Source organism: Oryza brachyantha, chromosome 2 (assembly GCF_000231095.2).
Source record: "Oryza brachyantha chromosome 2, ObraRS2, whole genome shotgun sequence".
In the NCBI taxonomy this organism is placed as follows: Eukaryota; Viridiplantae; Streptophyta; class Magnoliopsida; order Poales; family Poaceae; genus Oryza; species Oryza brachyantha.
In genome coordinates, this window is record NC_023164.2 from 9,022,910 (window position 1) to 9,138,259 (window position 115,350).

Here is a 115,350-nt window from a genome sequence, read left to right on the forward strand (position 1 = left end):
TTATTATAGTCCAAAAGACTATTTGCCGCAAGGTGATTTTATCTATATGAGGTTTTTGGTGATTTCAATTGTTATGCTACTAGGGAACTCGTCTCAAGGTGAAGATTGTTAGAGATATGATCTGAATTATTATCTGTAATGTATTTGGATTATATTACTACTTTCCTACTAGGTTTCTTCTAGCCCTTTCCTACTAGGAGTAGGAGTAGGATTAGTTTCCTAATAGGATTGAGCAATCCTTTTCCTATTAGGACTGCTTGATTTCCCCTTATACACATCCCTTGTAAGCTGCACGGAAAGCGTGTGATGGCCCGGTGTATTCCCCTGCTATTGTAATCATCACCTCATAGTGGATATTGCCTGTTGGCGCCCGTGGTTTTTCCCGCAAGAGTTTTCCACGTTAAATCTGTTTCTCGGTTGTGCCTCAATTTCCCTAATAATATAAAATCTCTAAACCCCCTGGGATCGCTGCGATCTCGGAGCATCCACGTCATCGAGTTTTGCAGAAAAGCCCTGCACTTTTTGTTAATTATGTATTGATCCCCACTAGCCTCCACCGTTTGATTCCGCATTAGGGGCATTCTGGCCGTCCACGTGTCCCAGCGTGGCGCCCCTTCCACACCCCTGTAATCGTCGGATAGGGAATGAACGGCGCAGATTTCATGACCACATGTCAAACCCTAGCCACCTTGCCCTCAGCCTCGTGCGAGCGCGAGATACCTCACCCCCTCCGCTGATGCCGCCACGCCTCACCTTCCTCCTTCCCCACACAGGCCAGTCACCACCACCACACCTCGCCCTTCCTCCGTGCGCGCACCAGCCGGTCACCACCACCCTGTGCTTCTCTTTTTATCATCTCTATGCCGTCGCTGCTGCTCTATTGCGGTGAGGTCGTCGCCGCTCTCCTCGAGGTCGCCGCATCTGCCAATGAGGAAGCCGGGGTAACTGACGTCAGCTGCCTCCACCTTCTTCTCCCCTTTCGTCTCTGTGTCACCACCCTTCCCCTCTCCATCTTCCCCCGTCCGTGCGGTGCTAGATCCGGTTGGGGGTGGTTAGATCTGGTGACCTTCGGTCTCCTCGCTGATGGATTTTGTCCATCAGAAGCGATGAGTGCAAGCGCCCACCATTGTCCTCTTTCATTGTCACGCCCGGAGTTTTATCCCAAGCCTAAATCGTAAAAAGAAATCCGTAAATAACAATTGGCTTAATTAACTCAGGAAAAATCCCTCTAAAAGGAATTAATTCAATTAAATCGAGGCTCGCAAATCGACTAACAGGATTTGAATTTAAATTGCAGAAGTATAAAATTTGGCCAAACAAATTAATTTAAAACTCGGCAAAAGTGGGGTTTCTCTTTTTCCCTCCTTTTCCTTTTTTTTCCCTTCCTTCCCAAATTGGGCCGAAGTCCAATTTTCCTCCCTTCCTTTCTTTTTCCTTTTTCTTTTTCCTCTCCTCCTTCCCGGGCCGGCCCAGCCGAGCCGGCCTTCCGCTCCGTCCCCGCGCGCGCGCGCCTCCTCCCGGCCGGGCCGCCTCGGCCCAGCTCGCTCGCGCGTCCGCGCCCGCGCTCGCCGCGAGTCTGCGCCGCCTCCCTCCTCTCTCTCGCGCCACTGACAGGTGGGGCCCACCTGTCAGCGACCGAAACCCCGTCTCCGCGCCAGCCCGCGCCCGCGCCACGTCGCGCCAGCCGAGTCCGCCGCCGCCCCGAGTCCTCCGCCGCGCCGCGCCGCAACCGCCGCCGCCGAGACCGCGCCGTCGCCGACTCGGTCTCCAACCTCCGCCCGCCCTAGCCGGTCGCCGCCACCCTATAAAATCCTCACGCCGCCGCCCCGCCGCCACTTTCCCCTCTCCGCCCGAAGCTCCCCTCCGTCGTCGTCAGCCGCCGATCTTCTTGTCGGCCGTCAGACGTCGCCGCCCACCCGCGTCACCACCGCCGCCTCGTCTTCGCTGATCTCCTGCCGGCCTCCGTCGCTGCCGGTGTGCACCCGAGCGTCGTCGCCGCCCCTTCGTCCCTCCCGCCGCCGTGCTCGTCGTCTCGACGCCGTCGGCCGATCTCGTCACCGCGCGTCGTCAGCCGCCGCGCGTCTGCGTCATCACCGCCGCCTCGCCCTCGCCGACGCGCCGCCTTCTTTGTCGCCGCCGGTGAGCGTTTCTCCTCTCCCTCTCCCGTTTCCCTCATCATCACCCCTGAGCTCACCCCCGCGCCGTCGTCGCCGTTGCCGCCCGCTTGTCGCCGCCCGACGTCGTCGCCGACGCTGTCGTTGCTGCGCCGTCGCCGCCTCCCCGGCTGAACGCCGCATCTCATCCCCCTCTCCCTCGCGACGCCGTCGCTGAGCTCCCTCCTCCGCTCTGCTCCGCTGCCACCCGATCCCTCGCGCCGTCACTGGGTGTCGTGCGCTGCCGGCGCTCGTCGTCGCCCCTCCACCTGCCGTCTTCGTCCGCGCCGACTCGTCGTCGCCGTTCTCGTCACCACCTTCGCCTCCGCCGACCACCAACCGCCGCTCTGCTGTCGAGCCGTCGCCGGCCGTCACTGTCCCCGCGCCGCCGTCGAGGCCGTCTCTCCTCTCCTCTCTCGCTGCCACTTGGCCGCTCCGCTCCGCCGCCGCTCAGCCACCCTCTCCCTCCGCTCTGCTCCGCCGCCGCTCCGAGCCGCGCCACCCCGCCGCGGTCTCTGCCTCCTCCTCGCCGACGCCGTCGTCGCCCTTCGGTCGCCGGTCGGTGTCGCCGACGTCGACGCCCTCGTGCCGCCGGTCATCGCCATCGCCACCTCCCCTTTCCTCCTCAGCCGTCGCCGTGCCGCCGTGCCGTCGTCGTCGTGCGCCGCGCTCGGGCGCCGCTGCTCGTGCCGCCGACGTCCTCGCTTCCCGGCCGCCGTCGCCAATCGCCGCCGTCCGCCGCATACCCGCCGGTCCGCGCCGCCGTCCGCCGGTCGCCGCCCGCCGCGCCGTCGCGCCGCGAGCCGCGAGCCGCGCGCTCTGCTCGCTCCTCTCTGTCCTCTCTCGCTGATGAGTGGGACCCACCCGTCAGTCGTTCCCCGCCAGCCCCTTCCTCTCTCTCCTCCCCGGGCCCGCGTGTCAGCCGCCCATTTCCCCTCTCTCCCACTGACAGGTGGTCCCCACCTGTCAGCCGTCAGTTCCTCTCTCCTCACTGACGTCATCAGCCCCATTAATTGCGCAATAATTGATTTAGGACTTTTCTGTTTAGCTAAAAAACCCAGAAAACTTCTAAAATTCATAAGTAATCCATCTAGTCTCTGTTTAGGTCCATTCAAGTTTCATTAAATCCAGAAAAATGCCAAGAATCCATTAAAAATAGTTTCTTTCTCTGTTTCAGTAGTTTTTTAGCCTGTTTTGTTTGTTTTGCCTTGTTTGTCGTAGGTTTTGACCCCGTCGCAGCGCCGTTCGTTCCCGAAGTCGTCGCCGAAGTTCCTCGTGGGTCTAAGCAAGGCAAGTGGCACCCTTCTTTGATCATATTGAACCCATGATTATAAAATCCCCCGCTTTTACATTCAAACATGCATTGTTTTATGCAAATCTATTTATTGTATTTATCTATTGGGCAATTACTTATATATCCGTTGATTCCCATTTATTATTGTCATCCCAGGGTTAATTTGACTAGAATTAGGATTAGTCAATGCTTAGCCATGCTTAGTTCAACTAGCTCACCAATTATTATTTAATTATTGTTGCACTTTGGTACACCTTCAATGGTTGTTATCATTATTCATTTCCCGAGATGGATTAATACAACTAAAATATTGCTTATGGTGGGCTGTGGGTGCATGGTTTTCAGAGTCGCACCCATAGCAATTAAGGACCGGTTCTCAGGAAACCCTGAAGGTCTTACACGTACTAACCATAAGCCAGAATGGGCAACGGTGAGACTCGTAATCTAGCTTGTCCCTATTCGACGTACCCAGGCAAGGGTAGGCGTGATGGAGTATGGACGGGCAATCGTGGTGTAACGAAAGCTTCTCCTGCTTCCGGATCTACCAAGGCACAAGAGGGGACTGCCCGACTTGGTGTAAAGGAGGGGGTGAAACCTGAAGTGTGGTGCGATTGTCTAGGGAGGGCTAGGTGAAAGGTCTTATCATGGTTTCCGTACTGAGGTATCGTGGTGATACGTTGGGGCATGGTAACATGCTTGGCAGCCATGTCTTGTGGGTAAAGTTGTACACCTCTGCAGAGTAAAACTATTCGAATAGCCGTGCCCGCGGTTATTGGGCGAACCGACAGACTCACTGGGATTAGTTGAACCCCTTTAATAATTTTATTAATCTTGGAACTGGTTTGACCCTGCGCAATGTGGTGTAACGTTGGCAGTGGTTTGGGTCTGTCGCAACGTGGTTTAACGTTGGACAGAGGGTTGACCCTGTCGCTACGTGGTGTAACGTTCGACAGCGGTCTGGGCCTGTTGCAACGTGGTGTAACGTTGGACAGTGGATGATTATTTTAAATGTTTACTTCACTTTTATTTCAGTCTATTTTATTTACTGTTTTGCTAAATTACTGCAGCTTTTGTGCAATTTAACCTTAGCCTATCCTTGTTACCCTATTGCATTCATTATTCTCCCTCTCTTGGGTGTTACTTGTTGAGTACGGTGGTTTGTACTCAGCCTTGCTTAATTTTCCCCCACCAGAGCAAGTGCCAGAGCCTGTGTCAGAAGAAGGTTGTTCCGAAGGTTGAGGTAAGGTTCAGTCCGCCGTCGAGAGTGCCTGTGGTGTGGAGCCGTCTTCGCCAGCTGAAGCTGAAGATTAGATGGTCTAGTTTTGTCTTCCTCTTTCCGCTGCATTTCGATAGATAATTGTTTTTATTTGTTTTTAAGTCGTGGAACTGTGTATTAATTTGTCATAGTGTGTACTCGGGCTGATGCCTGGACCGAGATTTAATACATGCTATTGTTCAGAAATTTGGTGTAAATTTCTGGGCGTGACAAGTTGGTATCAGAGCCAATCTTGACCGTAGGATGAGCCAAATGGAAACCCTAGGAGCCTTCTGTCATATGCATTAGGATTTGCAAAATTTGAGTCGTTTGCAAAAAAAAAAAGAGTCGAGTCTTTTGGTTTTGAAAATTTAGCGAGCATTCTTGCTTCTCAAACCTTGATCTCTATAGATGTGTGTCATCCCACCGACGAGCCCGTGCCTTCGTCGCAGCAGTCATCAGCAACTTCAGCCGATCAAGTGTCAAGACCGAAGATTCAAGTTCTTCCCGAAGTGAAGAGTCAGGTCTGCGCTACTCCAAGCGTCGCTCTCAAGTTGAAGACAAGTCGTTCAAGAGTCAAGCTTTGCTTCTTCAGTCGTCGCAGCCGTTTCGAGCCGTAGACGTTACCCTAGCATCGTCTTTTAGTCGTTGCTTGGTAGTTTTTATGTGTGTAGGTTTGTTTTGGGGTTAGCGGTTCATCATAGCAAGTAGTGGCGTTATGGTTGTACCACCAGGAGTTGAGTGCTCTTTTAAGTATTTTAATCCAGATCAGAAAATTTCACTCGAGTAATTCAAGAAAAGCCCCTTTGATTTTCTCCTCTGCCTTTGTTCTCTCCTTCTGCTCTGAAGATGGTGAACACAAGGAACAGTAACCGCAACAACAATGGAGCAACTGGAAGTCAAGAAAACCATGAAGGTTCGCGCAATGGACCGCCACCGCCGCAACAAGAGGACCCGACGATTGCCCAAGTTCTAGCCAACCAGGCTCAGATGATGACCATGATGATGCAACAGATGCAACAACAACACCAACAGGTGATGCAGCTTTGGATGAGTCAGCAGCAGAATCAACACCAAGGACCACCACCAGCACAGTCAAGGTTATCAGAGTTTCTTCGAGTTCGACCACCGACGTTTGCGAGCACAACCAACCCGATGGAAGCAAATGACTGGCTACATGCAATCGAAAAGAAGCTGAATCTTTTGGAGTGCAGTGATCAAGAGAAGGTCGCTTTCGCGACTCACCAACTGATGGGACCCGCCTCCGTTTGGTGGGATAACCTTCTGGCTACTCGGACTGCCACTACAGATATCACTTGGGACGAGTTCTGCAACAGTTTTCGGAAAGCTCATGTGCCGGATGGAATAGTGGCACAGAAGAAGCGAGAGTTTTGTGATCTACAACAAGGGGATATGACAGTTACAGAGTATCTCCATGAGTTCAACCGCCTAGCACGTTATGCCCCGGAAGATGTGCGCACCGATGCTGAAAGACAAGAGAAGTTTCTTGAAGGATTGAATGATGACCTGACCAAACAGCTGATCTCAAAGGATTTTGCGGACTTTGAGAAGTTAGTGGACAAAGCAATCTGCCAGGAGGACCAGTGCAACCAGATGGATCGCAAGAGAAAAGCGGAACAAGTCAACACAGGAAAGAACCAGAGGCCACGTTTGCACTTTGGACAACAGCAGGGGTCTTCGACACCGATTGTTCGTCAACACCGACCTTTCAACCCAAGCAACTACAACCCCCATGACAACGACAGCAATGGAGGACCACTGCAGCCCTTATCAGCACTGCCACCGCCAAGCCAGGCAACACCAGCTCAGAAGCCAGGGGTTTGTTTCAACTGCAACAGACCGGGTCACTTCGCCAAGGAGTGTCCACAGCCAAGACGCAACAAACGAGGATTCGTGCAAGCCCAAGTCAATCAAGTCTCAGCCAAGGAAGCTCAAGCCGCACCCGAGTTTGTTCCAGGTAAGTTCTGCCAACTCTAGGCTGCTTGTCTGCACCTCTTTAACAGCTCCTCCGAATCTCGGGGACGAGATTCTGTTAAGGGGGGTGGATTTGTCACGCCCGGAGTTTTATCCCAAGCCTAAATCGTAAAAAGAAATCCGTAAATAACAATTGGCTTAATTAACTCAGGAAAAATCCCTCTAAAAGGAATTAATTCAATTAAATCGAGGCTCGCAAATCGACTAACAGGATTTGAATTTAAATTGCAGAAGTATAAAATTTGGCCAAACAAATTAATTTAAAACTCGGCAAAAGTGGGGTTTCTCTTTTTCCCTCCTTTTTCCTTTCTTTTTCCCTTCCTTCCCAAATTGGGCCCAAGTCCAATTTTCCTCCCTTCCTTTCTTTTTCCTTTTTCTTTTTCCTCTCCTCCTTCCCGGGCCGGCCCAGCCGAGCCGGCCCACCTTTCCTCGCCCGGCCGGCCCAGCCGAGCCGGCCTTCCGCTCCGTCCCCGCGCGCGCGCGCCTCCTCCCGGCCGGGCCGCCTCGGCCCAGCTCGCTCGCGCGTCCGCGCCCGCGCTCGCCGCGAGTCTGCGCCGCCTCCCTCCTCTCTCTCGCGCCACTGACAGGTGGGGCCCACCTATCAGCGACCGAAACCCCGTCTCCGCGCCAGCCCGCGCCCGCGCCACGTCGCGCCAGCCGAGTCCGCCGCCGCCCCGAGTCCTCCGCCGCGCCGCGTCGCAACCGCCGCCGCCGAGACCGCGCCGTCGCCGACTCGGTCTCCAACCTCCGCCCGCCCTAGCCGGTCGCCGCCACCCTATAAAATCCTCACGCCGCCGCCCCGCCGCCACTTTCCCCTCTCCGCCCGAAGCTCCCCTCCATCGCCGTCAGCCGCCGATCTTCTTGTCGGCCGTCGGACGTCGCCGCCCACCCGCGTCACCACCGCCGCCTCGTCTTCGCTGATCTCCCGCCGGCCTCCGTCGCTGCCGGTGTGCACCCGAGCGTCGTCGCCGCCCCTTCGTCCCTCCCGCCGCCGTGCTCGTCGTCTCGACGCCGTCGGCCGATCTCGTCACCGCGCGTCGTCAGCCGCCGCGCGTCTGCGTCATCACCGCCGCCTCGCCCTCGCCGACGCGCCGCCTTCTTTGTCGCCGCCGGTGAGCGTTTCTCCTCTCCCTCTCCCGTTTCCCTCATCATCACCCCTGAGCTCACCCCCGCGCCGTCGTCGCCGTCGCCGCCCGCTTGTCGCCGCCCGACGTCGTCGCCGACGCCGTCGTTGCTGCGCCGTTGCCGCCTCCCCGGCTGAACGCCGCATCTCATCCCCCTCTCCCTCGCGACGCCGTCGCTGAGCTCCCTCCTCCGCTCTGCTCCGCTGCCACCCGATCCCTCGCGCCGTCACTGGGTGTCGTGCGCTGCCGGCGCTCGTCGTCGCCCCTCCACCTGCCGTCTTCGTCCGCGCCGACTCGTCGTCGCCGTTCTCGTCACCACCTTCGCCTCCGCCGACCACCAACCGCCGCTCTGCTGTCGAGCCGTCGCCGGCCGTCACTGTCCCCGCGCCGCCGTCGAGGCCGTCTCTCCTCTCCTCTCTCGCTGCCACTTGGCCGCTCCGCTCCGCCGCCGCTCAGCCACCCTCTCCCTTCGCTCTGCTCCGCCGCCGCTCCGAGCCGCGCCACCCCGCCGCGGTCTCTGCCTCCTCCTCGCCGACGCCGTCGTCGCCCTTCGGTCGCCGGTCGGTGTCGCCGACGTCGACGCCCTCGTGCCGCCGGTCATCGCCATCGCCACCTCCCCTTTCCTCCTCAGCCGTCGCCGTGCCGCCGTGCCGTCGTCGTCGTGCGCCGCGCTCGGGCGCCGCTGCTCGCGCCGCCGACGTCCTCGCTTCCCGGCCGCCGTCGCCAATCGCCGCCGTCCGCCGCATACCCGCCGGTCCGCGCCGCCGTCCGCCGGTCGCCGCCCGCCGCGCCGTCGCGCCGCGAGCCGCGAGCCGCGCGCTCTGCTCGCTCCTCTCTGTCCTCTCTCGCTGACGAGTGGGACCCACCCGTCAGTCGTTCCCCGCCAGCCCCTTCCTCTCTCTCCTCCCCGGGCCCGCGTGTCAGCCGCCCATTTCCCCTCTCTCCCACTGACAGGTGGTCCCCACCTGTCAGCCGTCAGTTCCTCTCTCCTCACTGACGTCATCAGCCCCATTAATTGCGCAATAATTGATTTAGGACTTTTCTGTTTAGCTAAAAAACCCAGAAAACTTCTAAAATTCATAAGTAATCCATCTAGTCTCCGTTTAGGTCCATTCAAGTTTCATTAAATCCAGAAAAATGCCAAGAATCCATTAAAAATAGTTTCTTTCTCTGTTTCAGTAGTTTTTTAGCCTGTTTTGTTTGTTTTGCCTTGTTTGTCGTAGGTTTTGACCCCGTCGCAGCGCCGTTCGTTCCCGAAGTCGTCGCCTAAGTTCCTCGTGGGTCTAAGCAAGGCAAGTGGCACCCTTCTTTGATCATATTGAACCCATGATTATAAAATCCCCCGCTTTTACATTGAAACATGCATTGTTTTATGCAAATCTATTTATTGTATTTATCTATTGGGCAATTACTTATATATCCGTTGATTCCCATTTATTATTGTCATCCCAGGGTTAATTTGACTAGAATTAGGATTAGTCAATGCTTAGCCATGCTTAGTTCAACTAGCTCACCAATTATTATTTAATTATTGTTGCACTTTGGTACACCTTCAATGGTTGTTATCATTATTCATTTCCCGAGATGGATTAATACAACTAAAATATTGCTTATGGTGGGCTGTGGGTGCATGGTTTTGAGAGTCGCACCCATAGCAATTAAGGACCGGTTCTCAGGAAACCCTGAAGGTCTTACACGTACTAACCACAAGCCAGAATGGGCAACGGTGAGACTCGTAATCTAGCTTGTCCCTATTCGACGTACCCAGGCAAGGGTAGGCGTGATGGAGTATGGACGGGCAATCGTGGTGTAACGAAAGCTTCTCCTGCTTCCGGATCTACCAAGGCACAAGAGGGGACTGCCCGACTTGGTGTAAAGGAGGGGGTGAAACCTGAAGTGTGGTGCGATTGTCTAGGGAGGGCTGGGTGAAAGGTCTTATCATGGTTTCCGTACTGAGGTATCGTGGTGATACGTTGGGGCATGGTAACATGCTTGGCAGCCATGTCTTGTGGGTAAAGTTGTACACCTCTGCAGAGTAAAACTATTCGAATAGCCGTGCCCGCGGTTATTGGGCGAACCGACAGACTCACTGGGATTAGTTGAACCCCTTTAATAATTTTATTAATCTTGGAACTGGTTTGACCCTGCGCAATGTGGTGTAACGTTGGCAGTGGTTTGGGTCTGTCGCAACGTGGTTTAACGTTGGACAGAGGGTTGACCCTGTCGCTACGTGGTGTAACGTTCGACAGCGGTCTGGGCCTGTTGCAACGTGGTGTAACGTTGGACAGTGGATGATTATTTTAAATGTTTACTTCACTTTTATTTCAGTCTATTTTATTTACTGTTTTGCTAAATTACTGCAGCTTTTGTGCAATTTAACCTTAGCCTATCCTTGTTACCCTATTGCATTCATTATTCTCCCTCTCTTGGGTGTTACTTGTTGAGTACGGTGGTTTGTACTCAGCCTTGCTTAATTTTCCCCCACCAGAGCAAGTGCCAGAGCCTGTGTCAGAAGAAGGTTGTTCCGAAGGTTGAGGTAAGGTTCAGTCCGCCGTCGAGAGTGCCTGTGGTGTGGAGCCGTCTTCGCCAGCTGAAGCTGAAGATTAGATGGTCTAGTTTTGTCTTCCTCTTTCCGCTGCATTTCGATAGATAATTGTTTTTATTTGTTTTTAAGTCGTGGAACTGTGTATTAATTTGTCATAGTGTGTACTCGGGCTGATGCCTGGACCGAGATTTAATACATGCTATTGTTCAGAAATTTGGTGTAAATTTCTGGGCGTGACATTCATCCCTCTTCTCACCACTGCCTTCTCTATCCTCTTGCTCTCCCTCTCCTCCCTGCTTGGTGCCAGATCTGGGATATAGGAGAGGTAGGGCGGACTGTTGGTTAGGAGGCCAGTGACAGGAAGGGAGGGCGAGTGCGGCAACTCGGTCAGGATAGCGACAATGACAGACGCGCCTCGGTGACAACGATGGCAAGCCACAGCGACAAGGATGGAGCGTCTCAGTGACGACTGCAACAAAAGCTCAGTCGATCATTATCTTCTTTTTTCCTGATATTTTTGTCTTATTTTTTCTTATGGTGAGGCAATCCACCAACGATTACATTTCTATATTGCTTGCTTAACGGAGAACTTGCCTGGATCATTATGAACTAACTAATGCTTTTTCCATCTTTATGAATCCTTCAGGAACGATGATTGATTATTTTCTGGTTGTTCATGATTCTTAACAATATGAAGAGATGAGTGTCAGTTTTGACTTTGGATGTATGCAACTCATTGCTCACGATCCCTCTACATGTGGCCTTAGAAATAATCAAATTCACCGAATTTCAACAAGAAGGTATAGTTCTACTCATCCATCTTACCTCTTCTCTAGTCACAGTGTCAGTTTGTTCTAAAATTTTTCAGTGCTTATGAAAGTTCTATGTACGAAGGCTTCTTTTTGGTTCTACGAACCATTCATCGGGACCATGCATATCTTAGTAGTTTTATTCAGTTTAGACTGATATGAATCAATTTCTTTTATAATTGACAAATACTGCAACCATTCAACCAACCCAGCATACACCAGCTTTGTAAATGGCTTTGTTATGTGATTTGGTTTTCCATTATTAACTCCTAGATTTACTAAGAAATACCTAGTTATATGTTTAAGGACAGTAACGTTTCTAGGATCACTAGAAATTGATATATTATCTTCTTTTACGGTACTTAACGATACAATTATCTTATATGTTTCAGGGAATAAAATCTTTTTATGGCACAACAATGTTATGCTTTTCATTTCCAGCAGCTAAATAAAAATGCATTTGTAATATTTTTATGCAGATGATAAAATAGGTTTTGATAGCAAAAATATGCTTTGCAGTTCTACATTACCCATATGCCACTGGGTAATGCCATACGATGTGTTCTTCGTGCTTGCATTCTGTTGCATCTGCCACTGGGCCGAGCCGACCATTTAGCTCTATTGAAATATTCACTCAACATTCTCTTTCCTAAACTTAACATCAATGATGAGATGAACTTTTGCTCCAATCATTTCTTGTATATATTAACTTCTTCTCCATTGATGCAGCACAGGAATGAGGTTACGTGTAGTACAGCATGGAAGCATGCTCCTTGCTCTGCTATGGTCAAGTTTGTACATTTTGCTTTGTTGTTGTTAGGTTAGTACATTTCGGTTATTCTTGATGTTTCTGTAGTATATAGTAAGCACGAGGTTAGCTTTTTTTTTTTGCTTCTCTGGATGTCTTACATCCATGATTAACAACCACACCCTATTCCTGCATACATATGATCAAGCTTCCTTTTGTTCCATCCTTCAACTGTATAAATTGAACTTACATATTCATGCACAGTTTTGTTAATTCAGATTTTAGAATGCACAGACAAACTTTTATTTATTTTACTATTCTGTGTGTACCATTTACCAAAAACTAATTGATGCTCTTCTTCTCACAACTAACTTATTTGTTTGGGATGTTGTCTAGGGAAAGTTGCAGGCTGAAAGATAAATCTTATACAAAACTTTATTGGAGTTGTGTTGTCACGCCCAGAAATTTACACCAAATTTCTGAACAATATCATGTATTAAATCTCGGTCCAGGCATCAGCCCGAGTACACACTATGACAAATCAATACACAGTTCCACGACTTAAAAACAAATAAAAACAATTATCTATCGAAATGCAGCGGAAAAGGAAAACAAACTAAACCATCTAATCTTCAGCTTCAGCTAGCGAAGACGGCTCCACACCACAGGCACTCTCGACGGCGGACTGAACCTTACTTCAACCTTCGGAACAACCTTCTTCTGACACAGGCTCTGGCACTTGCTCTGGTGGGGGAAAAATTAAGCAAGGCTGAGTACAAACCACCGTACTCAACAAGTAACACCCAAGAGAGGAAGAATAGTGAATGCAATAGGGTAACAAGGATAGGCTAAGGTTAACTTGCACAAAAGCTGCAGTAATTTAGCAAAACAGTAAATAAAATAGACTGAAATAAAAGTAAAGTAACATTTAAAATAATCATCCACTGTCCAACGTTACACCACGTTGCAACAGGCCCAGACCGCTGTCGAACGTTACACCACGTAGCGACAGGGTCAACCCTCTGTCCAACGTTAAACCACGTTGCGACAGACCCAAACCACTGCCAACGTTACACCACGTCGTGCAGGGTCAAACCAGTTCCAAGATTAATAAAATTATTAAAGAGGTTCAACTAATCCCAGTGAATCTGTCAGTTCGCCCAATAACCGCGGGCATGGCTATTCGAATAGTTTTACTCTGTAGAGGTGTACAACTTTACCCACAAGACATGGCTGCCAAGCATGTTACCATGCCCCAACGTATCACCACGATACCTCAGTATGGAAACCATGATAAGACCTTTCGCCTAACCCTCCCTAGACAATCGTACCACACTTCAGGTTTCACCCCCACCTTTACACCAAGTCGGGCAGTCCCCTCTTGTGCCTTGGTAGATCCGGAAGCAGGAAAAGCTTTCGTTACACCACGATTGCCCATCCATACTCCATCACGCCTACCCTTGCCTGGGTACGTCGAATAGGGACAAGCTAGATTACGGGTCTCACCGTTGCCCATTCTGGCTTGTGGTTAGTACGTGTAAGACCTTCAGGGTTTCCTGAGAACCGGTCCTTAATTGCCATGGGCACGACTCTCAAAACCATGCACCCACAGCCCACCATAAGCAATATTTTAGTTGTATTAATCCACCTCGGGAAAAAAATAATGATAACAACCATTGAAGGTGTACCAAAGTGCAACAATAATTAAATAATAATTGGTGAGCTAGTTGAACTAAGCATGGCTAAGCATTGACTAACCCTAATTCTAGTCAAATTAACCCTGGGATGACAATAATAATGAATGGGAATCAACGGATATATTGGTAAATGCCCAATAGATAAATAAAGTAAATACATTTGAATACAATGCATGTTTGAATGTAAAAGCGGGGGATTTTATAAACATAGGTTCAATATGATTAAAGAAGGGTGCCACTTGCCTTGCTTAGACCCACGAAGAACTTCGGCGACGACTTCGAGAACGAACGGCGCTTCGACGGGGTCAAAACCTACGACAAACAAGGCAAAACAAGAAAAACAGGCTAAAAAACTACTGAAACAGAGAAAGAAACTTTTTTTAATGGATTCTTGGCATTTTCTGGATTTAATGAAACTTGACTGGACCTAAACGGAGACTAGATGAATTACTTATGAATTTTAGAAGTTTTCTGGGTTTTTAGCTAAACAGAAAAGTCCTAAATCAATTATTGCGCAATTAATCGGAGGCATGATGTCAGCACTGAGAAGAGAGGGAGGCTGACAGACGGGACCCACTGGCAGTGAGACAAGAGGAGAAGAGGGGCTGACAAGAGGGCCCACGAGGAGAGAGAGATCGACTGGCCGGGCCCGCTGGACAGAGGAAGAGAGCAGAGGAGGGAGGGGAGAGCGCAGGCGCGGCAGGCGGCAGACGGCGGGGCGGCGGCGCGAGCGGTGACCGGCGACGTCGGCGCAACGGCAGCGGGCGGCGGCGACGACCGACGGCGTGGCGAGCGGCGGCGCTAAGGATCGGCGAGGTGAGGCGGCGGCCGAGGTAGAGAGGAGGCGCATGGCCGACGGCGGCAATGGCGCCCGACGGCGACAACGGCGCGATGGGAGGGCGACGGCGCTCCGGCGTAGGCGAGGTTGCGTCGGTGACGGCGAGGCGAGGGTAACGATGGGCGGAGGGGCGACCAACCCACCTCAGCTCCTCTTTTACCACCCCGCTCTGATTAATGCCTTGCCTGCATTCTCTCATCCATTTTGTTTCATGCTGCTCTTCAAAAAAAGGCCTCTGCTGAGCAAAATCTCTTCTTACAAGGTACTCAATCTCACTGACACTCCTAAACTTCCATGCTTGCCTATGAGTGAAACTTGTGATGATGTAAAGACTAGTTTGTATTATGCAAATAAACTGCTCTAGTTCTAGTTTGAGTGCCGCTAACTCTGTATAATGCTGTTGCATGTTGGATCTACCAGTCCCTACACTCCGAGAATTGTCCAAATTCATAACTAAAACTAAATATTAAATTAAATGAGCAAGATATTGGCATGCATAAATCTTGAAAACCACTCCTTGATCTTGACATATTTGTATACATACCTTCCAGTGTTTGATTGTTTTATCATTTGTAGACAGAAGGGAGAGTGAATTATTGGATGTCTGGCACCACCTGATCTTGTTGATCTTCTCCTCTATTTCCAAACTTTTGAGATAGTCAAACTAGAACAGATCATTTAGACAACAGAGATGTGAGTTCCAAATGCAAGTACTTCCAGCAAGGATAAAACAGGAGCATAGCACGGCAATGTAATGCTTCATCTATGCTTTCAAGAGCATAAAGCCACAAGCCTGTGAGTAAGTTAAGGAATTTTTTTATCTGAAATAAGAATGCCAACTTCTTAATTTTATTTGAAGATTGCAACTTCATGGAAATAAAAGAGAATACTATGTGCTACAACACCAAATTCAGATTATAAATATACGTTGGATTCATGACTCTGAAATTCAGTTTTGTAGCGGAACTCTGGATGTCCAGTAATCGAAGCATAACGCTTGGCCCTGTCAATGGCGGAGACATGTGGCAAGGATGTGTTGGCTCGGATAGGGCGACGGAGGGTGGCGGCTACCGGCGGCACACACATGTCGACGACAGCAGTTTGCGGGCCAGTGGCAGGATGCGGGCCAGCAGCAAGGTTCGCGGGACGTGGTGGTTGCGAGGTGACAAGCCGCGGCCGGTGGTGGAAGGCGTTTTTTTTGACGACTTGGAGTTTGTGCCTGACTCGGATGATGAAGGGGCTGCCAATGAGTTCATATCGCAAGGTTGCGATGATGAACTCGTGCCTGAAACACAGCTACATGTGACCACCGAGGAGATTGGGATAGGGTTTCCTCTCTTATTTACTGAATTATTGCTCCTTCCCCATTGGATTTTTTTTTTAGGTTTTGTGCTTTTTTATGTTGCACTTATTTGCCCTTGCCATGCAGGCATACAGTGACAACCAAAACAGGAGGGCAGCGCCGGCTTGGATCGCGACCTCGCTTGGGGTATGCGATTCACACTACATTGTTGATTTGGGATGGTTCTGTATTTGTAGCAATATAATTTGGTTCATATAATCAGTTAGGTTGATATGTGTTATCTTCTTCATAGTACAATGTTGCACGAGTGGCGCCGGATTGTTTCAGACTATGAGAAGCCAAGCATCGACATGACAAGCATTGAGAAGGCATGGGCTGATGAGAAAAAGGCAATCGCTCATGTGGAGACAGACAGCAAGGGCAATACAAGCAGCCTGGTGAATAGAAGCACCGAGAAGAAGGCCTATGCCATTGTCTTTGATGAAGGAAAGTCAATCTCCGACGCAGAGACTGATGATGAGGGCGTCAATGTGCGTGGGCAATCACAGATGAAAGATTTGCATGATATCATGTTTCCTACGTATACCCAGGTTTGCAAGCGTAGAAGAATTTAGGATTACCATACTGTTGAATGTGATTTTTTTTGTTATTTTGTTATGAATGCACAATGGATGTAGAAGTCCTTAGTGCAATATGCCCTAGCAATATTGTAAAGTTTGCAACTATAGATAGTACCGCAGTGTTACATAGTATGATTGACGGAGTGATATTTTGTAGTCATATACTCCTTTAGTATTATGCTGAAATTGGTGCTAAAATGAAATATCCAATGGCATGTTCTAAAATGGGTTCCGGTCAGTTTTTAATTTTACGAATTTAGTGACGAATTAAATATACATTGAAATATTGCTAAAATTAGTGCTGCTGAATTAATTATATAACAAAAGATTGAAAAACATATCATCACTGTTAGTTGCTCCTTCATCACCACATATTTACAAACTCCATCGGTGTAAAAAAAACCAAAAGTATGACTAGACAGTACTAGTTCAACAAGGTCTGCTTAACCTTGTTGTAAAGTGCAATATCACAAGTAAGACTAGTAGGGAGCATGTCAAGCCTCTCCAATCGCTCTTTATTCATATGGGGTATCTTATAGCCATTACCTCCATCGGCTTTCATGACTTGTATGAAGCAACTTTGCAGGGTTAGGAAAACCCTATTCACCAAGTTAGAATCATACCCATTATACTCTTCCTCCACATTGCTGATTAATTCATCCATGTTACTACAATTTCTGAGGTATGTCTTTGATTGAAGAGAAGCAAAGAAACCCAAATCAAGCACATTCATGTCGGGTGAATTAGGCGGCTGGTTCATGATGCGTATGTCTAGACCTACTTGGGCCACCGCGAGTGCAAATGCTTCATCGTTAGGCAGAATATGTGTTCGTGCATTGTCTTGCTGAATCCATATGGTCTTCCCTACATCTTCTCTTGGCCAACTAGAGGCAATAGCTGGAATAACCTTTGTAATCAAGAAAGCCCTACTTGTTTCTCTCGAAACTGTAATAGATTTTGTGACCAAAGTACCCTTAGGCCTATTATGACTGCTCCTTTGTGCCGGTTCCTGCCATGCATACAATGCAAAGAACAAGTGAGCGAGTGAATTAGTGAGGTGAAATCAATAAAAATATATTGAATGAATTAGAGACTTCACCTTCCTGACAAAGGGCCAAATTCCTAATTTGCCATCAAAGTAGCAGTGTCCTTCCTCATCATACCTAGGCTTTGCGAGAGCAGATAAAAATATGACTTTGTCAATGGAGTTCTTATTTTGCACACACCTCTCAGGATCATCTTCATTGAATACCAAGTAGAAGGTCCTATTTTTTGAAGTGGCATTGAACCACTTCTCATCAATATGCACAATGTTTTGCATGTCTGTAAATCTTGGTTCATCATGAACAGTACCAGGATCTAACATGGATACACAGAATTCTAGCCTTTGTTTTTTATTAGCTTCCTTCAAGTAAGGTTTAATGCTATTTGAGTGACGGCGAAGTCGACCATCCATGAATGACCTATGCACCGTGCTTTTGGTAGCGCTCAGTGCGGCAGCAAGAGATCTAATGCTGCCCCTGGAGTTCAAAGGAACTGTTAAGACCTGAGCCAAATCAATGGCACTTCTTTTCCGGCCACAATTACCAGGTTTCTTAGATTTAATGTCAACCTCAACACCTGCCGCTGCACATTTTTTTGCCTTTGTCCAAATGTCTTGTACAACCCTCCTTCTCACATCAAACATAGCTGCGATTTTTGCTATTGTATCTCTAGCAACAAGTTTCCCATTGATACTGCTTGCAAGTAAAGCTCCATAAATACTTGTCTTCTCAACCTCTGAGTAATATTTTCTTCTCTTTATTATTTCAGGTTCAGTAGCTGCAATTTTCATATATATGAATATATCTATGAACTGACAATTTAATTTTCACTTTATGTACACTAATGAATGCCATTTGCATGTCATACCTGAGTCATCACTTGATGTATCAAGCTCCTCTTCATCAAAGACAACGTCAACATGACTGGAATACACCTGAAAATCCTCCTTATCTGCATGAACAGAAAAGGTAAGACATGAGCTAGACCTATGATATCCCAATCAGCACCCTTGGCGATTATATATGAGCACAACATTATTTGTGTACCTGTATAATTAGATTGATCTTGGACGTCAAAGATTTCATAATCCTCAAATGTTATATCATCTTCTCCATAACTTGCTGCATGACATGTGGTGAAGAAAAATTTAAACATAAACGATGTTCACACAAATATATTTACTGTAAATGTGATGTGCTTATTTCAGACTGTGATTATTACACAACAGTACAGATGAAAAGTGTTACAGAAAGAGCCAATATTGGGGTTGTTAAGTTTATTAATTTGTTGATACATTTGACCATAACTTGCTTGTACTCTATCTTTGCAACTTTCAACAAGATTACATGTATATTTCTGTAATGTTAGCAGAAGGGAGGATTGGCAATCTGAGGAAGATTATAACTTGCTATGCTGTAAGATTTTAACTCCATACCTGTCTCCATGTTTAGATGACAAAATTCTTGTGCACTCCATCCATTGAAGAAGCTAGCTTCTTGCATTGCAGGGTCTTGATGTTGATCTTGCACCACATCCTCTTCATATGCACCAAAAATTTGGTTGAGATTAGGAAGCTCATCATCTTCATGTCGGACAGCATCTCCTTGCACAACATTATACATGTTAAAGTCAAGGATCTCATGACCTTCAACTTGGAGGATTTCTTGGACACGATGATCATCATGGAGCACTTGTACTTGCACACCAGGATCAAGGTTGAGATCAGGAATTTCATATCCCTCTTCCATGGATTAGCTTCTGGTTTGTCTTGCTGTGTGGTTTGTCTTCCATGGATGATTGGAATGTGAGTGCTTTGGTTTATAAACGTGAGTAGCAGAGAGTGCTATTGGCGGGCTTGTTTTGAGCAGCAAGTTTGATTTTTGAATTATACTGTGTCCATGTTGTGCTAATGCAGTGTGTGAAAATGTAAGCTGAGTGGGATTTTATTGTTTCTTGTCTCATGTGCATTAATTCTCCTAGAAAGTTCAAGAATGTTCCTTGTTTATTGTGCCAATCATTTGGTCTAGCACTGAGAATTTTATTGTTGATGAGGGGCACATGTGACATTTCCCATAATTCTTGGTTGTGCCTCTACAGTGCTCCATCCCATATATAACGGGACGGAGGGAGTAGTATATTGTTGGATGTGGAGGCTTGACAGCAACACAAGCAAGGCCAACTTGTGCGACACTTGACTTACGGTTGTCATCACAAGACAAACGAGCTAACAGGACATGCCACTTTTATACTGACATGCCAAGCACATTATCTTGTTTTTTTTTTCCTCCAACCGTGAGTAAAGGGACGATTGCAATTAAACATAACTAGTTAAATGTCATTAGGAACCGTAGAAACAGAGGTAGCAGAGTAAGGAGAAGGAGCAGAGATAGAAAGAGAGAGGGGCAATACATGCAATGATCAAGCACCTGGCAAACCCTAGTCAGTGTGTGGTAGTACGCGATGGCGCCACTTCTCATCACCGCCTCGGTGCATGCCTTGCTAGGAACCCTCATACTCCCGTTGAAGCCAATGCACATTCTCAGACGAGACCACCGCCACCACACACCGGCCGATCGATCGAGGAAGCAGCTAGATTTGCTCTCACCTGCAAATTCAGAGCATGATCGATCGTTATTTCATTAGCTGTTAATTTCACTAACCACGTAGCATTAAATGTCTAACAAGGGAGCTCAGGCCAGAGGTAGTACCTGCCCTATAGGCATGGCAGATAGAACAGAAGCAGAGGCACTCACACGAAGATGAGGAAGAAGATGACCATGGCTTTGCCGATGATCAATGGAGAGAGACAGGGGAGAGCGTAGGGCGAGGACGAAGGAGGATGGTTTGTGCAATGGAGAATTGGCGAGGAGGCACACGGTTTATAAAAGGGTCTGGGATTTTTTTTTTCACCGGGGGAGTCTTTAGGGCGGCCTCATCGTGCCCTGTCTTTAAATTTTATTCCCTTTCACTTCTTTTGACTACATACAGGTGCGAATACAGATAGAGATGATACTATTAGAGAAAGTATAATAGCAGGCTATAAGTTGGCTAAATACTTATGTGGGGGAGAGAGAGTAGCAGTGAGCTTTAATCTTATAGCCAGCTTAGACACAAGAACCAAAAAATTATGTGGGAGTGACATGTGGGTCCTGCATTGCTAATAAAAAGCTTACTACTATATGGGTGGGCTAAAATAAGACTATAAGAAACCTTATAACCATCTTTTTGGCTATATTATTAACCTTGCTCTTACTCATACTAGTGCATGTGCGTGAGTGAGAGTGAATACATCGAAGAGGAATTAGGCCGCGTTCGGCAGCATGGCTTAGTTATGTTAACCCCTTCTTTTTCCGCGCGCACGCTTCCCGAACTGTTAAACAGTTTATTTTTTTAAAAAAAGTTTATATAACATAGTTGTTTTTAAAAAATCATATTAATCTATTTTATATTTTTTTCAATAATTATTAATTAATTAATCATGTACTACCTGTGTTTCGTATTATAAGACTTTCTAGTCTTACCTAAATTCATCAATTGATAAATGTATATAGTTATATATATGTCTAAATTCATTACCACCCATATAAATCTAGACAAGGCTAGAAAGTCTTACGTTCTAAAACGGAGGAAGTACTAATCTATTACTCCCTCTGTCCCAAAATGTTTGACGCCATTAACTTTTTTATACATGTTTGACTCTTCGTCTTATTTATTTTTTTTGTCAAATATGTAATGCTATATATATGCATAAAAGTATATTTAATAATAAATAAAATGATATAAAAATAATTAATAATTATGTAAATTTTTTAAATAAAACGAATAGTCAAACGTATATAAAAAAGTCAACGGCGTCAAACATTTAGGGACGAAGGTAGTACTAAGTTTTCTGCGCTGGATAACTAACTCATCCCACCTCACTCCCGAACACGGCCTTAATACCGAAGCGAAGAGGTGGTTATATCGTCTCGCCGAGCTTAGCTGTGTGGCTACTCGATTGGGGTGGTGGGTGTGCGTGCCTCCTCATGCCCCCTCCCCCTACTCCGGAAAGCCTCGCCAACCCAACTCGCCCCGACTAGCTCGTACTTCCTCGGTCAAAAAAACCAATTTTTTGGTTTTTTATCGAGCATTTGATTGTCCGTCTTACTTAAAAATTTTCAAAAAATTTTTAAAAAAATTAGTCACACATAAAGTATTATTTATGTTTTATCATCTAATAAAAATAAAATTATTAATCGTAATTTTTTTAATAAAACGAAGAGTCAAACATTGTATAAAAGGTGATTTGTTTTGGGACGGAGGGAGTAGTATTGTAGTGCAGTGTTGTGGAAAACGGAATACGGATGTCGGACGGAGAGGGTGCCGTCAAATAATTAATCGGAATATGGACGATTAATCGGAATTATACGGAAATATAACGTTTATATTAATATATGTATACATTAGTATTACGGTTTCTTTTGGAGATATTTAAATATCTAAGATCATATAAAATAGATGTATTTATACCAATATTAATTTGAGCAATCATAAAAATAATCATGTCGTGTAAAGGCTAGAATTTCATTGCAAATAGTAATATTTTTAGTTTATTTTTATTATAAATTGTAAAAAATATAATAAAATATAAATGGTAGTAAACATAGGCACAAATATAAGTATAGTTAGTTGCCAATGATAGAAATGTCAAACATACTAAAATAAAATGTATAGAGTCTAGATAGGTTAGATATTGTAACGGTAGATTTTTCTATTTATACGGATTATGCGAACGATTAAACAGAAAAACAGATGATTAATCGCTAAATACAAAAATTTAACGTTCATAAACATAAAATAACGACCGTATCATCGATACGGGACGGTTTTAGTACCGTCACAAAACAGCCGAGTCGGCAGTTTTGTACAACACTGTTGTAGTGGCAGCAGTAGCTCCTCGCTTGCTCCTCCTCCCACGTGTCGTCTCCACCGCAGCAGCGTATTCCTCCGGCTTCGCGGCTGCTGCCCTTTGGATAAAATCGGCCGGCGGAGGTGGAGGTGGGTGGCCAGCGTGCGCCGTGTCCTGCAGTGCAGCGTGCTCTACTGCGTGCGCCGGCGGCTGATCTGCGGACGTCTGTCTGTCCGTCCCGCGACGCCCGCCGAGATGCCGAGACACGCTGCCGTCCTGCCAACGAGACGAGAGCGAATAGGACAAGTGGGGAATCCGATCCTCTGACGACGGCACAGTGCCCCGCCTGCTCGCTCCCCCCGCCCATCGAATCGGCCAGCGAAAAGCAAAGCGCGGCTCGGCTGCGTGCGTGCGTGCGTGCTCGGTGCTTCGACCCGAACCGCGCACGTACACCCACCACCGCCACCACACCACAACGGTACCACCACTTGGGCTATTCCTGCATGCGCTGTTGCCGCAGCTGCAGAGCTCTCGATAGATGGATGGATGGATGGATCATGAAGCTACCTAGCTATTCTTTCTCAGGAAAGGTGATCATGAGCTAGCTAGTATGCCAAAGTGCTCCAGGCATTGTTGTACCCTAGCAGCTATAGCTACCGTACGCACGCGCAGCTCTGCATTACGACTACGGATCTACCGTTCATATCATGCACGGGCATGGCAACATTGGCTCCTTTGACCAAGTGAATATACGTCTATCCCATACCACATACCAGTATTTGTGAGTGAATATTACTGTTACTAGCACTGTAGCACACACTAACACAAAACTGCTTGTTCTTCGCCGATGCGAGACAAAACCGTTTGACTGTTCACTTGCAGGAATAAAAATCATCGAAAAAATTCCAGTTGTTCTCTGACATGGATGGATGATCTTGTCTGGCCTGGTGCAATCAAACGTGCACGCCAGGATATGATTAGGGATGGCAATAGGTAAATATCCATCGGGTATTGCTATTCCATACCTATACCCACTGGTAAAATTTTATACTATTAAAATATTCATACCCGTCACGGGTAATTAAATTTCCTCATAGCCATACCCGCTGGGTAAGGTTTATTTCTATACCCGTGTATCCATCGAGTGAAAGTATTTGTCTAATTACTTATCCACGGATAATATATTTAATTCATACCCATACTCTAATGGAGTAAATATCCATCGGATCTCGGATCGCGGGTCTGTTGCCATCTCTATATACGATGCGTCCTGGCAGAAGAGCCAAATCCAGGCACCGCTGCTGCGACTGCGAGCTAGCGACGGGTCAGAGAACAAAAGAAAGAACCGGCCCCTCTTTCTCTCTCTCTAATAAACTGAAAAAGGCAGTGGCAGCGAGCATCGCATCGTGGCCGTCCGATCGTCCTCGTGGGCAGCGGTGGCGCAGGCCCGGGCGTGTCGGATTCTGGTGGACAACCGTCGGATCCAACGCACGCGTGCCAAAGCGCACAATCCACTGCCGTGCGCCCCACGTGACCTCAGACCGACCCGGCCTTGTCGGAACAGAAGCCACCCCCCTAGCTAGGCTATTACCCCTACGAGACGCTGACTGGTGGGGCCCCCGGTCGATGACCGCAACATTGAGCGCGGCGGGCATCACGGCGCCCGGGGGCAGCAGCATCATGCCCGCCGCGCCGCTGCTGGTGGCCCCCTACACTGTAGTACTACTATTAGGCCTTGTTTAGTTTCTAAAATTTTTTTAAAAACATTATATCGAATTTTTTGACACCTAATAAAGCATTAAACATATATGAATCAAAAAACTAATTACACAGTTATGGAAAAAATCTTGAGAAGAATCTTTTGAGCCTAATTAGCACATGATTAGCCATAAGTACTATAATAACCAACATGTACTAATGACGGATTAATTAGGCTCAAAAGATTCGTCTCGCGGTTTCTAGGCTAGCCGTGAAATTCGTTTTTTCATTCGTGTCTAAAACCCCCTTCCAATATCCAGTCAAACATTTGACGTGACCCTTCTTCCAAAAATATTCTAAATCTAAACATCACCTTAGGCATGATGTCTTCTCAGCTTAGCAAATCTTGTTCGGACTTTTTTTTTAGTGATTATTATGTTCATATGCACTCGCTCTATCGAAAAAATAGTTTACTTTTACCCTACTTCACCCATGCCAATACAAATCCATAAAAACTAAAATACCCTTTATTTTTTTCAAACTTCAATGTCATTGTTGTCTACTTTTTCAAATATTATTTTACCAAACTCTAATCCAATCCTTATTTAAAAAATAAAGTCAGATAAACAAGAAAACCTAAAAATGAAGTCTTTGAGAGATGAAGGTAGTACTTACATGGTAAATCATCCTTTTGACCTTAGTATCGATGCATTAAGAAATGAGCAACATATTTGTAGAAAAAGAATTTATGACGACCAGCTACACACTGTTCTCATTTCTCAAATTTGGATAACATAATTCAGATTCATCATAAAAAATATATATGTACATAGAGCATATACCAAGAGGCCCTAACAAAATTTATGCATATATATATACATCGTTTCTCCACACACATTAACAAAGTATTTGGGATATTTTTGTTGTAGCGAACTTGAGTGCAGTAGAATTAACAAAAGACAGGGAGGGGGGGGGTGGGGGAGACACCATGCGCCTGAAGGTGGGCCAAAACACATGCCCCGCATGCATTCATCCACAATTCATAATTCCCCTTGATCCAACCCCCCCTCGCTCCATTACACGCTAGCGAGCTAGTGCGGCCTCACATCTGTAGTATGGAGTAGCAGCAGCAGCAGCAGCAGCTGCCATGGCAAGATCAACAGCAACACGGAGACAGACAGTCACCTTAACCAAACAAGATTAAATAGCGCCCGCATGCAATTAAGCACTAACACGTCTGCGTATAGATGCATATGCATACTTATATGGTGGTAGTAGTTAGTAGCACTCCATGCACCACATGGCTGGAGCACGAAAACTGGCTCTCACTGGTGTGGCCAACGTCACCGAGCCATGCGTTGTCCCTGCACAGTGCCTTTTTTGTTCGTGTAGCGAGCGGCGCAATGCAGGATAGATATTGCAAATGCAATGCGATGCAACGCAACGACGGGGGGCAGTGAATCGATCGGTGTATAGTTTGGTCTAATGGATGGCATGATGATGACTGTGGTTTGCATTTTGCAGCAGAGGGGAAGCCTGCGTAGACCAGGTCCAACAGGGCGCAGAGTGGCCTCCCGGCCGGCGTCCTCGAGCCTGCGCTGTTGGTTCAATTCATCGTTCGCCATGGGGGCAGGCAAGCGCGCTGTTTTGCCAGCTCCAGTTGATGTTGCAGACATACCGTACGTACGTAAGGTGCTGATTTTCGATCTCACAACATCACGCATACTAAGCCCATGGAATAGTACAACAACAACAACAACAAGAAGCTAATTAATCAGCGACAATTTTTTTATTTTTGTTACTGGGGCCCATAACCCAGTTTGGCTCCATTATCCTCCCTCCACTGGACGCCATCATGCCGTCCTCGCGCCGAGGCAACCCCAAGACCAAACGCAGTGGCGGCTGCAGCGTGCGAGGGCGAGGGCGAGGGCGAGCCAGCCGCGTCCCCTGATTGGTGGGCCACCGTGCCCATGCCGATATTGTAGCTTTGTACTCGTAGTACGAACTAGTGTAGCTCAGGCCCAGCACGCATCCGCGGTACGCATTAGCATACTGGCGATGCGGGCGTCTATTGTTGGTACCAGCTGCCAATAACCCACGCACGCACGCGCCACGGCTAGGCCGTCGTAGTCGTCGTCGATGATGATGATGGTTTCGTTCTGCCGGTGTAGTCGCCGTCGTCGTCGATGAAGATGATGGTAGTGGTGATCAGTTGTCGGAGCCGCGCACGCTGAGCTTCTTGACCTCCACCTTGAGCGACTTGAGGTACCGGACGGCCTCGTCGAGCACGGCGGGGGTGTCTAGTTGGTTGCCGCCGGGGATGATGCCCTTGAGTGTGCGCACCATCTTCTGCATGCGCTTCTTCTTGTTCCCGGGCCTCGCTTGCCCGCCGCCGCCGTAGCTGGATGAGCACGTCGAGTCCGGGGAGCTGCTGTCCCGGTACCCCTGCGTGCGCCCCGTACTCACCACGTCGTCCTCGTCGCCGTCCTCCGAGTTCAGCAGCGCGTCGATCTCGTCCGTGTCTTCCTTCAGCCGCACCGAGCAGCTGTCGTTGTACTCGACGTGGTCCCTGTACGCTCCCTTCCCGGCGTCGTGCGCGTTGTTGTTGTCGTACGCCGACGACCCGCCGTCGAACTTGTGGGCCAGCGAGGGGTGGAACATGACCCGGCTCTTGGTGCACGTCTGGTCGAAGATGACGTAGTTCTTGGGGCACGTCGCCGACGGCTGGAACTCCAGCTCGTTCATCGTCGCCGGGAAGTCGTGCGGCCTCCTCCCAACCATCGGGTCCTCGTACGCCGCCACAGCCGGGTACCCGCCGTTGGAGTAATACCCTCCGGCGTCGTAGCCATAGCCGTACCCGTACCCCTGGGGCGGCGAGTCCCTGCCACCGTAATACCCTTGGTCTCCCTGCATCACTCACTTCCACACTTGGTCTCTGTGTTTCTCCTCTGCTTGGTCGTCGGGTGAAGGAAGGGAGAGGAGGGGCGGTTTATGTACTGGTCCGGCCTGGTACAATCAAACGTGCACGCCAGGATATGATGCGTCCTGGCAGAAGAGCCAAATCCAGGCACCGCTGCTGCGACTGCGAGCGAGCGACGGGTCAGAGAACGAACGAAAGAACCGGCCCCTCTTGCTCTCTCTCTCTCTCTAACTGAAAAAGGCAGTGGCAGTGAGCATCGCATCGTCCTCGTGGGCAGCGGTGGGGCAGGCCCGGCGTGTCGGATTCTGGTGGACAACCGTCGGATCCAGCGCGCGCGTGCCAAAGCGCACAATCCACTGCCCCAGCAGGGTGCGCCCCCCGCGACCTCAGACCGACCCGGCCTTGTCGGAACAGAAGCCGCCCCCCTAGCTAGGCTACTACCCCTATGAGATGCTGACTGGTGGGGCTCCCGGTCGCTGACAGCAACATTGAGCGCGGCGGTCCTCACGGCGCCTAGGGGCAGCAGTATCATGCCCGCCGCGCCGCTGCTGGTGGCCCCCCTACACCCTACTACTACTACTAAACTTGTAGAGGTGTACTTCACTCGCCTGCGTCCACATTTTGGTCTTGTGCGAGCAGTTGTGAGTGATCCGTTTTCTTATATGAATTTATAACCATGTTATTATGATTTTACAGAGATATGTCATTGGTATGTCACTGACACACGTAGGACACATATAATTCAATGACATGTGAGACAGAATGACAATATTTAATTTAGCAAAATTATAACGATAGTCTTACAAATTTTCCTTTCTTATATGTCAATTAAAATTGTCTCTTTCTATTTGTGTTATTTAAATTTGTGCACCGCATGATACCATTATATTCAATAAACAGCCAGTTGAACGTTAAGTCAGCGAAGAAAAAACAAATTTACAGTTAAAGGAAAATTTCATGTGTGATCTAAAAATTTTATTTCGCATAATAAATTGTACGATATACATGTATATAGTTGTTATATTTTACCCAAAAATTGCTATATACTATTATATAGTATCTCTATAGGGCAAATGCATAGGAGTATTTTTCAGTTGACTTAACAGTCAACCAGCAATTCCTTGATATGGCCGTAGCATCGTAAGGTATCCTAATTCCAAACAATGACCTGAGTGGAAAGACAATTTCGAGTGATCCGTAACAAAACAAGAGAATTTTGCCACATAAAAAATTCTCTCTTCATTATAGCCTAGGGTAGTGGACACGTGCATAGTATGGAGTACAGATAAAGTAGGTAAGTTTAAAAAAATTACCGCATCATATTTATACTTACGTGGAGTATGAAGAAAAAAATAAATTACATATTTATAGCCAATATCCGACTATAACATAAGCTCCAATACAGATGGACTCTTTTTAGTGATCATTATATTCATATGCACTCCCTCTAAAAAAAGGATTGTATTTTTACCCTACTTCACACGTACGAATACAAATCCATAAAAACTAAAATACCCTCTATTTTTTTTTTCAAACTTCAATGTCACTGTTATCTAATTTTTCAAATCTTATTTTACCAAACTACAATACAACAATTATTTAAAAAATAATGTCAGATAAACAAGAAAAATCTTATTTTACCAAATTCCAATACAACAATTATTCAATGTCATTGTTAATTGTTCTCACTTTTTTTTTGTCATTTAGGACCCAATTTATTTTCTATCCATCCATAAGCATGGTGAAATTTGCCATAGCTAATGCGATATCTGGTGGCCGGTCTTACTATATAACAGCAAGTTCAATAGTATAGTCAACGACTAGGCCATCAGGCTCGTTAGCAGGAGGGAGTGCGAAGAAGTATAATCAGTGCACGCAAACCATAAAAGGCTATAAGCATATGATTAATTGAGTATTAGCTATTAAAAACATGAAAAATTAATATGATTTTTTACAACAACTTTCATATAAACTATTTTAGCAAAAAATACACCGTTTAGCAGTTCGAGAAGCGTGCGTGCGAAAGAAAAGAAGAAAGTTGAGCTCAATACTGCCTGGCGAACGAGCCCATCATGCCGTCCATTCCATGTTGGCATTAGTTGTCTTACTGATTACTTTCTATATTTCAATTTATTTTCTAATTTTATCTCCATTAAACCAAGTTTGCATAGTATTTCAATTAGGGGTGGATTGGTAATTTTGCACGTCCATTCCATCTTGGCATGCACATGTGGCAGCCTACAGTACAAAAAGTGGCAAAAAAATAGAAAAACTTCTCTCTCCAATGCCAAAATAATAAGTAGGTGTCTGGCAATTGCCAAACCTAAATGTGGCAAAAAGATAAAATTCCCCCTTGCCGAGGCAACCCCAAGACCAAACGCAGTGGCCGCGGCGGTGGCAGCAGCAGCAGCGCGCGAGGGCGAGGGCGAGCCAGCCACGCCCCCTGATTAGTGGGCCACCGTGCCCATGCCAATATTGTAGCTTTGCACTCGTAGTACGAACTAGTGTAGCTCAGGCCCAGCACGCACCAGCGGCGTGCATAAGTATACTGGCGATGCGGGCGGCCAGTGTTGGTACCAGCTGCCACGCACGCACGCACGCTCGCTAGTATGATACGCGAGGCGCCACGGCACATGCATGCATGGACGCGCATGGTCGTTGGGGCATGGGGGGATCGAGGGAGTGACCGGCCCGATACGGCTCCTCCACTCGGCGCCCCGTTCGCGGCTCGGCTGCTCCTCCTCCTCTTGCCGGGGTTGGCTGCGTAATCGAGTGCTGGGGAGAGGGAGGTGATGATGGCGCCCGATCCGGCACGGTTCCGGTGCCGCCAATTATTATGACCGCGCACGCCGCGCCCACGCTTCGCCCGTCGCACGAACATCCGGTTGCCTTTTGGCATCGGGGCTGGTAGCAGCTGCAAGATCCTTGCTCTCTCTCTCTCTAGCATATGCTGCCACTACGGCCGCGAGCTGCCGGATAGCAAGGCATGCAACGCCGTGGTTTTTCTAATTTCAACAAGAGAGATCAAATGTGAGCAGGGATTAAAAAAAACGGTGTGTGTGTGGCACTCGGGTACACGTTGGGGTTCCCCAAGATCATAATGGGAGTTTGGAATCCATGCACGGATGATGCCCCATCATGGGCTCTGCTGACCGGCCACTCTGACGCCAAGCTCGTCCTCCTCCTCCGTCTTTTTGTGCTCCTGCGACGACGGAGTACGTGCTTGCTTTTTCCTCCGTTGTTCTCCTCTTTCTGCTTTCCTTTCTGGCCCCTAGAGTGATCGATTCACTTCGCCATGGATCTTGGATTGTTCTCTCGAGTCTCGCATCGATCCGGTAGGAGGCGATGAGCGTCAGGGATCGGGCCCTGCCCCTTGGTAGAGGAATGATGGTTGGGGTGGCGTCCAACGAGCTGATGAGCCGAGAGCTTTGAACGGAGCTAGCTGATCAAGGCCCGTGCCGAATGATTAGACGTGTCTCATCTACCACTACCCTGTACGTACATTCGACCTTCCAGAGCCGCTCTGCCTGCTGCAAAAAGAAAACTTGATTTTCGCACCGTCTTTCCACCCTCCATCCTGGACTACGGCCGTGTTCGTATATGAGAGTAAGTTTTCTAACCACGCTCGTTTTCCGCGCGTACACTTCCCAAACTGCTAAACAATGTATTTTTTAAAAAAATTTCTATAGGAAAGTTATTTTAAAAAATCATATTAATATATTTTATATATTTTTAATAATTAATAATTAATTAATCATGTACTAATTTATCACCACGTTTTTCACGCCGGATAACTTACCCTCTCCACACCACTCCCGAACGCAGCCTACGAATGGGATGGTAAATGGAAATTGGTATACGTATGACCTGCTCACTTGACCCTATTTACTTAATCAATGGTTACAGTGCTTCAGTCATACACATGTACCACAATTGGATCGTACGTATAGCGAGACTGTTTGTAAATATCATGTAAATACACTGCTCTGCGCCTCTGCTCATGTCCCAAATAATACTACTGTTGTCTCAGCCAAAATAATGTCTCTCATTTAATTTTATCACTTGTTTATTGTTTTAAATGATTATAATCATGTCTCATTTAATTTTATCCTTTTAGTTTCTATAACATACTGAACATACTTATATAGTTATATTTTCCGACGAGGGAAGCAAAAGGCACACGTTTTATTGGGGAAAAAATATTGAGAACCTTTAGATGACATGACTAGTCAATCCAAACCATACTAATCGATCTATCTCAAGTTATAATAGCAAAGTCGTTCATTGAGCCTGCTACAACTACCATGTCATTGCAAATTCATATTACTATAAAAATACCACTTTTATACGTCAAACCGGCTCAATGTATTTGATATTTCATAAAATTTGAACCATGTCATTTTGTATATGTGATATTGTATCGTGATGACCGTAGCTTGTACCAAGAATTTGTGTTATATATTATTAGAAATAATAAGACATCTAACCAAAGCACCCATGCGTGATGATTGCAGCTGTGTAGTGCTGACATAAAAAAAATAAAAATAAAAAATGAAGGTGCATGTGCGGGGTTTGATACAAAACGAAGTAGCTCTCGGCTCTGAATTTTCAAAGAAGAAGAAAAATAAAAATGAAGTAAAATACACACACTCTCTCGACTTTTGAGTCTATGTTTAACCATTTGTTCTATTAATTATTAATTATTTTATTATAATTTGATTTATTACTTAAAAAGTTCTTTAAGCCTGAGTTATAATTTTGTATATTTTCATAGAAAAAATGAATAAAGACGAACGGTCAAAATCTAAAAGTTAATAGTGTCAAATAAAAAAGAGGGACTACATATTTTGTGATAGGGATGAAAACAGGGGTGGAACTAGGGATTTTTCAAGCTTATGGCTCAACAATAATATATAAAATTTTTAAACAAATTTTAACTAAACCATACTACTTTTCCAATACATTTTTTTAGCTAGAAGCCCAAGCTGCCCGGTGTCTGGTTTTGCCAAGATGAAAATGCTTTGCTGTTTTCGGATTGTCCCTTCTCAAATGGGTGTGGAGCACGAAACAACAGAGAATTTCCATGTCCCGGCTGTGGAATGCAATAGCCACAAACAGCTAGCCTATTGGTTGCCCGATCAACAAGACCAAAACTCAAGGTCGTTTGGCTAACATATCTATATATTTTAAATAAATTTTTATATATGTATTTTTATAGATCTAAAAACCAATGGTAAAAATAAACTTTGGAAAAAAAAACTCTAAAATCAACTTTAAATTTAAGATAAAAAATTTTAAATTTTGGCTTATAAACATAAGCAAAAGCAAAAAGATGAGAGTGGTACTCGAGAACCCCGTGTTATTGTGGAAAGAATAGCCTAGCTGTCAGCTTGAATTGAATGGGCCCCAGTGGGCAATTTACATGAAAAAAAAAGGATCGCCACTGTTCAAAGTCTGACAAGATACTATGAAAATCTCCAGCCGGGTGAAACTAAACGCCGATTGATCTTTCCTGGCACAAAACATAGAGGTATTGTTGGTGTTGTGATGAGAAATGATATAGGTCAGTTCAGAGCAGCTTCCACTCGATATGAATATGATGCATGATATGAACATGGATATTTTTTTTCATTGAGATGTACCGGCTAGTAAATTAATGTATGCTTTATTAATAGTCAGTGAGATTATGGGCTTAGTCGCACGTCGCGTTAGCAAAATCTGGTTTGTCTTAACTTATGCTCATGCTTTGTTAATAAAGGCCAATGGGATTATGGTGGACTGATTCATGGTTTTCTTAGATCGTTTTAGAAAAAATGTCATTAGCCCAGCGAAACAAAGTGTCATTACGAAGTGAAACCAGGTGGATGCCATTGTTGCATCCGTAAATTTGAACCATATATGTTATTTAAGTATGTTTTTGGTACCATTGGATTAGTCTTTTATTACTGTATTTTCGTATGGGCCATTTTGCCATTATCTTCCATCTCATCTATCTCCTTCATTCTCCCCTACAACTCTCTTTCTTTGGACTCCGCGCGACGATAAGAAATAGTGCCCGGTTAGCAACCACGGTGACAGTTAATTAGCCAGAGGTTCAAATCGATCGGGCACCGTGGGAGTCAATGATCGATGTTTCAATCTGGTTGCGCCCTTTGCGTTGCACTATCGGCGCAAAGTGGTTGGCACCTCTTCTGTTGTCCTCGCGGTAACCTCTCGGAGCTAGAGAAGAGAGCCATGTGCCATAGGAGCCCTCGATGGACATTGTATTGCTCGCTGCGTTGCTACCTCCGCTCCTAAGCAACAACATCATAGATCTATCAAGCACCCGAGGAACCTGAATCGAGCTAGTACTACGGGGAGATTGATGCCGACGTCGGTGCACCACCACGCCCACGAGAGAGCTGTTAGTAATATGCCCTAGATACACAATATATTTATATATTTATCATACATGGTTCCCTGAAATAGATAACTTATTATTGATTAATGAATATATGATTGTTTATAAGACTCTTTATGTGTAATTTACTATTTCTTCGAGGGTTCCCTGATTAAATTTCATATATGAAACAAATATGATTAGATAATCAGCACATGTATTGATTGATGATCATGTCTCATGGATCATGGTATGAAGGTACCAAATCAATGATGTAAACACATGTTGGATAGATCCAACATGAGACCACAGCGAAAAAGCCTAGACCAAGCCGACGGTTGGATCATAAAAAACCAGAACTAGAGGTCTTTTGGGTTCGGTTCAGAAGAAAGACTGGACATGCATGTGAGTATGTGACCCGCTTTGAACCGTCTGAACCGGTCAGTTTTTCTATGAACCGGCCATTAAACCGTCACCGTCAGACTGAACAAGGCCATAACAATATTAAAATGCGCCTTGCTATGGCCCAATTAGCCTGCCTAGAGAAGAAGATCGGTCTACAACCAGGAATATATCCACTTGAGGTCCCTCAACTTATCGCCCAATTTGTTTTTCGTCCTTAGACCGTAAAATCAGATGCAACTGGTCTCTAGACTATCAAAACCGATGCAAAAGAGACCCTCGACGTTTTTGTAGGCGGTTTTGGCTGACTTGGCGCCTACATGGCAAGTTTGACTAGGTCTCCATCCCACGCGGCATTGACATGACGCTTACGTGTCAATTATATATCAGAAAAACAGTGGGTCCACCTGTTTTAGAGGCTAAGTGCACTTTCAAGTTGAAGGGGGCGAAGTTTTGTATTTTTTTGCTAAAGAAAAATAGAAAATCATAAGTAAGTAAAAAGGTACTAGTATTTTCTTCTTAATTTAGTAGTGCTTATCATATAAGATGTTAACTAATATTTTGTTTATCTTTTAGCAATGGATTGAAGTTGGATGTATGCGACTAATTCGAAGCATTATTGCAAGGAGTATAGAGATGGCGTATTAAGTTTTTTGAATACCGCGGAGGAGGAGGATATGAAAAGAAGAAACAACAAATAAATGTGTTGTCCATGTAACGATTGCAAGAATGAGTCTAAGTTTGAAGCAGAGTGGACGTACACTCTCACTTGATATGGCGGGGATTCATGAACGGTACACATGTTGGGTGAAGCATGGAGAGCAAGAATCAGAAAGTGGTGCAATTACAAATAGAAGTGGTGCCGACAATCATGAAGAAGGAGATGAAGATGAGCATGATATGTTTATATCGTCTCTATTGGGTGATGAAATAGTTGATGTGGAACCGGATCTGCTGCAAGACAAGTTACGTGATGTTGAGGACCCTTCATATAACAAGAGAGATTCCATGAAGTTCAGCAAGTTGGTCAGTGACTCAGAGACCTCTATACGCCAGATGTAGGCCCAAACACACCAAACTTTCAGCTACCTTGGACCTAATGAAGCTAAAGTCTAGTAGTGGATGGACCGACAAGAGTTTTATAGAACTATTGGGAATAATGAAGACGATGCTTCCTGAAGAGAACACATTGCCCTAGACAACATATAAAGCAAAACAGATTCTATGTCCCTTGGGGTTAGAGGTTCGTAGAATTTACGCTTGTCCAAACGACTCCATATTGTACTATAAGCAATATGCGGATTTAGATGCTTGTCCTGTCTGCAAGGCTTGTCGGTACAAAACAAAGAAAAGTGTAGGGGAGGGAAAGAAGTCAAAGAGGGGTGATCCTGCGAAGGTTGTGTGGTATCTACCCATCAATGATCGTTTCAAGAGAATATTTGCCAACCCCAAGAAAGCGGAGATAGTATGTTGTCGTGCCACAGAGAGAAGGAATGATGGATTACTAAGACATCCACCTGATTCGATGCAATGGAGGAATATCGATCAAAAGCACAAAGACTTTGCTGCTGACCCTAGAAATATGAGGATATGTTTGTGTACGGATGGTATGAATCCTTTTGAAGATATAAACAGTTCTCACAACACTTGGCCAGTTCTTATTGCGAAATATAACCTCCCACCATAGTTGTGCTTTAAAAGAAAATATATTATGTTGTGCTTAGCAACCAGACAATGATATTGATGTGTTCTTGGAGCTTGTTATCGATGATCTTGAGATTCAATGGAAAGAAGGTGTGGAAACTTGGGAAGCATATCGTAAGAAGAACTTCAAGCTAACAGTTCTTTTGTTCGACATCATTAATGACTACCCCGGACTCAGTAATCTTTCCAGACAAACTGTGAAAGGAAAGAATTCTTGCTCAGATTGCATGGAACATACATGCAACCCCCGGTGGCTGGAGAAATCGCGAAAGATGGTTTATATGGGTCATAGGAGGTGGATCTCGCTAAGTCATGCATTTAGAAGAAAAAAGAAAAATTTTAACGGCAATAGAGAACTTCAGTGTGCTCCAAGGGATTTGTCTGGAGAAGAGGTCCACAACATGGTGAAGGACATACGTAATGAAAGAATATGTGGAAGAAGAAAGCATAGTCAGCAAAGAAAAGAAAGCATAGTCAGTCAAAGGACAAGAGTATGTGGAAGAAAAAATCAATATTTTGGCGGCTATCTTACTAGAAAGACCTTGAGGTCCATCATTACATTAATCTTATGCATATAGAAAAGAATATGTGTGAGAGTTTGGTTGGCCTAATGCTAAATATGCCTGGAAAGACAAAGGATGGGTTGAATGCATGCCTAGATTTTCAGGAGATGAACATTCGCAGTGAACTTTAGCCTGCTACAAATAAAGTGATAGTAGAGTGTACCTCCCACCTGCTTGCTACACTGTCGAAGGATGAGAAGATCCCCATGCTCATGTTTGGCAAATATTAAAATTCCATCCGGGTATTCAGCGCAGATCAGCAGGTACGTTAAATTGGATGATCTCAAACTGGTAGGAATGAAGTCTCATGATTGCCATGTGCTAATCACTAGCTCTTGCCAGTTGCTATCAGAGGGATTATGCCACCAAAACTTTGTCACACGATCCACCGGCTGTGTCCCTTCTTCAATGCAATCCGTTAGAAGATTATAGATCCCGAAGTCCTAGATGGTTTGCAGTCTGATATTGTCAATACCCTCTGTCACATGGAGATGTATCTTCGACTGTCTATCTTTGCTATCATGATTCGTCTGTCTGTTCATCTAGTGAAGCAAACAAAACTATGTGGCCCTATTTTTCTAAGAGAAATGTGGTCGTTCGAGAGGTACATGGGAGTTCCGAAGTAGTATGTGAGAAACAGAGCAAAATCAGAGAGAAGCATCACTGAAGGTTACACGACCGAGGATGCTATTGATTTCTGCGTCAATTACATGTCAGAGGCCGATCCTATCGGAGTTCCAGCGTCTCGTCATGAGGAATGGTTGTTAGGTGTTGGCACAATAGGCAGAAAAGTAATTGTTCCCAATCAAGCTTCTTATGTGCAGGCTCATTTCGCCGTGCTGCAACACATGGATGAAGTGACCCCATACTTTGAAGAGCATCTAGCGAATGTCCGGTAGGAGAATATGGGTGAGTCAGATATGTGGATCAACAGAGGACATACTACTCGCTTCAACGAATGGTTCAAGAATCATATCGCACGGTCGACCAATGGCCCAAGTGAGCTATTGCAAAGGTTGGTAAGAGGCCCATGTTGGGATGTTGACACATGACAAGGGTACGATATCAATGGTTAGACATTTTACAGCGTCACACAGAAGAGAAAGCACGGTGCAAAACAGTGGAGTCCGTATAGATGCTTATTAGGATCAAGCTGGATTGAACACATACTATGGCTGCATTGAGTAAATTTGGAAACTAAACTACGCTAACTTCAAAGTCCTTTTGTTTCGTTGTAGTTGGGTTAATTTTCACACAGGTGTCAAAGTCAACAAGGAGGGATTCACATTAGTCAATCTGGCCATGGTTGGATACACCGACGAACCATTCGTGCTAGCGAAGCAGGTCGAACATATTTTCTACATACAAGACCCAGCAAACAAGAAGAGTCACGCTGTTAGGGATGGCAAGCGAACAATTGTTGGGGTTGACAACATCATCGATGAAGAAGAATACAACAAGAGACCTCACATCAACCATGAGGATGATCCCGAAGACGATGTGGCGTACGCTTGTTCAGATCATTCATAAGGCATATCCTTGTAAATGAACTCTACGTGCAATGTACTTTGCAAATCGATACAAGTAATGATGTATGTTGTATCTATGCCTTAATGATATGATTTTGTTGTTAGTAGCAATTTTAAACTATATATGAGATATGCAATTTGAGCGTTCTATGATTTTTAAAAATTAATATCAATTGTAAACTATATGTGAGAAAGCCAACTGTTAGGTATATCATTTTCAAAATTTAATAGCAATTTTAAACTATCTGTATAGAAATGGTTTTGTTAATTACATTATTTTTAAAAATTAATCCGAATTGTAATCGTTGTAAATTGTATTTTCTGGCCGAGCTCATCTCTAACAGGCGCATTAGTGAAGCCCGTTAGAGATGTAGTAAGCTCTTATGGGAGTTAGTACTACACCCGTCATTGATGAGGCACATCAGTGACATGCCTAATATTAACTCCCATCAAAGGTGATTACACTTCTAACGGGCTTCACTAATGCGCCCATCAGAGATAGCCTAGGTTTAGGATTTAGACTGCTGCCAGTCCACCTTCCTCGCACTCTCACTCACTTCGTCCCGATCCAGATCCACACCCTGCCGCCAACAAACTCCCAGCTATCGACGGCCCTCCCTAACACCGGCACCGCCCTCCTCGACCCGAGCCGCCGACGCCGCCCCTTCCCCCGATGCCGGCGTCCCCCTCCCCGACCAGAGGCAGCGACGCCCCGTCCCCTAGCCACCGCCCTCCCCGACGTTGGCATCCTCCTCCCTAACCCGACCCGCCGCCGCCACCCACCCGGACACCACCGACTCCCTTCCCGAGCCGACAACCACCGCCCCGAGCAACCGTCCTCCTAGACAATGTCGGGGACCCCCTCATCGACCCGAGGCGCGACGCGCCCTCCCCGACGCCGTTGACTCCCTCCCCTCGGCCATCGACAGTCTCCCCAACACCGGCGACCCCCTCCCTGAGTCAGTATCGTATGATTGTGTCAAATTTATATATATGAGTGATTGAGTCAAATCGATATATATATATATACATGATTATGTCAAATTGATATATAGAGAGAGAGCAAGACTAATACGTGCACCTGTATAGAATAAGCTATTCTATACCCCTCTCACTTCCAAGGCCTCCCAAGGCCCATGCCGCCTCCCACCCCTCTTTTCAAGACCCAAAAATCAGCCTCACCTTATTTAAAGATTGGTCAAAGAGTTCCCCTGGGGATAAACCCCCCTTATGGGCTTCCCCTCATGTCTATCTAAGCCCAACCCTCGTCTCACAGGAATTATGCAGTAACACAAAGGCAAAAATGCAGTAACACGACGTCTAATTTGCAGTAACAACATTGAAACATACCCATGAGGGATCTTGTCGACGATTTGGATGTCGGCAATATATATGGAGTGGCTAGCGAGGCGTAAAGATCGATTGTTAGGATGAAGACACAGGATTACCTTGGTTCAGGCTCTCGACTAGCAAGATAATACCCTACTCCTGCTTGGCGATTGTATTAAATTATGGACAGATTAAATATGTCGTTTGTTTGGCCCTCCCCATGAGGGGTGCTCCTATCCCCCTTATATAGTGAGGGATAGGGCTTACAGATAGAGTCCTAATATGATAGGACTAAGATCTATCCTAATTTGGTTCCAACTTGGATACGGTACGTGCGGCATGCAATCCGACAGTTACCAAACTCCGGTTGATACCATACAGATATAATCCCCTTTCTATTCGGTACCCCTACGACTGTATGTATACATGTAGTCTATAGATACCTCTAGTATAGGTATTCCACAGATCTACTTTTTAAAGCGTTTTTTCTAACAATGTGGTACAAACGTTTTAAAAAAATAATATATGAGGTGAGAGATAAATTTGTTTAAAGTTTGAGATATTAAGAAATATCTATAGGATTTGTATTAGTATACTCTAATGCTATGGTAATAGCTGCAGTAATTCTACACATTTTATGTGGCAATAACGCCATGTTACTGTAAAATATGTGTATTGTTACTGCATAATTGCAGTAACATAGCGATATAAGTGTAGTAACATGTGCGCTGTTACTGCACAATTGCAGTAACGTCGTGATGTAAGTATAGTAACAGCATAATAGAAGTACAGTAACACAAGGTGTGACTGCATACTATTGCTACAGTACAACTAATACATGTGGGAGAGATAAAAGGTTGTATTCTCAATCTTTAGTGAGCAATATCTCATGTGTTTTATATTATTTTTTAAAACCGTTTCGCTGTGGTGGTTAAAAAAATGATTTAGAAAACTACCTTAACTCCAACATCAAAAAACACATATACGAGTGGAGGGTGATCGAAGCTGCCTTGAATGACGCTGGGACAAATACATGGCAAAAGGTAGAAGGCATAAGGGAGAGGACAAAACTAAGCAAAAGGGCTTTTCTGAATTATTCGACTGTAATTTTCTGATCTGGATTAAAATACTTAAAAGATCACACAACTTCTGGTGGTATACCATAACGCCACTACTTGTTGTGGTGAACCACTAACCCCAAAGCAAACAAACCTATACACACAAACTACCAAGCAACGACTAAAAGACGATGCTATGGTAACGTCTACGGCTCAAAAACAGCTTCGACGGCTTGAAGAAGCGAAGCTTGACTCTTAAACGACTCCGTCTTCACCTTGAGCGCGGCGCTTGAAGTAGCGAACACCTGACTCTTCACCTCTGGTAGAACTTGACTCTTCAATCTTGACACTTGATCGGAAGGATTTCCTGACGACTGCTACGACGAAGGTACGGGTTACGTCGATAGGATGACACACATCTAGAGAAATCAAGGTTTGAGAAGCAAGTATGCTCACTAAATTTTCACAACACAAGACTTGACACTTTTTTTTCTTAAAGACTCAAATTTTGCAAAACCTAATGCATATGACAGAAGGCTCCTAAGGTTTCCATTTGGCTCATCCTATGGTCAAGATTGGCTCTGATACCAACTTGTCATGCCTAGAAATTTACACCAAATTTCTGAACAATAACATGTATTAAATCTCGGTCCAGGAATCAGCCCGAGTACACACTATAACAAATTAATACACAGTTCCACAACTTAAAAACAAATAAGAACAATTGTCTATCTAAATGCAGCGGGGAAAAAGAAAAACAAGACTAGAACCAGCTAATCTTCAGCTTCAGCTGGCGATGACGGCTTCACACCACAGGCATTCTTGACGGTGGACTGAACCTCACTTCAACCTTCGGATCTGCCCCTTTCTGGCAAAGGCTCTAGCACTTTCTCTGGTGAGGGAAAAATCAAGCAAGGCTAAGTACAAACCACCGTACTCAATAAGTAACACCCAAGGGAGCAAGAATAATGAATGCAATAGGGTATCAAGGAATAGGCTAAGGTTAAATTTCACAAAGTAGTATTTATTTAGCAAAGCAGTAAATAAAGTAGACTGGAAGAAAGTAAAGAGTTAAAATAACCATCCACTGCCCAACGTTACACCATGTTGCAACAGACCCAGACCACTATCGAACATTACACCACGCAGCGACAGGGTCAACCCTTTGCCCAACGTTACACCATGTTGCGACAGACTCAAACCACTGCCAACGTTACGCCACGTTGACAGGGTCAAACCAGTTCCAAGTTCATCAAGTTATTAAAAGGTTCACTAATCCAGTGAATTTGCAAGTTCGCTCCATAACCGCAGGCACGACTATTCGAATAGTTTTACTCTGCAGACGTGTACAACTTTACCCACAAGACACAGCTCCACTACACTTGAACGTGCGCCAGTGTATCACCAAAAAACCATGGAAAGGAAATTGTGATAGGACCCGTCACATAACCCTCCCTATTCAATCGTACCGCACTTCAGGTTTCACCCCCTCCTTTAAACCAAGTCGGGTAGTCCCCTCTTGTGCCTTGGTGAATCCGGAAGCAGCAGAGGTCATCGTTACACCACGATGTCCCGTCCATACTCCATCACGCCCACCCTTGCCTTGGTACGTCAAATAGTTCGAAGCCATGCTTCAAATCTCACCTTACCCGTTTTAGCTTGTGGTAGTACAGGTAAGACTTCCAGGGTTTCCCGAGAACCGGTCCTTATTTGGCATGGACGCGACTCTCAACACCATGCACCGACAGCCCATCATAAGCAATGTTTTAGTTATATTAAATCCACATTGGGAAATTAATCATGATCATAAACATTAAAGGTCTATCAATAGTTAAATAATAATTGGTGAGCTAGTTGAACTAAGTATGGCTAAGCATTGCCTAAGCGTATGTCTAGTCAAATTAACCATGGGATGACAATAATAAGTGGGAATCAATGGATAAATAAAGGTAATTGCCCAATAGATAAATAAAATAATAGATTTCATAAAACAATGCAAGTTTGAATGTAAAGCAGGGAATTTTATAAACATAGGTTCAATATGATCAAAGAAGGGTGCCACTTGCCTTGCTCTGACCAACGAGAAACTTCGGCAACGACTTCGACAACGATCGGCGCTGCGACGGGGCCAAAACCTACAACAAACAAGACAAAACAAGCAAAAACATGCTATAAAAGTACCGAAAAAAAGAAAGAAACTATTTTTAATGGATTCTTGACATTTTTCTAGATTTAATGAAATTTGAACAGACTAAAACGGAGACTAGATGAATTAGTCATAAATTTTGGAAGATTAACTATGTTTTTAAACTAAATAGAAAACCTTAATAAATTTATTGCGCAAATAATCAGAGGCGATGATGTCAGCAGGGAGAGGCACTCAGTGACAGAGGGGACCCAGTTGGCAGCGGGGCAAATAGAATGACAAAGGGGGCCCACGGGGAGAGAGAGGGTTGGCCGGTCGGCTGACCAGTGGGCCCGGCGAATAGGGAGAGAGGGAGGGGCTAACAGAGTGGGGCCCATAGGCCATAGGTCCAAGGGGGCAAGAGGGTGACAGCGGGCCCCGCGAAGGGAGAGAGTGAGGAAGCAAGACGAGTGGGCCCGGCTTGGCAGAGGGAAAGAACAGAGGATGGGGAGTTGACGCTGGCCGAAAACAGAGGACGGGAGCGGACGGCTTGGATAAGGTAGAGGGAGGAGGCAGCCGGGCGGTGATGTCACGCCCAGAAATTTACACCAAATTTCTGAACAATAACATGTATTGAATCTCGGTCCAGGCATCAGCCCGAGTACACACTATGACAAATTAATACACAGTTCCACGTCTTAAAAACAAATAAAAACAAGTATCTATCGAAATGCAGCGGAAAAGGAAACAAACTAAACCATCTAATCTTCAGCTTCAGCTGGCGAAGACGGCTCCACACCACAGGCACTCTCGACGGCGGACTGAACCTTACTTCAACCTTCGGAACAACCTTCTTCTGACACAGGCTCTGGCACTTGCTCTGGTGGGGAAAAATTAAGCAAGGCTGAGTACAAACCACCGTACTCAACAAGTAACACCCAAGAGGAGGAGAATAATGAATGCAAAAGGGTAACCAGGATAGGCTAAGGTTAACTTGCACAAAAGCTGCGGTAATTTAGCAAAACAGTAGATAAACTAGACTGAAATAAAAGTAAAGTAAACATTTAAAATAATCATCCACTGTCCAACGTTACACCACGTTGCAACAGGCCCAAACCACTGTCGAACGTTACACCACGTAGCGACAGGGTCAAACCAGTTCCAAGATTAATCAGGTTATTAATGGTTCAACTAATCCCAGTGAATCTGTCAGTTCGCCCAATAACCGCGGGCACGGCTATTCGAATAGTTTTACTCTGCAGAGGTGTACAACTTTACCCACAAGACATGGCTGCCAAGCATGTTACCATGCCCCAACGTATCACCACGATACCTCAGTACGGAAACCATGATAAGACCTTTCACCCAACCCTCCCTAGACAATCGCACCACACTTCAGGTTTCACCCCCTCCTTTACACCAAGTCGGGCAGTCCCCTCTTGTGCCTTGGTAGATCCGGAAGCAGGAGAAGCTTTCGTTACACCACGATTGCCCGTCCATACTCCATCACGCCTACCCTTGCCTGGGTACGTCGAATAGGGACAAGCTAGATTACGAGTCTCACCGTTGCCCATTCTGGCTTGTGGTTAGTACGTGTAAGACCTTCAGGGTTTCCTGAGAACCAGTCCTTAATTGCCATGGGCACGACTCTCAAAACCATGCACCCACAGCCCACCATAAGCAATATTTTAGTTGTATTAATCCATAACGGGAAATGAATAATGATAACAACCATTGAAGGTGTACCAAAGTGCAACAATAATTAAATAATAATTGGTGAGCTAGTTGAACTAAGTATGGCTAAGCATTGACTAACCCTAATTCTAGTCAAATTAACCCTGGGATGACAATAATAAATGGGAATCAACGGATATATTGGTAATTGCCCAATAGATAAATACAGTAAATAGATTTGCATAAAACAATGCATGTTTCAATGTAAAAGCGGGGGATTTTATAAACATAGGTTCAATATGATCAAAGAAGGGTGCCACTTGCCTTGCTTAGACCCACGAGGAACTTCGGCGACGACCTCGAGAACGAACGGCGCTTCGACGGGGCCAAAACCTACGACAAACAAGGCAAAACAAACAAAACAAGCTAAAAAACTACTGAAACAGAGAAAGAAACTATTTTTAATGGATTCTTGGCATTTTTCTGGATTTAATGAAACTTGACTGGACCTAAACGGAGACTAGATGAATTACTTATGAATTTTAGAAGTTTTCTGGGTTTGTTAGCTAAACAGAAAAGTCCTAAATCAATTATTGCGCAATTAATGGGGCTGCTGACGTCAGCGAGGAGAGAGGAACTGACGGCTGACAGGTGGGGACCACCTGTCAGTGGGAGAGAGAGGGGAATGGGCGGCTGACACGCGGGCCCGGGGAGGAGAGAGAGGAGGCGGCTGGCGGGGTGGCGACTGACGGGTGGGACCCGTCGGTCGGCGACCGTGGAACAGAGAGGAGGGGAGCGGGGTCTGGCCGGGAGAGGGAGAGGGGCGGCGACGTCCGACGGCGGTGGACGGCGACCGGCGGAGGACGGCGCCCGGCGACGAGCGGCGCGAACCGGCGGGCGGCGGCGAACGGCGACGGCAGCCGGGAAGCGGCGGAGACGGCGAGGGCCGAGGAGAAAGGGGAGGTGGCGATGGCGATGACCGGCGGCACGAGGGCGTCAACGTCGGTGACACCGACCGGCGACCGAAGGGCGACGACGGTGTCGGCGAGGAGGAGGCAGAGACCACGGCGGGGTGGCGCGGCTCGGAGCGGCGACAAGCAGCGGGAGGGAAAGACGGCGACGGACGCCGGCACGGGGAAGAGGCGGCGACAACGCGCCAGGTTCGGCGGAGGCGAAGGTGGTGGTGGGCGGAGGGGTGACGGCAACGCAAAGATGGCGATTGCGACGAAGTGGGGAACGGCGGCGTGGAGACACGGCCGAGAGGGAGAGGGATCGGGGCGGCGCGGCGGTGGGTCAGACGGCGGCGCGGGCGCGCACTGGTGTGGGCGGAGGGAGCTTAGTGACGGCGTCGCGAGGGTGACGGTGATGGCGGAGGGTGGTGGACGGCGGTGACGTCGGCAGGGAGGTGGCGAACGACGGCCCCAGGCAGCGTAGCGACGACGAAAGGGAGCAAGTGGCGGCCAGGGTCGGGGAGAAAGAGGAGAGGGGAGGCCGGGGTGGCGCCGAGCATGACCGGCGAGAGGAGGAGGAGCGGCGCCAGCGACGAGCGAACGGCGGTGGCGGGCGGCGATGGCGCGGCTCGGCCACGGCCACGACGCGACGAGCGCGACGAAGACGGCAGGTGGAGGGGCGACGAGCGATGCAAGGCGACGGGCGGCGGCGCACGGTCTGGGGCGATGGCGATGGCGCCGGGAGATGGAGGCGGCAGCGGGCGCCAGCAGCGATGGATTGGCGACCGCGGGGTGACGGCGTCGCCGGGTGGAGATGCGTCAGCGACGCGGCGGTAGCGCACGGCACCTGGCAACGGCGCGGCGGCGAGGGGACCCAGCGACGGTGGAAGAAAGAGAGGAAGAGAGGAGGGGAGGGCTCACCGACGGCGACGGAGGACAGCAGCAAGTCGGCGAGGACGGGGCGGAGGTGATGACGCAGACGCGCGGCGGCTGGCGACGCGCGGTGACGAGATCGGCCGACGGCGTCGAGACGACGGGCACGGCGGCGGGAGGGATGAAGGGGCTGCGACGACGCTCGGCGACCACCGGTGGCGACGAGGGCCGGCGGAAGGTCGGCGAAGCCGAGGCGGAGGTGGTGACGGGGGTGGGCGGCGACGTCCGACGGCCGATGGGGAAATCGGCGGCTGACGGCGACGGAGGGGGGGCTTCGGGCGGAGGGGAAAGTGGCGGCGGGGCGGCGGCGCGAGGATTTTATAGGTGATGGCGCCGGCTAGGGCGGAGCGGCCGGTGGAGACCGAGTCGACGACGCGGCGAACTCGGCGGCGGGAGTTGCGGCGGTGGTTGCAGCGGCGGCGCGGCGGAGAACTCGGGGCGGCGGCGGACTCGGCTGGCGCGACGCGGCGCGGGCGCGGGCTGGCGCGGAGACGGAGTTTCGGTCGCTGACAGGTGGGCCCCACCTGTCAGTGGCGCGAGGGGAGGAGGGAGGCGAGACGGACTTCGCCGCGAGCGCGGGCGAGCGAGCGGGCGAGCTGGCGAGCTGGGCTGGGCGGCCTGGCCGGGAGGAGACGCGCGCGCGGGAGGGGCGGGAGCGGAAGGCCGGCTTGGCTGGGCCGGCCGGGCGGGGAAAGGTGGGCCGGCTCGGCTGGGCCGGCCCGGGAAGGAAAAGAAATAGAAAAAGAAAAAGGAAAAAGAAAGAGGGAGGAAAATTGGACTTCGGCCCAATTTGAGAAGGAAGGGAAAAAGAAAGGAAAAAGGAGGGAAAAAGGAAAACCCCACTTTTGCCGAGTTTTAAATTATTTTGTTTGGCCAAATTTTATACTTCTGCAATTTGAATTTAAATCCTGTTAGTCGATTTGCGAGCCTCGATTTAATTGATTTAATTCCTTTTAGAGGGATTTTTCCTGAGTGAATTAAACCAATTGTTATTTACGACTTTCTTTTTACGATTTTAGGCTTGGGATAAAACTCCGGGCGTGACAGGTGACCAGCGGAGGCGGAAGCCCGGAGATGGCTGGTGACCGGTGGCGGCGGAGACGAGCGGAGCGGCTAACCGGCGGCGGTAGAGGAGACGAAAGGCGGTTGCCTTGACGGCGAAGCACGGGCAGAGGGGGCGGAGCGGCGACGAGTCGACCAGTGGCACGGGCATGCTCGGGCGTGGGCAGAGGGAACTCGATGACGGCATCGCGAGGGCGACGGTGATGAGGGCGACGCGACAGCGGCAACGGCGCTTGGCCGTGGCGGCGGCGAGCGGCGGCAGAAGAAGTACGGGTGCGACGGCGGCAAGGCCGATGACATGTGGCTCGGCGCATGTGCACCAGACGCAGGCGAGCGGGTGACGGTCCGACACGGCGATGCAAGCACGACGTGCTGGCGGTGACTACAGTGATGGCGTGCGGCGGGCCGATCGGTGCAGACCACCGACAACACTAAGCAGCGAACGGCTAGCGGTGGAGATACGCGGCAGGCGGCAGCGTGGCTAGCGGTGACAGGGGAGAGAAGGTGCTTGACCATCAACATGACAACGTGGCTCGCATGCACGGAGGGGGCGGAAGAGAGGAGGGAGGAGGAAGGGGTGTGGGCTCACCGGCGCGATGACGATGAAGGCGAGGAGTGATGAGGGTGAGCCACGGCGGTCGGCGACGTCCCGAGACGGCGACGGCGTCGGGAAGACGACGACGGCACACGGTGGGCGGTGCAGAGAGGAGCGGCGCTCGGCAGAGATCGGGGTCCGACGACGTGGAGCGGCGGTGAGGGGCGAGCACAAGAGAGGAAAAGGAGGGTGGCAGCGGCTCAAGGGGAAGGGGTAGCAGCGGCGGCCAGAAGGAGATTTATGGGTGGCGGCTAGCTCGTAGGGCGGGGATGGTTGGCCATGGGATGCGCACGCGGGATCGGTGGTGGTAGTTGCGGCAGGTGGTTACGCGGCACGCTGGTGCTCTCATGGGCGTGGGGAGAGGCGGGCGGCAGTGATGCATGGGCCCGAGCAACGAGCGCGTGTGGCGGCGATGCGGTGACGGTGAAGCGTGGGTGCGAGGGCGTGGCACGGCTAGCAGCACGCGACACGGCAACAATGACCACGGTGAGGCAGCACAGCGAGACGGAGGCGGGGAGGATGCGAAGGGCGGCGGCACACGGCCACGACGACCGCCAGCGTGCAGCGGTGGCAAGTCGCTGCCGGCGACGTCACGGCGTGGGCACGAGTACGGCGGTGCGGCAAGGACGCAGTCAGTGGCGGCTCGGCGGGAAACGCGTAGCGGCACGACGACAGAGGCAAAAGGCGGCCGGTGACGCGGCGCGACAACGCGGATGCGGCGCGTGGTCGTCAGCGCGGTGGCGAGGAAGAGCGGCAGCGTGCGCGGGTGGATGGTGGTGTAGGGTGCCAAGGCAAGGTGACGACGCAGCGCGGCGGAGCGAGCTCGAGGGCGCGGGCAGAGTGCGGCCGGTGATAAGGCGGCGCGCCAACACAGTGAGGCAACGTCGCGGCGAGACGCGGGCGTGCGGCCGGAGGAAGACGACGGGACTGACACGTGGTCCCCACTTATCAATGGCCTAAAGAGAGAAGAGTAAGGCGGGACTGAGCGGGCTGCGGTGGGCTGGAGGGGAGAGCTCGGTCGACCCACGCGGAAGAGGGGAGGAGGCCGAAGAGAGTTGGGCTGGCGGGGCGACGGCCTTGTCGACTAGGAGGGAAAAAGAGGAGGGCCGTGCCCGAGGAGAGAGGGCTGTCGGCCCAGCTGGCTGGAAAAGAGAAAGAAGGGAGCGAAAAGGATAAAGGAGAAAAAGAGAGAAAAAGGAAGAGAAAAAGAAAAAGAAGAGGGAAAAAATGGAAGGAGAGAAGAAGATAAAAGGGAAAAGGAAATTGCCTCCAATTTTTGCTAATTTTTTATTTAGTTTATTAGAGCAAATTTTATTTTCTGAAATTCAAGTTTAGATCATGTTAATAATTTACAATGCTTTCCGGAAATTTTAGAATATCCAAAAAGCTTTCAATTAAATTAATTAATTAATATACTTGTTTTCTCTTAAGCTTTAATTAACAAATTATTTTTAATGTATTATTTAATTATTTTAGGGTAAAACTCTTGACGTGACAAGCTCCTCCTCCACTACTTGTATTTTACTCCATCCGTTTTACAATGTAAGACTTTTTAGTCTTGTCTAGATTGATATGGATGCTAATAAATCTAGACATATATACGAATTATATACATTCATCAATTGATGAATTTATGTAAGGCTAGAAAGTCTTACAATATGAAACGGAGGTACTATCTTGAAAAAACAGGCCTAAAGGAATCAAATAATACGATATGTCGTTCAAGGTTAAAGACAAAGATAGTATGCTCATGCAATACGTAAAATATTTAAGATTTAGTAAATTTAGCCACCACATATGACAGCTATTGTGCTTGTTTTAAATAAAATAGTATGGTGGCCCGCGTAAATTGCGCGGCTAGCATTATTATAAATTGTACTTATATTGGGTTTATCTCGATAATAATCAGTTTTTAAATTTTTCTAAATTATATTTTAACATGAAACCTCATTTACCTGTATTCTAAACAATACTTGTACATGAACTCTTTTCTATGTAATATTTAATTTATTATTTAAATTTGAGATACATCTAAATTGTGTATGTATATATTGACCTTTTCTCTTAAATTTTCCCATTTTTTAACTAAAATTTAGGATCTTTCCAAGTTGTAGTTACAGATGGTCTCTTCACTCAATATCAATTATTTTAAAATTTTTAATCGAGATTTCAATTTTTCTAAATTATATTTACACATGGACTCTTTTTATTTTTCTTTATTTTTAATTCTTAAATTATATTTCTAATCCAATTCTTTTTAACTGGAATTTTAGATGTTTCCAAATTATATTTATAGATGGACTCTTCCCTGAATATCAGTTTTTTTATTTGAAAATTTTATTAAAAAAAAGAAAATCACTCATGTGTATAGGTACTATTCATGTTTTATTATCTAATAAAATTAAAAATAAAGTTATCAGTTGTAAAAAATTAAATAAGATAAATACTATAAATTATGAAACTTCCAGTTATACGCGCATGTCGTGTAGCTATAAGATAAGAGGCAGATATTCCCTGCGACCAAATGACCTGCATCTTCTTGTAGAACTTCACTATGTCCGCCATGGCAGGCGACGCGCAGCGGATGGCGTCCACGACCACGTAACGCTTTGGATTTTCCTTTCCTTGTCCGATTAAAAAAAATACTATCTTTTCTTTTGATCTCTTAGTTTTCTTTTGATTCATGTGGGATTTTCTAGCCCATAAGCGTAAACATAAATATGGTTGGTAGATATTTTCAAATTATATATAGAAGGGTTTTTCCATCAATATCAATTATTTTAAAATTTTTAATCTGAGATTCCATTTTTTCTAAACTGTATTTACACATAGAATCTTTTTATTATTCTGAACAGAATGGAATCTTTTTATTAATTTTCTTTATTTTTAATTCTGAAATTACATTTTTAATATGATTCTTTTTAACTGGAATTTTATATATTTTCAAATTTTATTTATAGACGGACTCTTACCTAAAATATCAATTATTTTAAACTTTTAATCCGAGATTTCCAAATTGTATTTATAGATTGACTCTTCCCTAATATCAATTACTTCAAAAAATTTATCTGATATCTAGTTTTTTTCTAAACTTTATTACACATGGACTCTCTTTATTATTATTTTTATTTTTAATTGATCTTTTCTTTCCTTGTCCGATTTAAAAAATAACATTATTTTTCTTTGGTTTTCAATGTCCTATTCAAAAGAAACCGTTCTTTTCTCTTTTTCCCTCTTATGTTGGTCAGGATTCTATAAGAGAACTGATCTGTCTGATTGATATTTTTTTATTTTGTCCGATTGATTTTTTCTTTTTTTTTTCTCCAATGTCCAATTGATTAATTACCTTGTGCTGTCGTGTACGATCGATCTGCTTGATGTGCAGAGCAATTTGCCAAAGCATTAATCTCAGAATTTTCTTTTGTCCGGTTGATTTTAACCCTGGATTTTATTGCTCTCCGATTGGTACGTGCAGATCGATTGATATCCGGTTGATTTCATTGCTATCCTATTGGTATTTTTTTCTTTGTCTGATTGCTTCTTTTTTCTCCTATTTTTCTTCGACTAATCTTAGAATTTCTAGCCCGCGAGAGACAACGTGGAGCTTTCTTACCCTATATATTTTCTTTTTTATCTCTTATTTTTCTTCGACTGCTCGATAAAAAAACCTAATTTTTTTCCCTTTTGTTGTACGGCAACAGTGCGATTAAAAAACTGATTTTTTTCTGCTATTCCAAAAAAATATAATCTTTTTTTATCAATTATTTTCCTTTGATTATCAATATATCAATTACCAATGTGATACTACGTCCAGGCATGAGTACGATTATGATTGAGTTTAGAGATTTTTTTTTATTGACGTTGTTTCATACGACATGTGTTTGCCCGATCTTACACAGTTTTTTTTTCTTGACCGATTTCCAAAAGGAGAAATTTTCTTTTTTAATCTTATTAGAAATCTGAGATGTTTCTATTGTTGCTGTGTCACACGGCTCGTACTTGGTGTTCATATCGGAGACCAATTGTACACACCATATCGTCACACTAATCCAAATACGATACTAATTCTATATTTGCAGATATTTTTTCCTTTCCAGTCCGATCCAAAAAATCGATCTTCTTTAGTAAACGTGCTAGTCCGTTCTGTAACTCATAATCCTAAAAAAAACTCCTTGTTCGATAAAAAAATATTATCTTGTTTTCTCTTATTTATTTTCCTGGTCTGGGGCAGGTCATAGTATATTTCTGTTTTTCTAATTTTTATAGCCATTAATCTATACGTTATAATCTGAACCCTCTATGATCTAATGGTGTGGATTTTTCACTTTTTCTCCGATTAACGTGGTAATTTTTAGCCCATGAGATACAACGTGGAGCCTCATTTTTCTATTACTTTATATATATAATATTATATATATAATAGATAAATGCAGCCGCATGTTCACAACATACAAAACGATACTCTTCCTCGTTTAGTCGTTTATAATTATCACCATTAACCGTACTGATCACTGATAATTTTTAAATGACCAATAATCTTTCTGTATTTTGCAACAGGCCTGCTCATTCCATTAGGATGACTAGGAGGGTAGATTAAGCACAATGCGCTGGATCAACTGGTTCTTACTGACGATGGTAGTGTGCACGCACAAACACACTGCGCACCATAGGAAAGGAGACCGAACAATTCCGTCACTCCCTTTGATTTTTTTAATGTTTAACATTAACTTCTAAACATAGATATGAATCATATGATAATACGTCATATTAGTATTTTCATAATTATAATACATTTTGTTATAATTTGTTTATCATTAAGTAAAATTTAAAAATGAAATGTATTTTTGCAAAAAAAATGAATAAGACGAATGATCAAATGTTTGATGACTAAAAGTTAACAGCATGAAACATAATAATTGGAGGGAGGGGTAGAGATTAGATTATAACAAAAGATAAGTATGAAATACACTTCGATAAGGACGGGACTACTTGACGCGCGGTAGCTGGTTTGTTCTAACTAGCGACCCGATCTTGCTTACTAAAAATAGAAATAACAAAATTTACTACACGCTAATAAATTTACTACTTGCCAGAGTGTATCTTCTCTCCAAAACGTGACATACAATTTAAATGCTTCAAATACATATATTATGGAAGTTACATCCCACGGCATTAAATTTGCATCCCTCAGAATATCAAAATTGTATCTCGGCAATACTAAAAGTTACATCCCTGATCCAAAAAATATTGAAAGTTACATCCCTCAATGTTGAAGTTGTACCCCCGCCAATATTCAAAATACATCCCTATAGGACTAAAAGTTACATCCCCATGACATTTAAGTTATAACCGAACATTGTTAAAAAAAAGTTATAACCGAATAACACCAAAGTTACATCACCTTTGAAGTTACATCCCTACAATATTAAAGTTACATCCGAATAACACTGAAGTTATATCCCTAATATTAATGTTTAATCCCTGCAACATTGAGGTTATATCTCGACAACACTAAAAAATTACATCACCAAATAACATTGAAGTTATATGCCCAAAGAATTGAAGTTACATCCAAAAATAATATTGAAGTTACATCAAGGAGCTTCTTTAAAACGGGAGATACCGCCGGTTGCAATCCAGCCAGCACCACCTCGGCCACAAAGCAAGTCAAGGTTTGGGATAATCTTGAATGTAAAGTGTGTTGTTTGAAAGGAATAATGGAATTGACCGGAAATTGATTGGAGGTTGTTGGGAAAAAATACAGTAACTTCTAGTTGAACTGGCAAATGAGGAGAGAACTATAACACAATGGTGTAATCGTACCGTAGATCGGATGAGAGTTTAAGAAAAAATTGTATTTGAAATATAGGTGGTTCCAATTTGCTTGATGGACTAGTAGTATATTTTTAGTAAAGTAAGACATTTTTGGATCGGACATCTCCATGTGGGATCGGGTGGTCGATCAATGCGTCTCCAGTTAAGTCTATCGAGTGCGGGATTTACTTCTAATGTCATGACAAGTTACTTTTCTTTTGATTTAAGTTACTTCTATAATATATATAAACTGCATTTATGTTGTATTAAATTTATTTTTATATGTCTATAATATGACATAATTAAACCTAAAAGTAATTTGGATATATTACAAAAGTATTTTTTATCAAAATATAATCATGTGAGATCTTTTATAAGTATTTAATTGTTACGAATACAACAGTATAATCGGATCATAGATCGGACCGGTTGTTTAAGTGAAAATTGCATTTAAAGCATATGCGATTTCAATTTGCTTGGTGGACTAGTAGTATATGTCACACCCCGAGTTTCTATCTTAAGCCAAAATTCGTAAAAGAAATTGTTAAGTAACAATTGGTTTAATTTAATCTAGAAAACCCCTCAAAAAGTATTAATTTAATTAAATTGAAGTCTGCAAAGCATTAACTGGATGTAAACTCAAATTACAGATTATAAAATTTCGCTCCAAAACTAATTTGAAAATCGGCAAAAAAGTGAGGCTTTTCTTTTTCTTCTCTTTTTCCCCTCCTTTTTTTTTTTTGATTTGGGCCGCAGCCCAAATCTTCTTTTCCTCCTGGCCTAGTTCCTCCCTTTGTGCCAGCGCCGAAATCTTCTCTCCCTTCCTCCTCCTCCCACCTGGCCCAAGCCAGCCCGCCGCCGCCGCCATGGCCGACTCGGCCTCCTCCTCCGCAACCACCGCCGCCATGTGCGCAGCGGAGTCCGCAACTGCCCCGTCCGCCCTAGCTCGCCGTACCCCCCATAAATTCCGCCTCCCCATGCGCTGCCGCCCAGTTTCCCCTCCTGCACCCGAGCGCCGCCACCCCTTGCCGCCGATCGATCTCGCCATCCGTGCCAAGCCACCCCCGTCGTGGCCGTCACCCCGTGTCCCGTCACCGCGCCAACGCAACCCCACCTTCATCACCGATGGTGAGCCCCTCATACTCTCCCGCTCTCCTCCCCTTCTCTCCGCCGCCACCGCCGTGCCACCTATGCCGTCGCCGGGCGCCGTGGGCATCCCATCACCGTCGTCGTGCCGACCTGCTTTGCGCACAATCGCTGGTCGTCGTCGTCTTGGCCGACGCCGTGCGTCGCCGCCCGTCCCGCCTTTGCGCCGCCTCCGCATCTACGCGCCGGCCGAGTCGCCTCTGTGTCTCCGCGTTGACGCCGTAACCTCGCAATGCCCCCCATGCGCGCGCCGCCCGCCGTCGTTGTCGTGCGTCGTGCTCGGCCGCTACCCGTCCCAGCCGTCACCGTCCTCGCTCTGCCGCGCCGACCGCATCACTTCCACGCCTCTGTCGTCGTTAACGTCGCCGGGAGCCGGCGGCTAACGCCGCTCCTCTCCCCTCCTCTGTTCCCCTCCCACTGACGGGTGGTCCCCACCCATCAGCCTCTCTCCTCTCTCCCCCTCGGCCCCATTGATCAATCTCTCCTCTCTCTCTCCTCGCTAATGTCAGCGCCTCGCTATATTGCGCAATAATTGATTTAAGACTTTCTATTTAGTTATAAAAATCCAGAAAACATCTAAAATTCATAACAAATTCGTCCGGTCTCCGTTTAAGTCCATTCAAATTTTATTAAATTCATATAATTGCCAAGAATCCATTAAAAATACTTTCTTGTGTTGTTTCAGTAGAGTTTGTGCCTGTTTTATTTATTTTTGTGCTTTGTCACTTAGATTCGGAGCCCGCCGACGCGCCAATTTACTTTGAAATCGTCGCCGAAGTACCCCAGGTAAATGAACAAGGCAAGCGGCATTCATCTTTGACCATATTGAACCTATTATTGTAAAATCTCTGTGTTATTTATTCGAACATGCATTGTTTAAATTAAAATATTTACTGTATTTATTTTTCGGTAACCTATTATTATGCCGTTGTTATCCATATTTATTAATGTTATACTAGGGGTAAATTGAGTAGAGTTAGGCCTAGGTAATGCTTAGCTTTGCTTAGAACAAGGAGCTCATGGGATCACACATTAATCATGAATAGTTCTGAATAGATGATAATGATGATTTAATACCCGGTGCGGGTTAATGCCAACTAAAATATTGATAATTGTGGGTTGTGGGTGCATGGTTTTGAGAGTCGCACACATAGCAATTAAGGACCAGTTCGTAGGAAATCCTGGAAGTTATTTTAGTGCTAACCACAAGCCAGAAAAGAGCAACGGTGGGATTTGAAGTGTAATTGCGAACTATTCAATGTACTCAGGCTAGGGTGAGCGTGATGGAGTATGGATGAGAATCATGGTGTAACGATGGCCTATGTTGCTTCCGGATTCGGCTAGGCACAAGAGGGGGCTGCCCGCCTTGGTTTAAAGGGGGGAGCGAAACCTGTAGCGTGGTTCGATTGAATAGAGAAGGTAATGCGACGGGTCCTATCATAGTTTCCTTTCCAGCATGCCATGGTGGTATGTCGGCGCATGTTTCAAGTGTAGTGGGGTTGTGTCTTGTGGGTATAGTAGTACACATCTGATCAGAGTAAACCTATTCGAATAGCCGTGCCCACGGTTATAGGGCGAACTGTCAGATTCACTGTGATTAGTCGAACCTTTAATGACTTGAGTAAACTGGCTTTCACTTGGGACTACTGTAATGTGGTATAGCGTTGAGTAGTGGTTGCGCCTGTCATAACATGGTGTACTGTACAACTGTTATTTATTTACTTATTTACCTTTATTCAGTTTAAATCTCTGTTATTTATTAAATGTTGCTTTATTGCAACTAACCTTAGCCTATCCCTTATGATCCATTGCATCATTTATTACTCCTATTTCATGCTACTTGTTGAGTACGGTGGTTTGTACTCAGCTTTGTGTAATTTCTCCCTTCAGAGCTAGAGGTTGAATCCGATTGAGGTGAATCTTAGGAATGTCCGCTGTATCGTTGCTTGTGGACTGGAGCCGTGCCTCGCTGGAGCTAGTCTGCGTTATCTTTCCGCTGCATTTTTGTTAGTTTAATTGCTATTTTCAGTTGTTTCCAAGAACGATGGCTATGTAATCAACATTGTTTTTTTTACCTTGACTAGTCCTGGACATGGATTTTAATACACAATTAAGTTTAGAAATTTATGTGAGGAATTTCTGGGCATAACAGTATACTTGCAGGACATTTGATATTTCAGTCGTCGCTCGACAAGACTATAGAGTGGACGCGCACTAACAGTATACTTAAGTATGATTTTGTAATATTTAAATATGAATAGGTCTTGGTGGGGCAAAAGAACGGACGTCATATCACTATATATTCTCTAGGACAATCACTAATACTCTTTGCTCATAATTGAATGCGATTATGCGAGTGGTCTAGATTTCATTTCTCCAAGTCTCTTATTCATGCGTAGCAAAAAAGAAAAAAAACATAAGAAGTGTTACACATCTTTTATTTTTTTATTCAATATACATCTGTTTATTGTGTATGTTGAGAATTAATTGCTTGTTTCCTGGAGTTTTCTCAATGGAGTCACGCCCAATAGAATGAATGAGGAGCTACTCGCTCAAGGTAACCAAAGCTAAAATATTGGTTGGTGTAGCTCGACCGATATGGCAAGCTTGGGTCAAGATCATGGCACTCAAAGCATGCAGAAAGCCTACACACCCGAGAACCCAACACATATGCAAATGACACGCTACTCATCTCTGTGCTTTAAGACCAAATCGACCGAGTTAAGTAAACCAGCCCTCAAATTAACCAGCTAGGGTGAGAGACATGGCCATATAGCATTTAGCTACCAAGCTAAAGGGAAAAGGAGGGGATCATCAATGGACAATTCATCCAGGAAAAGATTGGGGGTGCCGGGTGCCAACAGCAGCACTGCAGCAGTGACATGGCAGGGGAGAAAGGGGAAAAAAGCTAGCAAGGCAACGAGCCAACAAGCGAAGAGGAGAGTAGACAAAGCCAAAGCATGCAAAATTGCAAACATGCAAAATGCTCTCTGCTCCTCTCCTCTGCCTGCTTAAATCTCCATATCCATCATCTCTCCACTACTACACACTACACTAGCCAAAGCAGAGCACTAGTAGCTAGCAGTACTAATACACATTGATGATGATCGTTGCCTCTCCTCTGTGCCCCATCCATGCTCTCCCTCATCATGGACGGAACATAGAGCCCATAGCCATGAAGTAGAGCGCACAAAAAGAGTTTGGCCAGATCATGGCACTGCGACAAGAGCATCAACTAGCTAGCTACCTTAGCTTAGCTTGGCGATGCCAATGCTGACCAAGGTATGGAGAAATGGATGATGGGGGTAGGGTACATGTTGTGCAGTGTTTAGTTTCAGTAGTACTTGATCGCTGCTGCTGCTGTAGCAACTGCCTTTTTTTCGCCGGTGTAGTCATCGTCGTCGTCGATGATGATGATGATAGTGGTGATCAGTTGTCGGAGCCGCGCACGCCGGGCTTCTTGACCTCCACCTTCAGCGACTTGAGGTACCGGACGGCCTCGTTGAGCACGGCGGGGGTGTCCAGCTGGTTGCCGCCGGGGAAGATGCCCTTGAGCGTGCGCACCATCTTCTTCATGCGCTTCTTCTTGTGCCGGGGCCTCGCCTGCTCGCCGCCACCGTAGCTGGAAGAGCACGTCGAGTCTGGGGAGCTGCTGTCCCGGTACCCCGGCGTGCGCCCCGTGGTCACCACGTCGTCCTCGTCGCCGTCCTCCGAGCTGAGCAGCGCGTCGATTTCGTCCATGTCCTCCTTCTGCCGCACCGAGCAGCTGTCGTCGTACTCGACGTTGTCCCTGTACGCTCCCTTCCTAGCGTCATGCGCGTCGCCGCCACCGTACGCGTTGTTGTTGTCGTACGCCGATGATCCGCCGCCGAACTTGTGGGCCAGCGAGGGGTGGAACATGACCCGGCTCTTGGTGCACGTCTGGTCGAAGATGACGTAATTCTTGGGGCACGTCGCCGACGGCTGGAACTCCAGCTCGTTCATCGGCGCTAGGAAGTCATGCGTCCTCCTCCCAACCATCGGGTCCTCGTACGCCGCTGCCACCGCAGCCGGGTACCCGTCATTGGAGTAGTACGACCCTCCAGCGTCGTAGCCATAGCCGCTGCCGTAGCCGTAGCTGCCATACCCATATCCCTGGGGCGGCGAGTCCCTGCCACCGTAATACCCGTGGTCTCCCTGCATCACTCACTTCCAAACTTGGTCTCCTCTGTGTGTTTCTCCTCTGCTCGGTCGTCGGGGGAAGGAAGGGAGAGGAGAGGGGGTTTATGTACTGGTCAATCTACGTCACAAGCTTGAGAAGGTGATGGAAGTACTCAGCCTGCACGATCACAGATCCAAAACAACAAGAAACATAGCATCAGAGATATATACCCAGATCATGGCATCGTCCGAATAGGCAAATCAAATGGCAACGGATCTCAGCCCCTGTAGTGGTCAAGCAACTGGTGCAAGATTAAAGCGACTTTTTGTCTGCAAGTACCACCAACTTTGGCCTACCACACACACATATGGAGTACACATACATGCATACTGTTGTCCACACAAGGTGGTGTGCACAGAACTAACGGTTTCGCGAGGGTGCAAACAGGGGACAAGGCAACTTGCATTGCATAGTGCCTGCCTACTGCTACAACTGCTCCAATATTTTTTTGGATTTTTTAAGGACCCCAGACCGCTATTGCCGCTTGTAGTAGCAGCAGAACAGACGCAGTGAGAGGGGCAAAGCGGCCTAGTTTTTACTAGTAGTGTTAGCAACATTTTTTCCGAAAAGAAGGGCACGCCGGGATCCGGAGCGCGTGCCGGCAAAATACACCATTGCTAGCTTACCTAGGCCAGGTTGCGTGTGACCAGGCGCGTTGTTTGGCTTGGCATGCCGTGCAATCCACTCCAGGAGTGGGCATGCCGCAGCACAAACACCATACCAAGTTTACAACAGCAACACGGGCATTCGAAGAGGAGTTCAGGACAACAGGAGACTTCAATTTTCTTGCAATATATTTCTCAGTGTACCCAGGGAAATGTTGTTCAGTCAGTTACCATAACACAAATAAAAATTTCAAGGGAGGAAAGAAGTCAGCTCCACAACATAGGTTATTATGCTAGTATATGGAGTAGTAGTGTATTGTTGGATGTGGAGGCTTGACAGCAACACAAGCAAGGCTAACTTATGCGACACTTGACTTATGGTTGTCATCACAAGACAACCGAGCTAACAGGACGTGTCACTTTTACACTGACATGCCAAACGCATTATCTTGTTTTTTCCTCCAACTATAAGTAAAAGCATGCTTGCGATTAAACATAACTAGTTAAAGGTCATTAGCAACCGTAGAAACAGAGGCAGCAGAGTAAGGAGAAGGAGCAGAGATAGAAAGAGAGAGGGGCAATACATGCAATGATCGAGCACCTAGCAAACCCTGGTCAGCGTGTGGTAGTACGTGATGGCGCCACTTCTCATCACCGCCTCAGTGCACGCTTTGCTAGGAACCCCCGTACTCCCGTGGAAGCCAATGCACATTCTCAGGCGAGACCATCGCCACCACCACGTTGGCCGATCGATCGAGGGAGCAGCTAGATTAGCTCTTATCTGCAAATTCAGAGCACGATCGATCATTATTTCATTAGCTGTTCAATTCACCAACCACGTAGCATTAAATGTCTAACAAGGGAGCTCAGGCCAGAGGTAGTAGCTGCCCTGCAGGCATGACAGATAGAACAGAAGCAGAGGCACTCACACGAAGACGACCATGGCATCGCCGATGATCAACGGAGAGAAAGACGGGGGAGAGTGCAGGGCGCGGACGAAGGAGGATGGTTTGTGCAATGGAGAATTGGCGAGGAGGCACAGGATTTATAAAAGGGTCTGGGATTTTTTTTTTCACTGGGGGGAGTCTTTAGGGCAGCCTCACCGTGCCCCGTCTTTAAATTTTATTCCCTTTCACTTCTTTTGAGTAGATACAGGTGCGGATAAAAAGCGAGATGATACTACTACTACTCATACTAGTGTGTGTGCGTGAGTGAGAGTGAATGAATCGAAGAGGAATTAATAATGAAGCGAAGAGGGGGATGATATCGTCTCGCCGAGTGTGGCTGCGCGGGCACTTGATTGGGGTGCGGTGGGTGCGCGTGCCTCCTCGTGCCCCTCCCCCTGCTCCGGAAAGCCTCGGCAACCCAGCTCACCCCGACTAGCTCGTGGTAGTGTAGTAGCAGCAGTAGCTCCTCGCTCGCTTCTCCTCCTGCTCCTCGTCCACACCTCCCACGTGTCGCCCACCCGCCTCCACCGCAGCAGCGTACGCCTCCGGCTTCGCGCTGGATAAAACCGGCCGGCGGAGGTGGATGTGCGTGGCCAGCGCGCGTGCGCCGTGCCGTGCCGTGCAGCCTGCGCCAGCGGCTGATCCGCGCATGTCCGTCCGTTCGTCCCGCGGCGCCACGCCGAGATGCTGAGACACGCTGCCGTCCTGGCCCCGGCCCATCGAGTCGGCCAGCGAAAAGCAAACCACGGCTCGGCTGCGTGCGTGCGTGCTTCGACCCGCACCGCGCACGTGCACCCACCGCCACCCCCACACCAGAACGGCACCACCACTTGGGCTATTCCCGCATGCGTTGTTGCAGCAGGTGCGCGCAGAGCTCTCGATAGATGGATGGATCATGAGCTACCTGTATGCCAAAGTGCTCCAGGCATTGTTGTACCCTAGCGGCTATAGCTACCGTACGCACGCACGGCTATGTATTAGTACCACTGATCTACCGTTCGTATCGTGCACGAGCATGGCAATATTGGCTCCTTTGACCAAGTGAATATACGTCTATCCGATACCACATGCCAGTATTTGTGAGTGAATACTACTGTTACTAACACACACTAACACAAAACGCTTGTTCTTCGCCGATGCGAGACAAAACCGTTTGATCGTTCACTTGCAGGAATAAAAATCATCGAAAAAAATCCAGTTGTTCTCTGACATGGATGGATGATCTGGTCTGGCCTGGTGCAATCAAACGTGCAAGCCAGGATATGATGCGTCCTGGCAGAAGAGCCAATCCAGGCACCGCTGCTGCGACTGCGAGCTAGCGACGGGTCAGAGAACGAGAGAACCGGCCCCTCTTTCTCTCTCTACGAGCAAGGTTAATAATATAGTTAACAAGTTAGCTATAAGGTTTTTTATAGTCTTCTTTTAGCCCACATATATACTAATTAGCTCTTCATCATTAATACAGGATCCACATGTCAATCTCACAGAGTTTCTTGGTTCCTGTGCTCAAGCTGGCTACAAGCTAACAACCTACTTACACTCTTTCTCATCCACTCTCTCCTCCACGTAAACATATAGCCAATTTATAGTATACTTGCTTAAAGGCAGTGGCAGCGAGCATAGCATTCACATTGGCGTCGCATCGTGGCCGTCAGATCGTCCTCGGGGGCAGCGGTGGCGCAGGCCCGGGCGTGTCGAATTCTGGTGGACAGCCGTCGGATCCAGCGCGCGCGTGCCAAAGCGCACAATCCACTGCCCCAGCAGGGGCCCCACGCGACCTCCGACCCCGACCTAGCCTTGTCGGAACAGAAGCCGCCCCTCTAGCTGGGCTATTACCCCTATGAGACGCTGACTGGTGGGGCCCCCGGTCGCTGACAGCAAAATAAGCGCGGCGGCCCTCACGGCGCTTGGGGGCAGCAGCATCATGCCCGCCGCGCCGCTGCTGGTGGCCCCCCTACACCCTACTACTACTAGTAGGCGACTTGGAGGTGTTAAACTTGTGGAGGCGTACTTCACTCGTCATGGTTTTGTCCACATTTTGCGAGCAGCGAGCTGATCATGCCCAATTGCTGAGTGACCCGTTTTTTTATATGAAAATTTGTAACCATTTCATTCTGATTTTATGAAAATATATTATTGGTATCTTACTAACATGTGAAGCACATATAATTCATTGACATGTGAGCTAAAATGGCAATCTTTGATTTAGCAAAATTATAATGATATATAGTTCTATAAATTTTCCTTTCTTATATGTTAGTTAAAATTATCTCTTTCTATTTGTGTTATTTAAATTTGTGCACCACATGATACCATTATCGTCAGTAAACAACCATTTGAACGTTAAGTCAACGGAGAAAAAGCAAATTTACAGTTAAAGGAAAATTTCATGTGTGATCTATTTCACATAATAAATTGTACGATATACATGTATATAGTTGTTATATTTTACCAAAAAATTGCTATATACTATTATATAGTATCTCTATAGGGAAAATGCATAGGAGTATTTCTCTATTGACTTCACAGTCAACCAGCAGTTCCTTGATGGCCGTAGCATCCTAAGAGCAAGTTCAATAGTATAGCTAACTACTAGCTTCAATTCACCTATAATCAATCTAATGGCCAATTGATATAATAGTTACTTACAAAACATCAATACATGGTCCTACATGTCATACACATATTTTGTCTTGGAGTCCGTGTACATATGACTACAAATTAGTAGCCCACCTCTATTATCTCTTCACTCTTATCTCTTTAAAATATGCTTATAGCTAGCTTATAGCCTGCTATTGTACCTGCTCTAAGATATCCTAATTTCAAGCAATGACCTGGAGTGGAAAAGACAATTTCGAGTGATCCGTAAGAGAATCTTATTTTACCAATTTCCAATACAATAATTATTCAATGTCATTGTTATTTGCTCTCACATTTTTTTTTCTCATTTAGGACCCTATTTATTTTCTACTCCATCCATAAGCATGGTGCAGTTTGCCATAGCTAATGCCACATCTGGTGGCTAGTCTTACCTATATAAATTATATGATCTTTTATACATGGCAACAATATAGCCAACTACTAGCTATAAATTATCCATAACCAACTTAATAGTCAATTTATACAATAGTCACATACTACACAATTAATATCTGGTCCCACCTATCATATACACATATGTCTTGGAGTCCATGCTATAGCTGGCTACAAATCTGTAGCCCACAACTCTTCTCTTTTCTCTCTTATCACCTTAAAATATACTTATAGCTGGTTTATAATCTGCTATTGTACCTACTCTAAATCGTCCTTTTGACCTTAGTATCGATTCATTAAGAAATGAGCAACATATTTGTGCAAAAAAATTTACGACGACCACATGATTGAACCTAATTAATGCGATAGCCAGCTACACACTGTTCTCAATACTCAAATTTGGATAACATAGTTCAGATTCATGATTAAGAACATATAGGTACATAGAGCATATACCAAGAGGCCCTAACAAAATTTGTACATATATACTTCGTTTCTCCACACACATTAACAAAGTATTTGGGATATTTTTGTTGTAGCGAACTTGAGTGCATGCAGTAGAATTAACAAAAGACACGGGGGAACACCATGCGCCCACATGGGCAGGCAAGGTGGGTCAAAAACACATGCCCCGCATGCATTCATCCACAATTCATAATTCCCCTTGATTCAACCCCACTCGCTCCATTATACGCTAGCGAGCTAGTGCGGCCTCACATTTGTAGTATGGAGTAGCAGCAGCAGCAGCTGATGCCATGGCAAGATCGACAGCAACACTGAGACAGACAGTCACCTTAACCAAACAAGATTAATTAGCGCCCGCATGCAATTAAGCACTAACACGTTTGCGTATGGATGCATGCATACTTATATGGTAGTAGTTAGTAGCACTCCTTGCACCACATGGCTGGAGCACGAAACATGGCTCTTACTGGTGTGGCCAACGTCACCGAGCCATGTGTGGTCCCTGCACAGTGCCTTTTTTGTTCGTGTAGCTTAAGCGGCGCAATGCATGCAGGAGAGATGTTGCAAATGCAATGCGATGCAACGCAACGCAGCGAATCGATCGGTGTTTGTGTATAGTTGATGGCATGATGATGACTGTGGTTTGCTGCGTTTTGCAGCAGAGGGGAAGCCTGCGTAGAGCAGGTCCAACAGGGCGCAGAGTGGCCTCCCGAGGCGTGCGGCTGTCGGGGAGGGGAGGGGAGGTGTCCTCGAGTCGCTGATGGATGCCATCATCATATCGCCGCCATCAGTGGCGAAGCTTCACTGGAATGTCTACGGGGGGCCGCGCCCAGTGTCCGTGGTCGGTTTCATCCGTCGAAGCCGCGTCGTGCAGCCTGCTCCAATTCGTCGTTCGCCATGGGGGCAGGCAAGCGCGCTGTTTTGCCAGCTCCAGTTGATGTTGCAGACATACGTACGTACGTACGTACGGTGCTGATTTTCGATCTCACAACATCACGCATACTAGGTCCATGGATTAGTACAACAACAACAACAAGAAGCTAATTAATCAGCGACAATTTTTTTATTTTTGTTACTGGGGGCCCATAACCCAGTTTGGCTCCATGCGTGCCGCTGATGCGTGCTGGGCCTGAGCTACACTTGTTCGTACTACGAGTGCAAAGCTACAATATCGGCATGGGCAAGGTGGCCCACCAATCAGGGGACGCGGCTGGCTCGCCCTCGCCCTCGCGCGCTGCTACCGCCACTGCGTTTGGTCTTGGGGTTGCCTCGGCGCGAGGACGGCATGATGTTGTCCAGTGGAGGGAGGATAATGGAGCCAAACTGGGTTATGGGCCCCAGTAACAAAAATAAAAAAATTGTCGCTGATTAATTAGCTTCTTCTTCTTGTTGTTGTTGTACTAATCCATGGGCTTAGTATGCATGATGTTGTGAGATCGAAAATCAGCACCGTACGTACGTATGTCTGCAACATCCACTGGAGCTGGCAAAACAGCGCGCTTGCCTGCCCCCATGCCGAACGATGAATTGAACCAACAGCGCAGGCTCAAGGACGCCATCATGCCATCCTCGCGCCGATCCGGGCGATGCGGGCGGTGCGGGCGATGCGGGCTTAATGCATGTTACTGTTAGTATACTGGCGATGCGGGCGGTTACTGTTGGTACCAGCTGCCAATAACGCACGCTCGCTCGCTAGTATGATACGCGAGGCGCCACGGCTAGGCCGCGCGGCACATGCATGCATGGACGCATGGTCGTTGGGGCATGGGGGGAGTGAGTGACCGACCCGATACGGCGCCCCGTTCGCGGCTCGCAGGTGGTGGCTGCTCCTCCTGCTGCTGCTGCCGGGGTTGGCTCTGCGTAATCGAGTGCAGGGGAGGGGACGGAGGTGATGATGGCGCCCGATCCGGCACGGTTCCGGTGGCGCCAGATCTTATTTGGGCGCCACGAGCTCCACAAATGCGCCCAATTATGACCGCGCACGCCACGCCGCGCCCCGCTTCACTCGTCGCACGAACAGAGAGATGTACTACGTATTTAGAGCAGGTACAATAGCAATAGCCAGCTGTAAGTATATTTTAATGAAATAAGAGGAGAAAGAGAAGAGAGGTGGACTACTAATTGGTAGCCAGCTGCACATGGGCTATAAGAAAAAATGTGTGTATGACATATGGGACCATGTATTAATATTTTGTAGGTAACTATTGTATGAATTGACCATAAATGAATTGGAGTTAGTAGTTGGCTATACTATTGAACTTGCTCTTAGAGCAAGTATAATAGCAGACTACATGCTAACTAAATGCTTATGTGGAGGAGAGATGGAACGAGTGAGAGGAGTAGTGGGCTGTAATCTTATAGCCAACTTGTACACATGAACCAAGAAATTATGTGAGAGAGACATGAGGGTACTGCATTAATGATAAAGACTAAAAAAGCCTTATAGCCAGCTTGTTACCTATATTAGGGCAAGTACAACAGTATAGACGGTTGTTGTCTATTTGACACACGCAGACAGCTAAATAGACAACTTGTACAATGACTTATCTATTTGTTTGTCTGCAAAACATTTAATTTATCCTTTGACACATGAATCAAGGTAATTAATAGTACTAGCGAATAGACGAGACGCAATGTACAACAGTGCTAGCGGTGTCGGTTTGGCATTGGAGCACGCACACCTGCCGTCTCTTCGCGAAGAGACGCTGTGGTCGTCTGTTAGATGAAGCGGGCTTTTTTGTAAATTTAGTAACATACAGACGGCTTAAAGACAGACGTTATAGAAGCCCTTATTAGCCTTGCTCTTAGCTACTAGCTGTTTGGATCCAGGGACTTTTTTGTAGTCTCTTGTCACATCGAATGTTTGGACGTTAATTAAGAGTATTAAATATCGACTGATAACAAAACTAATTGCATAGATGAAGGCTATTTCATTAGATAAATTTTTTAAGCCTAATTAATCCACGATTAGCAAATGTTTACTATACCATCACATTCGCTAATTATGGACTAATTAGGCTCAATAGATTCGTTTTGCGAAATAGTCTAGAGTATGAGGTAGGTTTTATTAATAGTCTATATTTAATACTTCTAATTAGTATCCAAACATTCGATGTGACAGAGACTTTAAAAAAAGTTCCACGGAAAACAAACACCCCCTAGGCCGTGTTCGGTTTGAAGAGGGTAAGTTAACTTATCCTTGGTACGAAAAACGTAGTAATAGATTAGTACATGATTAATTAATTATTAATTATTAAAAATATATAAAATAGATTAATATGATTTTTAAAACAACTTTCCTATAGAAATTTTTTCCAAAAAATACACCGTTTAGCAGTTTGGGAAACGTGCGTGCGAAAAACGAGGGGTAAGGGTGTGTTTGGATGGGGGGTTTTGGGTGGATAGGACATGGCGGCCTATTTTCTGTAGGTGTTTGGTTGGTGGGCAGGAGTAGGATAGGGCGGCTCGGAGGGGAATATTCTCCCCAGATGCTGGATGGATGAATCCGGCCGATTTGGCCGGATTTGGGCAGCCGGGCGAGCGAGCGCGCGAGTTGGGTGACGACGGCGACGTGGTGCGGCGGCGGCGGAGGGAGCAACGGCGAGCGATGACGACGTGAGGCAGCGGCGGCGGAGCAGCGGCGAGCAACGGCATGGGCGACGAGCGTCGCGACGACGGCAACGCCGATGCGTGCCCGACGACGACGACAACGTGGTGCGGCCGGGAGGAGGGAGTAGCGACGACGCGGGCGACGAGCGCGCGGGGACCGCGACGCATGCCCGGCGACGACGACATGCCAGCGAGAGGAGGCGGCGGCGGAGGAGACGAGAGGCAAGAGGCGACAAAGGCGCGAGGCGGCGGCCGGGGAAGGAGAAGCTGGCGTGGCCGGCGGGAGGAGGCGGCGGTGGCGGCTGGGGGAGGAGAAGCTCGAGGTCCCCGCCCGGGGGAGGAGACGGCGGCGGAGGCTGGGGGCGGCGGTGAGCCCCCGGCGGCTAGATCCAGCTGCTTTTTTCTTTTTCTTTTTTCTCTTTTTTCTATGTGTATGTATAACGGAGATAGTAGTGTAAAAATTGTTGGAATTTTATGATTTGTATCGTGCATTAATAAAATTTGATGGGGGTTATACCACACCTACAAATTCATCCTACTCCCTCCAACCAAACAAAAAATTAGATCACCCAATCCATCGTCATCCCTACAACCAAACAAAAGACTGGATCGCCATATTCGCTCAACCAAACAAAAAAATGAATCGCCATATAAAAAACATAGACCGCCATATCCCATCCAGTCTTGACCGTGAACCAAACGCACCCTAAGTTAAGTTATCTTGTTAGGGCAAACTAAAGGAGCCTTAGTCGGCCGATTGCGATTTGTCCCGTTGCCTTTCTGGTATCGGGGCTAGCAGCAGCTGCAAGATCCTTGCTCTCTCCCTACCTAGTATATGCTGCCACTACGGCCGCTAGCTGCCAGGTAGCAAGGCATGCAACGCCGTGGTTTTTTCAATTTGAAAAGGAGAGTACAAACGTGAGCAGGGATTAAAAAATAAAAACAAACGGTGTGTGTGTGTGTGGCACTCCGGTACACGTTGGGGTTCCCCAAGATCATAATAGGAGTTTGGAATCCATGCACGGATGATGCCCCATCATGGGCTCTGCTGACCGGCCACTCGGACACCAAGCTCCTCCTCCTCCGTCTTTTTGTGCTCCTGCAACGACGGAGTACGTGCTTGCTTTTTCCTCCGTTGTTCCCCTCTTTCCGGTTTCCTTTCCGGCCCGTAGAGCGATCGATTCACTTCGAGCAGGTACAATAGCAGGCTATAAGTCCGCTATAAGCATATTTTAAAGAGATAAGAGAGGAGAGAGGAGGAAGGTGTGTTACTAATTTATAGCCAGTTGTACACGGATTCTAAGATAAGATATATGTATGACATGTGGAACCATGTATTGATATTTTATAGGTAACTATTGTATAAATTGACTATTAAATTGACTATAAATAAATTGGAGCCAGTAATTGACAACTTAGCTCTTCGTCATGGATCTTGGATTGTTCTCTCGCATCGATCCGGTAGGGGGGCGATGAGCGTCGGGGATCGGGCCCTGCCCCTTGGTAGAGGAATGATGGTTGGGGTGGCGTCCAACGAGCTGATGAGCCGAGAGCTTTGAACGGAGCTAGCTGATCAAGGCCCGTGCCGAATGATTAGGCGTGTCTCATCTACCACGACCCTGTACGTACATTCGACCTTCCACAGCCGCTCTGGCTGCCGCAAAAAGAGACTTGATTTTCGCACCGTCTTTCCACCCTCCATCTTGCTGGACTCGTAAATATCTTGTAAATATACTGCTCTGCTCATGTCCCAAATGATACTACCGTTGTCTTTCATTTAAGGTTATCACTTGTTTATTATTTTAACTAATTATAATTATGTATCGTTTAATTTTATTTTTTTAGTTTCTATAAAATACTTTAAAATACTTATATTTTGCGATGAAGGGAGCAAAAGATACACGGTTTTCTTAATAGACAATAGGATGGCCAGTTTTGTGTTGGGTTCCTTTGCATCTAAGAAATTTTAAATTATTGGGAAAAAAATCTAGAGAACCTTTAGATGGCATGACTTTGTCTTAATGAGTTTCATAGGAACCGCATGTTTGTCATTGTCATTCCTTTCAAAGTTTCAATGCACTTCTCTTATTTTCTCATTCCCTCTCTAATCAATCCATACCCATGCTAATCGATCTATCTCAAGTTAGTTAGGTGTGTTTAGATTGAGAAAATTTTTAGAAGAAGTGTCACGTCAAATGTTTGACCGGATACCAGAAGGGGTTTCGGACACGAATGAAAAAACGAATTTCACAGCTAGCCTAGAAACCACGAGACGAATCTTTTGAGCCTAATAAATCTGTCATTAGCACATGTTGGTTACTGTAGCACTTATAGCTAATCATGAACTAATTAGGCTCAAAAGATTTGTCTCAAGATTTTTTACATAACTGTGCAATTAGTTTTTTTATTCATCTATATTTAATGCTTTATTTAGGTGTTCAAAAATTCGATGTGATGTTTTTGTAAAAAAAATTTGAAAACTAAACAAGGCCTTAGAATAGCAAAGTGGTTCACTGAGCCTGCTACAAGTACTACTGCTGGTACAGGGTTAATTAGACACATATCACTGCAAATTCATATTACTATAATAATACTACTTTTATTCGTCAAACCGACTCAGTGTAGCTGATATTTTATAAAATTTGAACAATGCCATTTTGTACATGTGATATTGTATTATATGACCGTAGATTGTGCCAAGAATTTGTGTTATATAGTATCAGAAATTATATAACATCTAGCCAAAGCACCCATGCGTGATGGTTGCAGCTGTGAAGTGCTGGCATCCAAAATAAAATGAAGGTGCATGCGCGGGGTTTGATACAAAACGAAGTAGCTCTCGGCTCTGAATTGTCAAAGAAGAAAAATAAAATAAAAATGAAGTTAGATACTCTCTCTTTTTTATTTGACATCGTAGACATTAGAGTCTATATTTGATCATTATTCTTACTAAAACAATATATAATCATTAATTATTTTATTATGATTTAATTTATTACTAAAAGTACTTTAAGCCTGAGCTATACTTTTGTATATTTGCATAAAATTTGATTAAAAATGAATAGATCCAAAAGTAAAGGGTGTTAAATAAAAGAGAAAGTACATATTTTATGATAGGGATGAAAACAGAGTGCACCTAGGGATTTTTCCACCCTAGGGCTCAACAATAATGTATAAATTTTTGTTAACACCAAAATTTGGTAAAATTCTGTATTGGATTCGGATAAGGAAAAGTGCAATCGCCGATAGAAATTTTATCCGGAAGAGTTCAAATTCAACAGGGAATCATGAAGACCAAGGCTTGGCGGCGTAATTTTATCTAGTAGTTAGAGTTAGTTAGGATTTTATCTCTAAGAGATTGGAGTCCGATCAGAAATTGTTTATTTTCTTTTATCTATTAGAAGTCGTGTCGTGTTAGAGATAGGGTTTGTTATTTCTTTTTATCTAATAGGAGTTGTGTCCGACACGGAGTAGCATCCACCCGAGGGTATAAATATGTATGCCCGGGGTTATTGTAAATCATCTACATCATAATTAGATCAACTACTTTCGGCGCATCGCCACCCTCCTAACCGAGGTTTCAACTCCGGTGGAACTTGACACCTGACATGGGGCTGCATCGCTTTGATCTCCGGCGGAGGGGTAAGTCCAACGTTCCGCCAGGCCACGGTAATTGCATTGGCTAGATTAAGACTATCACGCCTAGAAATTTACACCAATTTCTAAAGAATAGCATGCATTAATCTCGGTTCAGGAATCAACTCGAGTACACATTATGACAAATTAATATACAGTTCCACGACTTAAAAATAAATAAAAACAATTATCTATCGAAATGCAGCGGAAAAGGAAAACAAACTAAACCATCTATTCTTTCTCTTCAGCTGGCGATGATGGCCCCACACCACAGGGATTCTCGACAACGGACTGAACCTCACTTCAACCTTGGGAACAACCTTCTGACTGAAACTCTGGCGCTTGCTCTGGTGGGGAAAAATTAAGCAAGGCTGAGTACAAACCACCGTACTCAACAAGTAACACCCAAGAGAGGGAGAATAATGAATGCAATTGGATACAAGGATAGGCTAAAGTTAAATTGCACAAAAGCGGCAGTAATTAGCAAAACAGTAAATAAAATAGACTGAAAGTAAAAAGTAAAATAACATTTAAAATAACCAATCACTGTCCAACGTTACACCATGTTGCAACAGGCTCAAACCGCTGTCCAGTGTTACACCACACTGCGAGAGGGTCAACCCTCTGTCCAACGTTACACCACGTTGCGATAAGCCCAAACCACTACCAACGTTACACCACATTGCACAGGGTACCAGTTTTAAAATTAATCAAGTTATTAATGGTTCAACTAATCTCAGCAAATCTGTCAGTTCGCCCCATAACCGCGGGCACGACTATTCGAATAGTTTTACTCTGCAGAGGTGTACAACTTTACCCACAAGACATGGCTCCCAAGCATGTTACCATGCCCCAACATATCACCACGATATCTCATTACGGAAACCATAATAAGACCTTTCACCTAACCCTCCCTAGACAATCGCAACACACTTCAGGTTTCGTCCCCTCCTTTACACCAAGTCGGGCAACCCCCTCTTGTACCTAGGTGAATCCGGAAGCAGCATAGGACTATCGTTACACCATGACTCCCATCCATACTCCATCACGCCCACCCTTGCCTGGGTACGTCGAATAGGGACAAGCTAGACTACAAGTCTCACCGTTGCCTATTTTGGCTTGTGGTTAGTACGTTTAAGACTTCCAGAGTTTCCTGAGAACCGGTCCTTAATTGCCATGAGCACGACTCTCAAAACCATGCACCCACAGCCCACCATAAGCAATATTTTAGTTGCATTAATCCACATCGGGAGATTAATAATGATCACAACCATTAAAGGTCTATCAAAGTTTAACAGTTAATTAAATAACCATTGGTGAGCTAGTTGAACTAAGAATGACTAAGCATTGACTAAGCCTACTTCTAGTCAAATTAACCCTGGGATGATAATAATATAAGTGGGGATCAACGGGTATAAAGGTAATTGCCCAATAGATAAATAAAAGTAAATTGCATAAAATAATGCATGCTTGAATTTAAAGCGGAGAATTTTATAAATATTGGGAGCAATATGATCAAAGCGGGTGCCACTTGTCTTGCTCAGACCCACAAGGAACTACGACGACGACTTCAGGAACGAACGATGCTTGGAGTAGCGAAGATTGGACTCTTCACCTCTGGCAGAACTTTGACTCTGTTGTCTTGACACTTGATCGGCTGAAGTTGCTGGTGGCTTCTACAACGAAGGTACGTGTTACGACGAAGGTACGGAGCGCTGCCACCTCTTGGCCGCCGCCGTTGTCCTCGCCGGCTGACGCCATCCGCTGCTGCTGCGCTACCAGTCGCCGTCACTCCCGCGCCATCGTCCGCCGTCGCACGGCCAAGGCCGAGCCATCCCCTCTCCCTCTCATGTTCTCTCTCATTGCAACCCTGGTCCCATGCATCGGTCTCCTCCTTTCTCTCCCCCTCTCACCAGGCCATGGGTCCCATTTGTCGGTCTCCACCTCTCACCAACATGTGGTCCCCACATGTCAGCTTTATCCCTCTCCCTCCCCGTGGGCCCCACGTGTCATACTCTGACCTCTCTGTCGTGCCACTACCAAGTAGGCCCGGTACGTCAGCACTCCCTCTCTCTCTGTGCTGACGTCATCGCCTCGGATTAATTGCGCAATAAATCATTAAGGTTTTCTGTTTAGTTTAAAAACATAGTTAACCTTCTAAAATTCATAACTAATTCATCTAGTCTCCGTTTAGGCCCATTCAAGTTTCATTAAATCCAGAAACATACCAAGAATCCATTAAAAATAGTTTCTTTCTCTGTTTCAGTAGTTTTATAGTCTGTTTTTGCTTGTTTTGACTTGTTTATCGTAGGTTTTGACCCCGTCGAAGCGTCAGTTCGTTCTCGATGTCATCGCCAAAGTTCCTCATGGGTCTGAGCAAGACAAGTGGCACCCTTCTTTGAACATATTGATTCTATGATTATAAAATTCTCTGCTTTACATTCAAACATGCATTGTTTTATGTAAATATATTTATATTACTTTATCTATTGGGCAATTACCTCTATATCCGTTGATCCCCACTTATTATTATTGTCATCCCAGGGTTAATTTGTTTAGAAATAAACTTAGGCAATGCTTAGCCATGCTTAGCTCAACTAGCTCACATGTTATCATTTGATTAATTAACTGTTAGACTTTTATAGACCTTTAATGGTTGTGATCTTTATTAATCTCCTGATGTGGATTAATATAACTAAAATATTGCTTATGGTGCGCTGTGGGTGCATGGTTTTGAGAGTCGTGTCCATGGCAATTAAGGACCGGTTCTCAGGAAACTCTGGCATTCTTACACGTACTAACCACAAGCCAGAATAGGCAACGGTGGGACTCGTAGTCTAGCTTGTCCCTATTCGACGTACGGAAGCAAGGATGGGCGTGATAGAGTATGGACAGGACATCGTAGTGTAACGATGGCCTCTGCTGCTTCCGGATTCACCTAGGCACAAGAGGGGGCTGCCCGACTTGGTGTAAAGGTGGGGGCGAAATCTGAAGTGTGGTGTGACTGTCTAGGGAGGGTTAGGTGAAAGGTCTTATCATGGTTTCTATACTGAGGTATCATGATGATACGTTGGTGCATGGTAACATGCTTGGGAGCCATGTCTTATGGGTAAAGTTGTACACCTCTACAAAGTAAAACTATTCGAATAGCCGTGCCCGCGGTTATGGGGCGAACTGACAGATTCACTGGGACTAGTTGAACCCTTTAATAACTTGATGAACTTGGAATTGGTTGGACCCTGCGCAACGTGGTGTAACGTTGACAGTGGTTTGGGTCTGTCGCAACATGGTTTAACGTTGGGCACAGGGTTGACCCTGTTGCAGTGTGATGTAACGCTGGACAGTGGTTTGGGCCTATTGCAACGTGATGTAACGTTGGACAGTGGATGACTATTTTAAATGTGTATTTTATTTAGTCTATTTTATCTATTGTTTTGCTAAATTTCTGTAGCTTTTGTGCAATTTAATTTTAGCCTATCCTTGTATTGCATTCATTATTCTCCCTCTCTTGGGTGTTACTTGTTGAGTACGGTGGTTTGTACTCACCCTTGCTTAATTTTTCCCCACCAGAGAAAGAGCAAGTACTAGAGTTTCAGTCAGAAGTCAAAAGGTTGTTCCCAAGGTTGAAGTGAGGTTCAGTCCACCGTCAAGAATACCTGTGGTGTGGAAGCGTCATCGCCAGCTAAAGCTGAAGATTACATGGTTTAGTTTGCTTTCCTTTCCCGCTGCATTTCGATAGATAATTGTTTTTATTTGTTTTTAAGTCGTGAAACTGTGTATTAATTTGTCATAGTGTGTACTTGGGCTGATTCCTGGACCGAGATTCAGTACATGCTATTGTTCAGAAATTGGTGTAAAATTTCTAGGCCAAGGTCTATCTCGATTCGGCCCGATATTCTAATCTGGTTGTGCGATTGCTAGTTACCGTATCAGTTTCAACTTGAGTTACTTATGTATCTTGAGTTGATCTGGTCGACCACTTTGGGTAATTTACGTTGATTTGATATTTGTTGTTTAACATATTCAATCTAGTGTTGTCTCGGTTCGGTCTGACCTATAGTAGATTACGTTTATCAGATAGTTTATAACAGACAGATGTATCTTATTCACTATTTTATCGGAGTACCAGCCGATATGTTATCGGTCATCGGCTCGTTGGCTTGATAGCAATCTAGATATGTTTAGTATCTAGCCTAACATTGCTAGACATAATCTTGAACTGTCTCGGTTGGGTCTGATCTTCTATGATTATTCTTAGCAATCTGGGCTAGATATTTTATAGATCTTTATCATTTGTTAGTCGTTTATAGCCGATGATCTTTGCTGATCTGCATGTTTATTATATTTACATCAATAAAGTAACCGATTGCCTTACTGCATTATTTTTATACCAATCGGCTTGATTTAGTTAGATCGACAGTTATTTATGTTGCATCGGCTTATGAGGATTGCATGTTAATTGGTTTTGGATGATCGTAACACATGGTTCATTGTTTATTGTAAGTAATTCGTCGGTTTATTTATTAGCCTTATTGGTACTCACTTTTCCTAACTCATATCGTGCTCGACTGTATACTGTCTTGGTTAAGTCCAATCTCTGCATGTCTAGTTTGATCTAGCTATAGGGGCTCGTTCTATCGACTCAGATTAATAAGTAACTTGGCGGATTACAGTGGTCTAATATTTAATTCAACTCTATTTCTATCAAGTTTCGAGCCGATCCAAGCTTTTTACAGCCGATCGTTCATCCTATTGGCTAACCATTGCACCATCCACATCCGATCGGCTTGACTTTTAGGTACCTATCGGCTAGATAGCCGATCGGCTTGTTTTATTGCTTATCTTGTCAGTTGCAGGATCAAACTCACTGGCACCTTCTAAGATTTAGGTCTTGCACTGCAGCTGTTTAAGATTGACTCCCAAGACTTCGTGTGTGACACGTCGAATTATATTTTTGACGTCAACACATTTTTGGCATGCCTGGTAGGACTACGTACTATTTTTACTCACAAGCGATCGTCCGAGCAGAAGTCAAAGATGTCTTCCGAGGAAGTTAATGTCAACAACTTGGTTACAATGGAACATTTGACAAAAGAACCGAAACAACTGGTGGAGCAATCCTTGGCGGATTTTCAAAGGTGCTGTCTTCAACGTTTCGTCATGACACTAGAAGGGACTCAACTCCCGAAGCCGATGGATGAAACACTTCAAGATGCAGTTAATGAATCAATTCATCGTGCTTTATTTGGTCAATCTGGAGTTTTGATGAGTACATTACAAGATTTGATCAAGACAATGGTTAACGAATACACTGTTCAAGGAGCTCGACTCAGGGGGGCAATATCGGCCAGAAGAACCTTATCAGTATCGGCATTGTGAATACAATGCAAGGGGAGATGAGTTGGCCGACAAAGTTGTTGAGATAATGAGGGAACGATTTGGAATCAAACAAAAAAGCAAATAGATCTATATCGACGGCCATATCCCGAGTGATTTGATAGGGTTCCGTTGCCACGCCGATATAGGATATTAGAATTCTCCAGATTTTCGGGACAAGATGATGTTTCTACAAATTTTGGTGTTAACAATTTTGTAAATAAATTTTAACTAAAACATACTATTTTCCCAATAACTTTTTAGCTTGGCGCGGGCCCGATGCCTAGTTTCGCCTCTAGATGAAAATGCTGTGCATATATTTTGGGAGTGTCCCTTCTCAAATGGGTGTGGAGCACGAAACAACAGAAGTTGCACGTGAATTTCCATGTTTCGGGTGTGGAATGCAATAGCCACAGACAGCTAGCCTATTGGTTGACTATTTGTTACTTTGTAGAACATGTAGACCACACACGTAAGGAGGTGATTGTTTCTAACGTATTAACAAATAAAAAATAATCTATGAATAAAACGTTTATATACGTATTCTTCTAGATCTAAAAACCAATGCTAAAAATAAATTTTGGTGACAATTTTAAAATCAACATCGTAAATTCAAATTTTGTTACGACGAGAAATGATAGAGGTCAGGTCAGAGCGGCTGGCGCTCGATATGAATATGACGCATGATATAAACATGTATGCTTTATTAATAGTCAATGAGATTATGCGATTAGTTGCATGTTGCGCTAGCAAAATCTGATATCGTGTAATGCTACCGGACGGTATACCGTCCGGAGCGAGAGCGACGGGATACATGCCACCAGCTGTTGCAGCCGCTAATCCCTTTTGCTTAGAAAAAGTAGCCGTCGTCGCGCGCTAGCCGTGGCAAGCCACCTGGGCCTCTGCCCGCCGCTCGTCGCCGGCCGGCCGTTACGCGATCGCTGCTGCAGCTAGCCCAGCCCTGCGTACAGCGTGCGTGGACATGATGCGATCGTGTTCTTTTGCGTTTTTAGGCATCATGATTTGTCGGCATCGATCGTTTATCATTGGCACTGCGTGCCTGTGACTGCGTCCCGACCCGACGCCACCTCACACTCCCCAATACTAGTTTGGTTTTGGTTTTTGGTGGTACTAACCAAGTATCAAATGTTACAACACTGGTATCACCTAGTACTGGTGCAGTATCAGATCTGATACCTGAGGTATCAATCAGAATCACACGTTGCAGTATCAGATCTGTTACCATGAGATATCATGTTTGATGCTTCGTCGGGATCACTCTGTTTATAGTATCATATCTAATACTGATGAGGTATCGTGTTTGATACATCTTTAAAATCATCTTATTTCTAGTATCGGATCTGATACCGATGAGGTATTGTGTTTGGTACCTCATCGGTATCATCTTGTTTTAAAAACGGGATCCGGTGGGGCAACAGCCCCCATTTTTTTTTTATTGAGATGTACCGGCTAGCATATTAATGTATGTTTTATTAATAGTCAATGAGATTAATTATGGGATTAGTTGCACATCGTGTTAGTAAAATATGGTTTGTCTTACTTATGCTTATACTTTATTAATAAAGGTCAATGGAATTATGGTGGATTGATTCATGGGTTTTCTTAGACCCATGCCATTACGAAAGTATCGTTTTAGAAAAATGTGTCATTAGCCCAGCGAAACAAAGTGTCATTACAAAGTGAAACCGGGTGGATGCCATTGTTGCATCCGTAAACTTGAACCATGTTATTACATATGCTTTTGGTACTACTGGATTAGTCTTTTATTACTATGTTTTCGTATGGACCATTTTACCCTTATCTTCCATCTCATCTACTTCCTCCATTTCACGAGGTAAGACTTCCTAACCATGCCTAAATTCATATGGATATTAATGAATATAGACATATATATAAATTATATATATTTATCAATCGATAAATTTAGATAATATTGAATTACGATATAAAACGGACGTTGCACCTCCTTCGTTCTCCCCTGCAACTCTCACTCTTTGGACTCCGACGACAATAAATAGCGTCAGGTTAGCAACCACGGTGGCAGTTAATTAGCCAGGTTGAAATCAGGCACCGTGGGAGTCAATGATGTATCAACCTAGTTGCCACCGTTGCGTTGCACTATTGGCGGTGAAGTTTTCTGTTGTCCTCGTGCTAACCTCTCGAAGCTAGAGAAGAGAGCCATGTGCCACAGGAGCCATCGATGGACATCGTTTCGTCTGCTGCGTTGCTACCTCCATTCCTAAGCAACAACATCACAGATCTGTCAAGCACTCGATGAACTTGAATCGATCTCGTACTATGGAGGGATTGATGCCTACCTCGATGCACCACAATGCCCGCGAGGGAGTTGTTAGTAATATGCCGGAGGCAATCACGAAGATAATTGTATCACATAGTATCATACATTGTTCTCTCAGATAACTTATTATTTATTAATGAATATATAATTCATTTATGAGACTCTTTATATAGTAATTTACTATTTCTTCGAATGTTCCCTAAATATCGCATACAGAACAAATGTGATTAGATAATCAACACATGTATTGATTGATTATCATGTTTTATGAATCATGGTATCAAGATACCAAATCGATTATGTAAACACATGTTGGATAGATACCACACAAGACACTGCGAGATACATAACACTGCGAGATCTATGTATGATGTGCCATCATTGTTCTCATTGAATTGATATATAATCCTTAGATTTGAGATTACCATTGGTTCTTAACAATACCCTATACAATGTATACATGAGAAGAAATATATATTCGTTAATTAAATGAATTTATTATTTTGATAGTATAACCATAGATTGTATTGAGCGTTCTTGTTAAATAAAACATTGGCAATATCATACAACTTGGTACTCCCTTTAGACGGAAACACTTGTCAACTTGGTACTCCCTCCAGATAAAAATGCTTGTCATTTGTGACCAACAAAATGATTTAGAGCTAATACATTTTGGCTGTCAGAATTGACATAAATATAAAAATGACTAGAGGCGGTACTTATTAACTCCAAAGTTTGGAATATATATTTAGGGTTTAACCCCTCCCATCCATCTCTTTTCTATTCCTTTTGGTTTTCTTTTGGGGATCGAGTCCCCTATCGATTTCTCTCTTGATTTCAATCCCAAAACTAATCTAAATCCTAGGCAAGGCTCTGATACCATTGTAAAATTTCTATTTGGATCACCTAGGTCTAGGACTAGTTGGGTATTCTCTGTTGTATGAATCAATGAGATTGCAATTGAGAGAAGAGGAGATTAGAAACCGAACAGTAGAACCACTCGCGGATGAGGAGGAACCGGCCATCGTCGTCGATCTTGACTTGAGGCTGACGGCGGCGGCGGTGGTCGGTGAAGTCCCGGTGAGATCGTGGTCGCAGTCGTAGTGGTCCGGCGAGGCAGTGGCGCACTGGTGGCTTTCTCGTCAATGGCTGCGCCCCCTCTGGATCGGATTTGGGTTTGTGGGATGGAGTGGCGGCGGCGGTAATCTTCGTCTTTTGTGCCGTGCCAGCCTCCACCCCTTTTATATGACGTAGTGTGACAGAGGCCCACCAGCCTATTGGGCTGGACGCCCTCGATCAGGGCGCGATCAAGGCCCCTTTAGCCGTTGGGCTAAAAGGCTAGAGATCAATTCTAACATTCTCCTCCTTGATCTCACTATTTCTTTTAGGCTTTTTCTATTCCATCACAGATTTGCATATAGAGCATGTTTCATCGTTTCAGTTAATCACCAATAGATTCCACAGCCAGTATACACATTTCTATTCAGAAATAGATACTTTACTTTTGGGCCATATAGTCCAAGATTCATAAGGCTTCCCACAAACCCATGCTGGCTACATGTTCCTTGAAGACGTTGGGTGGTAGGCCTTTCGTGAGCGGATCCGTGAGCATATTCTCTGTTTTAGTGTGCTTGAGACTGATTGTTTGATCCCGGACTTTGTCTTTCACAACATAGTACTTTATGTCAATGTGTTTGGCAGCACCACTTGACTGATTGTTGTGAGCGTACATTACTGCGGGTTCATTGTCGTAGTATTACTTTAGTGGTTTCTCAATACTGTCAACCACCTTTAAACCGGGTATGAATTTTTAAGCCAGTTCACCTGCCCCGTTGTCTCATAGCATGCTATAATCTCAGCATACATAGTAGACCCTGCGGTGATCGTCTGTTTTGGGCTTTTCCATCAAATAGCTCCTCCCGCAAGAGTAAACATGTATCCTGATGTCGACTTTCTGTTGTCTGTTGCAAAGTTAGAATCAGAGTACCCCACTACCTGGAGCGATTTTGATCTTTTGTAAGACAGCATGAGGCCTTTTGTTCCTTGCAGATAACGCAAGACTATCTTTACTAATTTCCAGTGCTCTGGGCCTGCATTACTCTAAATCTGCCAAGTAACCTGGTAACAAATGCCAAGTCAGGTTGTGTGCACACTTGCGTGTACTGTAGGCTTCCTACAGTTGACGCATAAGGCTTTGTTTTCATTTCATTGAGCTCATATTGATTTCTAGGACACTACGATGCCCCATACTTTTCGCTTTTACTGTAGTAGCAGGTGAAGAACTCCAATTGGACATGTTGAATTTCTTCAACACATTTTCTATGTATGTCTTTTGGGAAAGTCCCAATGCATACTTTCTTCTATCTCGATAAATCTCTATGCCCAAAACATATGAAGCCTCACCGAGGCCTTTCATGTCAAAATTTGATGACATGAATTTCTTTGTTTCCTGCAGTAGACTGACATCATTACTCGCTAGTAAAATGTCATCCACATACAGAATCAGGAAAATAAATCTCCCATTCTTAAACTTTGCATAAATACAGTTGTCCTCAACATTCTCTTAGAACCCAAATTTCGTTATTGTCCCATCAAACTTCAAGTACCACTGTCTCGAAGCTTGCTTTAAACCATAAATCGATCTCTTCAATCGACATCCCATATTTTTATTTCCTTTTATGATAAAACCTTTCTGTTGTGCTATATATAATTTTTCCTCCAAATCACCATTTAGGAATGTCATTTTTACATCCATCTGATGTAATTTCAAATCATAATGTGCCACCAGTACCATTATAATTCTGAAGGGATCTTTACAAGAGACTAGAGAAAATGTCTCGTAATCAATTCCTTCTCTTTGCGTGAAACTTTTTGCCACAAGTCACGCCTAACTTTTCTATATTCCCTCTAGAGTCATATTTGGTTTTGTAGACCCATTTACAGCCTACTGTTTTGGCTCCTTTAGGAATTTGTTCTAAATCCCAGACATCATTTAATTTTATTGATTTCATTTCATCTTTCATGGCTTCCAACCATTCAGATGAACAAGCGCTTCTCATGGCCTCTTCATATGAGGTGGGATCATCCTGCATATGAGACTCTTCTATATTATAAACTTCATAGTCACTCTTCTATATTATAAACTTCATAGTCATCACGGATAGCCGATCTTCTGACTCTTTCAGATCTTCTAGAGGCCTCCTGTTCTGGCACATTATCTATTTGAGACTGTTGAGGCTCCTCCTCTTGTGTGGCACTAGTTTCTGTTGGATCCTGTATGACAGGTTCCTTACTTTCATTCATTATTGCCACAGGAGGGGTAACAACAGGAGGTGGTACCACAACGTCAAACGGAATTGACGGAGTTGGCCCAACATCAGCAGGTAGAGAGAAGAAAGGATCTTGAGTCGACAGAGCGGGTTCCGACTCCCGCCTCTCCCCAAGATCAATCTCTCAAACTATCGAGCTCCCCTTAATCATCTCGTCTTCCAAGAAGACGGCGTGTCTCGTTTCTACAAACTTTGTATAATTATCGGGAGAGTAGAAACGATAACCCTTTGATCTTTTCAGACAGCCAATAAAATGGCAGCTCACTGTCTTGGGGTCCAACTTTCCAATGGTTGGGTTAAATACTTTAGCCTCTACAGGACTCCCCCACACACGGAGGTGAGCTAGCGAGGTTACTCTTCTGTCCATAGCTCATACGGTGTTTTGGGCACCGATTTGCTTGAAACTCTGTTGAAAATATGAATGGCGTTTTTAACGTCTCCATCCATAAACCCAATGGAAGGGTGGAGTAGCTCATCACACTGCGCACCATATCCATAAGGGTACAGTTACGCCTTTCAGCTACCCCTCTAAGTCGAGAGTCGCCCGGTGTAGAATACTAGGCTACTATTTCATTTTCTAATAAGAACCTTGCAAAAAGATCCAGGGATTTGCCCATATGACGTGTGTCGACCATAGTACTCCCCCATGGTCAGACTGTATTCTTTAATCTTTTGTGATCTTTATTTAATTGGATAAATATAACCATAGCGGGAGTAATCATTTTCTTTTGTGAATGTTATGAACGAGTCATAACCATCCATGCTTTTGATGCTCTTTACAAATTTGGCTTTAATGCAATCTATGCATTTTTCTAAGTCTGAGAACTCCAATGGAGGAAGAATCTCATTCTTAATTAGTCTCAAAATTCTCCCTCTTGAAATATGGCCTAAACGACAGTGCCATAATTTCGACGAGTCATTAGAAGTTCTCTTCCTTTTCTTATTTTTTGTTCCCAATGACGACACAACATTTACCCTTTTAGAAAGAGAGAACAAATAAAACTCGTCTTGCAAACAGCAAGACTAATACGTTCATTATTACACCATAGTTTACATTTGCCGCCTCCAAAACGGCAATGCTATCGATCCAAATCCATTGACTTCAACTTGGAAGCCATGTTGCTTATCCTGAGAATATGGTCTCTCACACCACCTCCACGGTACTTATCTATCACAAGCTGCTCTATCAGCTGTGTCACATAAATCTTTCAAGAACCAATAAATTGATTCTTTATTCTTTCAAGATACTCTGAGACGGTGTTAGAGTCTGAGATTGAGCCCAATATAGTTGGCTCACTCATATTCTTTACCATAGCCAAACATTTCTTGTTGACTAAGGACCACTTTTCTGTTATGTCATATGACATAACGAGGGGAGCATGGTCGCTCTCTGTCTTTTGCCAATCAACATCGATTCTTCTGCGCCTCCGACTAATGCAGCAGACTCTATAGGACATGGGGTAGTCAATACCCGATCCACCTCTCCCAAGATAAAAGCAAGGTCACGTTTTCTTTTCCATTCAAGGTAGTTATCTTCTTTCAGGGTCGGAATGTCTTTGATGCAACTCATCAAGGAGTAGTCACCGGTAACAATCATGTTTGGTGAGAACAAAAATCAACAATAAAATATTATGCATTAGGTCTAAGTTTACCGTTGGGTAAAATTAGACATAACACATGGAGCCATAACTATAATATTGTGATTAAAAACGTTGGTCAAAAATCGAATATCATAGCATATGTTTAATGTCACTAAAATTAAATTCTCCCGTTGGTTCGAAATTTAATTTTAGAAACATCAAATTTCAACAACTTTATCTATTTACAGCGGAAATGCAATTAAATACACTGTAAAATCTATTCGCAGCGGAAAAATAATTAAATATCCTCTAAACAATTTTCAAGTTGGTTCAAATTGGTTAGAAAAATTAAAAATATCCAAATTCTATCAATTAAATCGGTCCAAAAGACCCAAAACTGACTTCTTTTCATTTAAATCGGCCACGAGGGACCGATAATGAACTTTTCTGATCCAAAAGGGGTCGGCCCGTTGGCCTTTCTCCTCATGCACACGCCTCTCCCCCCTCCCCACCCAGGCCGCAACCTGGCCTGGGCCGGGAAAGTCGCCTCCCGCGCGCTCCCTCTTGGGCCGAAACTGGCCTAGCCGTTCCCAGCCGTCCGATCTAGGGTTGGGAAGATCGGCCTGCCGGCCGGCCACATCGGAGGTCAAAACCCACAACCCAGCCGACGTCCCCGGAAAAACCCTAACCCTAGCACTGACTTCCTCCTTTCTCGCTCTCTCTGGCAACGGTTGCGCGGCTCGGCGGTGGCGGCGCTCGGCTTCCCACCGGCGCACGCCCTCCGGCCGTCGATCGCCCGCGCACCCGTCCCCTCCTTCTTTCTCTTCTCTCGGACGAGAACCGGCACGGCTCGGCGGTGCCGTCGTGTGCCCTCTCGCCGGCGCACGCGTTCGCCCATGGGTGAGCGCGTCGCCGCCGAGCGGCCTCGCGGCAGTGGCTCGCCGGCGCCTGGTTTCCTCTTCTCCCCCCCACCGTCTCTTGCCCCCCCACCTAGTGAGAGCGAGAGCATGACGATGACGGAGATGGCGGTGCAGCGGTGCCGTCGGTCGGCCACTCGCCGATGCGCGCGCTCCCCGTCGGGTGAGCGCGCCACCGTCGAGCAGTCATCCGGCGGCATCGGCCAGCGTCCGCCCCTTTCTATTCCTCCTCCTCGACCCGACGAGGCGACGTCCCCGCGGCGGCCGACATCGGCCACCTCGGAGTGCGCACACCGGCGGTGGAGGCGGAGGGACAACCGCGCGGCGTCAACGACGACCGGCGGCAGCGATGGAGGTTAGGGTTTCACCCCTCCCATCCATCTCTTTTCTATTCATTTTGGTTTTCTTTAGGGGATCGAGTCCCCTATCGATTTCTCTCTTGATTTCAATCCCAAAACTAATCTAAACCCTAGGCAAGGCTCTGATACCATTGTAAAATTTCTATTTGGATCACCTAGGTCTAGGACTAGTTGGGTATTCTCTGTTGTATGAATCAATGAGATTGCAATTGAGAGAAGAGGAGATTAGAAACCGAACAGTAGAACCACTCGCGGATGAGGAGGAACCGGCCATCCTCGTCGATCTCGACTTGAGGCTGACGGCGGCGGCGGTGGTCGGTGAAGTCCCGGTGAGATCGTGGTCGCAGTCGTAGTGGTCCGGCGAGGCAGTGGCGCACTGGTGGCTTTCCCGGTAATCTTCGTCTCTTGTGCCGTGCCAGCCTCCACCCCTTTTATATGACGTGCCCACCAACCTATTGGGCTGGACGTTCCCAATCAGGGCGTGATCAAGGCCCTTTTAGCCGTTGGGCTAAAAAGCTGCAGATTAATTCTAACAGTACCGTCCCTTTTTATTAGATAATGTGCAATGTACCGTCCTGTAGATATATATATATATATATATATGTACGTACATAAGCTACCAAAGCATTCACGAGTGCAAGAATTTTCACCTATTTCCTGACATCATTGGATGATGTCGCCATTTACATCTAAATTTGCAACCAAATTTCTGATTAGTTAGCTTAATCTGTACAGTGAATGGTGATCATCAAGACACCTACAGCTCAACCGTACAGAGAGCTGCAGTCCTGAAATCGATGGGCACGTTAACAGGGGGATGTGTGGTGAGCACCCTCCACGTCTTCGCTGCAGGATTGTAAACCTGAAACTCCAGCGCCAGCCTCTTCTTCGACTGCCTCCATGGACTTGAGGCTTCGACAGGGACTTTTGCTGATGTAAGAACATAAAGTTCGCCATTCATGGCTATGAAACCACATGATTGAGTACTTGGGATCTTTCTCCTCAATGTAGCCTCCTTCAACCACCTGTTCAAAGAGAAGTTATACCTGCACAAAGACATAACTATTAGAGTCCTGTTGTATGCGAAAATTTTTGTAACTTGAGCCAAAAGAAAATGGTCCATAGATTCCAGATAACATAGCAATGTTTTATGATCTGAATTGTAAACGAGCTACCATGCGCTGTATGAAACAGAAACGCTCATAATTACAAGTCTCATCATCCATTGGTAGCAGTTTGTTCATAACATAACTTGAGCCAAAAGAAAATAGTTTATATATTCCAGATAACATAACCACAGATTCCTAACGAAATCTCTCGTATAAATATAAAAGTCACAGTTTAATGTCAACATAGGTATAAATAGAGTCATCGGTAGATAAACAGTTGTTAACACATGTAGCAAAAAGGCTTTGACTACCTGTACTCGTGATGGAAACTTGCACTAAAAATAACTAAACATGTGTTTAAAAAGCAGTCATTATTGATATTTATGAATTAAACTAAATTCTCTTCCTTTTTTCTTAGAGGAAACATATATATGCCTCTCCACATTGGCAATATAATTAATATATGGACATGATTTATCGTCAGGTTCTAGATGTGAAGCTGATTAGTGACCATACTGCTTCTTGGATATGAATGACTCACATTACTGTCACTTACAAGAAAATGGAGGCGGTACTCAAGTGCCATAAAATGTGGAACTTAATTAGAAGCCTACTGGCCAAGCTTGTCTCTCACAAAATGTTTAGAATGCTTAAAAAAAGGTCTTCTATCTTAACAGGTCTTTCTTACTAATATTAAGCACATTAAGAAGCCTCTGTGTGTGTGTCAAAAGAAGTTGTCACAGCATACAGTTCTCCAAGATATATTTTCTTTGCCATAAACTAATGCAAAGTACGCAACTTAATGGCCTGGTGGCGAAGCTATTTAACGACCTCATTCACTCAGATGGCTGGGTCCAAATCCTAGAATTGCTTGGGTAAACATGTACAATTCTAGTGAATGTCGGAGATACTAGACAATTTTCAATAAAAACTAATACAAATAAATACCCACTAATACCTCTTATAGTACACAGAATATATTTCTACGTAGTTCATTTAGCTCATTGTAGCAAGTGGCAACAGAAAACTGTTGGTCTTTTCACTTAATTTTGGTAACAAAAAGTTTCATGTATTACAAAAAAATATAATAACAGATAATTTTCATGATAAATAAACATAACTACCAAGCACTGCTGATCGCCCTAGCTAATTATGGTGGCAACACAATGACAGCATTCTAGTATCCCCCAACATGCATCCCAAAATATAGCTTCCTAGGACATGATTTGATATTTTGTAGTAGGAATCTGGACATGCCTAAGTAGAAATTGCTCTATTGCATCTGATGTAAAATTTATTTTCAGAAGTTAGTAAGTGGTAATTAGTCTCAAATTGGAATTTGTAACTGGCTAATCATATCTGAAAAGGGTTTACTCAAGTATTCCCTCTAATCATAAGTTTGTTAATCATGAATTATTAATGACTAGATGGATCTTATCTAGTCGAGACCTTGATGTCCAGCAGAAGATACCATATCTGTTTTACCCACTAGTTGTACTGTGAACAATACACAATTAGACACAGACAAACTGAAAATCTTGGCAGTTGACATTATATAACTTTTTTTTGTTTCTAATGATATGATTATGCACACATGATTATTTAAAGAATGTGTTATGTCACGTAAAAGTGAAGTCTGATTAATGTCAAAGATAATTTCATTCAGCACATTTCACAAAATCACAACTGGAACATGTAATTATGTGAACCTCTGTGATGCTTTATCTAGCATATCAAAATTAAATGCCCTGAATGAGGTGATCAATGATCTGCCTAGATTAAACCAATCACAACACTATTAATGACCACTTATACTCTTATGTTGATAATAGTTTAATATTAACACTTTCTAGATATTATATATCTATTAGACCTCCAAAATTCCTCCATACTAACGAGTCACATGGAACAAGTAAACCTTGTTAACAGTTGTAGCCAACTAGTCATAAAGTGTTTCCAGAAACTAGCAAAATGCCAATAATTTATAACGGAGTTAAGAAGATAATTTTACTGCATATTCCAAGAAGAAAATTAACTATTAGTGGCCAGTCACTACTGCGCCACCTGTAAGCTGTTACAAAATTTAAAAAGATCACATTGGCACATTGCAAACAATAAAAATGTTTTGAATTTTATAGCCTAATTTTGGGATTTTAACCTTTAAAAAATCAAGCAAGCTCAACCAACTTTTTGTTGTTGCATAACTGTTCCCTCCTTTAAAAAAAGATGCATGCATCATTGATCTATATCTCCGAAAAATAGAAGGCGACGTTGTCTTTCTTTTTCCCCTTTCTTTTACTTCAGTAGAACACATCTTATAATTAGGAGTGGTAATAAGCCAAGGCCCTTAGGTTCTTTCACAACCCTATTTAATTTTATTTTAGCTTAAAACTCTATACAATTTTATTTTCAACCCGTTTTGAACCCAACCCTTAAATTTTATAGGCAAAATGGTTGGGCCCATTACCACCCCTACTTATATTCGGCAACCCTGCTATTTCTAATTCATAGCACGGACCCTATGCATCTATTTGAAGAGGGGATGTAATGATGTATAGTGGTACCGCATGTCAGAATTTAGTACACCATTTAATGGAGTGTAGATTTCATCTCTATTCATGATAGTGAGCCTGCACATGGAAACCCTTTTGCCATCAAAGCAGCAAAAAGCTCTCGAGATTAGAGCAACTCCAATAGAATGGCCAAATGGTTGGCCAAACCAAATTTTAGCAAGTGCGGAAGAAAAATACCCTCCAATAGCATCTCCATCCGGTTGGCCAAGTCATCCGGATGGCCAAATCACATCTCTACTGGCCAAACTTGGGGATGCTCTTTGGCTGGCTATTTGTGGGCCCCACCACTCCCCCTCCCCCCATCTCTCTCCCCCGACCAAGCAAGCTGCTGTCGCCTCGCCCAGCTCTCCACCTCCCATCTACCAGCACGCCTGCACCGCCACCCGACGCCGGCGACCACCGCCAGCGCGCGCTCCGGCTCCGCGGCGACGCCCTCGCTGTCGCGGACGACCTCCGCCACGCAACATCGTGCCCAGCTCCCCTCCTCCAGTCCACCGAATGGCCGCACCACCGTGGCGCCGCCCCCGGCGCCGACGACCACTGGCGTCAGCGCGCACTACGCCGCCTCTACCCCGGCCGACGACAGCAATGTCTCCTCCGCGCGCCGCCACCATGCCAGCCCGCCTAGCCCACCTCCTATCCCTGCCTCCCATCCACCAGCACGTCCGCACCGCCGCGGCGCCGCCCCCGGCGCCAGCAACCACCGCCACTAGCGCCCTTGCCGACAATGTCGCGCCGCCGCACGACCTCCACCACGCACACTGGAGATGAAGCCCGAGATCTGTTCTGCTGGATGGAGAGAAAGAGGAAGGGGGAGAGAAAGAGGGAGAGAGGAAGAAGAATGGGTATAGAGGCTGACATGTGGGTCCCGCTGTCAAACTCAAATTAGAGAGGATGGATGGAAAGGCTATTGGAGTAAAAACGAATTTGACTTGACAAATAAAATGGAGAGTTGGCCAAATATACATTTGGAGAGTCAAATTTATAGAGACTGTTGGAGATGCTCTAAGGCCCACGATCTAACCTTTGACTATAGCAAACCAATTAAAATGTACTTTACATTTAAATCTTCTGAAATAAGACAGCTTCAACTTCATCATCCGTATTTATAACCTCTGGGCTTCAAAAGTGGAGTGTGTTTTCATCTCTACTTCTTAAAAACAAACGTTCTTTCTCTGAAATTTTGTGCACCCAAACATCTTTCCTGACATGCATACATGAAGACAACTAGTCATGCAAACATCAAGAACTATATTTGCTTCGTTCTCAGTACATCACATGGGCGCACATATCATTCATGCTCACGTAAAATCAAGTAAGCAATGCGTGGCGACACAATCTTTTAGTTAGTGCTGAGAGTTCTTTATTTTAGTTGAAGAGATGGGAGAGGAAAACAGAAACGGTAATCAATGCTTCTCAATGAGAACGAGAAAATGTCATTCATGAATGGCAAGAATAAGGGTATCTATAAGCAAAACCGGAAGAGAAGCAAAATAGGATATTTCATCTTCAAATTAATTTCCAGACTATTAAACTATGACATCTGTATTAGTCTGTCAGATTAATGGCCGCAGCGGAATCAAACATTCAAACTTTAGAGAGACTCGGCTATGTACCGTATCTTAATGGTTGGAGATCTCTAATAGTTGGCAGTGAGCAGGGAAATTGAACATACGAAAAAGAGCGGCCTTCCATTATTCTCAAATCATCCACTTGTACATCTTAACAAAACAAACTAATTACAGCACCAAGATGCCCAGCAGAACAGAGAGGTTAATGCACACTTGTTTCACTCTAAACTCATCAGTAGTGAATAATTGCGCCAAGCTAGATTATGAAATTGAAGCACCAAATGGACCATGTGTACTAAACATGTTAGTAAACTACAAGTAGAAAAGCAAACTGTATTAACTACCAACCATTCCAAGCACACATGAATGAAGAATCACACGAAATTGAAAATAAACCAGTCGATTGAAGCAGCATACACAAGAAAACACATGTATACTTAAACAATTATTCAGCCAAATAATAAGTTAAGAGGCAAATTCCCTGACCTGAAGATATCATTACCATCGAGCATGAACACCTCTGTGACCCTTCCATCTTCTGCAGAAATGGCAGCCACAGGCCCAAGCCGCGCTCTCTCCCATTCCTCCCACATGTCCCCAATCTCCCTCCACTTGCCACTCCACAACCCGAGCGCCACAGCATCCCGGCAGTACACGTCACTCGGCACCACTCCCCCCACCGTGGTGTAGCCGTCGTACCCGCCCATCACCCAGAACTCATCCTCCCTCCCATCCCCCGCCCCGTGCGCGACGAACCCCACGCACCCGGCCCGGTCCCGGGGCATCGCCGCGGTGACGCGCCACGCGCGCGCTGCTGTGTCGTACCACTCGACGCCGCTGGTGCGGCTGCCGTAGGAGGGGAACGTCGGGTGTCTGGACCCGCCACCAGCAACGATGACTCCACCGCTGGGAGCGGGGGCGCAGGCGAAGCTCCCCCGCGGGACGCGCATGTCGGGGAGGCGCTCCCAGCGGTGGCGGGAGAGAACGAGGTCGAGCCGGTAGGCGGCGGCGGAGGAGGAGGGGTTGTCGAGGGGATAGCTCCGGGCGTCGAAGCGGGAGCCACCGAGGACGTAGATTTGGCCGCCGACCGCGACCGCGGCGAAGTTGGCCAGGCCGTAGAGCTGCGGCGAGCATGGGATCGGCGGGAGGGACCACCAGGCGGTGGGGGCGGCGGGGTCGAGCAGGATCGGGGAGGCGAGGGAGGGGTCGGTCGGGAATAGGCACAGGAGGTGGCGTCGGGGAAGCCGCAGGCTGCGGCGGAGCGGGAGGAGCGTGGCCGCGGAGAGGAGTAGCCGCCACGCACGGGAGGTCGCCCGGAGGCGGGACTGGTCGGGGAACGTGAGCAGGCAGAGGATGACGGCAGCCACGTCGTCCGGCAACCCCGGTATAAGCGACGCCACGCCAGGCCTCAGGCTTAGGGTTCCGGCCAGCCGGCCGCCGGCGGACGACGACGACGAGGCCATCCGATCGCCTCGCCGCGAGAGACAAGGAAAGGGGAAGAGAGAGATGCTGCACGGCCGGTATGCGTGTCCTTGTCGCGCGAGGGGATTGCGCTCTGCGACGAAACCGTCTCCGCTAATTTCCACCACACTCGCTGCCATGTGGGCCCCCATTACCAGACCAGCTAATTCTGCCCCACCCTGTCAGTGAAGGTGAAGGTTTTCCCTCGCTGCTCGCATGATCGCGTCACCCTGTCCACACTTTCTTTTTCAGCTTGTGGATATTGTCCAAAGAACCCGCGGTGCTACTGACAGGTGGGGCTCGTTGCTTGCGTTGTGCGGTGGGACCAGAAACTTAGTCTTCTGCCATGGCAGATCTTCTGTGGTTTGTGCCAATGTGCTGGCGGTCAGTTTTGTAGAACCTACGGAGGCGAGTGCGTGTGCGGGCTTGTGCCAGGTCGTAGAGAATCCCAGAGCCATTTTGTGGCGGTGCCCGGCGAATGGGTGCGAGACCAAACCGTGATTACCGCCATGTGACCGCGGTTACCGTTGTGTTTGCGACACGGTAATTATAAGCTGAGGAAGGAGCATATAAATTTAGATCGAATTTAGAAAATTTAAGGAAATTTAACAAAAAATATATATAATAGAGAAAAATGATAATCAAAGTTGTTAGTTGTTAGGTAATACGTACACCTTCGTTCCAAAATAAGATTATTTTTCAGTTTTTTTGATAAAATATTTTGACTCTTCGTTTTATTTGAATTTTTTTTATTAATATTTTTATTCTTACTTATAATACTTTAGGCCTAACTAATCTTCGTAAGGTTTTTACAAATTTTTCAAATAAGACCAATGATTAAACATTAGACATAGAGAAACGAAAAATAAAATGGTTATGGGACATAGGCAGTAGTAGTTACTATTTGAATTATGTGTAGTATACATTTGGAAGATGCATGTAAAAAAAATAGACGGTATAACATTTGTGCTGCTTATTACTTATACTGTGTTGTGCTCGTATACTTTAAATACCACTATTACCACATATCAATTGTTATATATATAATTATTGCATTGTCCCTAATTAAGTAGAGGTCATGCCTCTTCTTTTCAATAACATTTTCTAACTTTTACAGCATATTACTTATTTTTATATAATTTTACATATCTTTCTGATTATTTTAAATTTTTTACCCTCGTATTTCACTCTTCACAGTTTTCTCCCGAAACCGCGCGGTTTTAGCTGACAAACTGTAGTTTTCACCGTTTTTGAATTCAAAATTTTTAAAATCAAATCTATCTCATTTTCTGTGATTTTTGCAAGAACCGCAGCTTTGCCGCTGATTGGTTCAGAGGTCTCCACGGGTTTATATAACCTAGCTGGCTGGCCGGCATAGCTAAAGAAACCGTAACAGAGGTCTACCTTATCTGCCATTGGTTTAATATTGCATTCGTTGAATGGTCGGTTTTTATTTATTAACTATTGTGTTTCACAATGAAATTATATTTAATATGTAAATATGTAGGTCAAATCATAAATTTTATTTCCAACACACTGACAAAAAAATTGCTTTAAAATAATAATAAAATCACGGCGTGGTATTTTTTTTGGGTTTATTTCCTTTATCCTTGGTCAGTTATTGCATTGGTATCTTTTTTGGGGGGATTTTTTTTTATTTTTCTTTTTTCTTTGTGCAGGTGCAAGTGTCGGTACATATTTTTGTTTTCTTTTTTTTAGGAGATATACGACTTGCGGTTTTTTTCCGTATAGGTAGTTGGATGCGTACTTATTTGGATTTATTTTTAAGATGGACAGCTGTGTTCCTACTATTTTGAGAGATTTTTTCTTTCTTTTCGTGTATAGTTATGTCGTTCTTTTTTCGAGAGGGACCAGCGTTGCACATACAATAAGGATGACAATTCTTCTTTTATGTAGTAATATTATATTTGATTTATATTATTTTTAATATATAACTATCATAAATTATTAATATACATAAGTATAATGATATATCTATATAAAATAGTTATAGCACAGTTACCTAATACATTTATAATGTCATAAGATAAGGCCCTGTTTAGTTGAAAAAAATTTTGGAGAAGAGATCATATCGACGCGTACAGTTACATATTTAAACATATTTAAAGTATTAAATGTAGTTTAATTACAAAACAAATTTTAGATTTCGCCTAGAAACCGCGAGATGAATCTTTTGAGTTTAATTAATCTGTCATTAGCACATGTTGGTTACTGCAGCACTTATGGCTAATCATGTACTAATTAGGCTCAAAAGATTCGTCTTATGATTTTCTCCATATAATTAGTTTTAATGTTCATATATATTTAATGCTTTATTTAGATGTTCAAAGATTCGATTTGATATTTTTAAGAAAAGTTTTGGTAACTAAACAGGTCTAAATAAAGGGGCAATTGCAAATCTGATCCTACTTTGAAGGCGAACTACGGATTTGACCTTACTTTTTTAGCTTTGTAGATTTGACCCTCTTTTTCAAAAACGAAGTAGCTGAGTGATCCTGCTCCGTGAATATCATTTAACGGTGTTAAATGGAGGACGACTTGACCGATTTTCCCTTGCTCTTTGGACCATATTGTATGTTAACTTTTAGGAAATTACTGTAAATATTTATTTAGAAACATTGGAATAAAGGTTGAAATATATTTGATAGATTTAATGTTAGTTTGATATATATAATTTCAAATTTGATAAATTTGAACTTAAAATAATGTAATTCGAAATTTGATATTTATTTGATAGATTTGAGGTTAGTTTGATATATATAATTCTAAATTCAATAAATTTAAATGCAAGTTAATATACTTCGAAATTTGAATTTTATCTGATAGATTTGAGGTTAATTTGATATATATAATTTTAAATTCAATAATTCAACTTAAATTAATAAAATTCTAAATGATAGCACATAATCTCAGATTTTATTTATTTGAAATATCTGAATGTAATAGGTACAATCATTATAGATGATTTTACAAAATTTTGACAGCATAACAATGTATCGTATCAATTTCGAGAGGAAAGCACATTCAGGTGCAGTTGCATTGTATAGCGAAATACATGCTTGAAAAATGCAACATTAGCTACCTTTTCTTTCTAGTGAATACAAACTACCTACTCTTTGGCTTATCTAAGGATCGCATTCACGATTTAATCACAGTTTGAACAAAGCAATGACTGACCTAAACACCCCGGAAATCAAACACAAAACAACCAGAAGCTTGGCGTTCCGGTAGAACACCGCCCTTCCGTTCTGCGCAGAGAAGATGGACGCCGCAAGCAGATGGGGCATAGCAATCTCCCCGAGCTGCAACCACGACCACACATCAGTGCGCTGCCGGCGCCGCCTCCTCCCGCACTACCCGACAGGGCCGGCGCCACCTCCTCCCCCACAGTCAGCCCCCACCGGCGCCACCTCCTTCCGTATTGCACGATGCCGCCGCCGGCGCCGCCTTCTCCTGTTGGAATTGATCTCTAGCCCTTTAGCCCAATAGCTAAAGGGCAACCTTGACCGCGCACTGATCGGGGGCGTCTAGTCCAAGTAGGCTGGTGGGCCCCCGTCACCCTGCGCTATATAAACAGGGGGTGGAGGCTGGCTCGGCATGGGTTCCAAAGTTCGCCGCCGTCACCACTCCACCCCACAAACCCTAATCCGATCTAGGGCGAGCGCAGCCAGTGACGGGAATCACCACCTTCGCCGGGGTTCACCGACCACCACCGCCGCTGTCAGCACCAAGCTCGGATCGACGACGATGGTCGGTTCCTCCTTCTCGGCAAGTGGCTCCACTGGTCTGTGCCTAACCCTAATCCCTTTTACTACCTGTGCAAATGTTATTCTACCATGTCAATAGAATACCCGATCAATGCTACAACTCTAGATGACCCAAATAGAAACCTAACACCTCCCTCACTGCCGGCCGCCGCCGGCGCCGTGGCCTCCTTGCCGACAGCACGACGATGCGGCCGGCTCCCCCAGAGCACCTCCTACCCCCACGCACCGCCTCCCCGGCCACAGCACACCTGCCAGCGCCGTCTCCTCCCTCAGCTCGCTCGACGTCGCCTCTGAGACGGTGATTTGAGAGGGAGGGGATGGAAAATATGAGTTGAGGGGTAGAATAGTCCATTCATATTTCAAATTTATTTTTTTATTTTATTTATCCTAAACCCTAACGGCAGCATTAATCAGGGTCAGACGGCTGGTTCGCTTTTAAAAAGAGGGTTAAATTTACGAAGTTAAAAAAGAAAAGTCAGATTCGTAATTAGCAGGATCAGATATACCATTATCCCCTAAATAAAAGACTGGTTCGATTCTAACAAATGGTCAGTCCTCGTAAAAACATGCCGGTTCAATAAACTGATCGGTTCATTGGTTTTACTGATTCGATTACGGGAAGGATCTTTGAACAAAACCGAGCGGTCAATTGTCAATACGGTTGGTTTTTTTTCCTATGGGTGCCGGGTGTTACCGACAATGACGTCGGCGACAGGGACGGATTGGGAAGTCATTACTCACGATGTGATTGTCCGTTGGAAAATGATAACAAAAAAAAACAGAGAGAAATTCTTTTACCACTGATTTGGTGAGTTCTACATCTTACTCTAATCTCATTAACTTACATAAATCCATCCATTTTCTTAACCTTATGATTCACCCATTATCTAGCCTCAGCCACTTACCTTAGAAAATTTTTATTAAATAAATCTTTTTATGAAGTAATTTTATTAGTAAACCACCTTTGAAAAAATTTCAAAAATAAATCTTTTGGCCATGCCACTCTAATTGGTGTGGCCAAATAGAGTTGCCACGCCAAGCCAACCAACGTGGCAGACCAGCCACCGTGACGTCTGTTAACGTTAGATTTTAGCAAATTACCAAAATCGCGATTAAACACTGAATCGAACAAGAAATATGGTACTTGGAGAGGAGACCAAGTGAAATACAACTCGGATTCAGCCGATAGAGTCTAGATCAGATAAGAGATAGAATCTGATTGGCCTAGGATGTTACGGATAGATTCGGGAATAATCACAGTCAGTGTAATTTAATTTTATCCCGTAGTTACAGTTAGTTTATGATTATTGGTTGATTTATCGGTTAGACGATATTTAGGAGAAATATAACCACCTAATATCTACCTGTAATATAAATTCATAACCCTAATGGACTATTTACCTTGATCGGTGGTAATGAGCTAGAATTGAATTAGGAAAAGCCCCGAGACCCACCAATTATATAAGAAAAGAAGCCCACCGGGACGCTTACGTGGCTTTCACGTACACTAAATTCGTAGCCAATCTCTCTCGATAAGAGAAAAACGCATTAGAAGGGTTTCGCGAAGCGATTCCATTGAAGACCCGAAGGTCGGAGGCTTAGAATAGATTATCGGTGATCTGATCTCACCGGCGATAGAGAAGAAAAGCCAGAAATCAAGAAAAAAAGAGAAGAGTGACCTATGGCTTCATCCGTGGGTCTAATGTTTAATTTTCGTATCTCAATTAATTGGTGATTATATACATATTAGGTTTAAATTCGTAATCCATTTTTATAGATGAATTTAATTATCTAACAAAATAAAGCTCACTCTTAACTATGCATCAGCTGCCCATCAATTCCTCGAACTAAGAGAAGAGACTTCGACCCCACTGTCGCTCTAAGAACACCAGGAACGAGTTTTCAATTAACGTCGAAGGTCATGGCCTGAATAGCGAGGTCGATGGATGGTGAATGAAGCTCCTGTGGCGTTTGGCTAGGGTGGGCGTGATCTTTATAGCTATTGTCTCTTGGTTTGGTTGTCCACCATTTTAGCGCGAGTGGGCTTAGGCCCTGTTTAGTTCCAAAAAACTTTTTCTAAAAACATCATATTAAATTTTTAGACATCTAAATAAAACATTAAATACATATAAACATTAAAACTAATTACACAGTTATGGAGGAAATAGTGAGACGAATCTTTTAAGTCTAATTAGGACGTGATTAGCCATAAGTGCTACATTAACCAATATGTGCTAACGACGGATTAATTAGACTCAAAAGATTCGTCTCGCGGTTTTCAGGCGGAATCTAAAATTTGTTTTGTAATTAGACTACGTTTAATACTTCAAATATGTGCTTAAAGTTTTGATGCGATGTTTTTGCAAAACTTTTTTGCAAACTAAGCCTAGTAGCTATTTGGGACCTTGTCCTTTTCCTGTATCCCGTATGTATGGTTTCTTTTTGGTTTTAGACCATGCAGCGACTCATTTCCTCTTAATGCAAAGGAAATAAAAGATTAAACTGGGCCTGCATACAAACTGGTAGAACGAAAGAATTGATTATTTTAAATAATGGAAGTACTGAAACATAATAGATAAATAATTTCTAATTTCTCATGGAGAACAAATCATGCTTATATACAAGCTATCCAACCCCATCTTAAATCGCTAAGAATATATACATAAGAATTTTATTTATAAATTATTTTTTATTTACATATATATTGATTTGTTTTTCAATAAAAATCCAAACAATCATCCCAAATATCTCTCAGTTAATACTGAGATAAATGCAGAACAAAACACATAACAATAGCAATGCAGAACAGGCGGAAACCTTGGTAAGAAAGAAAGAAAGAAGGATGAATAGCCGTGTGGCTTCAGACGAAAGAAAATAAGAAGCATTTCGTCTCCCCAACGAATCTCTCTTCCCATGGCTTCTTCTTCTTCCTCCCACCGATCTCTTCCACCCATGGCCGACGCAAACATGGAATGGGCCGAGCTGCCCAGAAAATGTCTCGCCACCATACTCAGCCACCTCCCTTGCATCCTCGACCACATCATGTTCTCCGGTGTTTGCAAACGGTGGCGCACTGTCGCTGGGCGGAATCTGCCGCTCATGCAACCGTGGCTGCTCATGCCGTCCACCTCCGCGACCTCCTTCTTCTGCGTCGCCTGCGGGCACACCCACCAGGGCCCCCGCATGCCGGACTGTGCCCGCGGCGCTCGCTTGTGCGGCTCCTTCCTGGGCGGCTGGCTCGCCGCCGCCGACATCCCCGGGACCAGTGGCCCGCCTCTGCCATGGAATCGTGCCCCCGCTATGCTCAATCTCTGCACCGGCGAGCGGGTCGACCTCCCGAGATCCCTCCTCGGCAACAACCCTGGTGTCACCAACATCAACTTCTTCCACGTCATCACCTTCTCCGCGTACTACGCCGCCGCCACAGTGTCTGGCAAGCCCAACATCGTGTTCTGGCGCGGCGACATGAGCAGCTGGACGCCGCCGATGCTCAAGTGGGACGCGCCGATGAAGAAATGGAAGAAGCTGCTACCCAAGGACCCAATCGAGGACGTCAAGTACTTCGTCATCAGCCCGCTCGGCAACGGCTTCCATGTCCTCACCAACAGGGAGGACCTTCTGGTATACACACCCAACACCAACGACAAGCGCCGCGAGCTCACCATGTCTTCCGTGGAGAGGTACCGCGTCCGCAAAAATCCCAGCCCGACCATGCCGGAGCCAGGGGAGGTGCTCGCCCGCTTCCTCGTGGTGTCCCGCGGGAAAATGCTAATGGTCGTCAAGTTCGTCTCCTCAGAGAACGCCACGGTGGCATTCGACGTCTTCAGACTGGATCGGCAGCAACCACCTTCCTGGAGCTTGAAGAAAGTCCCCTTGGACACCCTCACAGACCGGTCGATCTTCCTCAAGCGAGGCTGCTCCGTATCCCTGGATGACTCCCCTCGATATCTACTTCCTGGATGACTCCGCGAGGTTCGACGGCGCCGGGACCTAGCAGTCGCCGCAGATCGAGAACCCTTACCCCTGCCGCGACGCTGCCTCGTCGACCAGAACATCGACCACTGCCTACCGCGGGAACTTGGTCTGCAATGGTAGCAATAAGAGAATTGCCACAGAAGGCCCTCTTTCATGTTCAGGATGAGTACAATTTTGTTCAGATCGTTCCGAATTCTGTTGATTCACCACTGGTAACCCTTCTATATTTGGCAATGTGTTTGAGTAAGTATTGAGATATGAATCATTGTTACTATACCATGAGATGCACTAAAGATTTGATACTGATGTTCAGGCTTGCAGTTCTGAGTTTTCCTAACCCATGAAGGTTGTGACCTCTGCTAATGTTTCTTCCATTGATGTCTGGTGTCATTTTCACTCTCTACTGATCTCCGCATTTGTCCAATTAGTGAATGATGCAAACTTTAATTTTCCTAATCCACCTATTACAACTGATCAACAACTTTAGACTGCTTTACCCATATTGGTGTTTTCCTCGTTTCTCAAAGCTTCTTTCAGATGTTCTTACGAACTTGAAATGTTAAGTGGTGATCGTAGCGCTAAAATGAAACATAGTTCAGCAGTTTTCAGGTTGTGTAAACAAGGATGGATGTGGCTCTCTCCTTGAACCAAGAGACATATGCCGTTTCTTGCATTTGTTTGAACAGTCTGTACAAGCGATGATCCTTTTGATTTCAGATGATTGAAATTGACATTTGGCATGTCATTGTGCATATGCACAATTGCAACTGGCTTGTTGGTTACTCCATTGTAATTAGTATATCTATAGAGTCATAAGTGACAAAAATTTCTACCTTGGGCTGCCAGCAATGATGGTCTCTGATTCAAGTGACAAAAGCAATTCATATGTTATTGAAAGCAATGACATAGCCGCCGGCGACATCCCCAGGACTAGTGGGGCCCCCTCTGCCACGGAATCATGCCACCGCTATGCTCAACCTCTGCACCGGCGAGTGTGTCGACCTCCCGAGATCTCTCCCCGACTGTTAGGAGAGTAGACTCAACGCGATAATCTATTGATCACGGAGGAAATCACATATATAGGCCAAGCCTTTCCACACCCGCTCTCCCGATTTACGGGAAAAGGATAGGGAAATAAGGAAGGTGGCCGTAAACCGATTATGTATAGGTAGGTGTAGGGCGTGACCGTTGGCGGCATATCCCACCGGTCATGGTCGTGCCTGTAATTACGCTAGAATTAGGAAAGTTCATCTGTAATCAGTGTCCTAGAGAGTATGCTTGTCCGAACCTCATTAACAAATATAATGTCTCGATATCATCATCAAGATTGGATCTTGTATAGTGACTGCTTCCACATTTAGCTACCGATATTAATTTGGGGCTATTGTATAACTGACACTGTTTTGAGAGCTAATTATAGATTTAACCCTTTTTTTTACTTTGCAGTTTTGACACTAGTTTTTAAATTTAAAGCGGTCGTCTGACGCTGCTATTAGTGTACCGTGAAAAATCTGAATAAAAATAGAAAACAAAAGAAAGAAACATGTGAAAAGACAAAACTACCCCTCTTCTATCCTTATTCCCTTTCCCAGTACACATAAAGAGAGGAGGGTTCACGAGCGGGCGACGGCGGCGCGCGGCGGCGATGGTGCGCGGCAGCGCGCGGGAGGCCGCGCGTGGCGGCGGCTGCGGGCGGCGGTTCTGCCGCGGCTGGCGGCGCTGGCGGGCCTCCCCGATGTCTCGATCCAGTACACGCTCCCGGAGGAAGAAGGCCTCGGCAGCCTCCGCAACGTGGAGGGCGACGGCGACCTCTAGACCCTCGTGTCGCTGCTCTTCTTCCACGCCTCGTTAACATGCGGCATAATGTGTTAAGCTGGCGAAATACAAAACTGTTTTGTGTTCTGGCATTTCTCTTGTACCCTCTCCATGCATGTTGTTGCTCAGGAGGAACCCTTTTAGGTGGATAAGACCCCGTTTAGGTCGCAAAAACTTTTCGTAAAAACATCACATCAAATCTTTAACATTTAAATGAAGCATTAAATATACATGAACACTAAAATGAATTATAAGTTATGCGGGAAATCATGAGACGAATCTTTTAGGCCTAATTAGGACTGATTAGTCATAAGTGCTACAGTAACCAACATGTACTGATGACGGATTAATTAGACTGAAAAGATTCGTCTCGCATTTTCAGACGAAATCTGAAATTTATTTTGTAATTAGAGTACGTTTAATACTTCAATACTTCAAATGGGTGTCCAAAAACTTGATTTGGTGTTTTTGCAAAAACTTTTTACAAACTAAACGAGCCCTAATTTTCCTTTGGTGATTGGCATTGTTTTCTGTAGTAGTCACAAGTTTGTAACTTTGTTCATGCTTTCGTTAATGTGATGGCAGCTGTACTATGGTTCAGCAGCTCCTTCTACTCCAGCCATTACTCGCTGCCTGCAGGCCACATTATGTGTGATGTGTTTCGGACGAAGGTGAATTTTACAGGTGTTCCTTGGACTGAAGAACACCGGAGGTTTTTGCTTGGATTGCAAAATTTTGTTTAAATTAATTCAAATTTGAACTGAATTTAGTTCAGATTTTAGTACAATTTGTCAATTTAATCAAACTTAAGTTAAATATAAATTAAATTTGTCTCAAATATTAAACATAAATCAAATATTACAATTAAATTATTTGTTACAAGGGATAGATGTACAAAAGTGGGCCAAGTGTGAAATAAGTAGGGTCAAATATGTAAGGGTAAAAACGTCAGTTTATGTCTCATTTAACACCTTTATCCTTACTTAACGGACTAGGGTCAAGCGGGTGCTTCAAATTTAAAAAACGGGGTCAAAACTGCGAAGTGAAAAAAAGAGGATTAAACCTACAGTTAGCTATCAAAATAAGGTCAGTTATGCAATAGCTTCTATCAATTTTGGGGCTGGTTTTCTAACAGATGTAGCGGTGAGAGCAGCAGCGGAATGTGGAGGTACTGCTGGGGGAAAGCTGTATATTTTGATGACTGAATTTTGGTTAATTATCTGCACTTCTGTATATTTTCAGTGCTTTGTTCAGAATCTCCTAGACTCCTACCCTATTTGCCATAAGACTGATCAAAGTTGAGTCAGTTGACTGACATAACTGAACTATCTTCCCTCTAAAGATTGCTCAATCACAAGGCTATAGAGGGAGTGCTAGCATTGTAGTAACTGCGTCCTGTGCCAAAAGATTGAGCATTCTGGCTACACATTTGAATAAATATGGATTGGAAAACGTACAATTCATCCTGACAAATATTGCCGGTTGAGCCGCAGTGATTGGATGCCTTGCCATGTCATAGAACTGTTATTTGGGTATTACAGTGATAAACTAGCAGTTTTGTTTAATATATTTAATATGTGAGCTTACTCAAGCTCAAATGAGTACAATATGCACTTTTCAATTTCTATGCTGCATGGCTGAAATATCCTATCATTCATCATTTAGGTCGAAAAGAAGTGGGAATCGATGCGAGGCGGTGTCAACGGGGTCGCTCGCCTCTTCGTTGTCGTGCTAGCTCGAAGGCGGCAGCGTGGCGCAGGTCACGACATACAAGCTCGCCGGCAGAAAGGAGACAGCCAGAACCAGATGGAGACAAAGCCCTCAGGGCTCTGGCCAGTCTCAGCCTGACCAAAAGGCCTCTTGTTTCTTTTGACCCCGTGACCCATTTTCAGGCTGCAGCCAAGATGCTTCTGGAGGCCTCGTAGGGCGACAGCCTTCCTCCACCAAGTTCAAAAGACGGTTTCCAGAGTGTGGGAATAGAAGATAGCTTGGGCCGCGAGTCGGACCATTCAGCAGCAAAGGCCCAAGATGAGCTCCCGGCCCAGGCAGCGTTGGAACAGTTAAACAGCCAGGCCGGATCGAAGGACGCAAGCACCAAGAGGCGCAAGCGACGGAACACGAAGCACTGAACAGCTTCGCGTCAGCAGGGTCACAACCGGCTGGGCCAATGGAAGCTTCGGTCAAAGAGCAGTTGTTCATTCCAGTCCGTCGCCGATCCTGTGCGCGGACCCGAGACCAGGGGGAAGAGGAAGGAAAGCAAAGAGATCGGAGGCAGCACCAATTCGTCGCAGTAGGAGGCAAGCAGCGAGAGGCACTTCGGTACCAGTGGCGCTGAGGGCACAGGCCCGCCTCATGAGGCAAATGGGGATCATTGGACCGGATGAGCCTTGGGGAGAAGAGGCGATCAAGACGTTTGCTGACACCTTCAGCTAGCCGCTCCCAACACACGTCGTCCAAGGCCTGCGTGCACTGACAAACTTGGACGAGAAAATTATCATTCTAGATTTTACATTCGCCAGAATACCACTCTCAAACCATGTAGCTTGGTAAGATAATATTTGGCTTACTTACTACATATAAATATGTGTATTCATATTTTTATCAATCTTATGACCAAAATACCCCTGTTTGAACACACTGCACTAGCTAATTAAGTTTGTTGGTAATTTAGCTGGGATTGGAGATTTAAATGGGATGATTTGATTTAAATATTAGAATTATTTATCCCTGTGAGATACTTTAGAACTTGTATGTAGGCTAATAAGTTTAAATGTGATAGTTTGATAACTAGTTCTTAATTTATTAGCCTAATAAATTAATCAAACATTTATTAGAACATGTTATTAATTTATTAGCTTGATAAATTAAGAACTAGTTATCAAACTATCACATTTAAATTTATTAGCCCACACATATGTTCTAAAGTATCTCATAGGGATAACTAGTTTTTAGATTTGAATCAAACCATCCCATTTAAATCCTCATTCCTAGCTAAATTGCCATCAAACTTAACTAGTTCAGTGTGTTTGATTAATTTATTAGGCTAATAAATTAAGAACTAGTTATCAAACTATCACATTTAAATTTATTAGCCTACAGATATGTTTTAAAGTATCTCACAGGGATAACTAGTTTCTCATATTTAAATCAAATCATCCCATTTAAATCCCCAATCCTAGCTAAATTACCATCAAACTTAACTAGTGCAGTGTGTTTAAGTAGGGGCATTTTGGTAATAAGATTGATAGGAATATGAATGCACATATTTTTATATGTAGCAACTAGGCCAAATGTTATTTTGACAAGCTGCATTGTTTAAGAGTGGCATTCTAGCGAATGCAAAATCTAAAATGGCGTATGGGCGAAGGCACATCTTGAAGATGGTAGAATAGCAATTTTCTGTTGCCTCACAGTGGCCATTGCTGGAGAGGAAGGAATAGCGATTGCGTCGGCCTAACCGGCCAGGATCCTGAAGGTAGTAGTTGGTGCATCAATGTATCCAGTAGTCAGGAAGGTTGGCTCAACCATGTGGTCTCTTACCCATGTATCCAGTAGCTAGGGGTCTCTTACCCTCGGGTAGTTCTCGCGTACTGGGGGTGGCTTCACTGTCTCACAACTACGCCAGTTGTCGGATTAGCAACAGGACTAGCAACAGATCAGTACCCGAGAGGGGCGCTAGGGTGGCCTCGCTGCCCAGTACCTCTCTCGTTGTTAGGGGTAACTACTTTGTTAGGCACATGCCACGCGTCAGAGCGGCTTCACTGCTCTGTAACGTGCATGCCGCAACCAGTTTAAATCTTTGGAAGAAGCACTGCGAGATAGGGTGGCCTATGTACCTGTGTCTTTTTCCTAAGAGATAGCACGGGGCTCCACCCGTCTAGATTAATCAGATGTAGTGCTGCTTCTCCACTCCTTTTTGCCTCTGTCGCCATGCGGTTCACCAATGCAAAACAACATTAGTATTCTAACCTGGAATATGAGGGGGTTAAAATCCCTAGCAAGTAGAGAAGTTGTCCAGCAACTAGTGTCGAAAACAAAACCAACAATAGTCTGCTGCAGGAAACGAAGAGAAACGAGATTGATCAACGTATGGCAACAGAGACTGTCGGCCTAGAACTTTCAGACTACAAACTAAAGCCGGCAATAGGAACAAGGGGAGGGATTGCGATTTTCTGGGACCCCTTGTATGCAGAGCTAACGGATTTTGAGCTTAAAGGTCACTCCCTCTCCTGCATGGTTCATCAGCAAGACATAAACCAAGTTTTTAGATTGACAAACAGTCTATGGACCGACAATAGATGGACAAAAGGAGGCTTTCTTACAGGAGCTGATTGAGTTACGGCCAGCTAGCCCAACTCATGCGAGACTTCAATATGATTTATGAAGCACGGGATAAAAACAACCTTAACCTCAACAAAAGAATCATGGGAAAATTCAGATCAGTGCTCAACCAGCTGGAACTCAAGGAGATGAAGCTATACAACAGGAAATTCACGTGGAGTAATGAGCAGTCAAGGCCGACACTCGTCAAGCTAGATAGAGTGTAGGAAACTTGGAGGGGAACTTGATGTTTGACTCCCACTCAGTGACAGCCTTATCTACCCTAAACTCGGATCATTCACCTCTACTGATAGCAAACAGATCAGAACCAAGGAGGAAATCCTACTTCAAGTTTGAGAACTTCTGGACCAAAATTCAAGGTTTCCAAGAAAAGGTACATGAAGCATGGAACTTACCGACATCCTCAAACCACCCACTAAACAAACTAGCTGAAAAACTGAGAAATACGGCGAAGAAACTCAGAATCTAGAGTCGTATCTCCTTTGGTGGCCTCACACTACAGTCTCAGATGATAAGTGAGCTCATTTTCAGACTTGACCTAGCCCAAGAATCGAGAAATCTATCAGAAGAGGAACAAATCTTTAGAAAAGAGCTCAAGATAAGAATAATGGGCCTAGCAGCCATTTAGGGGGTGTTTGGTTGCCTGTATGCAGGTTGGCTCGCATGAGTGGACGCAACTAGTTGTTGTTTGGTAGCCTGCATGCTTTATTGAGCCAGGCTGAACTGGTGCAAAAGTAGCCACCGCAGCCCGGCTGCGAGAAACGCAGCAAGGGAGCGTCGCTCTCGGGCCAGGTTCGGCGCGTGCAGGCGCGGAAGCAAGCGCGTGCGCGCGGATGCAAGCGCGGGCTCAAGCCCCTGCATTCTTCGTCCTCTCCACCGTCTGCCACCCCTGCGCAACGTTGTTCGTCGACCTCGTCTGCCCGTGCAACGCCATCCGCCGCCGCCCCAGTCCGCTCGTGCAACGCTGTCCGCCACAGCCCCCGTCCGCCTGCTCGACCGCACTGCTGCAGCCCCGTCGCCCCAGATCTGCAGCGCAAAGCATCGCAGGGGCTGCTGCGGCCCCGTCCACCGCTCGATGCCGTCAGCCGCCGCGCCTGCACCGCTCCCCATCGCCGCCCCAGATCTGCAGCGGATGGCATCGCGTGGGCTGCTGTGTCGCGGGGACGGATTGATTCGGCAGCGAGCAGAGAGAAGCAGCAGGCGAGGAAACTGACGCCATTTTATTTGTTTTATCCTTTCCCTAACCGGTTGCTCTGGAGAGATAAATGAACACCATCACCACGTAATTGTTAATTTTTTTGTAAAGACGATGTGATCTATTGTGCCTCTGATATTTGTTTTCAGTTTTCCTTTAAAATGGATGAATTTACTAGAATGTTATTATCTCAATGATGCTTTATAAATAGGTTAATTTAGTGTGTGAAAAATTTTAATTTATCTATATTACTAATATTAATTCATAAATTGATCATCTCAACCAAAAAAATGTAGGTACCCATACACACTATACATACAATCACCAAACAAAATCTCTTCTCAACCCTATTTCTCATACAGGCAACCAAACACAATCTCATACTAGCCAGTCTAAACTGAAACAAGCAACCAAACAGCTGTACGTGTATCCTTGTAGCCAGGCCAAGTTTGGCCTGAATGAGAGAGATGGGCCAGGGTAACGTGGTGCGAGCAACCAAACACACCCTTAGAAGATCAGAAGGAGACATGCATCAAGGATCACTTGGATCAAACAAGGGGATGCCAACACAAAGTTCTTCCACATGAAAATGGCTGCCAGGAAAAGAAGAAATTTCATACCGAGCCTACGAGCAATCGACGGGGTGGTTCAAAATCAAGAAGACAAACTGAGGGTGTCTATGAACACTACCACAACATCCTGGGAGTCAAATTGACCGAGCCTGCACGATCGACTGGGATAAGCTAAACTTAGGAATGATCCAAGACGACGATCTGGATAGAGATTTCACCGAAGATGAAATTCTACAAGCAATCAAAAAATCACCATCTGAAAAAGCCCCTGGACCGAATGGCTTCAACGGGGCTTTCTACAAATCTTGCTGGGCAATAATAAAGGTCGATGTCATGGAGGCGTTTCACAGTTTTCACCGTCTATCAGAATGGATTTTTGGGAGCCTCAATAGGGCTCACATAACCTTGCTACCAAAAAAAGACAACGTGTGCACTGTGCAAGATTTTAGACCTATCAGCTTGATTCACTCGGTAGCAAAATTGGTCTCAAAGGTTCTGGCATCCAGGCTGTCCTCACGTATCCAAGATTTGGTGTCCAATGCTCAGAGTGCTTTCATAAAAAAAACCGTTGCATCCAAGACAATTACATCTATGTGAGGAACTTGATCAAAATCCTGAGCGGACAAGGCAAGGCAACCCTTTTCTTTAAATTGGACATAGCCAAAGCATTCGATTCAGTTTCTTGGGAATATCTAATTGAGATGATGCAAAAAAGAGGCTTCAGCAAGCGATGGATAGACTGGATGGTGGTTTGCATCCTCCAAAGTCATGGTTAATGGCCTCCAAAGAACCCGCATTATCTATAGGCGCGGATTAAGGCAGGGTGACCCATTATCACCATACCTATTCATCCTTGCGATCGAGCCACTGCAGAAACTTCTAGAGACAAACACCCAACAAGGATTGCTGACAACGTTGGGATCAAGATTTGCATCCTTCAGACTATCCTTGTACGCAGATGACGCGGCAATTTCTGTTAACTAGAGATCGTAGAGAGGAAATGATAGTAGTAGCTAGATAGTATTTCGATCATGAACTGGATTGCTGATACAACTCGCCGATCCAACCAGATCCTCGTCGCCGCCGCCAATGCCACCAGCCAGTTCCAAGACACCTTCTACGGAGTAGTTCATGTGTTCTTATACACCACACCCTGACAGCTGCATGGCTAGCCAGCTGTTACATGATCATGCATGCACCCACTCCGACCCGTGATAGCGCTTGTTGGGGCAACATTCTCGACCATCACGGTCCAGCTCTTGCATAGTCTCATGTAGCTTGTTCGGCACGTCGCTCTCGCTGGGTTCTCCTTCTGTCACCGCGTCGTCCTCACTATTAGCAGGCGCCACACCTTCGTCAGTAGCATCAGTAGTAGTTGGTACCCTGACAATCCCCATCTCTTGAAAAACGGCTTGCCCCCAAGCCGGTGCATCTGGAAACCTTGTTTGGATATCGGCCAAGTTCTCCCAGGTAGCATCTTCCGCAGTACACCCAAGCCGGTGCATCTGTCAGATGCAGCCCCTGCTCCTTCCGCCTGTCGTTCCCGCGCCGCACTACCACCTGAACCGGGATCGGCTTCACCTCGTCGTCTTGGCTGCGCCGGGCGGCGCCACCTCCCTGCCTAAGCAAGCTAGGGTTTTAGCCTAGCTCTGATACCATGAAGAGTTACGGGAAGCTTCTACTATTCTCTATTCATCTCTCAACTGTACAAATACAAGAGGCATGTATTGACCCCTTTTGGGCCTAGAAACACACACATGCACACAGCCCACATACACACGGCCCAACACTCCCCCTCAAGATGGGCGATAAATATCTATCATGCCCATCTTGTTACATGACAATATACACTCTTTTACACCCAAAGCCTTTGTTAAACAATCAGCCACTTGTTCTCTAGAATTCACAAAGTTTAACTCTAAGGTTCCCTCATCTATCCTTTCTTTAATAAAGAAGCAATCGATCTACACATGCTTCGTTCGGTCATGTTGGACTGGATTGTTAGCAATATTAATGGCTGATTTGTTGTCACACCATAACTTCATGGGAGAGTTTATCATCAACTTCAACTCAGTCAGAAGATTTCTTACCCATAATAACTCACTCAAACTCATTGACATTGACCTGTATTCCGCTTCAGCAGTTGAGCGAGATACTACTGATTGTTTCTTGCTTCTCCAAGATGTTAAATTGCCACCAACAAATACACAATAGCCTGAGATTGACCTTCTATCATCAAGACAGCTGCCCCAATCTGCATCACAATATCCCACCAGATCGAGATGTCCATTCTTCTTGAACCATAAGCCCTTCCCTGGGCTTCCCTTCAAGTATCTCAAAATTCTATACACAGCGTCCATGTGACTACTTCGAGGATCATGCATATACCGACCTACCACACTAACAGCATGGGTTATATCAGGTCTTGTATGACATAAGTATATCACTCGCCCCACAAGTCTTTGATAACTCTCTTTATTCACTAGGTCTCCCGATTCAGCACACAATTTATGGTTTTGTTCAATTGGTGCAGAGATTGGTCGACAACCAAGCATAGCTGTGTCATTGAGCAGATCTAATGTGTACTTCCGCTATGAAAGTATTATCCCTCTTGGAGATCTTGCAATCTCAATGCCCAAAAAATATTTTAGTTGACCCAAATCCTTAACTTCAAATTCCTTACTTAGATTTTCCTTTAATCTTGCTATCTCTATAGAATCATCCCCTGTGATAATCATGTCATCCACATACACGGCAAGGATAGTGGTGTGACACTCCTTGTGACGATAGAAAATCGTATGATCCCCATTACATTGCTTATAACCCATGCCACACATTACACGCCGAAAACGATCAAACCATGCTCTTGGTGACTATTTGAGACCATATAGAGATTTCTTCAATCTCAATACCTTGAGATTCAGTCTGTGCAGTAGCATATCCAGGTGGGATATCCATATACACCTCTTCCTGAAGATCTCCATGTAAGAAGGCATTCTTGGCATCTAATTGATGCAATGGCCAGTCAAGATTAGCTGCACAAGAAATAAGTGTTCTTACCGTGCTCATCTTTGCCACTGGTGCAAAAGTTTCATCATAATCAATTCCATATGTTTGACTGTATCCCTTAGACACAAGCCTTGCTTTATATCTTTCCACTTTTTCATCAGGGTTTTGCTTTATTGTATAAACCCACTTGCAGTTAACAATTTTCTTTCCTTCAGGAAATGGTACAATATCCCATGTTCTGTTTTTTTCAAGAGCCTCTAGCTCATCCAGCATAGCTTGATGCCACCTTGGATCTTGCTTTGCTTCTATCCAATCCTTTGGAATTTGCACAGGAATCTAACGATGCTACCAGGGCCTTATATGTAGATGACAAAGAGTTATAAGAAACATAGTTGGATATGTTATTCTCATCATCACCCTCGTCTTGACCCTCAAAGCCATACCTTAGTGGAGGTTTACCTGCCTTGCTCCTTACCCCTTTTCTAACATCAATTGGTAAGTCAGATTCTTCTTCTCTAACTTCTTCCTCTTCTCCCCCTGACTCCAAAGGCACTTTCACATGACTTGTATCTTCCATTTCTTGATTGTCTTCTTCGATTTGTTGGATCACTGGAAATCTCGTTCTCCTTGTGTAGACTTGAAGGTTTTCCTCTTCATGTGGCTTCCTCCATTCTTGTTCTTGTATACAATCATTCACATCAACTGGAATTTGGCCAATCACAACTTTTCCCTCGTTCTCTTGTTCATCTACCTTGGCACCCACTATTTCATCATCCCTTTGCTTATCATGATCATCAAACAAAGAACTTAAATCTATTTTCTCACCATAGAATGGAACAGATTCTCTAAAAGTGACATCCATACTTACAAATGTTCGTTGTTCTGATGGACTCCAACACTTATACCCCTTCTGGCCAAATGAATAACCTATGAAAATACACTTAACAACTCGAGGAACAAGTTTTCCAATAGATGGTCTATGATCTCTAACAAAGCACGTGCAACCAAACACCTTTGGTGGAACAACAAACTCATTCTTGTGAAATATCATCTCATATGGTGTCTTCATCCCAAGTATTCTCGATGTTGTATGGTTGATACGATATATTGCTGTTATTACTGCCTCACTCCATAAAAATTTAGGTACATTCATAGTATACATAAGTGAGCGAGCTATCTCTAAAAGATGACGATTTTTCCTCTCAGCCACCCCATTTTGTGGAGTATCAGGACAAGAAGTTTGATGTAATATTCCTTCTGATGAAAGAAAGCTTTTGAGTTCATTATTTATATACTCCCCACCATTATCAGTTCTAATAAACTGAACCCGAGCATTGAAATGATTCTTAATGTATGCATAAAAATTCTGAAAGCATTTAAGAACCTCATCCTTGTGCTTCATCAGATATAACCATGTCATGCGAGAGTAACAATCAATAAAGGTAACAAAATACTTCATTCCACTCATAGAAACCACAGGAGAGGTCCAAACATCTGAGTGAATTAGCATAAAGGGTAACATACTTCGGAGTCCTCTACTCGCGTGTGATGTTTTGTATGTTTCCCATACTCAAAAGCATCACATACTAATTTATATTTCTCCACTCTACTAAACTCTGTTGGAAACATTTTTCTCATAATTTCAAAAGATATACGTCCCAATCTACAGTGCAAAAGTAATACCTTAGCCTCTTCTTCACTTGTGGAAGTCGTCAAAGCTAGACACATGGCTTCATTAGTCCTTCCCTGATCCAAGTACCAAAGTCCATCATGCCTGACGCCAATCCCAAGTTTCTTCCCTGTTTGCCTCTCCTGAATTAAACAATTCTCACGATCAAGAGAGACCCGACAATCCATATGATCAACCAAAGAACTTATTGAAACCAAATTCACTGGAAAGGAGGGTACATATAACACTGATGATAAAGTGATTGAAGAAGTACACTGCACTATACCCTCTCCCTTAACTGGGCATGATGTTTCATCTGCAGTCTAAATAGTTTCTTTACGCGTAAAAGGGTATGGTTTATATGATGCAAATTCCCCACACATACCCGTTACATGTCTAGATGCACCAGAGTCTAATATCCAATTTGAATGCGAACTATTGATAGACATAAATGCTTGATTTGAGTTACCTGAGGTGGAATGAACAAAGTTGGCAACATCAACATTTGTAGGTCTAAAAGAACCCTCTTCTGAAGTGGCCGCATTAGCTTTGTGATCTTCTGAAGTGACCGTATTAGCTTTGTGATCACCTCTGTACTCATAGCCTCTACCTCTGTTACCTCTACCTGCATAACCTCTTCCACCTCTTGCTCCTCCTCTATCACCACTTCTTCCCCTCCCATAACTAGGCTTGCGAGGAGCACGACAATCACGCATAAGATGCCCCATTTCAGCACAATTAAAGCACTCTCTAGTCTCTTTACTTTGTACAATTGCATAGGTAGGGCTTGGTGAAGATGATGTGGTGCTAGGCAATACCTTCTTCTTAAGTTCCTCCTGTGCCATAGCTGTAATAGCCTCATTTAAGGTAGGAAGAGTAGTTTGATGAAACATTGTATCTCTTCTTCCTTCGAACTCTGGATTTAGGCCGTTCAAGAATTCAATGACTCTTCTACACTCAACCCATTTTTTTCATTTTTGCTATGCAGCTAGAGTGCTCCAACCCAAGAGGATCGTAATGGTCTAGATCAGACCACAAACTCTTTAACTCTGCAACATATTCTGCCACAGAGCGCTCCCCTTGTCTCAAAGCACTTATCTTCTCCTGTGCCTCCACCATTAGCATCACATTGCCTTCTCCTGAGTATAGGTTAGTGAGAGTTTTCCACATCTCACTCGCACTAGAGATTGTTTCAACAGTTGTAGCAATAGCAGGGATTAGTGAAGTCAACAACCATGCTACCACTAGAGAGTTGGTAGTACTCCAAGTTCTCCATTCTACACTTGTGCTTTTAGGTTCCTTCACTTCTCCTATGACATATCCCTCTAACCAACCAACTCAAGTAATTTTTGACACCCTCCAACTTAATGTCATTTTGCATCAGCTCAATTTTTTGTACTGATTCACCATGAGGAACAATTGCATTGCTCGTACTAGGGGTCTCACTGAGTTTCTTTGCAAGCATATCTACCAATTTGCCCATCACCTGTTCAAGTCCTTGATTTTCTGCCATTTTAATCAAGCAGTAGCACCAAGAGCAACACTCTTTTTCTCAATTTGATGAAGAAAACATAGCTGTAGCAACAGCAAGAGCAGCAACACTTTTTTCCTTCCCTCTCACAGCAGCAGCAACAACAAAGTAGCAACTGAAATTATATTTGTACCTCTGTCTGCTCCTCTCTACGGGCAGAGAGCAGCAACAACACCTCCTCTTCTCCACTCAGCAAGCAGCAACAACACCTCCTCTTCTCCACGCAGCAGCAGCAACACCTCCTCTTCTCCAAGCAGCAGCAGCCAGCAGCTGCAACTCTGCTCGGCGCCCAGCTGCACGGACACCGCCCGCCGACGACTGCAGCTCCTCCTCTGCTGCTCGCCTCCTCTGTTAGATGCAGCCCCTGCTCCTTCCGCCTGTCGTGCCCGCGCCGCACTACCACCTGAACCCGGATCGGCTCTTCCTCGTCGTCTTGGCTGCGCCGGGCGGCGCCACCTCCCTGCCCAAGCAAGCTAGGGTTTCAGCCTAGCTCTGATACCATGAAAAGTTACGGGAAGCTTCTACTATTCTCTATTCATCTCTCAGCTATACAAATACAAGAGGCATGTATTGACCCCTTTTGGGCCTAGAAACACACACATGCACACAGCCCACACACACGGCCCAACAAGAGAGAAGGTAAAGTTGCTTGAACTGGTCCCGAAAAACTATGAGACGATTTCAGCTGCAAAACATGAAACACCGGATGTATCTTGCTAGTAGCTGGTAGCTGTAATCGGTACGCAACAGCTCCAATACGTGCCAGTATTGGAAACGGTCCGAAGTACTTGAAACACAATTTGTGATTGGCTCTGGTTGCGACTGAAGTCTGTACATAGGGTTGAAGCTTTACATAAACCCAATCACCGACTTGAAACTCCCTGAAACTTCTTTTTTATCAGCATAAGCTTTAATTTGTTGTTGAGCACAGTGCATGTGTTGCCGGAGTAGTTGTTGGATCAGGTTACGTTTAGTTAACCATGATTTCACATCTAAATTCACACTACCTTGTGCAGAAATGCCAAAGTAATTGGGGGTGTGACCATAAAGGACCTGAAAGGGCATCTTGCTAAGTGTTGTATGATAAGAGTTGTTGTACCAGAACTCTGCTGGATATAGCCAAGCAGCCCATTTAGTTGGAGTAGCATGAACATAGCACCACAAACAAATTTCCAAGCATTGGTTGGCTCATTCGGTTTGGCCGCCAGTTTGATGATGAAATGTTGTGCTCATGTGTAACTGAGATCCTGATTTTGTGAAGAGCTGATTCCAAAACTGACTAGTGAATATCTTGTCACGATCAGAAATGATAACCTTAGGGAGGCCATGCAGTTTATAGATGTTTTTCGTGAAGACATTAGCCACCATTGTAACAGTAAACGGATGGTGCAAGGGTAAAAAATGGCCATACTTGGAAAATTGATCCACCACCACGAAAATGCAATTGTAATGTTCAAATTGGGGTAACCCTTCAATAAGGTCAAGAGATATCACCTGCCATGCTTCTTCAGGAATGGGTAAGGGCTGCAACAATCCTGGATACCGATCTCTATCAAGTTTGGCTTGAATACAAGTTTGACAATCCTGTAATTGGTATTTGATCATGGTCTTCATGCCAGACCAAGCAAACAATTGTTTAATACGTCGGTAAGTGACCGGAAATCCCGAATGACCTCCCACAGGATTAGCATGCAGCTCAGTAATCAATTTGGTTTGCAAAGGCGCATTAGAACCCAACCACACTCTATTCTTGTATTTGATAATACCATTATGCAAGGAAAAGGGAGGATGAGCATTGTGGTTCAGACTAAGTTCTGTAAGTAGCTTGAGTATCGTCATTATATCCTTGCAATGCCTCTTGCATCCACAAAGGAGTGGCTGACGATATAGCCATTACCATAGTGCCTTCAGTGTCAGTTTGCTTTCTCGGCAATGCATCAGCAGCAGCATTAGTTGCGCCCTTTCTGTATTGAATCTTATACTGCAACCCGAGCAACTTGGTGACAAAATAAAGATCATTCAGTGTGTTATCATAAGCAAGCATTTTATGCACATGATTATCAAACTATTCCACATATGACAACACATTAGTTGTCTACTGAATATGGATCGATTGCCTGATAAGAGCCTGATGCTTATCCTTAGCAAATTTTCCACAGACTTTGCTGCA

General features: G+C 45.1%; 5 protein-coding genes and 1 pseudogene across 6 annotated transcripts; 2 read left to right on the top strand and 4 right to left on the bottom strand.

Moving 5' to 3' along the window:
• Nucleotides 1-8,701: 8,701 nt before the first annotated feature.
• LOC121053479 lies at nucleotides 8,702-16,375 on the top strand (the record flags this gene model as incomplete). Its single annotated transcript, XM_040520439.1, has 4 exons — nucleotides 8,702-8,736; nucleotides 15,559-15,786; nucleotides 15,888-15,947; nucleotides 16,054-16,375. Coding segments are annotated over 4 exons (645 nt in total), but the record flags the coding sequence as incomplete, so codon positions are not given.
• A 9,344-nt stretch (nucleotides 16,376-25,719) lies between these two features.
• Nucleotides 25,720-26,955, bottom strand: LOC102720674 (transcription factor bHLH144-like). The gene has a single exon (XM_006647163.3). It carries the CDS (start codon nucleotides 26,922-26,924, stop codon nucleotides 26,220-26,222), a length of 705 nt encoding a protein of 234 aa, XP_006647226.1. The 5' UTR covers nucleotides 26,925-26,955; the 3' UTR covers nucleotides 25,720-26,219.
• A 30,009-nt stretch (nucleotides 26,956-56,964) lies between these two features.
• Nucleotides 56,965-59,988, bottom strand: LOC102720398 (transcription factor bHLH144-like). Its single transcript, XM_006647162.3, has 3 exons — nucleotides 59,930-59,988; nucleotides 59,585-59,781; nucleotides 56,965-58,512 (listed from the first exon to the last, which is right to left on the bottom strand). Exon 3 carries the CDS (start codon nucleotides 58,374-58,376, stop codon nucleotides 57,624-57,626), a length of 753 nt encoding a protein of 250 aa, XP_006647225.1. The 5' UTR covers nucleotides 58,377-58,512; nucleotides 59,585-59,781; nucleotides 59,930-59,988; the 3' UTR covers nucleotides 56,965-57,623.
• Nucleotides 59,989-85,108: 25,120 nt separating this feature from the next.
• Nucleotides 85,109-91,345, bottom strand: LOC102720113 (F-box/kelch-repeat protein OR23). Of its 2 annotated transcripts, none has more exons than XM_006647161.3 (2): nucleotides 90,311-91,345; nucleotides 85,109-85,617 (listed from the first exon to the last, which is right to left on the bottom strand). In XM_006647161.3, the coding sequence occupies exons 1-2, from the start codon at nucleotides 91,285-91,287 to the stop codon at nucleotides 85,329-85,331; spliced, it is 1,266 nt and encodes a 421-aa protein (XP_006647224.2). In that variant the 5' UTR covers nucleotides 91,288-91,345; the 3' UTR covers nucleotides 85,109-85,328. The 2 variants fall into 2 exon arrangements, with proteins under 2 accessions (XP_006647224.2, XP_015689627.2); XM_015834141.2 differs by lacking the exon at nucleotides 85,109-85,617 and adding an exon at nucleotides 89,120-89,457.
• A 6,544-nt stretch (nucleotides 91,346-97,889) lies between these two features.
• On the top strand, nucleotides 97,890-99,394 carry LOC102703010 (annotated as a pseudogene).
• A 12,011-nt stretch (nucleotides 99,395-111,405) lies between these two features.
• On the bottom strand, nucleotides 111,406-113,066 carry LOC107303630. Its single transcript, XM_015833692.1, has 2 exons — nucleotides 112,119-113,066; nucleotides 111,406-111,792 (listed from the first exon to the last, which is right to left on the bottom strand). The coding sequence occupies exons 1-2, from the start codon at nucleotides 112,540-112,542 to the stop codon at nucleotides 111,749-111,751; spliced, it is 468 nt and encodes a 155-aa protein (XP_015689178.1). The 5' UTR covers nucleotides 112,543-113,066; the 3' UTR covers nucleotides 111,406-111,748.
• Between the last annotated feature and the right edge of the window lie 2,284 nt (nucleotides 113,067-115,350).

Excerpts from the sequence above, each read along its gene's own strand:
- LOC102720674 (XM_006647163.3), bottom strand. The coding sequence starts at position 26,924 with ATGCAGGGAGACCAAGGGTATTACGGTGGCAGGGACTCGCCGCCCCAG.
- LOC102720398 (XM_006647162.3), bottom strand. The coding sequence starts at position 58,376 with ATGCAGGGAGACCACGGGTATTACGGTGGCAGGGACTCGCCGCCCCAG.
- LOC107303630 (XM_015833692.1), bottom strand. The coding sequence starts at position 112,542 with ATGTTTCATCAAACTACTCTTCCTACCTTAAATGAGGCTATTACAGCT. Across the intron at positions 111,793-112,118 it reads CTTTGTTCATTCCACCTCAG|GAGAGGCAAACAGGGAAGAA; the intron begins GTAACTCAAATC and ends TGTTTAATTCAG.
- LOC102720113 (XM_006647161.3), bottom strand. The coding sequence starts at position 91,287 with ATGGCCTCGTCGTCGTCGTCCGCCGGCGGCCGGCTGGCCGGAACCCTA. Across the intron at positions 85,618-90,310 it reads GATGGTAATGATATCTTCAG|GTATAACTTCTCTTTGAACA; the intron begins GTCAGGGAATTT and ends GTCTTTGTGCAG.